Source organism: Miniopterus schreibersii (assembly GCF_964146895.1).
Source record: "Miniopterus schreibersii genome assembly, chromosome: 2".
Taxonomy (NCBI): domain Eukaryota; kingdom Metazoa; phylum Chordata; class Mammalia; order Chiroptera; family Miniopteridae; genus Miniopterus; species Miniopterus schreibersii.
In genome coordinates, this window is record NC_138102.1 from 111278338 (window position 1) to 111422516 (window position 144179).

A 144179-nucleotide genomic window follows, 5' to 3' on the forward strand; every position below is an offset into this window, starting at 1 on the left:
AGGATATATTTCTAAAAGTGGGATTACTGGGTCAAATGGCATTTCCATTTTTAATTTTTTGAGGAACCTCCATACTATTTTCCACAGTGACTACACCAATCTGCATTCCCACCAGCAGTGTACTAGGGTCCCCTTTCTCCACACCCTCGCCAGCACGTGTAGTTTGTTGATTTGTTGATGGAGCCATTCTGACAGGCGTGAAGTGATACTTCATTGTGGTTTTAATTTGCATCTCTCTGATGATTAGTGACTTTGAGCAGTTTTTCATATGTCTCTTGGCCATCTGTATATCCTCTTCGGAGAAGTGTCTATTTAGGTCCTTTGCCCATTTTTAAATTGGATTGTTTGTATTCCTTTTGTTAAGTTGTATGAGTTCTTTATATATTTTGGATATGAACCCTTTATCAGATATGGCATTGGCAAATATGTTCTCCCATGCAGCGGGCTCTCTTTTTGTTTTGTTGATGGTTTCTTTAGCTGTGCCGAAGCTTTTTATTTTGATGTAGAGCAATTTGTTTATTTTCTCCTTTGCTTCTCTTGCCCTAGGAGATGTATCAGCAAACATATTGCTACAAGAGACACGTGAGATTTTGCTGCCTACGTTTTTTTCCTAGGATTTTTGTGGTTTCACATTTTTACATTTAAATATTTTATCCATTTTGAGTTTATTTTTGTGTATGGTGTAAGTTGGTGGTCTAGTTTTATTATTTTGCATACACCTGTTCAATTTTCCCAACACCATTTATTGAAGAGACTCTCTTTACTCCAATGTATGTTCTTGCCTCCTTTGTCAACTATCAATTGAGAGTAATGACTTGGGTCGATTTCTGGGTTCTCTGTTCTGTTCCACTGATCTATATGTCTGATCTTGTTCCAGTATCAGGCTGTATTGATTACAGTGGCTTTGCAGTAAAATTTGATACCTGGTATTGTGATACCTCCAACTTTGTTCTTTCTCAAGATTGCTGTGGCTATTTGGGGTCTTTTTTGGTTCCATATAAATTTTTGAAGTATTTGTTCTAGATCTGTGAAATATGCTATTGGCATTTTCATAGGGATTGCATTGAATGTATACATTTCTTTGAGTAGTATGGGCATTTTAATGATGCTAATTCTTCCAATCCATGAACATAATCCAATACATGCTTCCACTTGTTTATATCTTCCTCTATCTCTTTTTGCAATGTCCTATAGTTTTCCAAGTACAGGTCTTTTACCTTCTTGGTTAAGTTTATTTGTAAGAATCTTAATTTTTTTGTTGCTGAGGTAAATGGGTTTGTATTTTGTTTCTCTTTCTGAGAGTACATTATTGGTGTATAAAAATACCAGGGATTTCTGGGTGTTAATTTTATATCCTGCTGCCTTGCAGAATTCATTTATTAAATGTAGTAGTTTTTGGTGGAGTCTTTAGGATTTTCTATGTACAATATCATGTCAGCTGCAAATAATGATAGTTTTACTTTCTCCTTTTCAATTTGGATGCCTTCTATGTTTTCTTCTTGTCTGATCACTGTGGCTAGGACTTCCAGTACTATGTTAAATAAGAGTGGTGAAAGTGGACACCCCTGTCTTATTTCCTGTTCTTAGGAGAAACACTTTTAGTTGCCCATTGAGTATGATGTTGGCTGTATGTTTGTCATATATGGCCTTCATTATGTTGAGGTATGACCCCTCTGTTCTCACTTTGCTGAAAGTTTCTATAAAAAATGGGTGTTGGATGTTGTCTAATGCTTTTTCTGTGTCTATTGATATGATCATGTAATTTTTACCTTTCAGTTTGTTTATGTGATTATCATGTTTATTGATTTGTGAATTTTGTACCAGTCATTTTTTTTATCCATTTTGCTACCCATGTCTTTTTATTGAATCATTTAATCCATTTACCCTTAAGGTTATTATTGATAGGGACTTATCTATTGCCATTTCAATTCTTTATGCCTATATATTTTTCTCTCTCTATTTCTACTTCTAATTGCAACAGTCCTTTTAACATTTCCTGCAACGGGGGTTTAGTGGTGATAAAATTCTTTAGCTGTGTTTTGTTTTTTTGGTTTTTGTTTTTGTCTGGGAAGCTCTTTATTTCACCATCCTTTGAATGATAGCCTTGCTAGACAGAGTAGCCTTGATTTCAGATCCTTGTTTTGCATTATTTTGAATACTTCATGCCATTCCCTTCTGGCCTGTAGAGTTTCTGATGAGAAACCAGATGACAGTCTTATGGGAACTCCTTTGTAGGTAACAGATTGCTTTTCTCTAGCTGGCTTAAGATTTTCTCTTTGTCTTGAATTTTTGGCATTTGAATTATGATGTGTCTGGGTGTGGGCCTCTTTGGATTCTTCTTGTTTGGGACTCTCTGTGCCTCCTGAACTTATGTGACTTTTTCCTTGACAAGATTAGGAAAGTTTTCTGCCATTATTTCTTCAAACGATTTCTCTAACCCTTGCTTAATCTCTTCCCCTTCTGGTATTTCTATGATGTGAATATTGTTACATTTCATGTTGTCCCACAGCTCCCTTAGACTGTCCTATTTTTAAATTGTTTTTCTTTTTGAATCTCTGATTGAGTGATTTTTCTACCTTTTCTTCTAATTCACTGATCGTATCCTCAGCTTCCTCTAATCTGCTGTTTATTCCTTCCAATGTATTCTTATTTCTGCTATGTCATCCTTCATGCTTTCCATATCTTTTTTTCATGCTGTTGAGCACCCTTACAATCAGTATTCTGAACTTTATATCTAATAGATTGCTTATCTCCATTTCATTTACCTCTTTTTCTGGAGACCACTTGTTCTTTCATTTGTGGCTTGTTTTTTGTCTCCCCATTTTGGTTTCCTTTTTGAATTTATTTGTATGTATTAGGTAGATCTGCTAGGACTGTCAGTCTTTTTAAAAGATCTCTGATGCAGGCCAATGTCAGATGCTGTTTGTGACTAGCCTTGAGTGCCCTGTTTGGAGCTATCAACAACCCGTAGCTTGAGGTTCCCTCTGCTGGGGCTGAGTGCATTTGGATAGGACCAAGATGCACACCAAAGTCTGCTTTTTCAAGGTGCAGTTTCACAAGCAAATCAGGCACAGACTCAAAGCACTCCGAGGTCTGCCCCTGCGTGCAGACTGATTAATCTGACTCTCCTAATGAGCTCAGGCCGTAGAAAGTCCATAGAGTGGGGCAGTTGATTGTTATCAGTTTCTTAATGAGGCTCAGGCTGTAGAAACTCCAGGGGGTAGAGTGAGAGGCTTTCCAACAGGGTGGGGCAATTGCTTGCCCCCCAGGCAAAAGCTGCTTGGAAGGTTAATGTCTCCTTGAGAAAGAAGTCCTATGCAGTATCGGGGAATGACTCAGCATAGGAGTTCAGATGGGTGCCCTCTGAGCATTGTCTCCATGGCCCTCAACCCTAGGTTCTCCTCACACAGCTCTAGTCCCATCTCCCCTCCCTCTGCTGGAGCCCAAGTTGAGTGCCTGCACACAAAACTTTATGTGTTGGCCCTTTAAGAAGGTGCTTGGTTTTTTATCAGTCTCTCCCTGGCAGACAGAAACCAGGCTGCTTTTCACAGCCAGATATTAGTTAGGTGGGCACCTTTCTCAGTTCTGGTGTTCTTGGCTAGGAAGCCCAGCTTGAGGTTTAGGTCCCAGAGTTCTCAGTGGGAACCCACCACAGCTGAAATATCCCTTCAGACCTTCAGCTACTGCCTGTGGGAGCCCACCCAGCCCTCTCATGTCTTTGCACTTCCTACCAGTCTCTATGTGGTCTCCAGGTTTGGTCCTTGGTTATGCGGGTGTTCTCCAGCTCGTCTGCAACTGAAGTTGGTTATTCGGTATTGTTTTTCTATATTTTCATTGTAATTCCAGTTTGGTCTTGGGAGAGTGTCAGTGTAGGTTCCACTCGATCTGCCACCATCTTAATCCTCCCTTAAAATGTTTTAACTGCTTCATAACCACGTGGATTCAGTAGGTCTTATCCTACATTTATGCAATCAAAAGTTTCCCAGTGTGTGAATCAGCCTTTCTTCTTTTTTCATCACCCCTATTACTTTGACTCAGTGCTTACAAGCTTAGTGTGATGTCAATGTCAATTGGACTTTGCTGTCATGGTGAGATTTTAAGTATGAGTTCTGGTCATTATTAAAGGATCTCATTTATAAGAAATGTTGGAAAAATGAGAAGTCACAACTGGAGATATAATAAATTTAGGTGTTGCCTTGACATTATATATGTGAATCTGAGTTGTTTATTGTATTACTTCACATCACAAGCTTATATGTAACATGTAATGTATTTAATCAACAACTAGTGAACAGGCTTTAATTAGGTTCTGGATATACAAGGTTAAGAAGCACTCAGTCTACCAGTAAGCTTTTCCTGGCAGACAATAAGCAAGTAAGGGAAAAATGAAAAAACAAAGTAAAACAAAATGAAACAACACCCCCCCCCCCCAGCAAATTACTGCTTGTGAGGGATACAAAACAGATGGGATGAGAGATGGGACTTTCTTAGGGTAAGTTAACAGGAATAGCATTTCAGAGCAATTGACAAACTAAAACTTAAAGGATTAAAAGACAGAATGAGTCAACTGTTTAAATATTCAAGGAGGTAAGAGAATGATCTAATACTGGAGAAGGGAACAGTGAGTAAATTTCCTGAGACAGGTGTGTTAGGGAAGATTAAGACATTTATGGTGAAGAGGAGAGACAATAAGTGAAGAGAAAAAAATGGAACCAGGTGAGGTTGAAAGGCAAGCAAAAGCTTTAAATCTTGGTCAGTTTATTAGTGTTTCATCTTGGAAGTAGAGCAGACAGCAGCAAATGCTTGCTGTACATGTGTAGGGCTCGCCTCTTCAGACCCACTTCTTTTTACCCTTTAGTATTCGGTACCAATTGATATGTTATACAATAGCATATTCTCTATGAGCTTTATGATTAACTTTATTTTTCCGATTATCCATTTATGTATCACTTCTGCAGAATTACCATATTATTTTAAAAAACCTAAAATCTTCAATCATAATAAGTAGCTAATGTAGATTTTATAGTCAAGTAGGGTTCATGTATTGGTAAGTAGTTAGCTGTGTGACCTTTGCAGTTAACCTCTCTAAGCCTCAGTTTCCTCAGAAATAAAATAGAAATAATAATATTTACTTAATCAAGTTGTAAGAATTAATTGAGATGATGTATGTAATGTGCTTGTCATGGCGCCGACTCAATAAATAGATGATGATGATTATGGCCATTGTTATCTTTATTTTGTGCTATGTGTATTTTATTACCTAAATTTTGTGCTATGTGTGTTTTATTCAACTGCTGTTAAATAAAATCACTTTCTTCCTTGCTTGAGAATGTATCTTTTTTATCATAAGCTTTAATTTTTATCTTTAAAAATGGTAATATTTGAACAAATATTATTTTATATGCTCTCTGGGGACCAAGAGAATATAAATAGACCCCCTTCTCCAATGGGAAGTCCAAAGTGTGTACAGATTTATGAAGGGCACTGTGAGATTCCTCCTAGATTAGAAAAGGCAATTCAAAGATTTACAAAAATCCAGCTTACCACACATTTATGTATATGATTTTTTCTGTCTTGATTTTTTTCTATATATTAGAGTAGATAAAGCATCGGAGAAGAAGCAGAGAAATTACAAGAGAATATGAAGCATTTCTCATGATTATGTTTCAAAAATAGATTGTGAAATTGTCAATCTAGAGAAAGGGCAAAGATACAAAGAAGCTGTCTCCAAAGGTGTGTCCTTAGGCTGTAATGAAGCTTTGGATATGGAGCTGAAGAGCTGAAGATATGGAGGGTATCTTTTGAAACTAAAGACAAATATTTGAGATGTGGATGGAAGACTGGCTATTTAATGTTATTTTGAAGAAGTTCTGTTTTGGCTAGTGATATTTTAAGAGAGAGGACAATTCTTAAGTTAATAGATATTCAGTGGTAAAGGATTATTTCTAACATCTTATTCAGGAAAAAGCAAGTTAGTGAGTTGAGTAAGTAGAAATTTCTTAGGTATTACCTGGACAGGGCTTGGTCACAGACAGGGCAGATAAATAATTTTGTGTGTGACTAATACAAACACTTTACAAGAGAAGTGATACTGAGAAAGTTTCAGACAGAGCAGGGTCAGTTTGAGAGGCAAATCTGAATGACAAAGGTCTCCAAAAATGTAAAGGAGAACAGAGACTACAAAATTTGCTATTTTAAAACAGTTCTAAATTCTTTCAATATTTAATGAAATTTATTATGTACTCAATATTTGTTAAGCCAGAAGTTTATACAGATCGAAAAAGTTGTACTTGTCCAGAACACATTGGACATAAATAAATAATTGCAATACAATAAGAAGTATGGAGTGCACCTTTTGTGTCTTCAGAACACATTCTAAAAACTGTTAATGATCTAGCTCTAAAACGTGGCTTATACCTTGATCTCATTCTTTGTTGCTTTAAAGTACATCTGCACACACAAGTGGGCAAAGTAAACATACACAAGTGTGTGTTCACTGAAATACAGTATATTATGGTGTCATTATGCTTAGTGGTAAATCAAGAAAGACCCTTTGGAAATAGAACAATTGTGACTCTATAACCTGGTTCTAAAACTAATTAGCTCTGTGATATTATAACAACTTACTTAACCTCCCTGAGCTTTCATTTCTTCACATATGGAACCAGGGATATTAGTATCTGTCCTAGAGCCTTGTAAAGATTACAGAAGACCATGCATCGGCCCCATCCCTGACACAAGGGGGTGTGCAAGAAATATTAGCTATTACTTTTATTGTTATTATTGTTTTCGTTCTTTATAATAGTAGTAGCAGTTTTATAAAATCAAGGTAACTGAAAGGTAACTTGATGGCTATTATTTTTCTACCAAAGGACACATATTGAGAAGCTCTTTCTCAAACTTACATTGCATCAAGAATAGAAACATTTCTGTGTCACTTAATAAGTGCCCAGCAGTGATCTTGCTATTATACAAGTATTAATTCATTTAATCAGCATAACAATGCGATAGCAACTATCATTATTATACAATGCCAGGTAGTACTAACAGGGATACTTCTATACTATCCATCGAATGTGAAGAAAAGCAATTTAGTATCTATCCTAGAAAATCAGTAGACCGGATAATCTCATAAATAATTTATTCTCTCTCTCATTGATAAATGGATTCAGATTATACTGTAACTTTCCAACTTTCCTTCTAGTAATATATTATGGACATCTTTCTATGTTATTACCTATAAATCCATCTCATTCTTTTTAAAGTTTATAGATTTTCAATTTTGCAAGATGAAGACATGGATGGAAGTAATGGTTGCACAATAATATGAATCCACTTAATACCAATGAACTGTACACTTACAATGGTTAATGGGTAAGTAGTAAATTTTGTGCTATGTGTGTTTTACTACAACTAAGAATTGGGGAAAATAAAGTTTATAGAATTTCAAGGCTGTACTAGATTTTGTTTAAACTACCTTCTATTGAAAAATATTGAGATTATTTCAAAATTTTAAGTTTAATAAGCAATACTGCAATGAATATCACAATAATTTTCTTTGAACACTCATTTTCTGTAGAGTATAATAATAAAATAATAGCTACCACTTTTTTAGCACTTACTATGTGCCAGACACCGTGCTAAGCATTGTAATATCAGTTGAACCTCACACTAACCTTATAGCTGATATTCCCTGTCTACTCTCTTCAGATTAAGCAGACTGTTTCTTGAACTGGGGCACCTGTCAAAGTGGCAACTTGGGGCTAACATCGGTTTGAACTTTTTTCACCAAACTTTGGCCTAAGTTGTTTTATCAGAAAAAAGAGGAGATTTATTCTAAAATGCCTAAAGGCAATTCTGGTTTATCAAATGCCTAAAGGCAATTGTGTTCCTAGGCTGCTTTCATCCAGAGGGAACAATTTGTTCTAATATGTACCAAGGCATTTTATGGGCCAGCAGTGGCCCTGAAGGTCCCCCTGACTTGTAAATTATAGAGCTAGGGTTGAATTCAGGAAGTTTCACATGACTGAATTACTAGAACCAATGCCTCCTGTAGAAGTACATTCCCAGGAATGCAATAGCTAAGCTAAAGTGTAGATGCATTGAAGACGTTGAGTTTCTTCCCAAAAGGCTATTTATTACCTAGTTACTTCTCACCAACAGTTTCCTAGAGTGGCTCTTTGACTCTTTCCTCGCACCGTAGGCAATCTTGAATATCTCAATTCCTTTTTATACTTCCTAGCTTTTTATTATAGTGCAAAAAGTTGCTAGACACTACCACATTTTTTTCCTGGAAAAAGTAATGGTTGTTATTTTACTCAACCCATGGTAACTGATACTTTTCTGCTATTTGACTTTTTATCCTAAAAGGAGAAGTAGATGTTTTTTAAATCCTGGAAAATTGATGCTGGGATGGCATTATTTTTTTCTGTCTGAGCTGTTTGATTTGACCTCTGACAATATCATAGCTCTACTGACACACGGTTATACAAAGATGGACTTCTTTTGGATAATTTTTTGAAGTTTGAAAGCATACTAAAATGGTTTACTGTATTTTTAAAGGCCTTTTGATCCATCACAAGGCCATTTCCCTTGGTATGAACAAAATCAATTTTATTAGAGTGGTTGCCAACCATAAGCTGTATCTATAGTGTATGTGCTTTATGTTAAGCTACTTCAAAGTCTGTGCTAATAGGATCATCAAGGCCTTCCAGTCCAAGTATACTTGTAAATTGTTCATGTCTTTTTTTATCTTTCAAGATATTCTGATGTGAAGCATGGATAAAAGTTTGGAACCATTTTTAAAGACATTTACAATTTCATCTATGAAGATGCAGATTTTATTTCTATTTCTTTTATGCAAATTCATTTTTTAATTAGATTAGTCCAAATTTTATCTCTCATTTTATTGTTTCCCATGCATTCACATTTTAATTCTGTTTACCATCTTTTGATGCCAAGTAAACGTGTGGCTTCAAATAAAGAATTAGATCTCACTCTCAGTTTAACGGAATGACTCAGAAAATGTAGAAAAGTGTTCCTACTCTCTCCTAGAAATCTCTCTGGGGGCCCCAAAGGAAGAAGAAAGCTCCTCTTGCCTCCACCCCCAAACTGCTCCTTTTTAATTTGTCATTTAACTCTTTAATTAAAATGGAAAGAGCAAGATGTCTGACACTTTCAAAAAACATTGTTTGCTTTGCTAACACAATCATAGTTTAAATAATAGCTAACACTTATTATGGGGTACTATTTGCCAGGTACAACATTAAATAGTTTTCATGTATTGATTTCCTTTATCTTGTGCATCCTGCTTTTCAGATGAGAAAACTGAGGCATAGACAAAATTTTTTTTAAAGCCTAAAATTAAATACAATTGAAATTTGGTCCATCTCTCTTACTTATGTTATACTGCAAAGAGAAGGAAGCTTGTTTTAAGTAATAGAAGATCCACTTTTGACTATGTTTTCTGGAGACAAGTGTAATTAAGTGGCATGAGTTTGTATTTGCTGTGCCTCTTTTCCACCACACCACTCTTATGCAGCTCTTAAGACTCAGTTCTTCCTGTGCTGGTTTTAGTAAAATGAAGGAGATGTAATGCATCGATAGACTGTACAACTGGGCCCAATTATTGTTTAATAGCAAAAATCATCTCACAGGAATTGGCTATCATCAACTAATTTTAGATGAAAATATATATTTTTTTAGATTGATAAAGAGTGAGAAGAGAAAGTTTTCTTTAGAGAGTTTCCTTAAGACTTTTGTATTTCTCTTGAGCCTCATGCACAAGGGCAGTGCTTGTTTTCACTTAGATACTGAGTTAAGGTGAATATTAGGGTTAGGCGTGTCTAGTAGTCATAGATAGTTTTTGATAACAAGTAAAAGTTTTCATCATCTCTTAGGTTGTTAACATTTTTTACAAAAGATAAAGCAAATAAAATAGTAGGACAAATAAAGAGTGCCAGTTCACTTTTTATCAGGGGTAATGCCACTCATGGCCACACACAACAGCACGACTAAGGCTGCATCTTGCTTCAGGCACAGAGATAGAAATTGCACCAGCTAGACCCCAGTGATTGCAGGTGACAAAATCTGATTCTAGCTAATGGGTGCAGAGAAAAAAGGGTATCAGTTAGCTGGATGATAAGAGCAGTGAGAAGGGTAATTGGAAGGGTGATGAGAAGACTAGAGCTTTAAGTGCCTAGAAAGATTAGACTCGAGGAATTTCTGTCTAATAACAGTAACTACTCAGAATGAACATACTCCAACTGGTAATTTTTTCTTCCCTTATAGCATACTTCTCAAGATTTAAAATCTTGAAAGAGAGAATCTGATAGAACTTGTTGGGTTCTGAGGTAGCGTGTGGGCGTGTCGAATAAGAATCTCACCATGACTGTGCATCAGGGAAGCAAGATAATTCCTTAAAGTGCCAAAAGAAGAAGTGGGAGTGAGTGCTAAGCAAGCACAAATCAGAAAAAAAAATTTCATCATGGAAGATGGAGTCCTTCTTGGCAATGATTCAATTATTTAGAACCATATTTATATAAAAAGTTTTATGCAGATTTTATATCAATTTTTCAAAAGTAAAGTATCACTTAGACTTAATGTAGAATGCTGTATAATACAACTTACTGAATAAGCAATGGTTTTTAGCCATTTTTAGCCATGATAGGAATAAAAATTTATTTCATAATTCTAGCTCTGCCACAGACCAGCTGTGTGACTTTGGGTCAATAACATTATTTTCCTGAATATCCAATTTCTTACCTACTTAAAATGAAAAACTTGGACTAAGGCCTCTCTCAGTTATCAATTATAGCATAAGAATTATCCCTCGACTGCACTTACTTTTCAACCCTAACTCAAACTGATAAGGTGGGTAGTTTATGGTCATGCTTTCAAGCTTTGGTCATAGTGAGCTGGATTAGCTTTTCTTGATTAACTCATCTTGTTCCAATAAAAAAAGAAATTCCATAATTATTCTTGGCAAGCATCCAAAAATATGCCTCACTACCCAGTTCCAATTAATAATGTGTGACTTGTTAAAAACAGATTTTGTTCATTTGAAGGTTTTAATAGCACCCAGTTTCAACTTAGTTCTCTTGGGAAAATATTTAGCATGCATTTAACTAGCTTGACACATACAACTAATTAATTGTCTAAAGCAAATTATTATATGAATCATAAACAAAAAGTGAAGATTGAAAGAGTGCCAAAATTCAAGCTTGAGGTGTTTTATGCTTAATTAGCCTGGAGTTGTTTTTTGTTTGTTTGCTTGTTTTGGTTGCTATTTCTATTAAATAAGGTACATAGATTAATGTGTGTCATTTTTTTTTTTTTTTAATATATCTTTATTGATTTCAGAGAGAGGAAGGAGAGGGAGAGAGATAGAAACATCAATGATGAGAGAGTCATTGATAGAACCCGGAACCCAGGCATGTGCCCTGATCGGGAATTGAACCCTGATCACCTGGATCCCAGGTCGATGCTCAACCGCTGAGCCACGCTCGGCCGGACATAATGTGTGTCATTTTAAGATAGGAAACTCACACATATAAAAGTGGGTGTTATTTATGTATTTTCAGAATTTGAAAGATCTTTCAAGATATGATTTTTAAAATATGTCTAAATGACACAGATCAAATAATGATGAACAGGTGACAAGTGAACATGAGCTGCTACGCCTCACTCTCTAGACCAAACTTAGAAATGCATAGAAGCAGGAGGAAGGTTGAGGAATCTAAGCAGAATATTTGCATAACGGACTTATTAAATATTCAATACTTTTCATTCTTGGTTGGAGTATTAATTTATTATAAAAAAAAATCTTGGGAAACAGAAGCTGGTTATATTCCAATGTAAAGTTGGAAACAGTCCCCCAAAGTGGAAGAGGACCTGATGCAATGACAGGCAGAGAGGTGCAGAGACAGGCTTTATTTGTAATATTACCCCACTCCCTGCCTGCCATCAGCATTGCCTTGGGAAGATTACTGCCCAGCCAGTAATTAATGCAAGACAGAAAAAAGGAATGAGATTTGGGCCTGCAGGTAGAATGGTTAGGTAACAGCATCTAGCTGAGCTGAAGTGCAGATAACACGAAGTGCAGGTAGACTGGTTGGCCACTGCCATTTATTACTTCTCTCCACCTCTTTTTTTAAACCTGAAAGTGAGATAATATTGGTGGAGGTGCCAGGAGATTCCTGGTGTGGGAAAGTTTGTAACGGCTCCCTACCTTGAGGCACTTTTGTTCCCAAGTCCTAAACTTATGGGAGGTTGCTAAGTAGGGTCTCAGCTGCTTTAGCTACTTCTTCCCATGCTCATCATCAGTCAAGTGGCTGATGTGTCCAAGGGAAACCTGACCAAGGGGAAGCACAAGCACCTCATCTGAGGAAAGACAGTCACTCTAGAAGGAAGACAACACGTTCAACAGCTTGCGTGGGAACAAGCAGCATTCCCTGACCAGATGGTAAAAAGAAGAACATTATCTTCAAAGAGATAAAGAAAGATACTGGTATAGCAGGAGTAAGCAGTTATAAGAAAGAACTAATTCAAAATACCGGGTATAAGATATATATATGTGTGTGTATATACACACATAATAATTTGAACAAACAATTCAATGAATAGATTAAACAGCAGAAAGAAAACAACCAAAGAATAAATTAATGAATTGAAAGATGAGATTTAGAAACTCTTAATAACTCTTAAAAAGGGATAAGTAATGGGTAGAGAGATGAAAAATAAAAATCGAGAGTTAAGATATATGGAGGCTAGAAGTCTCTGTAGATGTATGATGATTTTTCCATAAGAGGGAGAAAAAATAAACAATGACTAAATGGGAGGAAATAGTTGAACAAATAATTTACCCCATTTTTTCAGATTAAAGGAAGGGAATAAATTATTTTGAGAGAAATAGAATGTCAAACAAAAAATAATCAGAACAATGTAAAACTAACAAAAAACCTTTAAAAACATTGAAGTGAATTTTAAGAATATCAATTCTTTGAAGGGAGAAGGTGAGGCTCTAAAAATGTATAGAGAAAAAAATAGATTGCTTTCATAGGTACAAGATTTAGATTGATATCAGACTTCTTAAAAAATATTTAAAAATAAGGATACAATCAAATAATATTTTCAAAGTAAAGAAACAGTAGCATAGAATTTTTTATTTGTCTGGCTTCATACAAATGTGAGAATAACATGCAGAAAGGCAAATTTGAAAAGGAATCTCAGAGAAAGCATTTAATTAAAAACAAGAGTAAGGTCTAGCCAGAGTGGCTCAGTGGTTGAGCACCTACCTGTGATCCAGGAGATTTCGGTTTCATTCCTGGTCAGGGCACATTCTGGGGTTGCGGGCTCGATTCCCAGTAGGGGAGATGCAGGAGGCAGCCGATCAATGACTCTCATCACTAATGTTTCTATCTCTCTCTCCCCCTTTCCCTTCCTTTCTCTGAAATCAAATATATATATACAAGAGTAAGTATTCTAGGAGGCTGTGATAATATATATGGAAAGTACAGATGAGTAAATAATTTAGTAAAATTTAATATTTAAAAAAAATATTCCCTAAAATGTGCATGTATGATGATCCAGAACTAAAATTTTATGGTATAAACAGGAGGTATAAGTAGGGCACATTACTAGGTACTTACTTTTTCCATGAGGAAGATATAAATAATAATATATTTAGAAAATTTGTATGAAATAGTAAACATAAATATGTCTTCAGTAAAGTTGAATTTTTAAATTTTATTTATATTTTTCATTTTTTAAAAAAAATTTATCTTTATTGTTGAGAGTATTACAGGTGCCCCATTTTTTCTCCCAAATTGACCCCTTCCACTTCACTCCCACCCCCTCCCTAGGCCTTCACCCCGCTATTAACTGTGTCCATGGGTTATGCATATATGCATATAACTTCTTTGGTTAATCTCTTCCCACCCTCTACCCCCCTTCGCTCTTTCCTCTGAAATATGATCGTCTGTTGCATGCGTCAATGTCTCTGGATAGATTTAGTTCGTAAGATTCTTTTGTTCATTAGCTTCTTTTCAAAGACCATTCAACTTTTCCTGTAGTGCTGGTCTGGTGGTGATGAACTCCTATAGCTTTTTCTTATCTGTGAAACTCTTTATCTGACCTTCAGTTCTAAATGATAGCTTTGCTGGATAGAGCAATCTTGGTTGTAGTTCCATGTTTTTCATCACTTTGAATATTTCTTGCCACTCCCTTCTGGCCTGCAAAATTTCTTTGAGAAATCAGCTGACAGTTGTATGGGTGCTCCCTTGTAGGTAATTAACTGCCTTTCTCTTGTTGCTTTTAAGATTCTCTATTTGTTTTTAACCTTTGGCAGTTTAATTATGATGTGTCTTGCTGTGGGCCTCTTTGTGTTCCTCTTGTTTGGGACCTTCTGTGCTTCCTGGACTTGTAAGTCTATTTCTTTCCCCAGGTAGGGGAAGTTTTCTGTAATTATTTTTTCAAATAGGTTTTCAATTTCTTGCTCTCTCTCCTCTCCTTCTGGTACCCCAATAATACGAATGTTGGGCCTCTTGAAGTTGTCCCAGAGGCTCCTTATACTATTTTCATATTTCTGGATTCTTTTTTCTTTTTGCTCTTCTGGTTGGGTGTTTTCTGTTTCCTCATGTTCCAAATTGTTGATTTGATTCTCAGCGTCCTCTACTCTACTGTTGATTCCATGTAAATTATTCTTCATTTCAGTTCCTGTAGCTTTCATTTCAAATTGGTATTTTATTATGTTATTGATTTTCTCAGTTATTTCCCTAATAGTCTGCTTAAACATCCTTATAAACAAAATTCTGAACTCTGTATCTGTTAGATTGCTTGGATCTATTTCATTTAGTTCCTCTTCTAGAGATTTCTTCTGTTCTTTCCTTTGTGACATGTTTCTTTGCCTTCACATTTTGGCAGCTGCCAGGTATTTGTTTCTATGTATTAGGTAGAGCTGCTATGTCTCCTGGGATTTGTAGAGTGGCTTTGCGTAGTAAGTGCCCTGTAGGGCCCAGTGGCTCAGCCTCCCCAGTCACCTGAGCTGGGCCTTCTAAGTGCTCCCCTGTGTGGGCTGTGTGCAGTGTCCTGTTGTAGTTGAGCCTTGGTTGTTATTGGTGTCCCTGGGAGGAATTGACCCCTAGGCCAATCAGCTGTGAGGACCAGCTGCAACTACAGCCAAAGAGCTGCTGTGCTGGAGACACCCCTATGGAGTAGGCTTTACTTCAGTGGAGCTTTGGTATTCACCAAGTGCGGCCCTTGAGTGTGTCACTCGTAGATGTGGTAGGGTTGTAATCCAGAGTGATCAAGTCTGACCACAAGGTGCACTGTCTCTGGGGCCTCCGGGGAGGTGCAAAGTCAGCCTCTGCCAGTGCCTTGCCCAGAGCCATCCAGCATGAGCTACACAACAAACTATAGTTGGCTACTACTTGTTATGGGCTTGGCGTTGTCCAGGAGAGGCCAAGCTATGAGCCAATGCAGGCTGCCACTAGTGCCAGGCCTGGGGCCACTTATCAAGCCATATGGGGCCCACTGCTGCTTGTTGGAGAGATTTTAGGAAAGTCCTAAGCATGAGGCTCGAGAGGCCACTTGCATAGAAAAGCCACTGGAAATGGCCTGGATGAGCTGCAGGTGGGGAGGGGCGGGGCCTCCGGGAATCACAGGGCGGGGCCAAGGGTGAGAGTCAGGTGCTGGGGATTCAAATATGGCACCTGCCTGCGGGCAGTATGTGGGGAGGACTCGCCTAAAGAGCAATGACCTCTGCCAGCTCCTCTGCCTGGGAGGAAGCTGCCCTCCAGTTCTCACCTGGATTTCAGGCAGGTTAGTTCCTCCCCGAGTGTCCCAGGTTCCTTTCAGGCTGCTGCCTGGCGCTGGGCTCAGAGGGAGCGTCCGAGTGAGTCCGTGCCGGGCCCTTTAGGAGGAGCTGCTGGGGCTCCCGCAGCCTCGCGACCCTCAGGGACAGTCCCCGCTGGTTTCACAGCCCAGAGTTGTGGGGACATCTCTTCCCGGCCCTGGAGCCCTGGCCTGGGGGCCTGCTGTGGGGCTGGGACCTCTCGCTCCTCCTGGAAACCTCTGCTGCTGAGATTCCCTCCTGGGTTTCAAATGTGGCACCGGGTGTGGGCCTGCGGCCGCGTCTCCATGATTCAGCCCTGATCTGCCCTCATCTGCGCTCCTCCTCCCGGTCTCAATGCTTCTTCAGTTCCCTGGTTGTGGGGCTTCTGTTCAGCCAGATCTCAGGAGGCTCTGAGTGATGGTGGTTCTGTATTTTAGTTGTAATTTTAACATGGTTGCAGGAGGCAGCGGGTGCAGCTCTTACCTATGCCGCCATCTTGTTTCTCTTAAAGTCGAATTTTAAAATAAAAAAAATATGTGTAACTTTTAAATAAACAATAGGTTAAAAAAAAGGTGAAAAAAATAAAGAGAAGAGTGCTGAATATGTAACAAAATTTGATGGCTAAAGACAGGCCTAATACAGCTCTAATTGCAATAAATGTGAATAAGTTGAATTTACTGATCAAAAGAGTTTCTCAGATTGGATGAAAATTATCTATCAATCTCATAATTTCAGTTTCCCAAGAAACAGAGTTTTACGCAGTGATTGTGCAGGCGGTCTATTGGGGTGGGCTCTCAAGAACAATAGTTGTAGGGAATGAGGCAAGGAGGATTGAGCAAAGGAAGACTTTGAACTGTGGTACAGTCTAAACAATACCCTCTGCTGATTCCATAGGGATCTCTGAAGCTTGGATGGCCTTTCAGATATGCCCAAAAGTGAGGCAATAGGGTTGGGAATTTGTACAAACACATTGATTAAATAGATATTGGGCATGGATATAACACCAAGAGGCTGCATAACCTTGAGTGAAGCAGTTCTCTTTGGCCAAGTGTAGTTCCTGGAAAGGGACTAGACTGAGTCACAGACAGGTGACACAGCCAGTGACTGAGTGAGTTTCTCAGTCCTGAAGAGTGGAGCGGGGCATGCAGCACAGTTTACAGTACAGTCCACACCTTGAGTCACTCAATTTCACTTGCTTCATAAAACATGTTCACCAATCTAGGAACAGCTTCTACAGAACTCAAGTTAGTCTCTTTTCCTGAGAAAGTGTCAATAGAAAGATTTGTGGGACAAACTATAGTTCCTACTGTTCCTATACTACTACCCATTTTTGGCACCCTCAAGTTTATCTAGCTTCTGTGCTGGTCTTGGTGACACTAACATCTACATGGGGTCTAAGCCCATAGTTCGGGATATGGGTGCTACACTTTTTTATTTACTGTTGATATTAATGAGGGCAGTACCAAGAGATGCCATCATAGGTCTGTGGGTGTCAAAGATATATACTCTACCTCCAGGTTTAACAGCAGCCCTACCTCCTCTTGATGAGAGCCCTACCTCCTCTTGATGGTGAAATATCCCTACCAGGATTGTGTCTACTCTCCTGGTCTGCTACGTTTTTGACATGAGAAGTCAGAAGTGAGTAGAAGGCTGTCATGGCTTAAAATTTCATGGAAGTATTGTGGCATCCCATGGAAACAATCCTCTAGATCCACAGAGCTTGTATTGCAGGAATGAAATTAGTATATTCCCCAAACATGAGGGTAATCTCCTATTTCCACCCCTTGGTTCTTGGATTCATATATTGTATTCTATCTATTGGGATCACAGCACCATACAATTGTTTTGACTTAGAGTATGTATTGTGACCTGGAAGATGAGACTCTATCTTTTATGGGTATCACCCTGAAGCTGGTGCCTATGAGTGGAGCAGTATGTGGTAAAACCAGTGGATCCCATAATAGTGTATCACTGCTGTACATTCTTTGCTATAAAAAGCATCCCTTGGACTAAAGTGATACTATGTGGGATTCCTTGTTGACAGAACAAATTTTGAAAGAATTCAGATAGTGATGTGAGCTGAAGTCCTGTGGACAGCAGAGTCAAACCCTCTATAGTACATGTGTCTTATGAGGACCTTAATGTAATGCCATTTCTTGTTCATCCAATCTGATTAAGACAATGTCATTGATAGAATGCAATATTATGAAATTTTGCAAAATGTTCACATGGTCCAAGTTCCTTCAGCCTCTCTTACGACAAAAAGTGGGATAGTTAGAAAAATGTTGCCCAATCCATAGGAAAGCAATCTGTTCTGATTCTGATTTTGTTCCTGGTACCCAATAAGAATAAAAAAGATGCATTTGACAAATAGATGGCTACTAACCATATACTAAGAGAGTTTTAATCTATTTTGGTAACCTTCACCACATCTTTAACAGCATCTACTACTTGGTAGAGTTTGAAGTCATCTACTCTAATCCACCAACATTGGTTATATTTTTGTAGGGACTATACTATTTTTGGAGATAACATTAGAACGATCACCTCTGCATAATTTAGTCCTTTAAGGGTGGCACCAATCTCTGCCAATTCCCAGGATATAATATCATTTTGCATTTAGTATTTTGACCAGGTTGAGGAGGAGAGTTTACAGACCAAGAAGCCAATGCATCAGTTCTGCCAAATTGCAAGTATGTCCATTCTAATTATTCATTCTATAGCTCAGGAAATGAACCACTTGGTGGATCAATGTTTTCAACAGACCTACTGGTGAGCTGAACTTAGACCAGAATTCTGTTAGTTGGTCCTCACATATTCCCATTCTAACAGAAGCATAATTATGTTTTCAAATTCCCAAATATCAGTATCAACTCAGATCCTGTGTCCGACATTTTCAAATGCCTGAGTAGCTGGAGTAGTTCTTTTCCCTATGTAGTTATCTGTGTCAGTAACCATGGTTTTCTTTGGAGAAATACCAATTAAATAATTAATTTAGTTAATTAATGTGCAGAAAATGTACATTTGTAATGGTGTTACAGAGTTCTCCTCCTGAGCACCTGACCTCTCCCTTAGTCATTGTTTCTGGGTTGGTTAAAATCTAGTAGCAAGGGGTCATACATTTTATTGGAGTGCATGTCCTCAGCTTCCTGATCATTTATCTTTGAATTACTTTGATTGTATAGGTTGAGCAAGAACCTTGCAGTTTGTCCATCCATCTTGCTTCTAGGGAACTGCGTTCTATAGAACCATCCCCATATCTCTCTAGGTCAGCACAACCCTAATTTTCTGGCTGCCATTCAGACTTTGTTGCTTATTTCTGTAATTGTAGTCACCTGCCTTCTCACAGTTCAACACCACCAGCTGGTCTCTATTATTTTGAGATCTTATTTCCATTGATTTCAGCTCTGTAACAGCTTCTTCCACCACCAGATGGCAAGCTTCTCAGTGATGCTGGTGTGCCTCTCCACAGTGCCTTCCTTAGAGCTTCGGAAAACCAAGTGTCCCTGTGTTTTCCCATGGAACATTGTTAGACAGTAGGTTTCCTACCTGTTCTATCATTGGGAAAAGCTGGAAGCTGAAGGGAACTTTTCATGGATATAGGTTGAGAAATAATAGCCAGGGATTTCCAGTGAATGCAAAGAGCAAAGGTGAAAAATGATGTAAACAAAATCAGTTAGAAAATAATAGGCATGATTCTGCTCAATAAATTGGTTCTACATCTTTATTTTCCATATTTAATATATGCACTACTGACTTTAGCTAAATGATGCTAACAGAAAATTGAAAAAATTAGAAAGTATTTATTTACCAGCCTAAGAGCAGGATCCTCATTAATGCTAAACCCCAAAATTTCCAATGATTTACTTTTGTGAGTTACTAAAATCTGTTAATTTATTCTATCAGGAAAGAACTTATTGACCCTATTTTAAACTCCCCACTGATAAGTAAGAACCATAGTTGTGGGGATGTTTTCCTTCTTGATCACTTACCTCAAGATCACAAAAACTTTTTCTATCCGCATGCCACTATTATACTGTCCTACAGCTTCTTACTCCTTGTGCACTTTTATTTCCTTTCCTTACCTGTTGCTCTGGATAAAACCTCCCACGCAGTGTTGAACAGATGTGGTAAGAATGGGTGTCCTTGCCTTGTTACTGATATTGGGAAGTCAGTTCAGTCTTTCACAATGAAGAATGATGTCAGATCTAAGTTTTTTATTGATTTCCTTTATTAATTTTAAAAGTTTCTATTTCAAGTTTGCTGATAGTTTTTTTTTTTTAAATAAAGAATAGATGTTGGATTTCATCAAATGACTTTTCTATAGTTAGTGAGATAATCATATATATATTTTATTTTTTAGTCTGTTGCTATAGTGAAATCATTTATTTGTTTTCAAGCATTAAACTAACCTTGCCCTTTTGAGATAAACCTGTTTTTCATGACATAGTATCCTTCTAATATATTGTTCAATTCAATTTGGTAACATTTTCTTATGAATTTCTGTATCTTTGATAACTAGAGATATTGGTCTGTAGTTTTCTTTTCTTATAATATCTTTGTCTGATTTTGATATTAGAATAACACTTGCCTCATGAACGATTTGGAAAGTTTTCCTCTTCTGAAATTTTCTGGAAGAATTGCATAGAATTTGTATTTTTTCTTTCTTGCATGTTTGGTAGACTTAATCATTGAAGTTATCTGGGCCGGGAGTATTCTTTTTGGTAAGACTTTTAACTTGAATTCAGTTTGTTCAATAAATATAGTACTACTCAGATTATCTGAGAAGACTTAAATTACTCTATAATACTACCCACCAGATAGTCTTGCTTCTGAAGAAAACAGGGGGGAAAAAGGAGAATTCTCCAACATTAGAGATTTTAAAGGATAGAGGAAAGAGAAGGTAAGAGGAATAAAATAGCTAATTGCAACAAGAAGTTTTTAAAATTTACCTATGAATTATGGCAGTGGGAGAAAAGTATTTCAAGGTGTTTCTTAACCTGAATACATTTGAGTTTATAAGGCTGATTCTTATCCGATTTCATTAATTTATATATGCCATGTAAAGTTTATAGAGATGGATAGTTCATGGTTAGTAATACATAATATTTTATATTGGCAGTGATATAATCAAGATAATATAAATGTCAAAAAATACAATTCATTTATTCATGCATTCATTCACAAACTCATTTACATGTTTATTGATTGCGTTTCTTAATGCATTCATGAACTTATTCATTCACAAATACCATTTACTTAAGCTGTTTTATGTGATAGGCACCACTGGAAGCCCTGGAAATTTAGCTGTGAAAAATAAAGATCAGCGTAAGAAAACAAGTAAGAAAATTTTAGCTGACCATGATGAATATTATGATAGAAATAAAGCCAGATGATGTGAAATAAAATGACCTAGAGGCTGCTTTAGATTGAAAGGTCAGAAAAGTATTAATAAGGAGATGGAGTTTAAGCTGACTCCTCAATGACAAAAAGTAACTTGTCAAGAACACATTTAGAGGGCAAATAATTTATGAAAAGGAAACAACTCATGAATAAAACAACACAATGGGATGAGCTAGGTGGATCAGAGGATCTCTGAGGTCAGTGGAGCTAGAACACACTGAGGGACTGCAGTTAGTGGAAGATGAAATAAGAGAAGTAGGAAGGATCTGCATAAAGGTACTTTAGGTCAAGGTACTTTAGTGTAGATGTGGGAATCTCATGGAGGGTGTCATGCTGAAAAGTGACATATGATTTATATTTTTTAAAAAATCACTCCATAGGCTATATGGAGAGCAGACTTGGACAAGAGTGGAAATGAGGAGATCTGGAAAAAAATGATGGTAGCTTGGACTAAGGTGATGGTAATAGAAATGGAGATGTGTGAATAGGTATGTGTTACACTTTGGATGTAGACAGGACACCCTTTTGGCTTAGACTGAGGAATTCGGAATATTTCTTATAGTTGACTTGCACATCTTTTGGCCTGAGTAACTGTGTGTGTTGCTGTCTTTTCCTGTGATAGGAAGTCCTGAAAAGAAGATTTGAGGGAATGGAAATTAAGATGTCTTTTGGATATCTTAAATTTAAAGTACCTAATTAGTATTTCAGTGGAAATGTCAAATAGTCATTTGTATATGTAAATTCAGAGTTTAGAGGGATGGCATTCATTAACTCATTCATTCATGCCACTAAAACTTATTAAGAGATTATTATATTTTAGATAACTATGCTGATGATAGTGATGTTAATATAAAGAAGTAGGATCATCCCTGGCTTCAAAAAGTTCACCTTCTAGAGCGGGAGACAGACACATAAACACATCATTGCTATAGAGTATGCTAAGTACTATAATAAAGCATGAGCGGAGCACTTTAAATATCTGATGAGGGGACAATCATTTCTACTTGAGAGAATTGGTAAAGGAGTTGCTAAAAATTTAATAGTATTTTCTTTTTAGTAGAAATATGATGCCAAACTACTAGAGTAAAATTTCCAAAAATAATCTTGTAAACATACATGAGATCTTTGAAAGCTAAGCTTAATATCTTCAGGAAAACACCTGAATAAATTACTCCCAAATACAAATGAAGACAAATAGAATAATCAATGTACCACATGCACTGAAAGTAGACTATTTCGCACTTGCTGCATTTTGTCCTATTCATTTTATCACCTTTTTTGGATAATATATTATCCAATGAATAATTCAATGAACATCAATTTCCTTTCCATCTCATTTAATATTGTGTGGGTGACTGAAAAATTTTCAAGGTATTTTTTTAAAAATAGCAGTAAGTGCCCACGTCTTCCAGGCAGTGTCATGGCGACACACGTATACCCAATCTTATTTTCAAATGCTTGCTGAAGTTACCACATACTCTCCTTAATGAAGGACTTTGTTGTCTTCTTTCCTACCTCTGTTTGCTTATGCTTCACATATAGCCTTGAAAGCAGCAGGAAAACTCCTAGAAATCAAAATTTTAATTGCTTCTTAAAGCCTCCTGCAAATTGTGAGTGCAGAGGGAAAGACTGGCAATTAGGTAGATAATTTTTCTCAGTAGGGCAGGATATATTCCCAGCACATTAAGAAATAAGTAAGCTCTAAATGGAGGAAGCAGGAGTGGTACATTTGCCAGTATGCTGGTCCCTCTTTAGGTATATGTTCTAAGACCTAAAATTAAGGCCCAATGTTGTTTGCTATCTTGGTATCTGCCAAAATGAGAAGAACCTCAAAATAGCCTAATCACAAGTTTCTCCCCAATCTGCTTCCATTGTTAATATCTCGTAGGCCAACAATCCTCCTCATCAGGGGGGCAAGTGAAGCTCCTGCTTAAGCCTGAGTAGTGGGTTTCAGTTCCCAGCCAGTCCATTGTACAATTCAAACAGCCAATCACATCTTCCTGCCAAACAGAGAGTCATCCCACCCTCTTGATACTACAAACCTCCCACAGGCCCTGGTTGCTCACTTTGATCCTGAGTGCATCCCATGTATTCCTACATTGTACATGGTGTTCTCCCCTGGACTATGATAATGTGACGGATAAACTGCAACCAGTTTCTCCTGTCTACTGGCAGGTGTTGTGTGTTTGGCCATAACCCTATGGCAGGGATTTCTCCTTCATGAATGGGGTGAGGGGGAGTGACTGGAACAAGCTGGTTCTAGTATACACACAGCTCTTTGCTCTGGACAGGAACAGAGCGCTTTACAAACAGGAAGGGTATGCCCTTCCTCCAAGAAGTGTGGGTTGATGGCAGCTCATTTTCAATGTAACCACAAGAAATAATTTGCCTTCTTTGCCATCCTGATCTTCCCTAAGTGTTTTTGGAGCTCGATGTTACAAATCCACAGTGCAAGCTTTCTTCCTCTCTCCTTGCTTTTATCACTCTTCACTGCACATTTTGCTGTGGTCCCCCACCTGGATCAGTGCCTGAATTCTCAGTTCTGATGAATTAGTCCCTTTTCCAATTACACTTTCCTTCCCGAGGGTCTTTCCGACCTGCACTTCAGGCCTTCTTGCCCTGCGCTGTGATGGCTGTTCTGAAGTAGGGCTTCTGCAAAAGCAGATCCTTCCCATCCTCCCTTGGCCTTTGGCTTCTGCAATTATGATCCTTCAGGTTTTGCTTGAAGTCTATTCTTTGGTTGTCAACTCCTGCCAAGTTCAGTAGTTAAGAGGCTTGCATGTGGTCTCATTATATTGTTTGGAGCATTAGCCATTTTTAGATAACCAGGCAACTTTCCCTCTAAAAATATAAAAAAAACATCACCATAAATTCAAGCAGAAGTGATGGGTATTAGATTTTTTTCTGCGCCTTGGATTAGCACAGTGAATTAAAAGTTGAATAACGCCCATTATCCACATGGGAATGTCTGTGAGCATTTACACAATAGGCTGTGACCCATTTGCAGTTGCCAATCAGTCTCTAGTACATGGAGTTTTTCAGGAGTAAATGTTGATGACATCAGCTTTGTAGCTATTTTCATAATGTGGGTAGCCACTCTGTAGTCACACACGTGCACATATATATGCACTCGTGCGTACCCCATTTTCACAATACAATAGGTTACTTGTTTGTTTCACCTTCTTTTTCCCCCACTGCAAAAGTACTCCATTTCCATTTGCCTCTAATGGAAAATGCTCTCCTGAGTGAAAGAGAGCTCTTGGTTACCCAGTGAACTAAAGTTGCAGTGATAACACATTCAGAGTTGTCAGGGAGGAGATTGATTTCTGCAAATGGAATCAAATGGCAACTGAAAGTGATAGCTTCAAAACTATCTCCCCCTTCTGTTTGACATCGATCTTTCCTCCATGTGCCAGCTCATTATCTGGTGGGCAGAGGGGAATTGCAACTTGACATAATCCGCGGCAGTTTTACAAGGCAGAGTGGAAGGGCAGACTGTCTGGTACAATGCTCTGATTGATGGAGGTCTGTAGCCCACAAATGATGGCATGATATACTCATATGGGAACTAAAGTTGCATTAAATAGCTAGAGATCATGTTATAAATGGTAAGAAAACCCACAATACGCAATTCTAGTCCAGGCTGGTATTTAAAAAAATAGATTGCATTAATGTGGCATTTCCCTCCTCATACTTTGGCCTGCTCTGCAGCTTGAAGACAATTTAATTTCAGTTTGAGTCTTTGTAGTGCTTTGGTGCATTTCCAAGGGCAGATTAAAGACAATTCATGGGCTGTGGACTGCATCACAGTTACCCAAGTTAGGACTTGGTAATTGGTACAAAAGAACGAATGCGTTCTAAGAGGGATCTGAGATCAAACAAGTCTAATAAAATTGTTTTAAATGGATACTTTGCCTCATTTAAAAAATAGTGTCTGTGTCCCCATCAATTTGCTTTGGAAGGTTCTTTGACCTTCTGGAGAGATCAGTTTATACATCTATTTTTTATAATATTGGGCGGATGCTGCCCTCTATTTCATGTATGTCTGTCAAAAGGTGCTTTCAGTGTCTGGGGATTGTGCAGCTCAGAGTTTCTGCATTAATATTGGAGATACTTCAGCTTTAATGGAACAGGAATTTTGTGGCACATGGAACAAAGAAATCCTGCTTCTAGTTAGAGTGTACTAAAATATGCTGCGGCATAGGCACTCTGAGTCCACAGGTCCTGTTTTGAAGAAATAAGTCATTCTCTTGTCATCATGATGCAAACCTTACTTACCTGTTAAAACATAGTTCACACCTTCCCTTCAATTTTCAACCATTCTCTGACTTCTATGCCCCACCTCTGTGATCCTTACTCTCATGAGATAACCTTGTCTCTATAATATGAAAAAGATAAAGGCCATAATAAGCCCAAATCCTCACAAACTCTCTCCTCTCTCACTCTCTTAACATAAACTCTTTTAAATATGTGTTTTATTGATTTCAGAGAGAGGAAGGGAGAGGAAGTGAGAGAAACATCGATGGTGAAAGTCATTGATTGATTGCCTTCTGCATACCCCCTACTAGGAATCAAACCCAAAACCCGGGCATGTGCCCTGACTGAGAATGGAACAGTGACCTCCTGGTTCATATGTAAAGGCTCAACCACTGAGCATGCCAGCTGGGCTTAACATAAACTTACTTGTCCTCTGCTTGTTGTTTTCTACCCAGCTTCTATCAACATTGTTCTACTAAAAAAGTCAATGATGAATTTCTAACTGGTAAATTAAATCACCATTCCCCTGCTTCGCTCCACTAGATTTCCATGGCATTTGACAATACAATTCACTATTCCTTTTCTTTTTTTATTTCTTTCTTCTAATCCAAAATACTGTTTTCTCTTGTTTTAACACTTTTCCCTCTCATCTCTCAGGTTGTTTCATTTCTGTTTGCTCCAGGGACTCCTTTGCTTATGCTTCTTCCTTAGGGTAGAGCAGAGGGGAGGCTTATACTTGGCTACTAGTATTCTTGGAGTCACACAGCACATGGAGCTGGAGGGTCCACCCTCACCCCTTTACTGCTGGCTCCTCTGCCATGTCTTCTGTCATGCCTGGTGTATCCCCTCTGTTCCCATTTTACTTCCAATTTTCTACACAAGCTTGGAGATAAAGATACTAATTGCCTGGTATATAGTAACTGCTTAATTGAGATCTGCTAATTATGGGTGGATTTTAATTATCTAATATAAATATTTTAGCATTTTCTATAATTTGCATTTATCATTAATTCTCAATAATGCTTCCTCATCTTTAAAACAATTCAATTTATATCCAAATGTGAACTACCCATGAGTTATCCTAGTTCGCTTTTCCCCGCTTCTATATTAAATAATTTCTCTCTATTAATTCATGACTTGGGTCAATAGTTCTTTATATATTTCATCAGAGTTCCAGTAAAGCTCTTTGATACTTTTCTGTATAAAAAATAAATATAATCATACAAAACAGGAGTTACAGAAAAAAATGTATGATATAGCTAGAGGTATTTCTAAAATGAAATGAAATTGGAAGTCACATATGAGGTTTGGTTGGGCATTTGGTGGGCAAAAGATTGTAATCAACAGCAGAAATCACCGTGAGAAGCATTTGTGGCTTTCATTGTCATCAGAGATCAATCTCCTACCAAAACCTTTGAAAGATTTCCAGTGAGACCAAACAATGGCATAAAGAGACTATGGATATGAAAATGGAAAACAAACAAACCCATAGAGAAATGAGGCAGTGAGGTTTAGTAGAAAAATATAGAAGACCTAGATTCAAGTTATACCTCTAGGACTCAACTGTCTGATAACTTAATTCCTCTACATTGGCCCCTAAAAGTTGGGAAGAGTTTCTCCTAACTATTTCTTGGTGCTGGAAAAGTTCTCTCTGGACAGTACCATTACACATATGGAAAGGATTATTTAGACTACCTTGCATCTAATAAACAGATTATCCATTGGATATATTGAGCTGTCTTTTTCCAAAAGACAGAACCCTCATGGACCAGGCAGATCAATCTCATGCTGCCTGAGGTAAATTTTTCTTGTAATGTTAATTGCTACTTTACTTGTTCATCTGTGTTATGAACATTAATAGTACCTTCCTCATGGGAGGGTTATAGGAAGACTTGAGGTAGTGCATGTACCTGGTTGGCACAGAGTAAACACTCAACATCTCTGCCTACCTTTCTGGTCTCATTTCCAGTAACTCTTTCTGATGCACCCTGAGAACCTTTCGTATGCTGCTCGTGTTCACATTCTGGAGTGCCATCCTCTCATGCCTCCATGCTTTTGCACACACTGTTTCTTTTCCCAGGAACTCTGTTCCTTTCATACTCCCTCCTGTCCACAGTCTTCTTGGAAAAAAGTCTACCTCTCTAAGGGCAATTCATTTCTCTTTCAGGTACTTGTCACTTTTGATGACCAGCCAAGTAAGTAAGAACTATATTTCTCTGAATCTATCTCTAGAATAATTGTTTTCATTCCAAAGCAGCACCTGAATGTGTGAGCAATATTTTCACTATGGTTTTAAAAATGGTAGGCAAGGTAAGAGATCACACACCAGCTGACTCTGTTCACTTTTTCTGACTTTTAGAGAATATCAGTTATCTCCTTGCGCAAAAGTCATGTCTCCCTTCACTTTTTTGCCAAGATATTCTGTATATTATTTGAGTGCATGACATTATCATTGTTTGCCTATGTATTAGCCTCTGAAGCAGACCCCACAGACCCAATTACTACTCACCTCTTTGTTCCTACTAAAAGAACTATGATTATGTTTTGAATAACCTGTATACAGCTAAAACCTGTATCCCCAGACTCTCTGGCAGCTAAGGCTACTCACATGACTCAGTTCTGATCAATGAGAATGATGTGAAACATTGGTGATTCTGAACAAGTGTGGGTTTCCTAATATGGGCTTATTAAGAATATAAATGAGAGGCAAGACATGGAGCAGCTATTTTGGAGTTGTGTAGCAATGATGAAAATAAAAGCTGTATATGAAGGGTGATGAGAAAAAGATAAAGGGAAGCTATAGTGACATGAAACTTCTGTACCATGCTGGTTGTGTATATGGGTTGTTTTTGTTTTTTTTTAATATGACAAAATATCCAACTGTTCGGTAAGGTCACTGTTTTCTGATTTTTACATCACACAATATATAAAAATGATAATATTTAATACTTTCAAGGAAAAGGCAACTTTCAGACAAAGTTGAATATTCAAAATGTTCTCTATGCTCTCAAGGAGAGGAATGAGGCAGGGTAAGGGAGGGCATTGTCTTGTCACAGCTGAAACCCACTGCCAGAATAGGAATGTGTATGTAGCACAACTGTTTGGAACCTCTACGCCATAATAACCATATTGCTTTTTGTGAAAGCTGAACATAATTTCTCACCAATAAAGTTTCTCTAGCTGGACAATGAAGTTTTTGTTTTTTTTAATTCTCACCCAAGAATATTTTTTCCATTGCTTTTCAGAGAGAGTGGAAGGGAGAGAGGGAGAGACATCGATGGGAGAGAGAAACACTGACACATCGATTGGTTGCCTCACGCACACACCCTGACCGGGGCTGGGGATTGAGTCTGCAACCGAGGTACATGCCCTTGGCCAGAATCAAACCAGTGACCTTTCAGTCCTCAGGCCAGCACTCTAACCACTGAGCCAAACCAGCTAGGGCTGGACAATGAAGTTTTTCAGAGTAAAACTATGCATTATTTACCTCTTACCTAGTAGGCTTCTAGAAACATGGTAGTCACTCAATAAATATTTACTAAATAAATGAAAAACACCCATTGTTCCAGACTGACTGATTCCCTCACAGTTCTAGATCATGCTCATTTCTGACTCAAAGACTTTACTTAGGTTCTCCTGGCCTGGAAATATTTTTGTCCCCTCTCCACATAGCCAAATCCTACCCAGTCTTCAAAGTTTTTCTCAGTTCTCTTCTCTTCCATGAAAGTCCTCTTACCATTTTGGCTCAGGTAACACCATCTTATCCCCTTCTCTGTGCTCCTGTAATTCTTGTTGAAGAAAGGTTCACTGTGGCCTCAGTCATATGGATATCCTCCAACTAATGACCCTGTTTTTCCACATGGTCACATGCTAACTGTATTTTCTACTGACAGAATGTTGTGCTTTAGATTTTGTTCCCTAAAAATATATTCCTTACCATGCAAAGACAAACAATTGATGACAAAAATGCACAAGAAAATTAATCAAACTAAAAATATAAGTATTACATTTTTAATGTTCTCTTTGGGGAAACATTCTGCCTGAGATAGATACAGCGGCAGTTTCTTAAAATCTGAATCTAGTAAAGTTGGGCTAAACATACCAAATTGGTCAGAATCTCCCTAGAGTAAGCACTCCCAAAGTCTTCAAGCTACATTTAAATATACTATCATCTGTCCCAAAATGTTTACTGAAAATCTTTCATAAAGTCAGGCTTAAGTTCTTTGTATGATAAATTAGAGTTGGGACATTTTACACGGAGCTTTTGTTTTCTGGAACAATTCTCTGCTGCCCAATTCATCAACTTTAAATATTGTGGAGAGAAGTTCACATTTCTGGAACCATTTAGATGCCTTTGAATCAGTGCTAGAGTTTTCCCATGAGCTGTAAGAATCCACTAGTATTCCTCTTGATACAATCAAGTTATTTTTTGCTCACTCTGAAATTTCTTCCTTTGATTTTTCATTTTTTCTGTTCCTCGATATTTTGAAGACAGAATATTTGCTCTTTTTTTTTTCCCCTCAGGTATGTTTGATTGTACTTTCACATCATCAAAAGTTATTGCATTTGTGTATATGTATTTAGTGAATTGAGCATTGATTAAAAGTCTAGTATATCACCTCTCCACGGTTCGCTTTACGCTGGCTTTGCAGAATTACTCTTGCTACAGTTTCATTCTATCACAAGAAATATCACCAGATAGAATAGTGCTTTTTTTATGTAAAAGAGCCCACTGTTTTAGAGTTTGGTGTATGGAATGCTTCTAGAATCTGTCACTTATTAAGGCTTTTATTCTTTGATGCAATATCATATGTATTAATCCCTTTAAAATCTCTGCCAAAATATATATAGCAGGACTGGTGGAGATAGTGAAAAAGAGGCAAAGATTGAGATTTAGAACCAAAAGTCTCTGTCTCTTTTTTAAATTGAGTTTATTGGAATGACAGTGGTTAATAAAGCTATATAGGTTTCACACATCATTTGAACTTTGAATTGTGAATCATCACCTCAAGTCAAGTCTCCTTCCATCACCATTTATTCCCCCTTTACCCTCTCCTACCACTTCCCACCCTCCGCCCTCCATCCCCCACCCCCGCCCCTGGTGCCTCTGGTAATCACCATATTGTTGTCTGTCTAGGAGGTTTTTGGTTGTTGTTTTTTTTTTTTTTTGCTTAATCCCTTTACCTTTTTGTGTGATTTTGGGCAGTAACTAAGTCACTCTAAACCTTTGCTTTCTTATCTGTAGAATAAAGATAATTCTAAACTTACTTACTCTTAATGAGTATTATTATTTCCATTGTAATATGCTTGTTTGCATGAATCCAATAGAATCCATTCTCTCTATAATAAGACATAGAACCAATTTCCAATTGTGGTTTTATTAACCAAGACTTTGACTGGAATGTCATGTCTGAGAGAGACATGCCTAGACTCCAGATGTTACCAGAAAGCTTTAAGGAATTAAGAGTGACTTTGAAAGCCAATGAAAGCCCCTTGGAGAAACTTCCTGGTATTTTATTTGCATGGTTCATGGCATTCTTACTAGGTAAGGAGCAAAGGTTGCTTTCCTGGGAGACAGCAAGGAAAGATCCTTCAGACATTTGGGGGGATCTTGAGAACTTGAGGAATTTACCCAAATCTATAGGTATTGTAGGCAAAGCCTGACAGCAACTGTGTGGCTTGGCTTCTTTGCCCCAAGAGGCTAATTAAAGTTCGATCTGGAGATTCCTTATGAGATTCCAGCAAAGCAGATTTAAGACAGCCTATATGATCAATTGCTATTCTTGTTCTGTTCCTTCAAATAATCAGGCCTATTGAAACTGGACTTAATACAGTAAATAAATCGGTCTTAATTTTTCTCTTTAATAAAAATGAGGGTGATTTTTGTGGGAGAAATTGTGTTTTAATAAAATGTAAAAAATAAAATAAAAAATTTATGTACTACACAGTTGTAAAAAAAAAATCATAATATAGTCAATATACTTTGTAAACTGAAAACATTATTTTTAAAATCCAGCTACATTTATTAGATATATAGTATCCACACATTGACCTTCATTTCCCTAGGAAAGGGAATCATATTTCTCCTATTATAGAAGTAATTTACTATTTTGATTGTTTTACTATTCTTATTTATTTGGTTCATTTATTCTTTAGATATTTCTCTGTTGATTTGCTCTCAGTTTTCTACCAAATTGAAATATGTCTATCTTATTCTCTCAACTCAATGGAGGAAAAAAATGCCTACTTGCCCTGCTTAAAGTGATTTAATGCTGAAATAATGCCTTTGTTATAAGAAAAAATTCACCTTTACCTTCAAAATTTGTATGCTATGATAAACTGAATGGGCTCGATAGATGTTCTAAGTTTCTTGAGCATTCCAACACTCATGGTTTATAAATGGAATTAATTTGGGGCTGTACTGTTTGCTAATCCTTTGGGTGCTCATATCAGATAGCTTTCAACCTTGAAGAACAAGCAGTTATATTAAAATACTTTCGATATTGAAGTCACTTGTCAATGGCTAGAGATAGTCTATTGCTTCAATAATTTGCCTCTGGCTGATTTAGGGTACTTTATTTATTTATTTTTTAAATATATTTTTATTGATTTCACAGAGAGGAAGGGAGAGAGAGAGGTAGAAACATTAGTGATGAGAGAGTCATTGATTGGCTGCCTCCTACATGGCTCCCACTGGGGATCGAGCCCAGAACCTGGGCATGTGCCCTGACAGGGAATTGCACCAGGATCTCCTGGATCATAGGTGAGTGTTCAACTGCTGAGCAATGCCGGCTGGGTTCGGGTACTTTATTTTGAAAGATTGGTTCACAGAACTATAGAAGTCCATTAAAGGGAAGCTCATAAGACTTATCTACCAGGTAATACTACCATAGGCATTCAACCTGCAGCTGTTTTTGAATTCAGAGCCATAAGAAGCTCTGGAGTTACGGCTTTTCAGTTGTAAAGTGCTTAAACAGATGGGACATTGTTATGAGCATGGATAATATATTTTCATTATATTAGGGGTTAAAGTAATTTTCCAGATAATGGCTTAGACAAATGTTTGTGGAATCTGTCCAGGTAATCCACCAAAAATGCAGCTTGGCTTTCAGGAGCAATTCCACTTTTATTGAATGTTTTCAATTAAATATTTAACTCCTCTGAATTTCTTCCCACATGTTGAAGCACCTATGTTTATTTATTTATTTTTAGAGTCATTGTTATTGCATTATATAACTTAAAAGTGGCTTCTGGCTAATTCAGAAACCTGTTTTAAACCAAATAGCTACATGTTTTATTATATGTTAGGTAATTCATTTTAAAAAGTTATCTCAACAAAGGTCTTTATATATTTTCATAGGTATCATGGAGTGCAGGTCAAAGGCTTGTTTATTACATATTAGATGACATAATGTAGCAGGGACCCAAAACCAAATAAAGTATTCATTCCTCAGCCCAAAAATTAGCCACAAAAGAGCAATGTCATCTATTTATTCCACCATAAATTAAGTATCTTTTATGCAGCAGTCACTGTGCTAGGTGCTAGGGACATAAAAAAAAGAGCAAAGAGATCATTCATAAAGACAAGGAAATGACTGGTGTTTAAAAAGTACAATTCAACTTCTTGTAATCAGGGAATATAACATTATGAGCTGTGTGGCCTAGATAAGTAATTTATTCTGTCTCAACTCCAGTTTCCCTATAAAGATGGGGAATATTAACTGTATATACATCCAGAGCTGTTGGAAGAGTAAAACAGGATATGGCTGCCTGGTTAAAAAAAAAGTTTCAAAAAACTTGAAATACATAATACTTAGGTGTAATTTGTAACCTTCCCCAAATTTCTCAGCTAACAAATGTCTTAGAAACTATTAAAGTCTTATTATTTCTCAGGTTCTCTGAGTCTCTAAAATTGCCAAGACCCTCTTTATTGTTATCAGCTTACATGAGAAATAAGGAAGCCATGACGGCCGTTCTTAGTTTGGTAGACTGTTCCTACTGTTACATTTTCTTTGTCTTTGGTTTCTTGACTCAGTTATGAAATCTATACCATCAATACCAAAACCCTTTTACCAACAATAAAAAATAACCCATAAAAATAGCTGTATTAGTTTCCTGTTGCTGCTATAAATAGTTACTGCAAACTTAGTGGCTTAAAGCACACGATTTCATTTACAGTTCTGGAGGTCGGAAGTCTAAAATGGGTCGGTCAGCAGAGATGCGTCCTTTTGGAAGGCTTTAGGGGAGTCCATTTCCTTGTCTTTTCTAGCACTTAGAAGTGTCCCACATTCCTTGGTTCCTGGCTCCACATCACTTCAACCAATCCTTCTGTTGTTACACTGCCTTTCCTGATTCTGATTCTCCTGCCTCCCTATTATAAGGCCCCTTGTGATTACAATGAACTCACTTGGATAACCCAAGATATTCTCACATCTCAAGATCCTTAATGGAATCTCCAAAGCTCTTTTTGCAATGTAAAGCAACATATTCATGGGTTCCAGGAATTAGAGCTTGGACATTTTGGGAGGCTATTATTTTATCTACCACAAAAGTATAGGAAGACAAAAAGAAATCTGAAATAGTTTCATTTTTCAGGAATTAGCTGAGAGCAGGATACAGATCAAGCTCAGGCAATAAAGAAATGTGTCACTATCATTCAAAAAAATAATTAATTCCATTAGGACTCACTGAGGGAAACACAAACAGTAGTGTGATTTATAGAATTTTGTTTGTAAAGGCAGTATATTGGCATTGAGTACCAAAGAATAACTAGAACTGAGTTAACTGAAAATGATCCTAATAGACATTTTTGATAAATTTGCTTCAGGTAACAGATAGGAATAGTTTGAAATTAGCATATGGATTCATCATGAAATAATAATAGTTCATTGTTTTTAATGGTAATATAGAGATCACAGAGAAGTTTCTTGGGTATTAATTTCTTTTTAATACTCTAACCATGCATGTAAAGTAGGAATGCATTTGGAACCCTATATAACTGATAAAGCACTGAGGCTCAGAGATACTTAATAGCTAGCTCAGGTTTACAGGCTGGAATGACAGTTGAAGGTCTGACTGGCAAAGGTCAAATCTGTGAACTCTAATGCCCTAAGGTACCTGATATCCATTCGATCCCCAAAGTAGCTGAGTAATTCCCTGTCAAACCATGTTTATACTATGATTGCCCCTTGACATTCTGAACTATCGCATCCTAAAACTAAAGAAAAGTCTCTAAATTAACAAATAACTCCCCTTCTTATTTCGTTTTTTAAAATCCTCACCTGAGGATATGTTGAGAGAGAGAGAGAGAGGAGAAACATTGATGTAAGAGAGAAACATTGGTTGATTACCTCCCATACGCACCCCAACCAGGGATGGAACCTGCAATCTAGATATGTGCCTTGACAAGGAATCAAACATGCAACCTTTTTGTGTACTGAATCACCCAGTCAGGGCCATTCTTAATATTTTTAATATCATTGTTAATACAATTCATCACATCATAGAGGTAAATATTGCACTTTTTATCTCACCTGTGTCATGACCACTGGCAAAACTGTTGTTTTTCATTTTCTGGACCACTTCTAATAAAGAACCAAGTATTTTTGCCATTCTTGAAAATGATCTGCCTGCAATTGTTCTCAGGAATTATTAATTCTTTTTAAATAACAAAGCACTTCTCATGTGAGAAGCAGCAACCCTGCAAATTACACATGCAGATAAGAGCTTCTGCCCTTGTGACTCTCAATGTGGGGCTCACAGTAGATATGCCGTGGGTCCCCTGCAGGGCTTATAACTCCAACACCCCTGAAGGGTGGATGCCTGTGTTCTAGCTCCATCAAATGCATTTTGTGTTTACTAGAAAACCAACATTTTAAGTCAGACCAACACAAGTATACTCTCAAAATCGGTGCAAAATCTATCTTCAGTTTTGACTGGTCTGGAAGATAGCAACTTATCCATTTGAACTACCCTCAAAGAATCTTAAAGTAAAATTTCATCATTCCAAATTTATTCTGTAAACACAGGCAATGACCATGCAGCTGTTTTCCTGGGATGAAAGAAAATCTGAATTTTATGTAAAGGTAAGAGGTGTTGTTTATTTAAAGATGTGTAGTGAACAAAAAAAAATGTACCAATGACTCCCTGGGCTCTCCAGTTTTATGGAGCGCATGATTCAAATTTGTGCGTCAGCAAAATAATTCACAGTGTGTAATAGGTCATCAGTTTCATTCTCACATATTCCACCTGTGCATTTCCCAGCATCTTCTAAATTGATTTACTTAGCTAACGTCATATGTATTCATCAGCCGGAACACAAATAACTTAACAGGTGAACTGAAGAATGTAGAGAAAACTTTAGTCTGACCTCTATGTGAATTACCATAGGATCTTCCTACTGCAACTAATGGCCAACCAGGGAGGCTCCTATACATCCAACTTCAGCATAGAACTCACCCTCCATTCCTTCCACGGGCTCTGTGCTTTCATCTTCTCAAATACAACACAGGCAACTGTTACATCTTTGAAATATTACTTTTTCCTTAATAAATTCTTTGCTGTATGTTATTGTCCAATGGGGCTTACAGACTAGGGGGGGAAGCCAACAGAAGGAAACAACAGGTGCTCTATCATTTTGAAAGGTTTCAATTGCATAAACTTTTATTACAAAGACTTTTGCCATATTTTGTATCAAGAGGTTGTCATGTGGGTCCCAGGTCATAGTGTGGGTCATTATTTTCCACGTTGAATTTACTTATCTACTCTTCCCTTTATGGGTAACATTACCTAGGAAACCAAGCTCACATTACTTTAAAGAGTGTTCATCTGAATTCTGTTTTGAGCACTCTACATTAGAATTAATAATATAATCTATGTGTGGTAAAACAACTTATTTTACAGGTTCTTTTTTCTCTACGATAATTCAGACTTAGGCGAAATACTCTTTTTTTTAAAATATATCTTCATTGATTTCAGAGAGAGGAAGGAGAGGGAGAGAGAGAGAGAGAAACATCAATGATGAGAGAGTCATTGATCGGCTGCAGCCCGCAACCCGGGCATGTGCCCTGACCGGGAATCGAACCCTGATCGCCTGGATCCTAGGTCGACGCTCAACCGCTGAGCCACGCCCAGCTGGGCAGGGGAAATACTTTGACTTTTGATTATTTTCTTTAATTTTATTCAGCAAACTCATTTTACTGCCTTCTGTCCAAAAGCTTTTTTTTTTTTTTCTTTTAAAGAAGCACCACTATTTGGTTTCTTGATTATTTAAAAACCTATGGTCTGAGATCTTTCCCACCCAGCCCTCCACATGAAAAGCCAGTGACTTTGTTTCAAGCTGAATGTTGCTCTTTGCTTTAATGCTCACATCCCCACCATCGTGTATACTCCTATTACCATCGTCTGCTCTTATTGGTGTTGACAGAGCAGTCGCCAGAATAAAGCCAACCAAAGCCATTGCTCTAGGCCTAAAGCACTAGGTACTTTTACACATTTGTCACCAGGCTGGCAGGGAGTTGGGGTGGGGGTGGGCAGGCAAGGTAAGGAGATGGTCAGGGAAAGTTTTATAGAGAATTTTACAAGAACCAGAGCTCACACTGTTGGACAGTTTGTCATCCTCCCTTTCTGCTCCACAGCCCTCCCCTTCTCCCTGCCCCGCCCCCCAAAAAACCCCAATAGACAATAGTATTCCATTCATGCATTCATACATCCGGCTATCTTCAGCTAAAGTAAAATTATCAAGCTATTATGGGGCCTGCCAATATTAATGAGAATCAAATGTAGAAAAATGACAAGACCCAGGAATACCTTAGGGCTGGGCAGTAGGAACCACATCAAAAGTGATGCTGTAGAATCTGTATACACATGTTGATACAACTGAGATGCATATGAGGGCATCTTTAGATGTGAAACCCCGGGGAGGGTGGAGGGTCTGAATGACCACAACTATTGTTAGTTCAAATTGAGTCTTTGTATGAATTTAAACCTTGGTATATCATCTGGGGAGAGGAAGCCTTATAAGTCCCAGGCTTTGCAAGCAGACCCAAGCTGATTTTCAGACTTTCTAGATCTGTTGCCTGTATGAGTAGTGCACAACCTGCAGAGTCCTTCCCATGATTTTGCAACTGGGCTGTGCCTGACTGAAAGTGGTAATGGAGGGGAGGGCGACCTGATTCATTGTATAATCTTAGTGGAGGTGGGTACTACACACTGTGAGGAATTCCTCAAAAGGGAAAATAGAGGAGATAATTGAAAAAAGGTTTCAATATTGGAAAAATATGTAGAAAAATACATTGTATGCCCAGAGATCTAAATATGTTCTTTGTTACATTTTTGTATTTTTATTTTTCCCTTGAAAGAAAATACTTTACAGACTCTGGGTAGAACCAAGGATGAGAAATATCTCCCCAGTTTATTATTGGTATGAACTCCAACATTCCTAAGTTCAGCTTCCATATACTGTCATAAGACCTCATATAAGTGATATTATAGAAAAAAAGATCATTTTGCCTTTATTTATTATAACATTTTTAGGGACAGAGGATGAAATGAATTATAAAGTTTAGAAATTGAGTTGTTTGATAACACAAATGTTTAGGCCAAATTTTGATTTTATTTAAATTACTTCATACATGTCTAGATTAGTAATCATATATTCTTGGTAGATCTGGAATAAAGTAGTATAACACCTCCCAAATTTTATTTTATATGTTTGTAATGATCCGGTAGCTTTCTGGTTAAACATAGATTAAACATGTGATTTTAACTTCTGCTCTCCCCCAAAACCTCATTGAAGTGAAATAATAAAAATGGTAAAAACACAATAGAAAAAGAATAAAAGAGAAGACAATAATAGACTTTAATGGTAATGACTTGCAGTAAATTGAAAGTGAATGGAAGAGCTGAGAAAGCTGTGTGAAAGTGCCAGCTGGAGAGAAAGGCAGTTAGAACTGTGCCTAGTTCTCTCTCCAGAACCCTGGACTAAATATCACTTAAAGCAGGGGGAGTTGTGGAGCTGCAACCAGGAGGGTGGTGGGAAGCTTCTCTAGAGGCAGCTAGGTGAGATCTTCTCCCCTGGTATGTATATTCAACAGACTCACCCACCTCAGTCTGGCAGGAGACTGCAGGTTTATTCTGAAGTAGAATAAGCAGCCCTGGGCTCGGGGACAGTAGGTAGAGCAGAATGAAGAAAAGAAGAGCCAAACTAAAAACAGAGTATTAAGTAAAAGTCTACACATGGAATTGTGCAGCCACAGCTCCTTCTATTGCTCAGCATATGTTACCAGCAGGAGATTGGAAGTTTCTTTCTTGAGGAATATGGAAAGTCTTCGGGTGAGGTTCTCATTATGAAACAAAAGGATTCCCAATAAATCACTCTTAAATGAAGCACTTCAGCTAGAAGGCTCCATGTCCTCACATAGTGCTTCCGTTTGGGCTTCTAATGCCTTATTTATAATAAATGTACACTCAATAAACTATTCGGGTTAGTTCCACCCCAAAATAAAGACACCAAAGTGAAAAATAGGAACCCAGAAAACAGAGAATACAAAAACTGTGATTAAAACTATAATTTATGTTCTCAGATAAAGGAGAAGTCATTGCATCCAAAAGAATACTATAAAAATGGAACTGTCAGTTACCTAGAGAGGACTCTTGAAAACTAGAAATATGAAAATAGAAATAAAAGTTTCATCTAAGGGCTAGATGATAAAACCAAGATATCCTCATAGAAAGTAGAACAAAATAAAATGGAAACTAAAATAGACATAAAAAGATGATATTAGTACATAAGTCCAGAAGGTCCAAAGACTGACCAAAAAGATTTATATATATATAAAAAAAAAGATAACAGAAGGGAGGCAATTAGTAAGCAAAGAAGACAGAAAAACTTCTAGAACTAAAGCATCTACATTTTCAAATAAAAGGAGCATAAAAAAAAATGTCTAGCACAATTGATTTTTTAAAAATGACCATACTAAGTACCATCACTGTGAGACTTCAAAATACTAGCAATATGAGTCATTGCAAAAATTTTGAAGAAATAAAATTAAAAAGAAAATTGAAAGAAAAGAATTTAGAATCAAATTGAACTTCTTGTGAGAAATACTCAAAGCAAGAGAGAAATCATCAAGGAAGAATGGGGACAAAAGTCTAGATTCTCCAAACCCCAAAAAATATATCAGAGATAAGAACACTAGAGGTAATAAGGACAAATATGTCTCATGAACATAGATGCAAAAATCCTAAACAAAGTATTAGCAAATCAAATCCAACAATATATACAGGAAATTATATAACACAACCAACTGTGATTTTTCCAGATATGCAAGGCTGCTTCAACATTTGGAAATCAGTTAATGTAAACCATCACATCAATAAGCTAAAGAATAAAAATTATATGACTGCATCAATAAATACAATGATTGAATTTGACAAGATCTAACACCCATTTATGATTAGGAAAAAGCACTCTCAGCAATCTAGAAATAGAAGGGAACTTCTTCAACTTGATGTAGAACATTTACAAAACATCTACAGCTAACATTATACTTAATGGTGGGAAACTAGATGTGTTCCCTTTAATAATGATGACAAAGCAATGATGTCCCTCTCACCACCCTTAAACATCATAGTAGCAATTCTAGCTTGTGCAATAAGATAAGAAAAGGAAACAAAAACTAAAATGATTGGGAAGAAAAAAAAAACTACCTTTGCTCACATATGACATGGTTATCTGTGTAAAACATCCCAAAGCCTTAACAACAACAATACTGACAACACCAAATGCTGATGAAGACATGGAGCATTAGGAACTCTTATTTATCAGTGGGAATGACTAATGGGACAGCCTCATTGGAAGACAGTTTGGCAGTCTCTTACAAAATTAAATTTGGTTTTACCACATGATTCAGCAATTATGCTTCTAGGTATTTACCCAAATGTGTTGAAAACTGTTGTCCTTACAAAAACCTGCATATTAATATTTATAGGAATCACATTCATAATTGACAAAATACTGGAAGCAACCAAGATGTCCTTCAAAAAATAAATGGGTAAATAAAGTGGTACATCCATACAACAGAATATTATTCATCAATAAAGACAGAGCTGTCAGCCGGCCCTAGCCAGTTTGACTCAGTGGTTAAAGTGTCTGCCCACCAACTGAAGGCTTGAGGCTCAATTCCAGTCAAGGGCATGTACCTCGGTTGTAGCTTGATCCTTGGCCTGCGTCACAGGGGGGTGGCAACCAATCAATGTCTTTTTCTCACATTGATGTTTCTGTGTTTCTTTCTCTCTCTCTCTCTCTCTCTCTCTCTCTCTCTCTCTCTCTCTCTCTTTCTGTCTCTCTGAAAAGCAATGAAAAAGATATCCTTAGGTGAGGAAAACAGAACTATCAAGCTATAAAAAGACATGGAAGAAACTTAAATGCATATTGTTTAGTGAAAGAAGTCAGTATAAAAAGGCTACACACCGTATGATTCTAACTATATCACATTTTGGAAAAGACAAAACTATAGAGACAACTAAACAATCAGTGGGTGCTAGGAATTTGAGGGAGTAGAGGAAAGATGAATTGTTAAAAATTATGCACTCTATTGATTGACAGTTCTCCCACATACAGGATGAATTTACCCTTTCCCAAGACCCCCAAAAGTCTTATCTCATTATGAGGTCAGGTTCAGGCTCAAGTCCAGAATATTTTATCATCTAAATTAGTTTGAAGTAGAATGGGGTAGAAGGAGACTTCTCAGGGGAAGTTCTTCAGCCACAGCTTCTTAAGTGTGATTTCTCTTGATTTGAAGGCTTGTGAACTAAGAGACGAGTTATTAGACCCACCTCCAACTTCACTGCTTCTACACGCATATCCTGTGATTGGATAAATGTAATTTTAAAACTGTGCAAAAAGGAGGCCTATAGTAGTTACTGGTCAATAGCAACTATAAAATCCAACTGGGCACCTGTTACCAGACTTTGATTAGGGCTCAGTTATCCTTTCTGCATGTGGCTCTCCATATCTCTTGGTGAGCATTCTTCTTATTCTTTACAAATGGCCTGTGTTTGCAGCTGAGTAATTTTCTCAGTGTGTGTCTTGTTCGTGGGCGTTTGAGGACCCAGAGACCTCTTTCCAATGTAAATTATTTCTATCCTATTCAGTCAACACTGGAGGTGCTTCCACAGTTTAACTCTCTTAAAATCCTTTTGGCTTTCTTATAAATCTTATTCCAGTTGATGCCATTAGACAAAGCCACACTCACAAATCTCTTTGAGACAGGCTTCACTCTATTTAGAGTCAAGTATACACATCTTTGGACAAGGCCTTTTAGGTTCTTAAAACCTTTTGTCTAGCTGAGATATAATCTTAAATCTCTCTGAGGTCACACACTCTTATACTGTATTTTAATCTGTCCACCTACTCAAAAATGTTCTTTTCCCTTTCTCACCAGATAATTAATCATAGAACTTAATATTTCTTGATATTTTCTAGTTTATTTTAAAATTTTTAAATTTGATTTTGATCTGCTTCTACTCATTAAGATGTAAGATCCATGGGGTTGAGAATGTTTTTTTTTCTATTGGAAGCCTAACCACTACTTATGGGATTACGTATATGACAGAAAATATTTCCATTTCTAAGTCACATCATTACTCTGGAATTATTTTTCATTCTGGGACTGCTTATAAGTACATATATGCTTCTTTGTTTCTTTGTCCTACAAGCATTCAAACAATAGTGTTATTATTTAATATATGATGGTTGATTTACACCAATGTGCAAACAGATGTTAATCAGTGTCCCTTGTGGTCTATATACAGGACCAATAGTTGCAGCACCCTTATACCCCACCCCTACTCCCAATTGGAAGTAGACAGAGGTTAGCTCCCCAGCCAGATGGGAGACCACAGATTTCTCCTGAGTGACGCAGGGTAATCATAATATTTGCATAGAGCTCTGCTCTGTGTCAGGCAGTATCACTATAACTATATAGTTGACTGAGCATCTGGGACAGTGCAGGATACAAAATGATTTTCCCAACCCTAAAGAAAAACAAGTGATGTGTTTGTACAAATGCTTATGTTTATGCTTCCTTTCCCCTAGGTCATCACCCCCAAATATTTTCTCTCTTGAGGAGAATTAGGTCTAGTCTGTTTGTTGAAAGCCTACTCATTATTCTGAACTCTAAAACTCAAACCTTTTGTATTTTAATTCAAAGGGGAGCGTTTTTCCAAACCATCCATTATTTTCAACATGGGTGAAATAATACAGGCTGTCAAGGGCCCCCAAACACAGGAAATTTATTGCTCAGAAATGCTGGATTGAATGTGTTCCCCAGAAAAGCATTCTTCAAAACCAAATATCAGGCACCACTGTGTAGGAATCCGACTGTAAATGATTAAAACACGATGGATCACTGGTCAGTTGTTTGGTCTGTCTAGAATCATTATGCTTAAAAGGGAGTTAAGAAGCTGGGAAATGAAACCCTTTGAGGTCTGTTCTCTATAAAGAAAGAAGATTAAAAAGAAAGCCACTCCTCCTCCCCCAACATCATAGACAATGTACGTGTGCACACATAGAGACAGACAAACACATTGCTCAAATAGCCCAGGGCTAAATGTTAAGAATTACAAGGGAAATATTTGAAAATGCTAGTTTGGGCAATGATTTAAAACAGAGAAAAAAGAAGTAAAAATGAATGAGCATTTTTAAACCTATACATTTGCTAGCCTATGGTATACATAAAGATGTAGGTAAGAGGCATTTGTTTGCTCACTGTTATGGCTACAAGCCTAGTAAAATAAATGTATGCAGGCAGGCCAGTCTGTCTGCAAAGACTTCCTTTTCACCTTTTATGGAAATCCTGGACAAAGAAAAGTATCTTTGCATCTGTCAGGGAAGCAGTTTCAATCAGACTAATGAATAAAAAGCACAGTTGCCAAAAATGATCCATGGCAGGGTAAAGTTTAGATGCCCAACTGTCCATTATTCTATTAAAAAAGGTGTCATTAGTGTTGATCTGGGCTAATAGAACAGAACTATGCAACACTAAATTGCTTCTCAATTTTTAGGGATTAGCCAAAGAACATACAATATATGCAAAACCCATAGACACAGACAATGGTGTGGTGATGGCCAGAGGGAAGGGGCACGGGGACTGGCTAGAGGTGGGCAAGGGGGGGATGGGGACATCTGTAATAGTGTCAACAATAAAAATAAAGTTAAAAAAATAATAAAATAAATAAATAAATAAATAAATAAATAAATAAATAAATAAATAAAATACCAATGTCAGGAAGAATTATATTAGATAAAATGTAGAACCTCAGTGTCACAAAACAGGCTGTTCAGGGACACAAAGATTTGGTTTTGCAGCACCAAAGATAGGTTTATTCATTTATATATATGGTAAGTTTGTGGTTATGTCTGTTTCCTGAGAACTATGATTGAAAAATGATTATTTTAGGATATGCACTGCTTTTATCTGAATTAAGCAAGGCTAAATTATTCCACCCAAAAGAAGCAGCATATATGTATGACACTTTTAATTTCTTAAAATAGTCTTGAGACCTTAAGACGCTTTGGGAAACTTAAACAGCATCTGCTTTCCCCCCTCATTTCACAAATGAAAACACTTAGGATAAAAGAATTGGAAACTCTCCCAAACCACATGTCTAGAAATGGCAAAGCAGTAGCCAGAGCCTTAAATCCCAAACCTATACCTTTTTCGCTCAAATTCTCAGTGTAGAAACATCATGTTTGTGGTTTCTGAATAATATGTCCAAAAATGGACACCCGATATTTTGATGATTACAAACAATAAACAAACAAAACAATAGCAACAAAAAGATCTGCTGCAGAAAAAAGCATACCCTTCGATTATTAATATTTTCTTTTACACGCACGTCCTATCAAAGTTGTTCTTGGTGTGCCCGACTGGCACCGACTCTAACCTCCTCCTTCCAGTTTGTTATGCTTTCTTCTGTTACATGGCAATTTCTATGATAGAAAAGTAGCAAAAACCTACTTTCTAGATAAACACAAATCTGGATCACTATAAGACAGAAAACTGAAAGAAAGAAGAATGCACTACATACATTTCTCATGAAACTATGGCCAAAACGTTACTTGTTTTTGTTTATTTTCAAACTATTGGCTTTTTGCCATCCTTTACTAGATAAATGTTTATTGATAATTTTTTAAAGATTGCTGTATTAGTTATCTGTTGTCACACAACAGTTAGCCCATAGCTGAATGACTTAAGACAATAAGCATTTACTGTTTCTTTGCGTCAAGACTGCAGATGTGGCCTCACTGGATGTTTCTGGCTCAGGGTCTCTCATGAGGCTGCTGACAAGGTGTCTGCCTGGGATGCATCATCTGAAGACTTGGCTGGGACGAGAGGCTGTGTTTCCAAGAAGGCTCACTCACGTGGTGCTCAAAGTTGGCAAGAGGTTTCAGTTTCTCCCCACATGGGCCTCTCTGTGGGCTGTATATCCTCAAAATGTGGTGACTGACTTCCTCCGGGATGACCACTTCAGGAGATCAAGGCAAAAGCCACACTGTCTTTAATGACCTGGACTTGAAAAATCACACGCTATCACTTCTTTCCTATTCTGTTGGTTATACAAATTGGCCCTATTCAGTGTGGGATGGGACTCCAAAAGGGTGTAAAAACCAAGAGGTGAAGATCATAAAGGCGCCGATCATAGAGGCGCATCTTGGAAACTGGCTTCACAGTGGTCTTCACTGAAACTTAATCTGTGTCTATATTGGGGTATTTTGTTGATTTTGCTGAACAGGCTGATCAGTTCCAACCACCCACTTGTGAAGCATACTATCAATTTCTAAAGCACCATTTTTTTGTTATCATTATGCATGTTAATAACAGTTTCTAATATAATGATAGCCATATACAACTTACAGGTATTTTGATAGGCATTATTTCATTTAATCACAGATTTCATTGAAAACATTTATTTTAAGTGGCTTTAGCTTCAGAGTTGTAATGATAGTAAAAAGAATTGCCTTAATATCTTTACTTAGCTTTCCCCAATGTTGACATCTTACATATTTATAGTGTAGTTGTCAAAACTAAGACATTCACATTTGGTACAATGCAGTTAACTAAACTTCAGCCTTTATTCAGATTTCCCTACTGTTTCCACTAATGTCCTTTTTCTGTTCTAAAATACAGTTCAGGATACACATTGCATTTAATTCCTATCTCCTTAGTTTCCTCTGATCTTATACTGTTGCTCAGTATTTCATGGTTTCTCATGACCTTTACACTTGTAAAGACTACTGGTTAGGTATTTTCTAAAATGTCCCTCAATTTGGGTTTGTCTGATGTTTTCTCATAAACCAAGGTTATGGTTTGTGGAAACAATACCACAGAGGTGATGCTCCCTTCTCACGATATCAGTATGTCTTATTATGACCGGTGATGTTGACCAGGATTTCTTGGTTAAGGTTCTCCCTGGATGTTTTCTCCACTGTAAAGTTACTATTTATCCCTTTCAAAATTCTATTTTTAAAAGTGTTACCCCGTTCAGTCTTATTCTAATGAGAGGAGAATTAAGCACCACTACTTGGAGAGACGAATTTCAAATATTTTGTGGACATACATTAAAACCACCACAGTAATTAAGAAAAAATTAGGGTGAGATACTTTGAGGCTACTCAGATATCCTGTTTCTCCTTAAAGGTTTCTCCATTAACATCCATCAGTGGAGCTTGCTGCAGTGTTATAATGGTGAATTGCTAGCCCCCCCCCCCATTTCTTCTACATTTATTAAATGGGATTTTTCCCTTCACCATTTAGTTTCCTATTTAATCTTATAGTTATATCAACATGGGTTTGTGGGTATTTATTTTATGTTTTGGGTCATAATCTAATACTATTATTATTTATTTTAATGTTCAAATTGTTCCAGGTTTAACTATTAAAACTTTTAGGTTGCTCGTGTTCGTTTGGCATGATCCTCACCACCCTTCTTTCATGCTTTCTTATTTTTTAGCCTCATAAAATATTCTAGACTTATCTTTTTTCCTACTTCAGCCTTAAAATCACCTTTTTTGTTTCTCCAAGGAGCCCTGCGTCTTTTTATTGGAGAATGGTTAGAAACCAAGTTCTAAATGATGGTCGTGCTCATTGGTCCTGGGATGTCACTGCTTCTAGACCTTCTTTGCAGACAGAGCTAGAAAATATAAGTAAATATATTGAACCAGGCACAGTTTTTATGTTTGAGCATCTTCTGTGTGTCAGGCACCATACAAGACATTTTATATGCCTCATTTCATCTTGCCCTTACAGCAACTCTATCAAGTAGGTTAAAATCTGAGACTCTTCTAAACTGAGTTGTAACCTAAGACTAAGCATAGCACACAGTATCAGAGTCATGATCCAGACTCAGGGAGATGAAAGTTATGGCATGGCAGAGCTGCACTGCCTGGGAAAGTAGAAATCACAAGATAAGGGGATGCTTGAAAATCCACACTGGATTCTCCAACTCTAAATTAAATTTATATATATATATATATATATATATATTTTTTAATATATATTTTTAAATATATCTTTATTGATTTCAGAGAGAGGAAAGGGGAGGGAGAGAGAGAGATAGAAACATAAATGGTGAGAGAGTCATTGATCGAGCCCACAATCCGGGCATGTGCCCTGACTGGGAATCGAACTCAATCACCTGGATGGATCCCAGGTCAACTCTCAACTGCTGAGCCATGCCCAGCTGGGCAAATTAATATTTTTAAAATGTGATTTTTATCTGCTCCATTACTGCAATTTAAAATACTTTTTAGCCCTGGCCAGTTGGTTCAGTTGGTTGGAGTATTCAACAAAAGTTTGTCGGTTCAATTCCCTGTGGAGCACATACCTATGTTGAGGGTTTGATCCCTGGTCAGGCATGTAGGGGAGGCAACCAATCAATGTTTCTCTCTCTTCTCTCTTCTCTCTTTCTCTCCCTTCTTCACTCTCTAAAAATTGATGAAAGCATATCCTCAGATGAAGAAAAAGTTTTCAGACTATAGAGTTCTAAGTTTTATAGTCTTTTTTCCCCCCATGATCAGCCTTCAGTGAAAAGAGTTTCCAAAAAAAAAAATTCTTTTTTCAGAAGGTCAGATAAATAGCTATTTAAAGGAGCAATTACAAAACAAGATAGAACCTCATGTACACACACTGACAATACCTGGGGAAAGGAGAAAGCCTCAATGGTGAGAAGAAATGAGTTTGTCAGAGACTGCTTCTTTCTTCATAAAGAAAGTTCCAGGAACAGAATAGGGTCAGTTTATAAGATTGATTTGCCTGAGCATGTGAGAAAAGTTTATATAAGTGTTTTTTGGAGGCAATTTATAGGCTTTCTATTTCATTTTCTTTTCTTTCTGTTTTCAAAAAGCACAATATTTTGAAGAGGCTCATCCTACTTAACTCTCATGTAGTTTAAAAATCTAACCAAGACATATGTTGTTAATACTTTTATATGCCAGGAGCCTAGAGGGTAGGAACAATTTTAAACTTAACTTTTTAATTTTGGTCTCCTGACAATGGCTTTTTCCTCAGCCTGAAGAATTTTGCAATGCCAAAAGTCATGAATCTTTCCAGATTCAAACCAATGACTTGGTGACATAGAGCAAATGATTGGTTATAAACAAGATGATGGGGAACAGAAAGGTATCCCTATTTATTGACACAATTTTTTATCTTTGTCATGATATTGAAAAGACTGATTACATGTAAGATGATTAAAATAAAAATAAATAACATGGAAATAATACAAAAATAAAAGTGCAATTAATCTATTATAGTGAAGATGTCTTTCCTCCAAAAAAACAGAACTTAAGCTTTTGAGGGCAGTCAGCATGCCATCCCCAACTGAAAGGTAGATTCATCATTATAGTAGCCCAGTAAACACATTTAAATTGGATCATTATGATTCAATTTTTCTTAATGTTAATTCTGCAGTATGAAAAAAGATCAACCTTATTTCTCTCATTTGGGGAGTATTTTTAGATGACTGCTAAAAGGCATTTTTTTCTGTCTTTCTTTTTCATTCAACTGCTGGAGAGAAACTAGAAACAAATCTGTTGCTTGGAATAAATGTTCAGCCCATATGTTATCTTTCATGGTAACTGGTGGAAGTGTGAAATCCTCCTTAGTAAATTCTGCTTGCAGTCTGTCTTGCTCTCCCTTCCCCAACCACCATATGTAACACATTTGGGGAGTGGGAGAATGGTTTCTTCATTTTTTGACTTTGTTGCTTGTATTTTTCCTCGAGTAACATAGACATTTTAAAGAGAATAATGTATCCCAGGGATACTAGTACGAAGAGTGAACAGACTGACCAAGCTGTTCTAAAAAGCACTTGGGAGGAATAATGGGCAATGGAAAGAAAAAGGAAAATACAGATGAACAGTAAGTATACTCTTCACATCTCAGTGCAGTGAGTCACAGAAGAATCCACATAGACTTTGGAAACATAGAGACCTGGGTTTGTTCCCAGCACCACCATCTACCTAGTAGATCTGGACGTTTCTTATCTTAATTCTCCCATCTGGAGATTGGTGGTGCCTAATACCTACCTCGTGGTATTGCTGAAAGAATTTGAAGGGATAATCCATGAAAAGTGACTGGAACACTGTAAGAATTTAAAAAATATTAATTTATTTCCTCCCATCCCTCTGTCTCATTGCCATTCTTGTAATCAATTATGAAACATTTTTATCGCATTTCAATGATTTATGAACATTCAACCAAGATCATGGGTGTGATCAAGTAAATGTTTTTTGAAAAAAGATTAACCAGAATCTTTCTTCCATTCGAAGTTTGACTTCTCTTGGCAAACTTCTGGTGTAACTAGAAGACTTAGGAGTTTGAATAGAGACTAATACTTTAGGAGAATTTAACCCCAGGCCAAATGCTTTATGCTGGAAAAATAGTGTTTGATGTTTGAATGGGTCTGAGTGTTGCTGTTAGCCAAATGTGTGGGGTAGGACCCCTTGTGAATTGAAACATCAAAAAAGATTTGCATTAATTCCCTGCAAACCAAACATATACAGTTTCCTGCAGCTCTAATTGAAATGTAATAACTGTTTACAGATTTGTGATATCACCACAGAGTAATTGCCTTTCCACACCAAGCAAGTGGGAGATGAAGCAAATGTGCCTAGAAGGGTTTGGAAGTTCAATAAAATATTTCTAAAAATACTGTTATGAATGGTGTCTTTCCTGTTGCAAAGCTCAGTCAGAGCTCCACCTCACAGAGCCAAGTTACTGCTGGCCTTGGAGGTCAGAAGAAACCTTTTTACTCCAGCTCGGGTTCCTCAAAACAGGAAACTGCATTATCTCAAAAAGCTGCATTTAAAAGGTATTTATTGTTGGTTTTTCATATGATCTGTATAGTACTGGGCTCAAAAAACTCAAAGGCATCTTGGAGTTCTTATGCATGATAAGGATGTTGGCATCTCTGCAGAGGGCAGAAAGAAAGAATGCAAAGAAAAGTGACTAAAATTCCTCATGAATCTCACTCCAATTTGTTCGTTGTGAAAATGCTCAAGAATCATTTATAATGGAATAATAAACAACCTTGCTCAAAGCAACTGAAAATATAGTTGTAGAAAAACAAAACAAAACAGTATTTGGGAAAAGCTTTACTCAACACAATGAGAGAAAACGTGGCTTTCTTATATCCCCAATACTAAAGGCTTTAGAATATCTTTATAAGTGGCAAAATAATCAGGGGAAAGGGGAGATTTCTGCTTTTTGAGAATGTTAGGAAAACAATACTCCACTACAGAAGGAATGTAGCTTTTTTGAGAGCTTATATAACAAATCTCATGAGGCCAGTGTTCTTTCCCCCATCTTAAAGATAAGGAATCTAAGTCTCTGGGAAGTTAATTATTTTCCACATGGGGACTAAGTTGCTAAATACAAATTCAAATCCAATTCAAGCTTTCTCCCAAACCAGTGCTCTTTCCAGAAAAAGAAGTGGCCAATTTCAATTCAGAAAAGGGAAAAGTTAGCTTTGTTAAGAATATGATAAAAACTGATCATAATCTTAAGTATTAAAACACAAGTGATATTCAATGACCAACTCAACATTGACATTCCCAAGGATCAGGACCCCATATTAGTGGCTTTAGTCAAAAGTAAACATATTCACTAGCTAATGGATAAAGGATATTGATTTGTGTGTGCAAAACTCAACTTCTTTAAAGTTGTTGATATCACTGATGTTCAAATTTTGTGATTGTATGATATTTTATAATGTTTGAATTCAGTTGTGTATCTGTCTACTATAGCTTCCCATAAAAAAATTCCACAGACTTAGTGGCTTCAACAATAAAAATTGGTTTGTCATTGTTCTGAAGTCCAGAAGTCCAAGATCAGTGTTATCAGGGTTGGTTTCTGATGATAATTATTTTCCCGGCTTCTCATGTGGCCTTCCTCTGAGGGAGAGGTGTGTGATGTCTCTTCCTATAATGACACAAATCTTATTAGATTAGGGCCCTATCCTTATGACCTCATTTAACCTTAATTACCTCCTTAGAAGATCTCTCTCCAAGTACAATCATACTGAAGTAAGAACTTGAACATGAATTTGGGAGGGAGGCAATTTTATCTGTTACAGCTTGCTCAGGGGATGAAAATACAAAGATGGATGAAAGCAAGGAGCAAGAAAATAAAACTATATTCTATTGCATTGCAATTTCTCTCTCTCTCTCTCTGTCTTTGTGACTAATTAGAGCTAAGAATTTTATTTGAAAGTGTGTTTTATATTTTGCATATTGTAGCTATTCTGAAGGAAATTTCTTAGATTTACCTTTCTGTGCATGCTGTTATTATTTCCTATTAGTCTGAGAGGTATGCAGAAGAAACTGCTAACATTTAAAAATATGCACAAATACATGCCATATCAACACTTTTTTATTGTAAAACAAGAAGAATATGTTTTAAATTTTTTCAGTGTTTTTAAAGTCTTAACATTTTTTGTGATCATAATAATTTAATTTTTAACAAAGCAGCATTCACTACATAGTATTGATATTTATGTCCTTTGCAAACAAAAAATGTTAAATAAATTTCTATGATCTTTTATCACAAAAAAAAAAGATCTTCAGACTTTGAATGTGACTTCGGATAATCTTAAGAAATATTTTAAGTATGGAAAAGTTTAGTGTCCAGTTTCCTCTGGTCTACTGATTTGTTAAAAACATCAGGTCATTTTTAAAATTTATTTCTATCTAGATTACCAAAATTTCCTCCTCTGTCTTCCTTTCTCCATCTGGCCTTCCCACTCTTATTGTGTTAAAGGTCTGTACTATCTGGATTTGAAAATACCCTAGAGAAATATTTCTTTACTATAAATTATGGAAGAAAATAGCTATAATGTATTATTCATGACACATTACCTGAAATCTTTCTTTCAAGCCTGTGGGTTATCTCTCCAGCCTAATCCTTCATGACCTTTCCTGGGCAATGGCAAGAATCTCTGTAATGGGCAAGGTCTCTCGGACAATGATTCATTCCACTATTGCCTCCCTACTCTCTACTCCCCCCAACTTCACTCACTGTAGTTCACTTTCTAATGAGACATTTTCTCAAAGAGTAATTCAGATAAATACCTCCCTCCCCCATGCTTACAACTCTTCAAAGGGTTTAGAATAAGACCCAAACCCCGGTCTTTATGTGATACCTCTTTTTCATCATTATGGCCTTGATACAGTTCTCATCTCTTCTGATAGTTGTTCCCTGACCACTCTGGTTAAAGTACCACCCTAATTCCCATCAAGCCAACCTCTAGCTCCTGCCCAATTTTACTTTCTTTGTAGAACTTGCCACTCTTGAATATATATATATACATATATATATATATATACACACACATATATATGAATGTACGTATTTTTACAGTTGTGAGTACACAAAACACAGACTTTAATTTTTTATTATTAATTATTGTATTATTTTTCATACAAACAACTGTAAACCTACTTCCTCCCCCCGTATATGTATATATACACACATTCCTACTATTTTACATCATATTATCATTTTTTACCCCTTTAGTATGTTAAGAGCATTATGGCAGAGATTTTTGTCTGTCATGCTCATTGTTGCACCCCTATGCTGAAACCAAGCTATCACCTGGATTAGATTATTGTCTGGAGTTTGGGGTTCTTTTTTCAAGTTTGCAAGGCTGTTGCAAGGATTCAGTTTATGTAGTTATAACACTGAGGCCCCTTTTCTTCTGCTGACTGTAGACCATGAGCTCCTAAAGGCCTCCTGTAGCTACTTGCCACATTGCCCCTTCCATAGACCCTCTCATGCATTGAACCTCTCTGATTTCTTCTGTCTTTGGTCACCTGATTAAGTCAGGCCCACCCATATTCCAGGGGCAAGGTTTATGTAGAGCATTCACATCAGGGGCTTTGTATCTTAGGAGCCATTTAGAATTATGCAACCATATGCTCAATAAATTCTGAATTTATAAAGTGGTGCCACTACATTTCTGCAACAAATTTCTAAAATTGCAAAAAAGAAGACAATAAAATAGTATGTAATTGTTTCATACTACAAAGCATATTTTTGGTTTTCCTTTGTTCTAATCTAATGCTGTGCGTACCTTTTCATAGCTAAATTGTGAGCGGCTGATATTGTGATTCTCACAAATGTGACTAACCAAAATTTAGTCACCAATTTATAGGTATGCTTGTTCATACCTAACTAATCTTCAATTCAAAAATGTAATTTGGTTTCTCATGTTAAATTACTCTCTCAATGCAATGTTTATTTTATCTTTTTCTTCCAATGATTTATGATTTTCTGATGAAAATTTAGAAGACATCACTAAAAGGATTGTCATTCTCTTGACATTTTATTTTATTATCTAATGTTTTTTCTCTTCAAAATAGAAAAAAAAAGACCTCTATTCCTAGTATTGATTATGAATGTGTTTTTAACTTGACAGTTCATAAATAGGGAATTTTGACTCCACTCTTTATATGTTGTATGATCTTGTGGAACATATCTTCCTTCTACCTTGGTTAGCCTGTCAGGAAATGTGGATAATAATATTTAACTCAAAAGACTTGTATAAAGAGTAAAGAAATAAATCATTTGTAAAAGGGGCACACAGTAGGCATTCACTAGAAGCGATATTTCTTTTGGGTGGAAAATATAAAGAGTGGTTCCCAAAATACTTGTTAAAAAGGCAGATTCCCATGCTTTTCCTAGACACACTAGGACAGATACTTTAGAACAGGGAGCCTGGAATCTATAGTTTAAATAAATACCTCAAATCATCATTAGCACACATGTTTGAAAACTGAAGGTAGGGAATTACCCAAAAGATTCATAAATAGAGAGAAATATAGTACATTTTTAATGTACTTAAATTATTGAAAAATATTTTTACATCTTTAAAGGTATAATCATTATTTAAAATGTCAAGCTTACTTCCTGTTTGGTTAAGTCCTGTGTGCTACATGCGTCAGCCCACACTGTGTTAAAATAAGTATTGCATAATTTATTAATCATATTTTTGCTTCTCCAAGTGTATTACAACTGAGATTACTTCATTCCTGCCACCCTCCAAAGTCTGAGTCTTGTCTCTGTTTTCAAAGAACAATATTCAAAAGGGCAAATAATATTCACATTTTGTTTTTTATGTTCACATTATTAAAAAAAAAGTTTGTTTATATACATTTGTTTGACTTTTCAGTTAGACACAGACTGGTGATGTCCCCAAACCAAGTATAGAAATGTGTTTACTTATTATGTGACCGTAGTTTTGGAACAACAACAACAAAAGATAAACATATGATTAAATAGATGGAGACAATTGAGACAATATTTGACTATTTGAAACCTGGGTATCCTGAAAAATCAGCCTCAGTCCTGAAGTTTACTAAGTGTCCATACTCCTAATTACACTTCTGGATAAAGGATAAGATAAGGTTCTTCGATTTTTCATTTAAGGTTTCACATTTCAACTGTTATAAGTTAAATTCAGAAAACTGCCTCTCTTCTGTAAACCCACCCCCACACAGACGGTGAACTATCTGTAGCTCTTATGTTTTATTAGAACCATATGCAGGGATGGTCTTTACTGGGATGGAAGCCGACCATTGCAGAGCAGAGCTGAAGCTTACAAAAAGCTTTCTGCCATATCCTTTAAAACTCGTAGAGAATGTGGCCCATTTTCCACTGTGTCACATCAGCCCAGCAAATTGTATCTTTTCCCTTCATGAGGAGCCGTATCACCCCCAGATATGTTTCTAAAGCACAATTTGAAGATAATGAGACAAAGACTGGATACAACATGCTTCTGACAGAGACCATGAACCTAAGCTTCTGGAAGAGAATTAACGTGGCCAGAGGCTACAGCTGTGGTTTAGCTTCCCACACTTCTGCAACCTGGATCTCCAGCCTCTCAGATTTAGGACATGCCAATGCACAGATCAAAAATTTTATTTCAAAAGGAAAATAGCCATTTTAGAACTTCTAGTGGCATGTGGCTTTGTTCATGGATGGCAGAAGAACTGAGGGAGGCTAGCTACTTATGTAGGCTAAATTGTTGACATGAGTGTGGAGGGTTTAGATTTAAATTCTTCCCTTTATTGCTGCCCCTTAAAAAACTATTGCTTCTTTTTAGTTCTAAACAACTAAAGAACTTTCAACTTTTTTTACATGCTATAATTTTACACTTAACATTTTGTTATGATATCAAAATTTTTTGTCTGGTAACAAATATGACAAAAGTATTAAAGTGCTCATATAAATAATTAAAAATATTCAAATTAATGAATAAGGGATATAAAGCATGCAAAACTAACTTAATATTTATTACATGCCAAGATCTCTACTAAGAGCTCAGGCTTTGGAGACAGAATGTCTGGGTTCAAATTCCAACTCTGGTAAATTACTAGTTATAGAACTTTACTGAAGTTACTTAAAGTCTCTGGGCAGTTTCCTCACCTACACAATGTGCACAGAACTAACTGTTTAGAATTCTTATGAAGAGTTAATACACATACAGTGCTTAGAATATTGTCTAGCACATCCCAAGAATTTAAAAATAACTATTATCATCAGTGTTGACTATAACTATTAATGACTATCATCATTAGTAATAATAATTATTAATAGTAACAACATTAATAGTAAGTATTTTAACTATTATTAGTGATAACTTTTAGCATTAATGAAACATAATTTGTTATAACTATGATAACTGGTGTAATACATAATTTTCATTACTTTTAGAGCATTATCTCTTCTAAGTTCACAAAAATCTCCTGTGTTCTGATTCTAGTTTCCCCCTTATACAGATTCTTGATCATACAAAGCTCAAATATAAAATAAATTGCCCAAGATAATATGATCAGTAATTGGCAGCACTGGATAGAAGTTGTCATTAGAGTGTATTGAACTTCTTCCATGTGCTAAAGAAGTCTCTGTCCTGTATTTGGACTGTTTTTCCCACTAAGTTTCCTAGCTAGTTTCCTCAGTATCACTGAATACATGTGTATGGGGCATAGGTTCCTTCCAAACCTCCACCACCCCTCCAACCGCATTCCTTACCAGTATTTATGAGCACCCCAGGACACTCAAAATGGTAAGCCAGATAGGAACCAAACAACACTCAAAGACAAAGAATCATTCATTCATCCATTTATTTAACCAGTATCAAATTGAGTGTTTACTAAGTACCAGATATTTTTTCAGACAGGAAAGGTCAGTACAGAAAAAGTTTCTCTGATCTCATGGAACTTACAACTGAGTGGAGAAGACAGACAACAATGAAGCAACCAAATAAATTGTACATATTTATTAGTGTGAAAAGTTGGACTTTGTACGATGGAGAATAACTGAGTGGCTACTCTAAATCTAGTTATTAGGAAAGGACCCTCTGAACATTTAAGGTCTGAATGGCAAAAACAAAAACAAAAAATGTAGCTATAGAAAAATGAAAGAAAAGGGTATTCTGGGAAGAGATAGAGAAAATTGACCTAACGTGGGAAGAGCTTGGCATTTTCAAGAAACTGAAAACATTTTAGCATGGCATGAATGTAGTACATAAGGAGGACAGAGGTAGGAAATGTTTAGAGAAGTAGTTGGAGTCCAGATTAAAGAAAGCTTGATAAGCCAAGGTAACACAGATATTGTGAGTGATTGGAGAGAGTGAAGTGATATTTAATTATAGACTTTTTTCAGTCATCTTGGCTGCTATGTAAAACATGAATTTTAGCAGAAAAAGAGGAAAAACATACCCCTGGGAAATTAGTTAGAAAGGTATTACAGGATTCCAGATGAGATATGAGTGTGTATTGGAGCAAAGTAATTATACTATAAGATGGAAGAAGCAAACATAAGTGGGGATGAGGTGGGGAAGGAGAGGTACTATTTTTCCTAAAGGGAAAAACAGAATCAAGGGTGGCCATGACTACTAATGGTCAATGGTCAAAGTCTACAGTTGAATCTAGCTGTCAATGGGAAGGACACCCAAAGTGGGTCCTGAGCTCATTAGGACTTTTGGTGCCCATTAGGAGTTTGGTTTCATTTCCTCCTTGGGGCTGCTAGGGTTTGTAAGACAGATGGTGCTCTTTCTATTTCTGGATGCTGATTTCACTGCTGTTCATGTGGTCCCACCAGCTCCTGCTCCCTCATCTTGAGCTCCACTGACCTCTATCCTCAGGCCAATTTTCTTCTGTGTCTCAGCCTTCCTGTGCAACCAAAGACAACTTTTCAGTTTTAAAAGAGGTGACCTCTTCTCTTACTCATCACACATTCTCTCAAATCTCTTACCTATGCACCCATGTCTCCCATTTCCTAGGCTTAAACTTTAGGTTTCTAAAACAGAGAAACTGTAAACTTATTTCTTTTCTGACTGTGTTGAATGTGATTCTTCCCTTGTGAATGTGTTGCTGACTAAATAGAGAGAAAAAAATCAGTGGGTGGAAGAAAACTCCAAGAAAGTACATCCCCACACACACCCCAATTGATATTTCAAAATCACTATCGCTCCATGCTTACTTTGCTTATTTAGTCTCAAAATATCATTGTTCCTACTACTCACTAACTCACTTTGAGCTTATCCTTTGGCTTCTTTTGGTTTAGTTTTCTTACACATTAAATTAGAATAATCATCAAATTCATTTTAGGTCCAAAGTAACTATAATTCCATTATTAATTCTGGACAGAAACCAATATTAATTTTCTGCCTACCATCTCCCAGGAGTTTTGGGAAAATTCAGTGAGAGAGAGTCCATCTGTATTGTATTCTCACATAGATTTAAGAATATTTAACAAGAAGATTGATAAGGCTGCTAAGATTTTATTTAGAATGGTATACTAGGTATCTTCTAGAGTAAAAATTATCCCCAAAACCCAGGCACAAAACCTTACTTGTGTGTGTTGGGATCTGGAGACTATTCTGAGAATAGTAGGGACCTGGTGGAAGACAGAAATGCCTAGTGGGAGTAGTTCATTTATCAGTACTAAAGGCAATAGCTGACTCAAAGAGAGAGAGAAGAAGAGAAGAGAAGAGAAGAAGAGAAGAGAAGAGAAGAGAAGAGAAGAGAAGAGAAGAGAAGAGAAGAGAAGAGAAGAGAAGAGAAGAGAAGGGGAGGGGAGGGGAGGGGAGGGGAGGGGAGGGGAGGGGAGGGGAGGGGAGGGGAGGGGAGGGGAGGGGAGGGGAGGGGAGGGGAGGGGAGGGGAGGGGAGGGGAGGGGAGGGGAGGGGAGGGGAGAAGGGAAGGACAGAGGAGGGCAAAGGGGAGGGAGAAAGGAGGACATGAATGGGAAAGAAAATGGAAAATACACATAGTAGACTTATTCATATTACACATATGATATATCACAAGAAACCCACAGCCAGGCCGGGCGTCACTCAGTGGTTGAGCATTGACCTAAGATCCAGGAGATCACTGTTTGATTCCCAGTCAGAGCACATGTCCCCAGTCTGGGGCTTGCAGGAGGCAGTTGATCAATGATGACTCTCTCATCATTGATGTTTTTCTCTCCCTCTCCCTTCCTCTCTTTGAAATCAATAACGATATTTAAAAGAAAAGAAAAGAAAAGAAAGAAACCCACAAATATGTGTGAAAGGACAGGGTGTAAGAGAGTAATATGACTAGATATCATATGGAAGTAGCTGGGAAACACAATTTGTACTTTTAGTCTATTTTTATAGAAATGGAAGTTTTAAAATGTTAATTAACTCTATAAGATGTTATATAATTAGGGAAAGTTGAAATACTATTAATTTACCCATTCAAAATTATTTATTGAACATTTCATATGTGTTAGGCACCGTTTTAGACATTGAAGCCACAGTAGTGACAGATAATATTGCTGACCTCAAGAAATGTACATGGAACAGCAATGGACAAATAAACAAGTAAATGTATGCTATAACAGATGATGATTATAGGTACTACAGAGAAAAATAGGACAAGGTTAGAGGAATAGAGAATGAAGGAGGGCAAGGTGGGACAAAACATGTTATTTTATATTGAGAAAGTTCTCACTGTTAAAGGGACTAATAAGGTTATTGAAGCAAGGTCTAAACAAATGTAGCTGGTGGACACTTGATCTTCCAATGCCTGAGCATATCATCTATTTGTTACATAGCTATGATTCCAAAGACAACACAATCTTTTGACTACAACATTGTCTTAGTCATGATATATTCAACACAGCATGTAAAATAAAAGTTGTGGATAAGATCAGAAATAAAATTTTCTTCTAAATATTAAAATTTCTAAATCATGCAATCCTTCTACCTGCTTCAATTCAATTGTACTGTTAAACATAATATTGTAAATAGGGTCCATTCAATAAGAAAAAAATAAGGACCCATAATAATAGAGGTAATTTAGATGTTTGGGGACAGATGATTGAAAATCTGATGAGAAACAGCTTATATCTACTCTTTAATCGGAGACATTCTGGTGCCCAAACACTGTTACTGACATTTAATTTTCCTTAACACTAAAGGAGTCTTTTCAAATGTTTTCTTTAAAATAGTTAAATCTGGCTCTAGCTCTTATTGAACTGATTAAAGAGAACCTTGTTTAAATTTGCTTTAACCTTACAAGTCAAAATACCAATTGAATTTTCTTCCCTAAAAAAGGAAATGAAAGAAAGCATATTGCTAGATACAAAAAACTGCTCATGTAATTGCCTCTGAAAATTTCTTAAGTTAGAACACCAAGAAATTTGATATTTTCATAAATAAATGATGACCTGATTCTAGAATATTAGCAAGGAAACTGGCAGTTGCCAACCTCAAAAGTTTTGATGAGATATTTTCTATACCTTTGCCAACTCCACCTGCAATTCACCCACTATCACCCTCCATCCTGGTTACCAAAGTACACAATATGTAGGTATCACATTCAACTATGGTAAAATTGAGATGTTAATTTCCTATAATAAAGCATGTAGTTCCCACTATACTACTCTGCAGTTATGAAATCTTGAATTTATCTTCTCTAGATCATTGTTTCTTCATTTTTAAAAATGATACTAATCACATATTTTTAAAATCTCTTTAAGCTCTGGTTGTCTTAAGTCTTTCTAAAAACTGTAAGAGATTTTTCAGGTTGAGAGTTATTTAAATACTTTCTGAGTCAGAAAACCATGCATTTGGATCCTAATTCATTAACTTATTATATGGGTTATCTTGGACTGGTAATGAGACTCTCTTTGTCTCATTTTTTTTTCTTTAAAATGATATTAAAAATACACCATTCTTCAAAGGGTAAATGAGGCAATGCACGGGAAGTACTTAGCTCAATATCTAGCAGTTAAAAAACCTCAATCAATGTTTCCTAACATAGCCATGTAATGTGCTTCATATTTTCCCTAGATTCCTCATAGAATTTAGCCATCATTGTATTCATCACATTGACAAACAGGGTATGGTTTCTGTGGTTTTATCAGAGAAAAGGACAGCAATTAGAGGTGGTGTTAGAAGAACAACCTGTGTCTATGTGGTTCTGTCACAGTAGATAGTCAGTGGGAGCATCAGGGACTCTTCCCCATTGGCCAAGATGGTAGTGGGGGGAGGTTCTTTCCCTGAGTGTGCCAAAAGCTAGAAAGAAGAATGGATAGGGCCCTGAGCACACCCAAACCTAGCAAGATAATTGGATAAAAAAAAATCCCTCCTCTCCCTATTCCTATAAGAAGGATGGGTTTGAGCAAAAAAGAGGAATGGTTTTTGAGACGGGAGTCCACCATTCTTCCAAGTTGCACGGCACTGAATAAAACCTCTTTCCTTTGCACCAGCACCTGCCTCACAAGTTTGGCTTTCCTTGGGGCAGGCAACTGAGCCTCTGGGGTTTCTTTTGGTTATAGTCAGTCAGTGTTTTCAAGTTTAAAATAAATTTCTCTTTGTATGGGATTGCAGGTTGTACCATTATTGGCTGGGTGTTTGAAAATTTTCTACAATACTGTATTTGTTAGTTTTAAGTGAGGAACAAACTACTTTTAAAATGTGGTGGCATAAAATAACATTACTTAATTTGGCTCACAGTTCTGTGAGTTGACTGAGCAGTTTTTCTGTTCTGAGTAGGTTGGGCTTATCTCTGTTAAATTCTCATCTGTATCTTTATCCAGCTAGAGACAGATTATGATAGGACATCTGGCACATGGCAAACTGCTGATCAAGGTGATGGAAGTACCTGGAATGACAAGTCCTTGATCTCTCATCATCCAGCAGGCTTTCCTGAGCTTCTAGACATAGTGGTAACTGCAGTCTCACCAAAGCAGCAAGAGAAAGCAATCTCCAATGCCCACACAAAAAATTCAATTAAAAATATATTGATAATTTTTTTATCAAAGCTTTTATTTAGCAAACACCATGAAAATAAATATTAAGCAACTCAAAAAACAGAGGACAGGTGTTCCTAAAATAAGAACAACTTCTACAAACTAATAAAAACAGGACAGTAATCCAATAGAAAAGCAAGTAAAAATAAGACCTGGCATTTAACAGAAAAAAAAAAAAAAGAGCAATCAATAAACATGAAAATGTGTTCAAACTTGATTAGTAATCAAGGAAATACAAATTAAAACCACAAATTTACACTCCTTAGATTATTAAAAATGTAAGCCTTGACAGTCATTATTTGCAGAAGACAGCTTTGTTTATTCCCTCAGAAGAAACATGAGGAACAACTAGAACTAGGGAGTATAAATCCTTTGGTACAATCACATTAGAAAAAATGAGTTGACATTAAGTGGAAATTGAAGTTGCATATATGTTTCATACCATCCTACTTCCTAGGGGTATTTTCAGAGCATTGTATCCCAAGCTTCCTCCTGATAATATTGGTATGACACCCATGCTCTCTGGTAATGTTGGCATGGTATCATCTGTTTACTATGTAATAAACAGATGAAGCTGTTTGAAGTCAGAGATGGCCCAATCTTGTTGAGCCACTCTGGGAGATGAGGAGAGCAATAGTTTGGACATACCTGTAATTCACATGTGAAACTTGCACGTGTGCACCAGGAGATTTGTATGAGAATGTTGTGGCAGGCTCCATTGAAACTTTAGACAGTCCCAAAGTCCATCCACTGAATAAATTTTAACATTCTTTATAAAATCAAATACTATACAGCAGTGAAAATTCATGAACAACTACCCCTGCATTTATCCACATGGATAAATTCCACAAACAATGTTCAATGAAGACTATATCCTGTAGAGGCTCTTTAACAAAAATAATGCTTTTTATTGAAAGAAGTAATTCAAAATAAAATATAGGAGGAAGAATTTCCTGTAAGATCTGATGAATTTATGCTATTTGTGGAATTTTTTTCATGACTGAGTACTTGGTTACTAAGATCCATATGTGATCAAAAGTGCCTCTGTTGCTCTCCAGAAATGTAGTACTTAACTTTAAAGACAAAAATATTTTAAAGGCCTCTGATGTACTGTTGAGACATATGTAAATATTTAAAATGTATATCAAAAAATTAAATTCTTAACTTATGTCACATTTGCTAATAAACCATTGACCAAAGCTAGACACATAGCTAAGCCTATAGTCAGTGGGGGAAGGTTCTATCCACTCGGGGCCTTGGATAAAGAAAAGGGAATAACTGCACCTATTTTGAAAAAAAAAAAAAATCTAACTCCAATTGTGTGCTGTGCTTATTAGAGTTAGTGAATATCTTAAAATTCCTTTACACAGTCAAGTAAGATATTTGCTTGAAAGTAAATAATTATGGCGATCTTAATGTATATAATTTTTTAATCCTACAGCACTGCCTCTCTTGCTTGTTCTACTCCATAATGCACAGATCAAATTGAATCAGGGCATTCTGGGTGAGAAAAGGAAAATAGAATAGCATCCAAATATACTTTTTAATATTTTCTTGAAAGATCCTGAAGAATTTAGGACTACACTTATTTTTCCTGATTTATACCTTAAAAATGTAAGAAATATAAAACCTTCAAACTAATATGAGAAAGTTTAAAATGGCTGTTTTGCTTTTATATTACAGGCTTTTATACTTACGCGGTAACATACAATAAAAAATATTATGTTACTAATTTGACAGTAAATATTGGTATTTCTAATTTAGTGTCAATGGTTAAAATGAGAATGCAGATAAAAAACATTTTTGTGAGTCTTCACTATTTCAATAATTTGAATAAAAACTATTTTAATGATAGACTCTAAGTTTGGTGATGATAATTTGCTGGGTTCTCACTTCCTTTACACTCTCCCTCCTCCTCCCCACCCTCCAAATGCCATAAATCAAGCAGGAAAACAAAGAAGGGGGGAATTCACATGCATTCCATGTGCACTGCATTTCAGGTATTCTGCTAATTGTATAATAATAGTATTCCACTTATTTTTCTCCGAAAATATATCATTTGAGATGCTAAAAGCTGCTACACAAACTGCAGCAGGAAGTGGTTCATACTCAGTGGCATACACCTTTTGGCTTCTTGAACTATGAGAAGTAAAATGTGTGGCTTAGCGGCTTTGGTGCTAACAGAGAACAATTATGTAAACAAACGGAATAGGGTTATTCTTGTACCCAATGGTATTTCTCAAAAGTCAACAAAACTATAAAATAATGGTAGGCTTAAGGATATTTCTTAATAACTTAATAACTCATTCATCAAAAATTTATTTCGCATATATGATATCATAGACATTGTCAAGATGCTGGGAGTAAGAGTAACCAGTGGGGTACTGAGGGCGGGGTGCTGGAAACTGTCTGCCTCAGGTGCAGGCAATTAGGGAGGACATTGTCCATAAAGGCAACTAAAGGTCAGTCTTCTTTTTATCACCATATGCCAACAATTGTAAACAAAGTCAATGATCAAATACTCCACCATCACCAAATTATTGTGTTGGTGTAAATACTTTGAAGAGTTGTTGCAACTACTGCTGAATTTTTACAATATACATAGAAGTTAATTTTTTTTAAAAAGTCCAAGTTATACAGTTAGCCACCCATCTGCGTCTCTGGCCCTGGTGCTACTCTCTATTCCTTTTTAAAATAGTTGTTTCCGAATAACAAAGATAACATGCTATGAAGATAAAGAAACAGAACTTCAATTACCGCAGGCTTAAAATCTTATTATTTTATGTATCCACTTTGTGCTTAAACTTTAAATCAATGAAGTAGGGTGCAAACTTTCAGGCATTAATATTTTTGGTTGGCACGTGCCTATTTTGGTTCATAGATAAAATATAGTGTGTCCCAAAAAATTTACACACACACTTTGAATAATGATAAATGCAGTGTTTATTAAAATACATTTCATTTTCAAAATTGAGCTATCAGTTATTAAAGTGTGTATACATATTTGGGGGACAACCTGTATATTTGTTGTATTTTATGATTATCACTAAAAATAATTTTGTTTAAACAATTATCTACTCCAGGTATCAAATATGCTAAATATACCACTGAGTAAAAGCACAAATAAAATGTATTTCTGGGCTTACTATACTTACAGTATAGTAAGTCTAGTAAGTCAAATAGACTATGTAAAAGCAATACTGCATCAGATTAGTATAGTAGCGGTATGAACATAGTATCCTGTTGGACAAGGCAAAAGAGATAACAACATAACTACTGTTCCTTTTAAATTGTTCCAGACCTATTGATTGTGACTCCAAAATTCTCAACAAATCCTTTGGAAGAAGGCTGTGAAATAATAAAAAATACTTATATATATTGGTCTCTGCCTCTGGACCCTGGTACAGAGCTCCTAAAACCCTTGTAACATTCTAAGTGATAAGAACAGTAGCAGCATCCTTCATTCTAAAATTCTGTCTTTGACCCCAGGTCCTGACACAAAGCTCCTAAATCTCTTGGGATTTCCTGGGCAGCAAGAGTGTCCTTTGTTCTAATGAGGTGTCTCTTGGTGGGCTCCCAAATAGCTCCTGGGTGGGGTTGGCCAATGGGAAAACCAAGCCATGATTAAAAGATTGGAAGGTTCAGCCCTGCTAGGCGTGGCTCAGCCCTTGAGCATCGGCCTAGGATCCAGATCTCCATTCCATTCTGGTCAGGGCACATGCCCAGGTTATGGGCTCGATCCCCAGTCTGGGGCTTGCAGGAGGCAGCTGATCAATGACTCTCTCATCATTGATCTTTCTCTCTTTCTCTCCCTCTCCCTTCCTCTCTCTGAAATCAATTAAGATATATTAAAAAAAAAAAAAGCTTGGAAGGTTCAGCCCTAGCTGATTTGGCTCAGTGGTTAGAGTGTCAGCTTGAGGACTGATAGGTTCGATTCTGGCCAAGAGCATATATCTCAGTTGCAGGCTCAATCCCAGCCCCAGGTGTGTGCAGGAGGCAACCAATCGATGTGTGTCTCTTTCACATTGATGTTTCTCTCTCTCTTTTTCCCTTCCATTCTCTCTGAAGAGCAATGGAAAAAATATCCTCCGGTGAAGATAAATAAATAAATAAATAAATAAATAAATAAATAAATAAATAAATAAATAAAAATAAATAAAAATAAATAAATAAATAAATAAATAAAATAATAAGGAAGGTTCAGCCCCACCCTCCATTCTCCAGAGAGGAGAGAGGGGCTGGAAATGAAATTAATAATATATCATGATCACATAATGAAGCTACTATAAAAATCTCAATAGTATGAAGTTTGGAGAGCTTTACAGTTGCTGGACACTTGGAGGTGGCAGGAGGGTGGTTTGCTAGGAGGGTGTCATGACTGGTGAAGGCACGGAAGCTCCAAGCCCCTTTCCCATACCTTGCCCTATCTCTTTATTACAATATTCATTTGTATTATTTTTTCATATCCTTTACCATATAACAAATTTATGAACATAGTATTTACCTGAGTTCTGTGAGCCATTCTAGCAAATAAATTCAAAGAGAAGATTGCGGGAACTCTGTTTTAGAGCCAGTTGGTCAGAAACACAGGACTTGTGATTGGGCCTCTGAAGTGGGAGGAAGAAGAAGCAGTTTTGTGGGACTGAGTCCTTAACCTGTGGGATCTGATGCTGTCTTCAGGTAGACAATGTAAGAATTAAGTTTAATTGTAGGGCGTCCAGCTGGTATCAGAGAATTGCTTGGTGTGGAGGGAAAAAAGCCACTTCTGGTGTTACAAGTTTTGTGAGTGTGGTATTAGTGTGATAGTAAAGGGGAATCACAGGAGAAGTGTTTTTGTTTTTTTTTCTCATACAAAGACCTTCTTGGAAATAGTTTGAACTTCTAGCTATTATTTTCCAACAGACTGTGACCAAGAGGGAAGTTTTCCAGACTAAAATTATGTTTAACTGTGTGACTGCATTTCCATTTCCGTGTTATCTTTAGTACTCTCTCCATCTCTATGTAGTAAAATATATAACGGCATGTAAAAAAGACGGAATAATCACGGATATGGAAACATTTACCTCATACAAGTCTGTGTGTGCCATAGTATGTATACATGTCCCCATAGTGTTATACAAGTGCCCATGTTCTTCAGTTTGAAATAAACATTTTTGTTGTTGTTCAAAATATTACAGATGCCCCTTTTTCTCCCCATTGACTCATTCCACCCCATCCCACTCCTCCCCAGTCCCTCTCCACACCATTGTCCATGTCCTTGGGCTGTGCATATATGCATATAAGTTCCCTGGTTAATCTCTCTCCCTCCACCCACCCGCCCTCCTCCATCCCTCTGACATTCATCAGTCTCATCTATGCTTCCATGTCATTGAATCATTTCTGTTGGTCATTTTCTTAAGTTCTTTAGATTCCACATATAAGTGAGATCATGTGATCTTTGTCTTTCTCTGCCTGTCTTATTTCACTTAGCATAATATTCTACAGGTCCATCCATACTGTCCCAAAGGGTATGAGATCCTTCTTCCTTACAGCTGCGGAGTATTCCATGGTGTAAATGTCCCACAGCTTTTTATCCACTCATCTACTGATGGGCACTTGGGCTGTTTCCAGATCTTAGCTATTGTAAATTGTGCTGCTATGAACATAGGGGTGCATATATTCTTTCTGATTAGTGTTTCAGGATTCTTAGGATATATTCCTAGAAGTGGGATCACTGGGTCAAAAGGCAGCTAAGTCTACATACCAATCATTAATATGCCCACAATGTTAGAAAATATACTCTATTAGGAAAAAGGTAAACACTTTTATTTAAAGAAATGGTTTATAATATAATCTATGAACTCCAAATTAAAGTTTGCAAGTTCCCTTAAATAATTACATTCCTAACATTTTTTGTAATGATATGAATAAAATAAATGTTAGACTTTTATTATTTTTTTCTAAATGGTGTTTAGCCAATATTATAGATTTAAAAAAACACTATGCTATATCATAGCTATTAAGCAGAAAAATAAAGAAGTCTTTGTAATATTACAAAAACTTGTAAAACTGAAAGAATTGGATTCTTAAATATGTGACACTCAAACATTAGAACATAATGTGATACAGAAACAAGCATTATCTGGGACTTATTTCTTAATTTTTCTTCTACTTCATAAAGATATTATTTCAGTATAATAATCAGAAAAAAGTGAAATATATAAAACCAAAGCCGAGTGATATCTATCATCTATCTATCTATCTATCTATCTATCTATCTATCTATCTATCTATCTATCTATCTATCATCTATCTATCTATCATCTATCATCTATCTATCTATCTATCTATCTATCTATCTATCTATCTATCTATCTATATCTATCTATCTATCATCTATCTATCTATCATCTATCTATCATCTATCTATCTATCTATCTATCTATCTATCTATCTATCTATCTATATCTATCTATCTATCATCTATCTATCTATATCTATCATCTATCTATCTATCATCTATCATCTATCTATCTATCACCTATCTATCTATCTATCTATCTATCTATCTATCTATCTATCTATCTATCTATATCTATCTATCTATCATCTATCTATCTATCATCTATCTATCATCTATCTATCTATCTATCTATCTATCTATCTATCTATCTATCTATCTATCATCTATCTATCTATATCTATCATCTATCTATCTATCATCTATCTATCTATATCTATCATCTATCTATCTATCATCTATCTATCTATCTATCATCTATCTATCTATCTATCTATCTATCTATCTATCTATCATCTATCTATCTATCTATCATCTATCTATCTATATCTATCATCTATCTATCTATCATCTATCTATCTATCTATCTATCTATCTATCTATCTATCTATCTATCATCTATCTATCTATCTATCTATCTATCTATCTATCTATCTATCATCTATCTATCTATCTATCATCTATCTATCTATCATCTATCTATCTATCTATCTATCTATCTATCTATCTATCTATCTATCTATCTATCATCTATCTATATCTATCTATCTATCTATCTATCTATCTATCTATCTATCTATCTATCATCTATCTATCTATCTATCATCTATCTATCTATCATCTATCTGTCATCTATCTATCTATCATCTATCTATCTATCTATCTATCTATCTATCTATCTATCATCTATCATCTATCTATATCATCTATCTATCATCTATCTATCATCTATCTATCTATCATCTATCTATCTATCATCTATCTATCATCTATCTATCTATCATCTATCTATCTATCTATCTATCATCTATCTATCTATCTATCTATCTATCTATCTATCTATCTATATCTATCATCTATCATCTCTCTATCTATCATCTATCTATCTATCTATCATCTATCTATATCTATCTATCTATATCATCTATCTATCTATATCTATCTATCTATCATCTATCTATATCATCTATCATCTATCTATCTATCTATCTATCTATCATCTATCTATCTATCATCTATCATCTATCTATCTATCTATCTATCTATCATCTATCTATCTATCTATCTATCTATCTATCTATCTATCATCATCTATCTATCTATCTAATCTATCTATCATCTATCTATCTATCTATCTATCATCTATCATCTATCTATCTATCATCTATCTATCTATCTATCTATCTGTCTGTCTATCTATCTATCTATCTATCTATCATCTATCTATCTATATCTATCATCTATCATCTATCTATCTATCATCTATCTATCTATCTATCTATCATCTATCTATCTATCTAATCTATCTATCATCTATCTATCTATCTATCTATCATCTATCATCTATCTATCTATCTATCTATCTATCTATCTATCATCTATCTATCTATATCTATCATCTATCATCTATCTATCTATCACCTATCTATATCATCTATTTATCTATATCTATCTATCTATATCATCTATCTATCTATCTATCTATCTATCTATCTATCTATCTATCTATCATCTATCTATCATCTATCTATCTATCATCTATCTATATCATCTATCTATCTATCTATCTATCATCATCTATCTATCTATCTCTATCTATATATTATCTATATCTATATCTATCTATCATCTATCTATCATCATCTATCTATCCATCTATCGATATCTATCTATCTATCATCTATCTAACTATCTATCTATCATCTGTCTATTAGTTTGATCAGTTTAAGGATCAAATCCCATAGGATAAAATCTGCCCCTAAGGCCTATAGCATAAAGGAGATAAAAGTGATAATAATTAAACAGTATCATAATATTTTAATACATCCCCCCTTCAGGCAAGTTGTATTTCTTTGTAACTCAAGGATTTCAATGAGCAAACTTAGAATTCACACGTAAAAAATATTGGGCCATTCAAAATTCTAGACAATAAGGAAGAATCTGTATTTTTAAATAAGCTCATAAAAATCTAAATGTGCTGATCATGAGATTAGTCTGTTTTCTCAAATAAATAACAACTAGATTTATAATAATATCAGAATTATATATAAAATTAAATTCAATTTCAGTATAAAATACAGAGAAAGCAAGTAACTTATATCACCTTGCTCAATATTTTTAATATCTAAATTTTAAATTTATTTACTTTGCCAACCAACTTTTTTCTTTGCATATACACTTAAAAAATACACTAGGAATATCTGCACTTTGTTTTAAAAATAAACAGAGTGAGGGCATGAGTTCTTTTAATTTCCAGGGGCAAAGTTAATTTTGTTTCAGGCACCTAAACTTAAAATGGCAGTTATGAAGGATCTTTTGAGAAGAAAACATGTCTTTTATGAGATGGAAATGTATTGATACTGATCTCTTATTTCTTCTTCTAAATATGATGTGTCTAAATACTTCTAGAGCAAATTTATTTCAATAATTATATGTTATAAATGTTCTCTTCATTAATATTCAATGATAAATGAACACTCAAGGTAGACCATTGTTCATGAGGAAGGATAGTAATATAAACCTTAGTAAAAGCAGAATTTGCCAACAGCATTTTCTTCCCTGCCACATACTCTTTAAAGACATCTTTATGAGATTGTTCAGAGTTCATACAAAGAATTGATCATTTGTTGAAGGAGTGTATTCTACTATATGGTATTCATTTTAACTTATTATTAACATATGTTCCCATCTATTTGCCACTGTTTTGTATGTTTTTGTTGTTGTTACATAATACATTAGTTATAAGGAATAATGAAGTCAGCGAGAACCCAAAATTTAGTATTGTTCAGACTAAATTTCTTTTTACATTACACACAAATTATGAAGATAGGTTATTCTTTAACATCAGCTCTTTCCTAAGGTCAAAGCCATCTGTGCCCACCCTGGTGAAGCTCCATGGACTGGACATATTTTTTATGATTTTTCAGTAAGGTCATAGAGGCAATGTCCTCTCAGGCAGGTTATTGTTACTCTCTCTCTGAAGTGATATTAGGCATTAAATAAAAAATGCCCCATAATGTGAGTTTGGGACAAAGAGAAATTGGAAATTCTGCTTTACTGGCTTTTGGCTTATTCTAAAAACCCTTTAGTTTCTTTATTTGTGAAATGTACATTATGTGAAGGACTACCACCATTTTACCTTAATTAAATGGATGGGTGTGGAGCAAGTACAGCCCGTCCTACCTCTTCTGCCCAGAATCTAAAAGTATCTAAAGGATAAAGACAAGTGAGTCTTTGTTTAACGATAGAAATTGGGTCTTCTCTCAGGGCAGCTCTAGTTCCAACTTGCTACTCTATCAAGTTGCTAAGATGGGTTTCCCATGATAATAAAAGCTACTATGATTTGAGTTACTATTTTGTGCTAGGTTCTGTGCTAAGTGCCTTATTTTATGTTTTATTGAATTCTCACAGCAAATTATTTACATTTTTGGACAAGGACACTGAGGTTTAAGTATCAGTTACAGTTAAAGGGCAATGTTTAAAAACTAATGTATCTAATTCCAAAGGTAATCACAACTAAATTAAAATGCTTCTGTGCTCTTTTCTGTTCCAGTATGATCCATTTGGGTGGTTAGAATTTACCTCTATCATTAAACTTAGGTTTTTTTCTTCATATTCTATTTTTGTATTTAGAATATATGCTGATTAATAATTGTATTAGGGTGGATTATGTTATGCTGCAGTAACAAGCAACCCACAACCTCAATGGCTTAGAGAAATATAAATTTAATTCTTGTTCATGCTACATGTTATTTTCTGGTCAACTGGGGATTTTGCTCCATAGAATCCATACTCTATACTAAGGTCACTTTTCTGGTTAATCATTACAGCAATATAAGTTATGTTTCACAGTATAGTATAGTATTTAAGTTATATGTTAGTAGATATGCCATAGATTTTTTTAACAAATCCCCAATTATTGCACCTAAAATGGTTTCGTCATTTTAGTTAGCGGGTATTCTCATTCTAATTAGAAGCAATATTTTCTAGTGGTGAAGGGCACAGTCCCCAGGATCCAGACACTGTGGGTTCGTAGCCCTGTGTGCCAATAGCTTTGTGAACCTAGGTAAGCTACATGAACATCCTGTGTCTCAGTTTTCTCCTCTATGAAATGTAATTGTACCTATCTCACAGGGTTGCTATGTTCATTAATTGAGGTTTTAGATGTATATAAAGTATGTAGACCAAGGATAACTCATAGTAAATACCATATATGTATTAGTTAATAACTTATGAATAAAAAATAAGAATTCCTAGAAGTGAAATTTTTCAAGTGAACAGTTATATAAATATTAAGGCTTTAAATACTCAAAACAAAACTGGAACATATTTTTAAAGTTTTGAACCTTAAAATTATATTAAAAGATTTTCCAACAAGAACTAATGCTATGCTATAGAGTAGATTATGCAGTTTGTTAATAAAGTATAGAGAATTGATAAAGCCTGAAGCTTTAGTCTTTTCAATAATATTTTCTTCCTAAATAGCAATAAGTCTGCCATCTCCTTTTACCAACTTCCCCTTTATAATCTGGCTTATGTCCCACATTGAACCAGGGGTATATTTGTTTTTTGGCAAATAACCTAAGGCTAACCCTAGTACAAGGCAGGCCCACCCCTAAGCCCCACCCTTCAGACCTTTCTTTATTTTACCTTATAAGGTTGAGCAAGAACAATTTAATTTAGTAATCATGCTTGATACATACAGGTACCTGTTCCCTGGTTCCTATACAGTAACTTTGTCTCCTCTCCCCTCTGTGTTTCAAGACTTTTAGAAGCATGTTCTTCTTAGACATTTGGTATCTCCCATTAACATTTGCATCTTTCAAACTGTAAGAATATACCAAGAGGCAATGAAGTTTCCAAAAATGAAAAGTATCATTGCAGTGAACTCTATATGCTGCTAAGATTATTATTGTATTTACTATTTGACATATTTTTTTCTGAATATTTAAAAACTGTGCTCTATTTCCTGCAGCTTCATGTTCTTTACTACATATTGCTTTTTTATTGAAAGAATATGCACATTACAGAGGAATAAAGAGAAAAATTTGCATCTAAATTTCCTAAACAAGTGCATGAGTTGACTATTATAGTTATACTAACAAAATATGTGACCACATGTCACTGTAATCTCAGAGACCAGCAATCCCCATATTGATGGATGGAAAGACTCAGATATCATTGACTTAAAAGCTCAAAGTCTATTGAAAACACAGAGCCTAGATTTAGCTCTTTGTTCTCTGACACATCTGACTAGCATTTGGTTAATGTCAGTGTCCTGCTAATAGGTTTAGTGCAATCTCTTCCCCAGCATGATTAATTATAATAGGGCTGCTGCTGAAAAGGTGTGCTTAATGTATTGTAAAGGGTCACAGATGGGGAGTATTAAGTCCAAGATGCCCAGCTAGCTAGACTATGAAAGCCATAATCCATATTTAATATATTTTCCCATTAACAATAACAGTCATATGTAAGTGATTTCAGTTAAGAACTAATCTAAGGCAGTAACAAAGTTAGATGGCATCCCTAATTACACAGGGTAGGGCCCCATTAGGCCCACCCACCATTGACTGTTCACCAATGTTGGTGGAAATTAATGTGGGCTTGATGACAATAGGCAACTAAAGCAGATATTTGGTATATGGTTATTCAAAGAAAAAAAAAAGAGGATCAATTTTATTCCACACCATTAGCTCATTTCTTTTGAAAAACATAATTAAAAAATTGACTTAATATGCATGTATGTGATCTTTCATTCTTCTTCTATTTCTAAAATCAGTGGACATTTGTAAGACAAGTTATTTATTCAGCAGAAATGAAACCTCTTCCAAAATATGGGTTTGTCTGGATCATCTGATTTTGTTTAGTGAGATTATTAAAGTGACTTTATTTTCACCAAACAGACTTTCTTCTTTTGGATAGTACATTATAAAAATGGCATAATGCACTTACTAATTTGCAACCAACCAGGCTAATTAACATGAATTCATAGTCAGCAGCTCTGAAAGATCTGATTACATATTAAAGGAAACATAGCATGGATAAGTTATATTGGAATCATTAAGGCACCCACAATAGATGGATACCCATGTTTGACTATTTTATTACTTCAGCTTTAGTAGGAATTTCTGATATGTGTTTGAGACTTTGTGCTCACAGCCTCTGAGTTCTCCATCCCTCCTCCATATGGGATTATTACCCCAGTACACATTTATAACATATTCATTCATTCAATCAGTATTTATTAATCACTGTATTGGTCAATGCACTAAGAGTTGTAAACAAAATAGATATAAACTCCAATCTTATAACTCTAACCTTAATAGTCTAGTAGGGAGATAGGTTGTTTAATAAATAGAAATACAAAGATGTATATAAATTGTCATGCATTTATATAAGAATAATTCATATAAATGTCTAACTAGGACTCTATATTATAAAGTCAGCAGTGCGCTGATTTAAATTGGGTACAATGGGGAAAATCTTGTAAAAGGAGTACATTGAATGTGGGGCAAAAAAAAAAAAAGAATGAGTTAACTAGAGAGAGTGGGGGAAATGTCTAGACACAGGGGAGAGCATGTGCAAGCTCTTGGGTGGTGACAAGCTTGGCACCATGAGGAAACTGAAAAATAGTCTGAGTGAGTTTTTTAAAAAAATTGCTTTTTGCATGATTTATCTTGGGGCACAAATTATAAACAGGTGGTACAAGATAAATAAACATATACATATATACATGACTTAGCTTGTTCTGCTTTAACATAGAAGTCTTATTTTATAGTTTTAGCTGAATTCGTGCTCAAGACAGGTTCTTTCCCTCCTCAGTCTTAGACCTTGGGAATGAACAATGTCTAATCTACTCACCACAGCCCAGATCCAAATGGACTAACAGTTTCAACTAGCAACTGCCTCACGGTGAGTTCTTTGCTGTTTTGTCATGAATTTTTTGCCCAGCAGCTCCCCAGGCACACTTTCTCTACCTCAAATTTGTCCTATTCTGGATTTCTAGCCTTATCCCAAGAGAATGTATACAGCCCCAAATCCTTTTCTCCATCACCTTCTGCAGATATTCTCTGCTTGCTCCACCCATCTCTTCAACTCTGGAGATAAACACCTGCTAAGTTTCCAACTCATTATTTCTAATATCTTGTCAGCAGAATATCTTATATACCTAAAACCAATTTGCAAAGATCACAGTTAACATAGGTAAGTTTTTATTTTAAAATAGTATCTCTAACAACCATGTATCATATAAGACATTATGATATTAGAGAGAATAAAACAGAACAAAAGTTACACTCAAGTAGTCAAGTGTATTAAATACACACACATATATACATACATATATACACATACATATAAGCATATACATATATACATGTACATATGTATGTACACATATATACACACACAAATACATACACACATAAACATATACATATATACATGTACACATGCATATATACACATACACATACATGCATACACATACACACATACATGTATACACATAGACATGTACACATGCATGTACATATACACACATGCACATATATACATATATACACACATATAAGCGCATACATATACACATGCACATAGTGTGTATACACATATACGCACACATATACGCACACATATATATGTGTGCATATGTGTTATGCATATACATGCACATGTGTGTGCATATATACACATGCATATATACACATACATAAGACTGTATATGTATGTACACATACACACATAAGACTGTATATGTATGTACACATACACACATATATACACATACACATATATTTTTATGCAAATATAAATGTAATTATAAATAGTAATAAATAAACATATAATGATTTAAATTTAACATAAATCTTAAAGATGAGTAGCTGTTAACCTGTAAAAGAGTGGGAAATACAATTCTTATAGCAAAAACAAAAACGTGCCAACCTTGAAATAAGAAAGTACGATATAGACAAGGCAGAAATATGTACAAAGAGACAATGATAATGAACATTAAAAAATATTGGGATAAAGATGCTAACAGATACGGATTTATTTTTCAAGCTTCCAGAAAAGAAATCTTTGCTTCTCAGCCCCAGTATTAATGGATTATGTTTAAGAAATATTATATTAATGGATTATTTTAGGAAATACTGAGACAAAATGAGAAATTAATAGGCAGCAATTTAAAGTATACATCAGGAAAGGCTGCATGGCATGGGCTCTGTCGTGGGGCATCATGTGGCTATTAAACTTACTAATTTGCCATATCGAGGAATTTTATTTTCATTGTGTGACTCCTAATGCACAATTTTCATACTCCTACTCTCTGTGTAGGTTGGTGTTTTTCTCTTTCTTTTTGCTATTAGATATTACCTGACATTGGGCAAATTGCAAAGTCTGAACACACAGTTGTAACTTCATTTCTTTAATATGACTTTCTTTTTTTTTTCCCTTTTGGTTCAAACTGGCCTCATCTAGCACCCTCACTCACCTGTCTCCTTCTCCCTTGCAGGACCACTCCCTTCATCATTAAGACCTCAGGACAATGAGGTTCTTTTTTTTTAATTGAAATTTTTTTATTGGAGCAAAATATACATAACATAAGAGTTACCATTTCAACCATTTTACAACATTGCAAGTACACTTATTGCCACTAAACGATACAATGAAGTTTTGATCAGTATCAAATAACCTTAGAACAAAAGCTTCAGGTCTGTTGACCAGAGAGATAGAGTTTGGTCAAACTAGAGATAATATCTAAGCCTCAGCTGTGTTTCAAATCCAGGCACAGAAAAGCAACAAAACCAGAGAAGTGACACCATGGCTGACATCAGGACCAGATGCAATGACCAATAACCCCCTACCTTAGCACCGACTAGTTAGTAGAGAACGCAGCGCTGACCAGGACCCTAACTCCCTTAGTCGCCGTGATTAGTAATTTTTGCCCTATGTAACCCATCCCCTGGAAGCCATCGGATCCAGGTCTTTGAGCATTAGCTAACCTGTCTCTGGGCATGGGCCACTTCCTAAAAATAAACTCTTACTTTCTTTGCTGCAAACTCCTGTTCCTTTCTTATTGGGCTTTGATGCACTCAGGCAAAGGGCCCTCTTTAATACGGTAACAAAGTTTTCCAAGACTTCCCTCACTTCTGATAGCAAATGTAAGTTAGACAAGACTCCTAAAACTCCCTCAATTTGGATAATTCATTAGAACTCAACAAAATTCACTGAAAGCTATTATATTCCTGGTTACAGTTTATTACAGGGAAAGATATAAATTAGAACCAGCCAGAGGAAGATATGCATAAAGCAGAGTCTAGGAGGGTTCCAAACAGTAAGTTTCCATTGTTTATAGGACTCCATTCTCCTAGCATTAATATGTGACTATATGCAAAAAGCATTGCCAAACTAGTAAGCTCACCTAAGCTTTGGTATTCAGAGTTTTTATTAAAGCTTTGTTATGAAGGCATAAGTGATTGACTGCCAATGCAATTAGACTTAGTCTCTAGCCCTCCATTTATTAGAGGTCAGGCTGATATCAAGCAGCCAAGTGGCTTCATCGTAAGTCACCTCATTAACATAAACTATCAGATGTGGTCTAAAGGGCCTTTCCTGAAAAGCAAAGACACCCCTATTACTCAGGAAATCCCGAGGGTTTAGTGATTACTTCCAAAGGACCTCCCCCCCCCCCCAAGGGAGGTGATGTTTTAACTCAAGACCAGAAACATGGATAGAAATTAACTATGTAAAGAAGGAAGGAGATGGCAAGAGCAGCTGGTGGAAACCCTAAGGTTTTACGAGGTCTCTAAGTCTGGAACTCAGAAAGCAAGAGGCATCAAGTCATGAAATGAGACTACCAAGGTTGGGATGGCCAGAAAATGCAGATCCTGATAATGATTTGGGAGTTTTTTGTCATCAATATATAGAAAGACACTGAAGAGTAAACTGAGATGATCAGCACTTTTTAAAGATCACTCTGTCTGTAAGATAGATAATAGATAAGGCAGGATCAAAATGGAGTATAGGAAGGCCAATTAGTAGTCTACATCAGCACATCATAAAGCAATCACTGTCGTGTGGACTGGAGTTGCAGAGTGGATGCAGAGGGAGGTAGACAGACATTGACACAATTTAATGATTAACAACATAAATGATGAGAAGGAGTGTCAAAAATGGCTTCTATGATTCTTGTCTTCCTTTTCGGAATTTACAATTTTGAGGAAAAACAAGAATTGACTGTTATTTCTTGAAGATTCTCAAATCTCTGACTTGGAAATTTGTGTCATCATTTTGATATTTCTGAAGATTCTCTCTAGTAGATTTAGACATACTTTTGGTAGATGGGATTCTTTTCTTCCTAAATGCTACATCAGATTTTTTTCTTTAAAATGAGTCAGAAGGATGATGGTTCTTTAGAGGAAAAAAATTGGAAAAGCCATGGTTAGGTGGCAGTGAGAACATGCATTTTCAGAGCTTATACACTTGTCAGCTGGCAGTGACCTATATTGTGGAACCATGCTACCATTTTCTGACAGTTTCATTAGGCAAGTCAAGTTCAGGAAAGCTAAGCTCCCTTCCTCTCAATCTTGAAACCTGGTCTGAAAGTCAATCTTGGTACACACACAGAAAAGACCCTGAGACTTCTATCCTTAGAAAAGCCTGCTTACAAGGTTGTCCCTTGGCTGGTGTCTAGCTACTAGACTGGCAGATAGCTCCCTACACTGATATAAAACTTTCCCTAAATGCTAAGAGTGGCTCACTGTACCTGAACTGTTTGTATAAATAATGAGGCTTATATTGAACATCTGCTTTTCTTTTGGGAGCCTGAAATTTTGGTACATGTTACACAGAGGGTGCCCCTGTGACCAGCTCCTCAATAAAATCCCAGGCACTGAGGGTCTAACAAGATTTCCTGGTAGATAACATTTTACACATGTTACTGCAACTGTGTGGCTCCACTGGGAGATAACTCTTGGTGGCTTGTGTCTGGTTTCCTCTGAACTTCACCCCATGTGCCCTTTCCCTTTGCTAATTTTGCTTTCTGTCCTTTCACTGTAATAAATATTTGCCATGAATCCATGAGTATGACTATAGAATGAGTCCTAGGAATCCTTATAGGGAATCATCAAACCTGGGGTAGACCTGGGAGTCCTCAATGCATTAGAGTATTGAGGAGCACTTTTTTGTTATTACTTAGATTATTTCTATGAAGAGGCATTGGACATAAATTATCAATATAGTGATTCATGAGAGTAATGATCTTGTCATGTAATTTTGGTGGAAATTACTTAGGGCAAATTCAAGTATAAAAATTCCTTTGCCTGGCCAGGCGTGGCTCAGTGGTTGAGCATAGACCTAGGATCCAGGTGATCGGGGTTCAATTCCCGGTCAGGGCACATGACCGGGTTGTGGGCTCGATCAACGACTCTCTCGTCATTGATATTTCTATCTCTCTCTCCCTCTCCTTTCCTCTCTCTGAAATCAATAAGGATATATTTTTTAAAAAATTAAAAAAAAAAAAAAGAATTCCCTTAATATGTCCTGAATTTGCTGGAGAAGATGGAAGTATGATTAGACATCATTTTATATGAGAACATCTTCAGCAATATGAAAATAAAAGGATCACTATCATAAGCCCTTTGGAACTTGTTTTCATCAAAGTTTCTTTGTTACTCTCATTCATATTTTGGTGCTGTATTCAGACCACAAAGCTTTTCCGTGAGAAGGCTCTGGCATTTAAAATGTTTTATACACAAGGCTAAAATACCTCATTGAAATGATGGTGAAATGAATGGGAGTCTGCTGGAAGCTGCTTCATGTTAAAAGCTTCTCGTGCTACAGAAGATGGAATGGCGTCAATAACATTATCAACCATAAGTGATCCCTACATTTGAATTGTGATTATGAAAATGGCAATGTCCTTTCATTTAGGTAATTACTAAGCCTCTTAGAGCACCTCACGTGTGCAGGGTCCAAGATTCTTATTATCTTCTGTAGCCTTTATTACTCCACACAGATTTAACTCATTCTCTAATGCTCTGCCTTATCAAATCCTCATAAAATATCAGTAACACCCCCTGAAGAGTTTTCTACTTTTTCCTTTTTTTCTCTGGAGCCCTCACAAAGGTGTTTAATCTCTGGTCATTGTTTTTAGGTTAAAACACATCTGGCTACTCCTTAAGTGTGATCCGCACCCACCCCAGCACACCCTGTGACTGGGCTGGCCATGCATGTGTCTGTGTTTTCCTATTGAGTGTCCTCGGGTAAGAATAAAGACGAATTGTGAGTATTACTCCAGACTTTGTCTCATAATTTTTTAGAACTCATTCTTAAGCTCTCCTAAGATCTGCCAACAAAAGCTAAATACTTACTAAGGGCTTATTACTTGCCTGGTACGATTCTAAATCTATTAAACATACTAACTCCATAGTAGCTTATGAGGCAGGAGTGCTATTAGTATCCTCATTAGATCCATGGAGAAACAAGAAACAGAAGTGTTAAGCCACTCGTCCAAAGTCACACCTCAGAACAGAGCGGATGGGGTGAGGGTGGCGGGGAAGGGGAGTTGGCGACCACAGTCTGCAGCCGGGTTCCAGAGCCTGAGCTCTGCAGCTTTGCCATTTAAGGCCTCTGAGCATCCCCTTGTTTTTCATATCCACTGGGTCCTTCTAACCGTGCTTTCTCCGTTCGTTTCTGCAGCTGTTCGTTGGTCTACATTTTTGCCCTTGAGGTGGCTCGTCCTATGCATTCTCATCCTGCAATGCTCTTCATTCTGGGTCTTTCTTCCAGAAAAGCTTTTCACAGTCTGATAGGCAGCCTGGGAAGCCCTGTGAGGGCAGCACAGGAGCAGCCTTTGCCCGTGGGGCTCAAGGCTGGAACAAAGGGTGCGAGAGTATTTCTGATTCCATTACTCCCAGTAATGTAGACTCTCTTGCCCTAGCGTGAAGAAGGGGAACTACACCAAAAGTCTAAATTTCTAACATTGAAAACTACAATTCTGGAAGACAAAGTTTCTGACAAAACAGGACCCGGAATCACTTGCCTAGTGCAGAGTTTATGTTCAGTCTTTAGAATGTGTCAGACAGTTTTAAATGCAAGCCATCAATTTCGAGTGGAAGGATTTAGAACATTTTCCCTTCCAGTGAAATCATATAATCCTCATTACACTGTTATCTTATGGTTCAAATGATTTGCAATTACAATATTCTCTGAATCCAAGAAGTCTGAAATTCTGTAGATGAATGAAATTCCACCACCTACTACATGTTTTCTTAACAAAAATCTTTCCAGCTTATCAGTATGGAACACTATTATTCCTGTTGTAGTTGTAGGCTTCTGGTTGCTGCTCAGTCATTTCACACTTGTTTGTTCCCTGCCTCGTTCTCTGTCTCAGAAATAAAAGTCATTTCCAGGCAAATTGCAAAGTGTTTATTATACAGTGCCATCAATTTTCTCATTCTCGATAGATGATAGGATGTGAACCTGATGAGAAATCTTTAGGTTTTTCAAGCATAGTCTTTTCCCTTTGTAAATGACAACTATTTTGAATTTTTTCTCTCTCCTCTTTCTTAAGCAAATTTCCAAGTTTATTTTCCAAAATGTTAATTCTAAAAATACATTAATGAAAGACTAACAGAAAAAAATAAATAAATTTAAGCTAATGATAATACCTACCAACCATATACATTCATCAGATTATTATTTTTTTTTAAAATGAAGTCCAGATTATGAGTATTTCTCAGTTGTTGATATACAGGGTTTTTTTTTAAATATTAAGAAAAATTAAGATTAGCTGGACTTGAGTGGAAAAAAGCTTATGTAATAGATGATAATGTCCTTCAGTGAATTAAATATTAATGAATATGATATATTGCCAGGAGTTGAATTGCTGGGTCAAATAGCAGTTCCATTTTTTAAGTTTTTGAGGAATAAGAACCCTGAAACACTAATCAGAAAGAATATATGCACCACTATGCTCAGAGCAGCACAATTTACAATAGCTAAGATCTGGAAACAGCCCAAGTGCCCATCAGTAGATGAGTGGATAAAAAAGCTGTGGAACATTGACACCATGGAATACTATGCACTATAAAAATGAAGGTTCTCTTACCCTTTGAGACAGCATGGAGGGAACTAAAGAGTATTATGCTAATCTAAATAAGACAGAGAAAGACAAATATCACATGATCTCACTTATACTTGGAACTTAATGGACAAAATAAACTGACAGACAAAATAGGTCCAGAGGTATGGATGCATGGAACAAAAAGAGATCTCAGTGGGGTTTGGTGAGGGGGGACAGGAAGAGATTAACCAAAGAACATATATGATATATGCATAACCGCTGACACAGATAATAGTATGGGAAAGGCCTGGGATGGGGCCGGGGTTGGGTGGAAAGGGGCAAAAAGGGAGAAAATGAGAGACATCTGTAATACTGTCAGCAATAAAAATAATTAATGAATATGAAATCGTATTTTACATTGTTGGCTCCAGATTTCATAAAAAAGAAGGATTACATGTAAAAACCTAGTGGAATCTGTATACCATAAAATTTTGTGATTCAAATCTCACTCACAGTTACTGAATATCTGTAATAACAAATAATTATATAGATAGGTAGTAAGAAGGTAATAATTAGAAAATATTATTGATGAATAGTTGGATGGCTGGATGGCTGGATTTGCACTTGCCTTATATATGTAGGCATGACTTTTATTATATCTCCAACTGTCATTTCTTAGTTTGAGCTCCAGATTCATATAGGTATTTCCATACGGATAGTCAGAAACTTTCTCAAACTTAATATGACGCCAAAGCTTAATTTTTACTTTGTCTATTTTCTTCCACTCCCACCACCTTTCCAACCTACTACTTCCCCAGGATTTCACTTAATAGTTTTTTTGATCACTATTTATTCAATTAGTTTCCAAGTCCAAAAACTGATACCTCATTCAAAATTTCTATCTTCAGCACAATTTCACAATATTTAGTATATTAGAAAACACTGTCCACTCCATCTCCAAAATATATACCAAATTCCACCACTCTCACTATTTTCATGGTTATTTATTCAAATCCTTGGGCATTTATACCTTGGCAAAATTGTTTCAGTTTCTACTCTTTCTTTCTATAACCAATTCTAAAACAGCAGAAAATATCTTAATATTAAATATTATTATTTCCTTGATTGAAAGCTCTCAATGGTTTTCTATTGCAATTAAAATAAAATCCAAATTTCTTGTTATTCTCCAATGTGTGGCCCTTGCTTACCTCTCCCAGTCAATCTCTTACTGCTCATTGACCTGTTCCAGGCAGATGATCTTCCAACATGCCAAGCTCTTTTTCCTAAAACTTTAACTAGCTGCTCTTTCTGCCCAGAAAGTGTTCCCCCAGCCTTTTGCCTTGTCAGCTTCTATTCATCATCCATGTTTCTATTCAAATGTTACTACTCAGAGAGGCCTTCTTTAATCAACCTAATTAAATTAGCTATCATCACCTTTTTTCCATTACTTTGTTTTATTTTCTTTAAGTCACCTATCATTATCTTAGATTATCTTATATATCTATGCATTTATGTACTTAATATCTTTCCTTTCCCAATAAAATGTAAACTTCATGAGTCAAAGTCTGTCTGCTTTATTTACTTCTGGGTTCCCGGTGCCTAAATGGGGATTGCTACACAGTAGGAGCTCAAACATTTGTTAAATGAAGGAATGGATGAGTAAATAGATCATATCCACCTTGTGAGATGAGTGGCATCATCACTAAAACTTCAGTGCTGTAAAATTATCTTACAAAAACACATCAGATTAAACCCAGGAATCTTGACACAATTTCTAGGTTCATTGCAATCAATGATGGTTCCTCTCAAGTTTCTCTGCAGTGAGTGAACAGATGGATTGATGTTCAAATTAAACTATATCATTTGATGCAGCCCAACCCATCTCAAAAAGAAGTCAATTTTCCACATGCCTTAAATATCAAACTATATGAAGACAAAGACTTGAAGATTTATTACTGCCCATGCAGAATAAGAACAACCCAAGAACTGTAAATTAACTGGACATAATCTCAGCTGTGCTGTTCTCCAGAGCCTTTCTCTGAATGAGACTATAAATGAGGAGAAAATGTGAGTGAAAGGAAACAGCCTCCATCTGGGACACACAGGACATGTAATAAAAAATGTAGGCATGTATGAATCACTTTGGGAGAATTTTTGAGCCTGGAGACCATGGGCATCCAAGAAAGGAGTCATTACTATAAGAACAGAGAACTACATTAGGTAGAGGAAGGATGCCGCTGCAGCTTTTTGATTTACACATGTTTGCAGGTTAAAATCACAGACTGGCACTCATTTAATTCAATATTTTAATGAATATCTGTGGTCAAATTTTGGGCTTTAACTGATCTATCCCTATGGTTGTAAGAAAACAAGGGTTTTTGATACTCTTCACGATAACTTTTTGTTGGAAATATTACTCTGGTAAAGAAATTAGGAACTTCACAAAAGAGAGGGTGATATGGGATATCACAGACACAAAGATCTCAATTTTGCTGAAAAACTGCACCTAGAGGTTAATGCTTAAGAAATATTGATCATTATTAATATCAATAACTGTTCATTCAGCACCAATTTTGTGTAATCATTGAGGGTGCAAATAAGTTTGTAACACAATCCATCAGGAATATTGTTGTAATCTCTAACCATAAACAAAATATATAAGACTAACCTATCAGGCATTCTTGCTTTGTAACAGCACCCTGATTTCCACTGGGCAAATTTCCTTGGTGAGATGACATATCCAGTGCCTTCTGTCCCAACCAGCAGCCTGTCTCTTGTTATTTCTCAGGTCTGTTGCTCAGTTTTCTCTTTCATTGTGTTAGATCTCTGTTGTTCTTTTTAGCTTAAGGTACCTAGAGTTAGTTTCTGCTGCTTACAACCAAAGAATCCTAATTGATTTTTATACTCTTTTGTTTTACATTTATCTTTATTGTTGAAAATATCACAGATGTCCTCTTTTTTCCCCATTGACCCCTTTTATCTTGCACCCACCCCCCACCCTAAGCCTTCACCACCTGCTGTCTGTGTCCATGGGTTATGCATCTATGCATGTAAGTTTTTTGGTTAATTTATTCCTGCCCACTCCCCCACCCCTGACCTTCCCTCTGAGATTTGTCAGTCTGTTCCATCCTTCTATGTCTCTAAATCTATTTTGTTCATCAGTTTATTTTGTTCTTTAGATTTCACATATGAGTGAAATCATGTAATAGTTGTTTTTCTCTGACTGGTTTATTTCATTTAGCATAATATTCTCCAGGTCCCTCCATTCTGTCTCAAAGGGTATGAGATCCTTCGTTTTTACAAGCTGCATAGTATTCCATGGGTATAATAAGTCTTCCTGAAAAATGTCGATTTAGTACTTAGGCTTCACAATTCAAATGTGCCTATCTTATCCATGAGACCAATTTTACTTTAAGAAATACACAAAGGTACAGAAAAATGAAAAAGTCTCTTAGGAATTTTTATTCAGAAAGAAAGATGCACTAACAAAGAATGTTACTATTACTAAAGATCTGTATTAGCACCTACTGTGTAACTTCTAGTCCTCAGTTTAGATTCTTGAAGTTGTCAAATAAATTCAAGAGCTTCTAGAAACCCCCCAAATCCTGTAAAAGAATCTGATTCTTTACATATTCATAAAAATAATTGATAAACAGCAGTGGAAGCTTGAAGTGTAGCATTTCTTTATTCACACTTTCAACATACAAAGCTCTGCCTTTCTCTAAGGCCCTGTGGCCTCAGTGGGAAGATTTCCACTCAGAGGGAGGAGACAGATCTCTCTGCTGTATTTGACCTACTACAAATACAAAAGTTTTGGGGACATGTGGTAAGATCCCATTTTCCATGAGGTCCAGACAGAGAAAAGCCTCATCAGGGAGGGCTGGTCACATGACATTGTAATGAGGGAAAGAAATACTGGCAGTAACTTCGTTTGCATTAGCTAAGTCAGGATCAGAAGTTAATGTATTTGGTATGCTTGACCATGCGGAAAGCATGCAGTGATTCCTGCCCCATGCCTGGCTGTTAGAGCGCTTCACTCCTGCATGTAAGCAATAATGTGGAGCAACCACTCTGAGAGACCTCAAGGAAACACCAGACATCTATCCGTTTATGATAGTTCAAAGAGAGTTATTTATTGTTTTGCCTTAAGGCAACTAGAATTCTTTTCACACTGAAAAGCCCATAATTCTACGACTCCAATAGTGAGGACTGTGAGTAACTGAAGGCTCCCTTAGTTTCATTTAAGACTTGGCAGTCAGTCATGTTCATCTGCACTGGGGATCGCTCTCCTGGACCTCCTTTACTGCAGGCGATATTCTCTGTGTGAATAATAACTGGTGAGCTGAACTTGACCTTCTCTACTGGCAGCATGGCTCAGACCCACCATGTTCCTGATGAAGCTTCTCCTCTTTGCTTCACTGAAGATTCTAACAAGCAGCCCTTTACTCAACAACTCCGGTTCATGTCATAGCACTTTAATTAATAAATAATGATTTGAGAATAAACACAGCCCTGATATGTTTTCTTTTCTCTTGGTTACATTAAGCGAACCAAGTAGAAACTGATTAGTCTGTTGCACTATACATTCAATTCCATTTTAGATATAAAATATTTGAGAAATTATTTTAAAATCTTGTATGTTCTTATTTGAAAAATAACAAGATATAATCATATTTTTCTCTCTTACCCATATCTAATTTTCCTAAATTATTCACTTTGCCTCAGTCAAATATCCGGAGCTTAAGTCATCAAAGGGGAAAGCAATATTCAGTCAAAATTGAATTTAAGAAAAAGTGACGATGCCAGCTGCCTTGATATGGGAGTACCTACTATTGTGAATCACAGAGCCCTTTATAATCATAATCATAATTACAGTCTACAATCATACACTGATTCAGAGTTTACCAAGAGCTCTTACACTCTTTAATCTAATACTCCATTCACCAGAGCAGTCATGCAGTCCTGTTTTTGTTTTTTCTCTGTTATAATCAATATGAAATGGTTAAAAATAGGGACCCAGAGTAAAAATATATCAACATATGGAAAATGGGTAGGTTTGTTTGTTTTGTTTCTTTAAATTACAGTTTACAAGCGTTTCAGATTCACCACACATACTCACATTTGTTAGCTGCTATTACAGTAGCTATTATGCTAATGGATAAACAGATGGGAACATAACACGGGGCTTTCTAAAACCTGCTTTCTTTGGTTGCTCCTTCTGTGGTTCTAGCTGTGCTGAGTTTAAGCAATACGAATATTAGAAAGCTATTTATTTCACAGATATTGGAAAGAGGTAACGAATAGTTTTTGAGTGCCTATTTTGTAGCAAATATTGCCCTGAAAACTTTTCATTTGCTCTCTGATTAAATCTTCATAACAATGTTGAGAGGTCGGCATTGTCTCAATATTATATGCAAGAGTACTGAGTCGCAGAGACTTCCTAGCGTGTTGAAAGTTACCCAGCTATTCTTAGTGGCGTCAGGTCCCAAATCTAAATATATTTGGCTCATGTTCTTTCTACTGTTTAATAAACATTTTTTAAAAAATAAAGTGCCCAGAAAGTCAGAGGAAAATGAATATACACCCCTAGGGAGTCTGGGGGTGTAGTTCAAAGGGAATCACAGCAAGTGTGAAATTTCTTTGAAGTTTCATCTTTTATCTTTAACATGCATACAGTCTGCTCCGTAATATATCTATATTTGTTTTAATATAGAATATGTTTGTTTTCCCAAACCTTCAAGTGAAAATCAAGCCCCAGAAATATGCATTGTGTTTATCTTGTGGCTTCTAGATCCCCTGTGGGTGTTCTAGTTTAAGGAACACAGCCGTTCACAGTACAGCTTCTAAAAAATGAGGCATACAATTCTAGCCCTATGGATGTTAATGTGAAATCCCAATTTCCCATAGTCGTTCTTCAGAGGAAGCCACTTTTTAAAGCACCCTTTCTCTGCTTCCACAGTATGCGGCACTTGCCTTCTAAAGCATTCATCAGGTTTATAATTACTTGGCCATTGTCTGTCTGCCTCATAAGACTGTAAATTTCATAAAGTGGGGATTCTTTGTATTGGTTACTCCTGTATTTCTAGCACCTACCTCAGTACTTAGGAAATAGTAACACCAAATACATTTTTGTTCATTATAATTGGTTCTTTTTATTTGCAAACTCTTTTCATACAGTCAGAGTAAGAGATAAGGTAGTTGAGGTGTCCTTGCTACGTCGTTACAGGGCTCATGTAGGTACCTGCTGCAGGACCAAGAGCTGTCACTCTGACTGCTCACAGAACTGATTTACTCAGCGGTCCTAGGTAGAGAAACACTAAACATGAAATAGTGACAGAACATGTGATAAACTTCTGATGGGTTTCACCTCCTCATGTGGAAAGTGTATATGAACAAATGTGAGGGTTTTCAAAAGCACACAGGTACTCACCCCTCGGTACGCAAGCGAGCCCACCTCTGGGCCAGCAGGTGCTGTATACCACAAACCAGAGACCAGAACCAAACAGGCCAAGCAGCTTGTAGGTTCAGGCAGTAATAGAGCGGACTATTTTGATTTTGGTTTTCTGCAATGGCAGGTAGAGTCCTTGTGTAGAGACTTTGGAATAGTTGAGAGTGGACTTTGTTAACAAGAAGTTTGCTGAGAGTCCACAACACCGAGACCTTGATAGTGTGCCGTTACCATCAGGCGGCTTTTCTCTGGGAAACCTCTGTACTCTTCCCTGGTGAAGCTGGAGTTCCCTTCTCTATGCTGCATTAGAAATTTGTACAAACTCCATGAATCTATTTAATTGTAATTATTTACGATTTTATTTATAAAACTTATAATTTTTTTAGAGAAGATCTTCTTGAAGACAAGTACTTAATCATAGTCAATTTTGTTTCCATAGCCTAGGGACTAGTACACGGAAATGGTTTGATGAATCTTTTTGACTAACAATGAATGAGCTGTGTCATCATTTTCTAGAGCTTCCTGGTTCTCGTATAGATTATTGGGAGTGGATATGAATGTTCATTTTTGTTAAATAATTACACAAATGAATTAATGGGTTAAACAATAACCTCCCAGGTAGTTATCACTATCAAAAAAAATTTGATACCTAAAATATTCAATTTCATGAGCTTTGTGGGATTGGTAGTACTTTTCAGTTTTATTGGATCTAGAAGATTTTCTCTTCTAGAGAAAAAGTCATCTCTCTGCTGAAGCTCAGAGATGATGTAGGCACAGTGCTAAGACAACATAGAGAAGAATGCAATGAAAATGGTGAGCTAGCATGAGCTGCTGGCTCTCCCTAAAAGCCAGCTCTGAAAGTTGTTTGAGCTGCTGCTTTTTGAAGGTGTAGAGGGGGAGGGACTGTGGTGGGAATAGAGGAGGAGGAGACTGCTGCAGGCTGCAGACTGGACCCTGGGCTGGAGGATCTGCTCTTGCTTCTTGGTGTCTGGCACAAGTCACTGATTACTCATAACTTTAGACCCCCATGGACCATTCTGCATGGTGTCCATGGGGTAGTACACAGGTAATGTAAATCCTTTCTAGGGCAAAGTGTTGATAAAAAACAATTGCAGAATAAATGACGTTCCTGAACATTCCCTCCTCTACTCCCTCCCTTCTGTATCTCCCAGGTTGATGGAGTATAACCTAGGGGGACTTTATCTCCCTTTACTGCTTTTCCTAAAGTGTTTAAAAATTAAGCTGGGACCAGAGGGTTTCCCTGAGGCAGTGGCCTGTGGTGCTAGGAGCTTTTTGTTTTGGACTTAATCTTCCTCATCTCTCTAAATTTACCGCTATTGTCACAGAGGAAAGCCTACCTTAGGCCCCTTTCTGACACAAGATTAAAAAACTAAAGCTAAATATGTAGTCATGAGACAAAAGAACTTGAGTCCTGAGGAATAATATTACTGTTAAAAAAAGGCAAAAACTGAACATTTTTTAATGCTATCTAAAGTAGAACTAGCATGCTTTTTGAAACAGAGTTATTGATGAACCAAGAATTAAAACAGCCATAACAAATATAGTAAAGAATATAAGGCATGATATTAGAAACATTAAACACATAAAAATTATTGTAAAAAGCATGTGCAGATATTAAGTACGAACACTGTAACAGTTGAAAGAGAGAAACCGGTAGATGAGACTTGAAAAAGAAGGTGGACCTACCCTGAGAAGGAAATGGTGAGTTGGAAAGATCAGAGGGCAGCAGGAAAAGATAAATGAAGGCTTAGAGATATAAAGCATAAGAGCCGAAGTCCCAACATTAAAATAATAGCAATTTAAGGAGAGAAAAATAAAAATAAAGGGAAGAAAATATTTGGAGAAATACTCAAGATAAATTCAAAATTAATAATATTAATGACATTAGATTGAAAGAATTGCTGGAGTGGTTAAGCGATAAGGGTAAAGAACAAAACTTATATTTATATGCGTGACTGTGGCATTTAAGAATATCAAAGTCCAAAAGACAATCTAACAGCTTTCAGAGAGAAAATGCAGATTACCCACAGAAGAATGAGAATTAGAGTTGATCACACTTCATAGAAGCAATAAAACCTAGACAGACGGTCATGGAATAACAATGTTTAAATTTTGACACAAAAGAAGCCATGAACCACATTTATAACCAATAAAACTGTCATTTCAAAGTAAAAGCATAATAAAAATATTCTAAGTCACAAAAAACTTCATAGGCTTTGCCAAAGACACAAATCAAAATACGTTCAAAGGAAATTCTTTTCACGAAAACAGTCCAGGAGATGCTATAGAATCATGAGAAACTGAGGTGATACAATTATTGCTAATTAAATGCTAGAGAATATAATAGCAGGGGAGGGACCAATGGATAAGACAGCATGCTAAAATACTTGTCTTGTTAGGAAAAAGCATAGATATTAATAGGTTTAAGAAAAAAATATGGTTAAATAATTATAAGTACGGATACTAAGAGCAACCACTAAAAGAACAAAAGTAGAATGTGTAATTTTTAAGCAAGCAGAAGGGTACTTAAACTTTCCAGTCAAAAACCAGAAATACGGAAACAAAAGAAACAAAAACAAAGTACCATAAATGAATAATATAAAATATGATAATAGAAACACTTTAATATAAATATAAATTTAAATTTGTTAAAACTACTCCTTAAAGACAGAGGCTCAGATTGGGTCTAGAAAACAGTCAAGGCTGTGCATAATGACACATACTGTTAATGAAACGCACATAAAGCTTTGCGTATTAGTTTTCTTCTGCTTTATAACAAATTACCTTAAATTTAGTGGCTTAAAACAACACACCCCTATTATCTCACAGTTTCTGCGGGTCAGGAGGCTGAGCATGGTTTAACTGGGTCTACTGATCAGGGTCTCACAAACCTGCCTGGAAGCATGCCAGGGGAGAATACACTTGTAAGTTTGTTTAGGTTGTTGGAAGAATTTATTTCCTTGTGGCTGTACGACTAAGGGTGCTGGTTCTTACTGGTTGTGGCTGAAGGCCACCCTCAGGTACTAAAGGTCACCATACTTGCTTCTCATGTGGACCTCTCCACAGGCAGGTAACAACATGGCCCTGGGCATACTCCAAGCTATCAGGAGAATCTCTCTCCAATCTGTCTTATATAACATAACATAATCATAGGAGTGACATCCCATCACCTTTGCCATATTCTATTGGATAGAAGCAAGTCACAGGTTCCATCTTCACCCAAGGGGAGAGAGTCACACAAGATTGCACATCACTGGGGTCACCGTGGGATGTATCTGCCACACTTAGACATAAAAAATAAAAATTCATAAAGCCACAAGAATTACATGCAGAGCAAAGGAAACCATACCCAAGGAAACTAATGGTTTATAAGAGAGCATATGAATGGAAAACAAGAATCTTAGCTATACACTTGATGAAGGTATAGTATTTAGTCAGACGTTTGCATAATACTCAACGTAATAAGAATTATTGAGTCAGTTGAAACACAAAAAGAAAAAACAGAAAAAATGAGGTAACTATTATTTTTTAAATGACCATTCTAACTCATAATGTAAGGGAACTAAATAATAAAAACAGATAAAAAGTAGACTGAAGCCTGAAAATATAAAAATGCAGATTTTAATAGAGCCAAAAGAGAGCTACTTCCCTTAATTAATATGGCTAAGGAGTTTACTGATTTTTATCTAGAGGAGGAATTCAAAGTCAAAATCAAAACCAAAACTGTGTAATTTTCTATTCACTAAATATATAATCAAGCTTTAGAAGGTTGTTTAGTAAACTGTATATAGTTCATATTTTAAAATATGGGCTTGTTAGGATGTTTTCAGTTAACCTTTTTGTTTTTATTATAGTCAAACACATTCCAGGTGGTGTGAGACATAACTATAAACTCACCATTGCGGAACAGAGAGTGTATTTTAGAGCAGCTAGATGCTTTGGGGAGCGTGAAGGGGCTTTATTACTACCTGGAGCTCCTGCCATGTTATATACCTTTCACTGTTTCTTTTATCGCAAAATTCCCTGAAGGCTTGTTATACCTGGTCTCTCCCATGCTTATCCCCCTCTTTCTTGACCCCACCTCTCCTGGATTCCCTCCCTCTCCACAAACCAGGGCTTAATCACTGTACCTTTGTTTATCTACAGTGCACTCACTACCTTGGTGATCACATGCTGATGATTTCTGAATTTAGATCTCCAGGCCCCAACAGAGGCCTCGCTTTCTGTTTTACGTTTTGTATGCCATCCATAGTCATCATTCAATTTCTTGTTCCCATGTGTGCTTGACTGTGAACTCCACCTGGAAGGTCCTAACCAATTTCCTGACTAAAGTAAAGGACTGCTCCCAGGTTGCTGCTTCCCCGTGATGTCTACCAGCCTCTCTCTGCCTTAGATGCCCAGCTATGGACTGAAATGTGTGTCCACAAAATTCACTTTTTGAAACCCTAAGCCCAAATGTTACCATATTTAGAGATAGGGCTTATAAGGAACTAATAAAGTTCAAAAAGGTCATAAGAGTGGGGCTCTAATATGGAAGGGCTGGTGCCTTTATAAGAAGGGAAGAGAGACCAGGGCTTGCTCTCCTCTCTGCCGTGTGAAGACACCGCCGAAGGCAGTCCTCTGTGCATTAGGAAGGGAACCCTCACTAGAAACAGGACGCTGTCAGGACCTTGATCTTGGACTTCCCAGCCTCGGAGCTATGAGAGTATAGATTTCTGCTGCTTAAGCCACACGGTCTATGGTATTTTCATGGTAGCTCGAGCTGACTGAGGCACGCCTGCCCGGGGCTTTGCTGGCAGCCCTGTTTTATTCGGCCACAGCCCTAGCACGCTGCATTATAATTGCTTCTCCCCAACTAAACTGCAAAATATTTGAGCTCGGGCCTCATTTTATTCCTTTTTCTTTCCCAACAAAGAGAGCACCCGATGCATAGCAGGCGTAAAGAAATAATTTGCAATTGAACTGAATTAAATACTAGACCTAGGAGAGGAGTTTTGTGAAAGCTTAGTTCTGACTTAATTCCTTCCCAGATATGTACTGAGTGAATTTCTGCAAAGTGGACCTTAGCAAAGCCGACGAGCAAGATGTTTTCCTCAAAAAACATTTTTTGTTTTTTTTTTGGATTTGCTGATCGTTTTAATAAACTATCAGTCAAGATCCTAGAGTTTGGGGCTGAAAAGAATGGAAAGAATTTTATCTAGAAAAGGTAAAAGGCAACTATTCCCAGTTAATTAGTATCTATGAAATACCTGATTTCGAGTATATAGATATCCTGATGGGCCTTTCCAGAAGGAGGGGTTTTACATTCTGCCCCACATAGCAGAATTTAGGCATTACTTTATTTTGCTATTTATTAGTTTAATAGAGAGGTACCATGACAATTTTGAGAATACAATATTGAATAAAATAGACACAGCACCTACTCTCATGGAACTCATGATATTTGATCTAAGTACCTACTTATCTTTTATTTTGTTCATGTAAATGTTGGAGAATACTCAAAAATGTGATTTTTATTTTTAGTCTAATTGCTATAAAAATGCCATTCTGACAATAGTTACCAACAGTTTTAGCTGTTCTTTGAAATCAGTTTAAGATAATAAACCATTTCACATACCAGGGTGAAGGCACATTTGCTGCACTCCTTGAGGAGACATGTCTTTTGATCTTTGACTCACCACTGCACATTGCCGTGGCTGGCGCAGAGGGAAAGTTGATTGTATGCTTGTTGAAATGACCTGTCATCCTATTTGCTATAGAGGATACACATTCAATTTATGTAACAGTAATGGCAATTTATTTATATATAGATAGGAAAGAGGCAGGTTTCAGACACAATATTTTAGATCTAGGAAAAAGTACCAATCAAACATATATTTTAGATTTAAGTTAATTTTTTTAAAAGAGGTCAGCTACTTAATGTGACTCTCTCATACCTATTTTAACTGGAGTTAATGACAGCTGCCATTGTGTGCTTCAAATCTATGAGTCAATAACTATAGCTATCTGTGGACTGACCAGTTAGTAATTTCCTTTAGATGATTTTTCAGTGTCATAGTTATCTAATTAAATCAACAGACATCATGCTAACTTCTGATGTTTTATGACTGAAAGTGTCTTGAATATTTCTAGCATCTGTTCACTTCTCTCTGACACCATCTCTCCCCTGCTCTAAGCCAAGGTCTCCCTGCCATAGACTAATGAGATAATTTCCTCTACCTTCCTTCCTGTCCATCTTCAACAACGTAGCCAAAGTGAGCTCCTCAACAAGCAAATATAACATGATATCATTACAGAAAATACCTATGAAAGTTCATTGCATGAAAGACCAAAGCCCAAATCCCCAATGCTAAGAGGTAATTGGGATTTGGCCTGTTTCCCTCAGAGCCTCATCTCTAACCCACTGCTCCCCACTCATTACCCTACACCAAGTTGTTTCTTTTTCTCTTAAATTTTCAATCTCAGTACTTCTCAGGGACCTTGCAATTTTGTTTCATTTCTGTAGAACATTGTACCTTCCAGTTTCTACCCTGCTAACCTGTATTCAGCTTTTAATTTCAGTTCAAATATCATTTCTACCAGGATGCCTTTCCTTACTATTCCCCACCTTCAAATCTAAATTGGGTCTTGTTATGATGCATTTTCACTGCACGTCAATATTTTATTCATAGGACTTATCCTATTGCAACTACATAATTTTTAAATGGGTTTCATATTTACCTGCCCTTCGAGATCACTTGGGATCATATATCTAGTTCTAACACAAAAGTATTCTATAGAGAAATTCACATATTTGGTGTATGAATGAATCAACCAGAATTATTGGCACAGAAAATAAAAGTTGCGTCTACAATATAACAATTGCAAAGGGAAAGGAGGATGCTAACTTGGCACTGCTAACTCTAAAATAAAGCAAATATGAATTGCTGATAGGAAGAAACATCCTCTCTAGCCAGGAGAATGTTAACTGTTCTACTTTAAATTTGTATATGATAAAACTTTTAAAACAGTGAGGCTTCCTGAATACAAAAGAAATGTATAATCATAGATATGTTTCTTGAAAGCTTACTGTACCAACTACTTTGCATTCATGATTGCAGGCATTCATTTCAGTGACCCTGTGAGGTAGGTAATATATGACAGATGAAGATAATAAAGAGCTGTAAGTGGCAGAGCTGGGGTTTGAAAACAGGCAGCCTAATTACAATTTAGGTAGAGCCACCGCACTACTATGTTAATTTGAACATATTAAAAAAAAAAACCCACAATTTAAACCTCTCATACTTTATTCATTGCACAAATATATTTTCAGGATCTGTTATGTACCAGACACTTCTCTAGACCTTGAAGATTCAGCAGTGATCAGAAGAGACACATTTACTTGTATTCTAGTAGGGCAGGCAGACAAATTCATAAACGACTATAAAAGATAATTTCAGAGTGAGCTTTATAAATAAAATGTATCAGAGTCTTTCCAGTGTCTGACTGGGGGGTTGAGTTTAGATTGGATGATCAATGTAGGGATTTCTGAAGAGAAGGCCTTGAGCTGAGACTTGAATGATAAGGACCATTCAGGTGGAGGTATAGGGAGACAGGGGCTTGCGGGGAAAGATCTGGCAAAGGAAGGCACGGTCAGAGTCATGAAAATACGGCTAGAACTGTACGTACACACAGGGGATGTTGAGAGCACTTGGTCATAGAGCTAGGCAAGGACACATCTACAGAGGGTTTTAAAGATTTTGGTAACAATTGTGGATCATACTCTAAATTTGAGAGGAACTCAATCCAGTTTAAAGCACAGGGTCTGGTTTCAATTTAAACTTGACTATCCAGTGATACAGTGCCCATTGGTAAAAATTGTGTTGTGTTATAACTTTAAAAATATTTGAATATAGTTTTATCAGCCTTCTCAAAGAGAAGCGAAGTGGACTATGAATTGATAATTTCCTGAGTTATTGATCATTCAAGCCCGGAGGGACTTTTCTTAGGAGAGACAAGTCCTCAGAAACCCGAAAAGATCCTGAGAATTATGCCTAAAAATGTTAATAAACAATGTTACAAATAGTGTAAAAATGAGTCAGTACTAAAACCTAAGTAAATAGTAACTCCACTTTGAACAAAATTATTTCTTTTTCATGTGTGATTCTGCACTCCTCCCCTGACTGTCCTAGGCTCTAGGCTACATAGTCTGAACATTTTATTCTAAGCTATATTCGCTCTCCAGTCACAGAAACTGCCATTGTTAGAGACATTTTGATAGACTTTATAATAAAAGATGAATGTTCTACCATGGAAGAAAAAGTACCCTTTAATTTAGAAATGGTAGAAAAAAGTATTCTCTCAATTTCTTATTTTACATTTTCTTTCAGTTAATGAAAAAAATGACAAATTCCCCTTGAAGTTATGAAACAGCTAAAAGTAGAAAGCAACATTAGCTAATGCAATAAAATATAATCTATGATTAATTATTGAGCACACATTCCTGAATTAGGCACTACGAGAGGTTAGGGACATGAGCAACTTCACTGAGGGAGAAAATTGAATTTACCAGGCATAAGCTCCCTCCGGTGTCATGACTCAAACTTGACTATAATAATAATATAATAGCCACCATTTATTAAGTGGATACTATGTGTCCAGTACAGTGAAGTGATTTACATATATTATCACATTTGTTCTTGGTAAGAGCCCTTTGAAGGAGATATCATTACCTTCATTTCTCAGATGAGGAAACTGGGGCTCACCCAGGTCAGGTCACTTTCCCATTTCCTCACCCCCGGTAAGAATCAGAGTGGAATGGAGGCCCAGTCTGTGTGATCTGAAAGCATAAGCACCCAATCACTGCACCTACTCTTTCCTTTCTATGATTGAGTTTCTGCCTATTTCTAATGCATATTTGTTCTGGTCCCTAGCTATTAATAATTCTTCATATTCCTGAATTTTAATATTTTTACCTGATTTGAGAAGAAACTCAAGCAAGCTTGCCCTTTACAGAACAATTAAATTATCAGTATGTCATTTATTTCAAAACTAAGCTTCTAGGTTCTAAATGCCAGTTTCAATGACCATTTGTTCTATGACCTTAGGCAAACTAGTTAACCCTTCCAGGCCTCAATTTCCTCAACTTCAAAAATGGAAAGAATGTACTATTTATATCATAGGGTTGCTGTGAAATGAAAGAATGTATTTTATTGAAACCCCTATAATAATTCCTGGTACACAATATGCTTCTATAAATGTTAATGACTTATATAATTTATTGATGTAAAATTACTAATGATCTGAAATCTCAATGCTAATAAAGTGTTCCAAATATTTAATATGAAACCCTGGAGCTTCAATAAATATACCATTAATGAAAAAATACCTTAATTCATACTGGCATATATTTTAGCTCTTTTACATTTCTTTTTCCTATTTTAACTGTTCTTTGCTTTCTCCACTTTATTTCTCTTAATTTGGCCTTTTTCTTCTCGACAAGCTAACTCTAAAAGAAATTAAATAATAGAATAGGTATAACATTAAAGCCTTGCCCTTAAGGTAAGGCATTCTCTCTCTCACTCTCAGACAGACAGATAGACAGACACACACACACACACACACTCATGGTGGTAGGAATCTTTTTATTTTAATTTTTTTAATATATCTTTATTGATTTCAGAGAGCGGAAGGGAGAGGAAGAGAGGTAAAAACATCAATGATGAGAGAGTCATTGGTCCACTGCCTTCTTCACGTCCCCCATGGGAGACCTAGTCCACAACCCGGGCATGTGCCCTGACCCAGAATCAAACTTCAATCTCCTGGATCCTAGGTTGATGCTCAACCTCTGAGCCACACCGGTGGGGGCAGTGGTGGGAATCCTATGAGTTGCAAATGTGAAAAATAATTAAAAGCTGTGTATGCCCCCTGTTCAATACAAATTACCCGACTGATCTTCTTGATGAGATTATCTATTTTTGTCTTTGTTAACAGGATAATATTCAGCAACTGGATGTGGTAATTCCTGTCTACTTTCTGCTGGTCGGTCTTCCCTTGTAAAATATTCTATCAAAAATATTGACAAATTGGAATGCCCCAGAGGAGACTTACCTGTTTATGCAGATGAGAGACTTAAATTCTTGTTTTATGAGAAGCAGAGAATCTTGGAGGGTTTAACATTGTAAGGGAAATGCTTTGAATGTTTGAAGGGGTATCATAAGGAACAGGGGTCAATCAGAACTGTCATGGTGGCTCCGCAGGGCAAGCAGGACAGCGCACGCAGGGTGCAAGGGGAGCGCACTTAAGACCAACGTAGCACAAGCTTCCTAGGGCTGAAACTCGCCTTGGGACACGATGTGGACTGCTTTCTGAGAAGGTCACTTTATGGAAACGTTCACTCTCACTAAAGTTTTTCAAGGAGAAGCATTGTGTTTCTCTGTGGGAGGTGTTATATGGGAGATTTCAGTATCTGGCTGCAGACTGGACCCATCGTATTTCTTAGACTCTGATTTAAGACTAATGCCACTGTGCATACAACATGGGAAATAGAAGGCAATGCATTCAATTTACATAAAGAAAAATACATTTTTAAAAATGATATTCTAAAATTATCTTGTTCTTTCTTTTCTAGTTCTATGGTGTTATTGTCATGTGGTGTTTAAAATCATGATATAAAGTTGCCCTGGGTCAAACCCTGACCCACGTCATAGTGTGGTGTGCAGTCTTGGGTCATGATGTGTCCTTCTGAGCCTCAGTATTTTCAGTTGTACAATAAGGAGAATAGTACTAACTATACAGGCTGTTCTAAGGGTGGAAAGAGATGATGCCCAGAAGGTGCTCGGTAGTCTATTGGGTACATATTAAGTGCTCATTTAAGTGCCTGCTTTTCCAGTAAAAATATTTACTTTTAAATGATAGTCAGTAGAAACAACTTTACACAATTTATTCATTTAACTATTGAATAGTTTATACACTCATGTGGTCCAAGATTCAAAGCCTTCCAAAAGGTCCCATCCCTGACATCAGTAACTATCAATTTCTCTTCTCTGAAGACTCTTATTGTTATTATGTTTTTCTCATATACTTTCAGGAATATTTTACACAAATGCAAGCAAATACCTATAGATATAAATTCTGCTTCTCATCTCTGTAGAACTGGTTGCATACAATATCCACTGTTCTATAACTTCTTTTTGAAATAATATATCTTTCTTATCATTTCTTGATAATATATGAAGAGGTTCATCATTGTTTTATGTATTATCTTATATTGTATGTATTGCATTCTATTGATATAAAATCATATTAACTTGTTCACTAGTCCCCTGGGCTTTTAAGTTGCTTTCAATATTTTGCTACAAAAATTAATGTGCAACAATCAACCTTGTACAGAGGTCATTTCACACATGGGTGATATCTGTAGGAAGTTTTCTAGAAGTAGAGTTTCTGGATAAACAAGTATCAGTATTTATAATTTTGATAGATTTTGCCATGTTACCCTCTATAGGTATCATACGAATTAACATCTACTAGCAATATATACAACTTCCTGTTGCCTCTCTCTTTTATCAGTGTTATTATATTCTTTGATCTTTGCCTATATGGTAGTGAAAATTCTAAGTGTATGTTTAATTTGCATTTCCCTTATGAATAAAATCAAATCAGATTTTTTAATGTATGTACGAGGTAGGTAGAATTCTAAAGATATCCCCCTAAAATTATCATGAAGATAATCTAATCAAACATGAATGGAGGTGCTGTTGTGATAGGACATTGCAGATGCAATTAAAGTCACTAATCATCTGACCTCAAAAAAGAGAGATGATCTGGGTAGGGTTTTAGTCACACAAATCCTTGAAAAAAAAAGAGGAAGGCAGAAGAGGCAGTCAAAGAGATGCAGCAAATGATGAAGGCAGGGCAAGTGAGGCAGAAGGGGAGATAAGGGAGAGTCAGAGCATAGGAGAGATTCAGCCCACCATTTCTAGCTGGGAAGGTGGGGGACGAGGGCATGAGCTGAGGAACATGGACAGCCTTTGGAAGCTGAAAACAACCCCAAGCTCACAGCCAGCAAGGAAATGGGGACCTCAGTCCTATAACCACATGAAGCTAAATTCGGACAACAACCAGAATACATTTGGAAGCTTCAGAGACATGCACTTTTAAAAAGGGTGAATATGATGAATTTTAATGTATGTAATTTTTACCTCAATAAAAACAAAATGGGAAACAATGAAATATATTTTTGAGTTAAAAAGTTATACAATTTTTTATCACACTCAAAGAAAAAAATATAACACACAGATTTTTATGTCCTTCAAAGGTAAGGCCATTGACAGCCAATCAAATAAACTTATGAACAAGCTAGGCACCCAGGAATATCATTCCCATGAGCAGTTCCTCAGGAACCTACAGGAGCATGAGCTTCTGCCAACATTAAATGGGTAGAGGTGCTTCACCACAAGGTCTATGGGGGTATGAATTGAATATATTCAACTATAGAAAAAGGAAAAAAAGATAAAGGTACATCTTGACAGAATAGCATGTAAACGTAATTTGCTCTGAGAAAAGAGATATTCCACAACTAATAAAAATATGAGCCCGGACAGCGTGGTTCAGAGGTTGATCCAGGAGATCTTGGCTCAATTCCCAGTCAGGGCACATGCCGGGGTTGTGGGCTCCATCCCCAGTGGGGGCGTGCAGGAGGCAGCCCATCAATGACTCTCTCATCATTGATGTTTCTCTCTCTCTCCCTTCCTCTCCTTGAAATCAATAGGGGCATATTAAAAAATTGAAAAAGAAGAGTTAATGGAAAGCAGAATTAAGTCCCTGGTATTTTTAAAGATATTAATAGAAAATATACTAGTATAACTTGAAATTTATAAATCAAGTGTAAATATACTTAGGAATTAAAACTAAAATTATACCAGTGATTAAAATTAGAGAATGGAACAAGGAAAGAGAAGTGAAGAAAGAAGCAGATACTGGCTAATTTTGATATTACTCAAAATAAAAACTAGATTTCTAAAGAAAAAGGTGACTAAAAGTATTATATAGAATTATTAATGTAAACCTAACAGCTAGAGCAAAAATATATACCATTTAAATATCAAAAACAAATACCAAAACCATAGAGAAATAAAACTGCAAGCTAGGAAACATTAAAAGATAACATGACACAATATTATAGAATTAAGACTAAATTTATCAGTCATATTGATTATGTGAATTTACTATACGTATTTTTTTTTTTTTAATTTTCAGTTTGGTAACAAAATTAGATCTTACTCAAGTATATTTAAATAGATACATTTAAAGAAATTTAAATGATTAAAATGAAAGGTTTGGCAAAGAAATAACAGGCAAATGGAAGTATAAAAAAAATGAGTCATGATGTTAATAACAGATAAAATAGAATTCAGGCCCCCCAAAATAGTTTTCTTTGGAACACTATGCCAATTCTATATGTAGGGTAGAGTCTTCTCTTATTTCAGAATTTTTAACTATTTGGGAGGAATTCAAATCTATACAAAGAAAGCGTAATGACTAAATGAATCCCCTGCAGCCATCTCTCAGCGTCAATAACCATCAAAATACTGTCATTTCGATTTCATCTGCACTTCCACTCACTCCTCAGCTCCCCGCTGATTATTCCTTGTTACTAGTTGTCTTCTTTCTCATTAAATGTACACATGTTTAAATTCACAAATCTTGACAGTATAATTTTGACAAATGGATACACTTCTTTAACCCACATCTCATCAAGATATAAAATATTTCTATCACTCCAGAAAGTTGTTTTATGTCTTTTACAATCAGTCTTCCCCACTCCAACCCCCAGAGACAGCCATGCTTTTATTTTTTTAATATAGTTAGGTTTGTCTGTTTTAGAACATCGCATAAATCGAATCATACAGTATAAGGTTTTTCACTCAGCATATGGTCTGTGATATTTCATTTATGATATTTGACATGTTAGTTATTTGTTCCTTTTGATGGCTTAGTATCATTCCACAGAATAAATGTTCATTATATACCCTTTATTCTGTGAATGTTTATTTGGATTGTTTCCAGTTTCTGGTTATTATGAATAAAGCTGATATAAACATTCTCCCATGAAAAACATTCTTTTAACCGACATTTGTTTCACTTCTATTGGATAATTATCTGGGAGTTGAATTTCTGTGTCTAAGGCACATATATGGTTATCTTTATGAAAAACTACCAAAACTTTTCCCAAAGTGGTTGGATCATTTATATTCTCACTAGCTATGTATGAGAGTCAGGATGCTCCACATTCTCTCAATAATTGGCCTTGTCAGTCTTCATTTTAGCCATGTGCATGTAGTGATATCTGATTGAGATTTTAACTAATAATTCTGAGCACATTTTTATGTGCCAGATTGAAAATGATTTTTACATATTTGTTCTGCGTACAACTATATTTTTTCTTCAGTGCACCAATCATTGAATCATCCAAATTCATCTTTATTTCTGTAACTATATTTTTTTTCAGTACTCTAATCATTGGATTGTACACACTTTTCTGTTTCTATTTTTTTATTCCACTTCTTTGTGAAGTTCTACTAGCTCCTATTCTATACACTCCTCTCTTATGTGTATATTCTCCTTAAGTTATTACATCTCCTCTTCGTGTTGATATTTCACAAAGAGAAATATTTTGGCATCTCTTTTAACTTTGGCAAAATGCCTGGTCTCATTTTTAATATACTCTATGAAAACAACATTTTGGTGAGAATTGAACCTCTAGTTTTTTTGTTACTTTCTTTTAATTTTTGTAGCATATTTTATTCAGTCATTTCTGAGTTATATTTTGAGTACTTAATTTTGAAGTTACTGTGTATTTTCTGAAGCATTTACTTGTTATAGGTGTTCATGAGGAGAAATCAGAATTTCCCTAAATTTTCTTTAGACAGAATTTTGGATGAAATTTATTTATATATATTATATGTTGTGGGGTTTTTTTTGCTTCTAGAGAGACAGACGACTTCTTTCTACTAGAGTTTATTATTCAGGCTCCCTCTATTCTCCCAAACAAAACAAGAATTATAGGAGTTTGTGTTGATGTGTACACCTACTTCTGATGATGGAAACAAGTGAGTAGATTTTTACTTCAGAAAGTGGCTCCAGAAAAGTACTCTGATATTCTGAGCCCTGAAGCTTCACATTCTCTGTCACACTCCTGTTCCATTGCCACTGTTCTCAGAAAATCCCCACCTACTCCAAAATTTGAGTTCCAGCTGTCTCCTGTTGTGTTGAAACTGTATTTTGTACTGTTGCTTCCTGGCCTCCTTTCTGCTTTTGATGATTGCTAAGAAATCAAAGGGATGTGCTAAATCTAAGCAGCCATCTTTAAACTGGCTGTGGTACTTTTTTTAAGATATTTTAATCTAGTAGATAAAATCCTGTTCGTATCTGCCCCCCTTCACACTAGTTATTTTATTTTTAAAAATTTTAATTATATTTCCAAATGTTGCTAGTTCATGAAATTCAGAAGTATGAAAAACACTGGCTGGGCTAATCTATAGAATTCTTTCCAGTTTTTATTTTTATTTATTTTTTCTCAGTGGTGGGGACTGTTTTCTTTCCCACCAGTTGTGGGGATAGATGAATACAAGCTGCCATTTGTCATAACAAAGATGCTTTCTGGGGCAGAGCCACAGCTTAGTGAAGAATTGCTTCTGCTTGGCTCCTAAAGGCTCAAAGGCCTGGCAGAATCTACAGTTAAGAGACAGTATTGCTATTGTTTGTCTGATACAATCCCTGGCAGGAGTTTAGTTGTATTTATTTGAAGTAGCAGAACAGAGCTTCTTCAGCAGTGGCCACACAAACTGTAGGAGCTCTCAATTCATTCATCAGTTAATTATGTATGGATATTCTTGGAGAGTGAATGAGTGTGTGTGTGTGTGTGTGTGTGTGTGTGTGTGCACTGTTAGTCACTAGGGAACCACTCTCCCTTAGACATTAGCCTTTTTGAGATTCACATGAAGCATGAGTTATGTATTTTAGCAAAACCAATATTTTAAAAATCAATATTTACAAGCATCATTTGACAAAGAAATTTATTTGTGGGTGGCTTCAAATGATGAAATTCCCCAGTACACTTTAAATGAGTTGACTTATCTTCCCCCAAAAATTCACTCCCAAAAATTTCACTACACATCAGCTGAGTACTGTGTGGTACACACATACATGCACATTTAGGTACTTCTGGTATACCTAGAAATCCCTCCAGTATTGCTCACAACTAAACAACAACTAACAGTTTGATAGAAGCCAAGGTACTTCTGACTTAAGCTAAGAACGCTCAGAACGTGTACTAAAGAGCTGCTTTCCTTAGCTTTCAAATAACCTCATCAATGATCACAATGAAGAAATGTTCCAGGACGAGTAGGCTTGCTTCTTGATAAATGGACAGTGTTGTATTAAAAGCTACTTAAAGATGGATGGTGCTTCCCTACTTGTTTTATGGCCAACACCTTTCTGCAACTGTGAAAGATAAGGGATGATCCTCAGATGTTTTGCAGGACTGTTGCACGGTAAGCAAATTCTGAAAGAATTCCTTTATAAATGTGTCCCCAAATTTGCTAATATACAATAGACAATGTACTTTTGTAGAGGCCAGAGTACTAATATCTGCTCTCCAGTGCTTCTCTTTCACAGGGTTGGGAAACTCCAGGAAAAGAAAATTTTACTTGCTAAGGACCTACTGTGTTCCCAGGACTTTTGCATGTGTTACCCCATTGAATCCTCAAGCAATCTGTACAGTGCAGAGCAGAATTCAGTTAGCATGTGATGAGAGGCCCATATTGTCTCTCTTCTATTAGCTCAAGAGAAATAGAACTAGTCATGTGAAGGTGTGAGGTGAACATAGGAATAGAGCAAAGGAATCTAAAGGATCTTGGATGATTCGACCACAATGTCTGTAAAATCCCAGTGGCTTGCTCTGTCTTTAGCTGTTGTAATGAACATAATCATAACTAATCTGGAGCTTTTAATTTATTAAATCCCACATTAATACATAGCCCCTGACATATCCTATGTGGGTTTTTTTTGTTTTTACTTCTGCTATAATGAGGAATTAAGAAGCTAAGGTTGCTTCCTTTTCCTTTTTAAACACTTTTCTTTCCTTTATAGGCTTTCCCATTCAACAATGTCTATGGATTAAGTTGTGATCAACCCAGTATCTCCCCACTTATTTGGTCCCTGAAGGCCGGCACATGGACATTTTGATTTTCAGTTTCACTGGGGAATGGGTGGGTTGTTTCTTTCTTATCAACTTTGCAACACCACCAGCTACCTACCACCTCACTCAGGTTCCCCAGATCCGATTGTTTTGACCAAATGTACACTTTTTTTTTTTTTTTCCAAAATTGAATCTTCTCTCTTACAATCCAGGCCAGTTTTGTCCTATTTACAATTTCTCACTTATGTGACTACCCCTGGTGCCCAAAGGCAAGCCCAGTGTGACTGTCACCTCCTTCTATAGCTGCAAGGCTCATCAAGTTTTTCTCTCAAAAATTTGGAATCTTGAAGAGAAAGCAACAACTAATTCACCTTAATGCCAGCTCTCTAGAGAAAAGTTTTATAAACTGCCATTGCTGAGACCTTCTGCATTATATAGGGTATCCCCCCCAAAAAATGTATACACACTTTGAATAATTATTAATTCCAATGAGTTAAATCTGAAAAGAAAGAAACATCAACTGAGCTATCAGCTGTTAAATGTGTATACATTTTGGGGGGCACCCTGTATATTCATTGATACTCTTTAAGAGATTTGGTTCAGTATTTGTTTCAATTCCATGAGCTATCCCAGCTGGTCTCCAATATACCCCTTTTTGTGGTGTAAATTAGTCATCGTCTATTTTAATTCCCTGCAATTAAATACATCTAAAATAATATATCCACTAATTTTTGTTATGGTTCCCTATCCTGCTAAGTGGGGCCAAACAACAGAAGGAAACATCATTTCTTTTTTACTTTGCTCCCTTCAAACCTCTATTCTAAAGTTAGTCTTAAGCCTGGACTCCAGGATGCATTTATCCTGCCTTCTATTGAGTCTCAAGGACCAATGTCCCTCCCAAGAAGACCCCAAGTCCCAAATGGCAACTTTGATGGTGCTTCTTCTTTAATATCACCCACAATTGTAAATGACTGAGGGCAAAAGAGGCTTTTCTAACCCCTCCCTGCCTCCTCATAGGAGGTTCAGCTTCCTCAGGCTCTGTTACAGTTTAGTCAGGAAGAAAGACCTGAAAGATTGTTATCCTTTTTGAATGTTTCCACTTCTTTGACAACTCATCCATATGTACATATGTGTATATAGAGACACATATAAGCATAAAGATACACATGTATACAGATGCACATATATGTGTATCCATACTCTTTATGCATGACTCTGTGTATGTGTAGCTAAAGAAATCAAAGTACAGGACAATCACTGGGGGACAATGTTTGGTTTCCTTTCCATATGGGAAGCATTTGCAAACCACTGCCTGGTGAAATCACCTTCTCAGCTCCAACGCTGAACATTTTGTTTACCTGGAGCTACACAGATTGTTAAGAATCTACCAGACATATATACCTATGTGCTCTAGTTAATTTGCTTCACGATCATTTATTTACTAACATGTCAAGCAATCCTGAGATATTTTTGGAATCACCACTTCTGACAAACCAAACTTCGTTTTAGCATTTGTGTCACTTATTCCCAGGAATTAAAAAAAGCACATTTCCCCCAGAGACAAAGAAAGATGGTTTCATTTCTTCCTTCCTGTGCTGGGAAGAATTACACTTACCTCTCCTTCCCTCTCATAAAGCTATAGAACTATTGAGCTGCACTCCCCCACCTTCAAAGCCGATTCCCAAATCTCAGTTTTTATAGGAAGATTTCTTTGAAGAGAGTCCATAATCTCAGACATTACTCCCTGTGCAAAGGCTGTGTTTTATAGCTCTTCATGAGCTCATTTGGCTGCCTGGAAGCCAATAGATTAGGAATTTCTTCCCCTTAGTAAGGTCAATAATTACTTCTCGATCATGAAATTGTGGCTCAGTCATAATCATCAAAAAGAAGTTTGAGTCAGAAGACAAAACGGTCTGGTTTTGTAATCTTACTCCAAGTCTTTTTTAGCTACCAAATTACACCGAATCCTTATGCACTTTGATATTCTCAAAAGTTTGTTTTCTGCTAAAGAGTAGGATAGCGGCCCAATTCCTAACATTGAGCCCCGTGCAGCGCTCTGATTGTAAAGGATGTCGACTGTGTAGATCTCCCCAGCCCCGGAGCATAGAAACACATCTTACTCTTTTTGCTTCTCTCAGCCCTATGAGCCAAACAAGAAGTAAGAGGCAAACTTTTGTTGAGTCCCATGAGGGCACGCCCAGTGGTTTCAACCTTTACCTTTTCTAGGAGATGATTTTTACTTAGTCTGACTATGACTTTCAGTTGCAAGCTTTCACCCAGGTTTTCTTGTGGTTTTGTGGACCCTCCTGCTAGCCAGGGAAGTCCCACACAGTCAAGTCCTGAAGGTGAAGTGGGCACACATTCGCTTGAGCACTTGCACACACACAATGTGCCTGCCTTGACCCTAGGGGAGTCAGTTTGAACACTTCCCTCATTCAGGCTTTGCTAAGTCCTTGCAACTGATAAAGAACAGCTGGTAAGGAAGCAGTAGGGATTTTTAGCCATCACCTTTAACTCTAATCTTTCAAAATTCAGAAAAGGAAGGAAAAACTACAATAATCATGATCATTTCAGATTAATGAATAGAATAAGTCTAAATAAACAGAAAGATGCCTCAAATTGAATATTGGGCTCACTCCATCTAAAACTATTTTGGATATGTTTTTCCTCAATTCTGATTAGTTTAGAAATTTTGAGATAAAGACAAGGTAGGGGAGAATTGATAGACTTATCTGGATAAATTATGGATACATTTTCTTATCATCACAGAGACAAAAAATATCATGTTTTATTAAAAATCCATTCCTTTAACATAAGATTTGTTTCTCAATAATTTACCATTAAACTATTGAGATTGACGTTCTTAATTTTAGTTGGAAAAAAGGTTAAATATATATGTAATATATACTAATATGTTTATACATAATATATGTATTTATTATATTCTCTGTAGAACTACTTTAATGTTCAAATTTAACAAATATTAATGACATTAAGGACCTGCTTTCCTCGTGGCAGTTGAAAGTAAAATGCACAATCCTACATGCTTTTATCATTTGAAAACAATAAGAAGCAGATGATATCATATTAGGAAAAACAACATTTATACTTCTATAATCCCATTATTTGGATTGGGTTTTACAACATTCACAGACACATTCACTTAAGCTTATGAAATATTCACTGAAAGAAATAGGATTGGTGCTATTTTTAACTCCATTTTATAGTTGTGGAAACTAGAGTAATTTGCATATGGCCATATGGTTAAGAAGTGGAGAAGCCACGAGGCAAAAGCATATTTTCTGAATAAAATTTCTATATTGTGTTTTTTTCCCCCATGATACCACACAAATGGTCAAATAACAATGTAAAGTCAGGTCTTCAAGTGCTTAAAAGAACACTGATAAGTGCTATAGCTGTTTAGAAGTGAGAAAAATCAATGTGGTCTAACTGGTAAAAGAGGTATGTAAGATTTAAGGAGGTCCTCACTTACAGGTGCTGGCCCTGGGCTTCCATGACCCTGACATGAGTGCCACTGGGCCAGCATGAGAGGTAGATTTGGAAAGAGTAAGAAGAAAAGAAACACCGCAGCAGGAAAGCATACACAATGCATGGAAATTCACAAAAAGCAGGTAAATCAGCTTAAGTGGAATGGAGGATTCAAGTAGAGAAGATACATGTTCAAATAATGGAAAATAAGATTGAAAACATAAATTCAGGCCAGATTATACCAGATCTTGAATACAGGCAGCAGGCAAATAAAAACTTTTCTTCTGTCCTCTTAGGTCCAATAGCTGGCTTATGAAATAAACTGGTAATAGGCAGATTAACAGGAGAAAAGGAATACCAATTTATTAATTTAATGTGTGGGCATGGGGACTTCACAAGGAAAAAAGTGAATACCTCCCTTCCCCCCAAATGATGAAATTTGAGAGCTTATGTACCATTTTAATAGGAGAAGGGAAGTGGACATACAAGCAACTTAGTGGATATTTTGGAAAAGATAAATGGTTCCCTAGAAGAATGGATGGGAGATATGATAGTTTATGACAATATTTCTCTGAATGTAGTGTCAACTTCTTGTCTCCTCTCCTTTGATAAGATTCAATCTTCTCTGTTCAACAAAACTCCAGGAGAAGGGATTTATAACTGTTGAGTTCCTTTTGCAGGAATTGTCTTTAGGCAGATAAGGGGAGTTCAGAGATAGCCTCTCCCTGCATTTATTGTTTTTCAAGTGATCTTAGCTCAAAATAATCAATATGCCAAAATAGCATATTTGTGCTGGCATGTCCTGAACTAGTTCAAAGTGAAGGGGGTCAATCTAACTCTGTCCAAAAGAATTTTCAACCATGATGGAAATATTCTGCACTGTATAATATGATAGCCACTAACTATATGTGACTGTTGAGCACTTGAAATGTAGGTAGTGCTACTAAAGAACTGAGTTTAAAAATTTATTATATTTTAATTAATTTAAATAACCATATGTGACTAATGGTTTCCATATTGGATAGTACAACTTGTAGATCATGCTGAGAGGGAAGTCACAATGCTTTTCAGTTGAGAGTGGTCAAAGGACAATTGTATTCTAGGATATTAAAGTGACTGAAAGAATTTTGTCCCAGGAGGCATGGAGAACATTTAGGTTAAGATTATTTATATCAATCTAGATTTTAATGAACAAAGGCTTGAAACAAAGGGTGGTGGTAAAGTGGAAATAGGAGAAATTATGAAGAAACAGTTTCTAGGACTTGAGTACTTATTAGATGTGAGAAACGAGTTTCCTCCTTCAATTCCTGAGATAAGATGAAATCACTGAAAAAGAAAATAGGTTAATAAGCACAGGGAACTGTTTTTGGAGTGGAGACAATTGGGTCTTTTTAAAGCATTCTCATAGGATATAGGGGATAATTCACTAAATGTTGATGAAAACAGTGTATAAACTCTAAAGTGCTTTACAAAGTCTGGTTGGAACTATCCAGGAGGCAGTTCTTGGTAAGGAACAGAGCTAACATTCCAATACAGACATTCCTTACTTCAAGGAGAGTGCTTGTTTAGTGGCACCATTGCTGTCTATACTCTAAAAGAACACGAGAAAAAAGAGAAAGAAAGAAAGAAGAAAGAAAGAGAAAGAAAGAAAGAAAGAAAGAAAGAAAGAAGGAAGGAAGGAAGGAAGGAAGGAAGGAAGGAAGGAAGGAAGGAAGGAAGGAAGGAAAGAAAGAAAAAGAAAGAAAGAAAGAAAGAGAGAGAGAGAGAGAGAGAGAGAGAGAGAGAGAGAGAGAGAGAGAAAGAAAGAAAGAAAGAAAGAAAGAAAGAAAGAAAGAAAGAAAGAAAGAAAGAAAGAAAGAAAGAAAGAAAGAAAGGAAGGAAGGAAGGAAGGAAGGAAGAAAGGAAGAAAGGAAGAAAGGAAGAAAGGAAGAAAGGAAGAAAGGAAGAAAGGAAGAAAGGAAGAAAGGAAGAAAGGAAGAAAGGAAGAAAGGAAGAAAGGAAGGAAGGGAAGGGAAGGGAAGGGAAGGGAAGGGAAGGGAAGGGAAGGGAAGGGAAGGGAAGGGAAGGGAAGGGAAGGGAAGGGAAGGGAAGGGAAGGGAAGGGAAGGGAAGGGAAAAAGAGATGACTTACAAGAGAGGGGGGCTCAGCTCACAATCATTGGACTGATATAAATCAAACTTGAGGCTGTGGCTTTTATAAAATGGTCTTTATTAATGAGTTTTTAGATCTGTGTCAGAGAGAAATTTAGCTTATTTCCTGTGGTATTAAATTTCATTAGCATTGGTTGAACAATGGTGTTGTACCAGGCATTGTAGCAGAAACTGATATCCTTACAGAAGCTAATTCTCTGCCCTGAACAAATCTATAGTTTTTTTGAGGCTCAAGACAGGAACACAAATAATTGTACTATAATAAAGAATATGCTGAGGTGTGGCATTCTGTTTTAGTTTAAACAAGAAAAGGAGAGATGATGATTCCTGAAGGATGTAAAAAATGGGCTTATGGAAAAAATTATCATTTCCCACCATTTTGCCACCATTTTAAAAGGTGACAAAAGAGGATAGTTAGGGCACTTTTAGACCTAAAAAAGGCATCAAAGAGATTCCAACCACTAGGTTAATTGTGAATCATGTTATTGCTGTGGGACTATGATGTGGATTTGAGGAAACATTTTTTTTTAAATTTAATTTATTGAGGTGACATTGTTTTATAAAACCATATAAGTTTCACTCAGACAGCATGGTTCAGTGGTTGAGTGTTGACCCACGAACCAGGATCTCACAGTTGAATTCCTGGTCAGGGCACATGCCCAGGTTGCAGGTTTGATCCCCAAGAGGGGGTGTCCAGGAGCCAACCTGTCAATGATTCTTTCATCATTGATGTTTCTATCTCTCCCTCTCCCTTCCTCACTCTGAAATCAATTTTTTAAAAAACATAGTTTAAAAAAACTCTCTCTCTTTAAAAGAAGGAAAAAAACCACATACAGGTTTTAAGTGTAGAACTCAATTAAACGTCATCTGCACACTGCATCGTGTGTCCATCTCCCCAAACAAAGTCTCTTTCTGTCCCAATTTCCACCCCACTTTGCCCACTTCCACCTACTCCCCACCCCCCTTCCCCTCTGGCTATCACCACACTGTTGTCTGTGTCTGTGTGTTATGTATATATGTTTTTTGATTAATTCCTTCACCTTCTTGAAAGTCTAAGCTGCTGATGTATCTTGGAGGTCATACTGTAGAGCATCTGGAATGTTAAATATATTCTTGGAAGATTAAATATATTCAATGAATATTTATTGATTATCTACTAAGTAGTGGGGATTCTCTTGAGTAATGAAGAAAATAGTGATGTATAAGACAGACAAGTTTTCTGCTATCATAAAGCTTCTATTTTAATGAGAAAGAGACAGCAAACAAAAAATTATACAAATAATTAGTTTTAATTATGGTAAGTTCCTTCAGTGAAATAAAAATGAGGTCCATGTGTATAACACAGAAATGAGGTACTTTCTAAGGAGTCAAAGAAAGCTTTTCTGAGCTTTTTCAGCTAATATTTGAAAGATAAGTGGGCATTAATTTATGTGTGGGCAAAATGTTTTTTTTGTGTGTGTGTGTGTTTTTTTAATATATCTTTATTGATTTCAGAGAGAGGAAAGGAGAGGGAGAGAGAGAGAGAAACATCAATGATGAGAGAGTCATTGATCGAGCCCACAACCCAGGCATGTGCCCTGACCAGGAATCGAACCCCGATCGCCTGGATCCTAAGTCAACGCTCAACCACTGAGCCACGCTCGGTCGGGCTGGGCAAAATGTTTCAACTCTAATGACTTTCGAAAACGTATATTGGACCATACTTGAACTGCTACAGCTGAACAAAAGCTTAAAACCTTGGGTCCAAGTGTTTGGACTTTGGTGAGTGACCCCAGACTATGGTAGTTTTATCCACAAGCAAATGAGATGTTTCTATGTAGGCAAGACCATGAGGAAACAGGCTTTAAATTAAGGCATTCAGACCACAGGAAAGTCACTTGAGCCCAGGCAGAAGTGCTCAGGTGCTGAAGACGCATACAGGAGGCCCAGTAAAGGTTTGAGGACTTTTTAGATCATGTCACAAAACTCCAGCCAAGCAGATCCTGGCAAACTGTTGGCTGAGTCACAGACACTTACTGTACAGGCCAAGCATGCCCTGGCATTCCAGACTAGACTGAGGCATGCAGAGATGCTACCCAGTCTCTGCCCATTTTTTCTCTTACTGGGTATGACTAAATTACACCCCGCAGACTCCTTTGCAGTTAGCTATGTCCATGTGTTTGCATTTTAGACAGTAGCATATGAGTGGAAATGCTGTACTGTTTTCAGGCCTGGCTCATCTAAACATCCCCCATGTCATCCTTTCTGCTTTATTCCCATCTACCAGCATAGCGAGAGGAGCAAGGTGACCTTGAAAACCACCTAGTAAAGATGATGGATCTGAAAAGGAAAATTAAAATGAAGAGGTAACACATATGTGACTCTTGCCTTTCCAGATGTAGTAAATGCTTAGGATATAATTTAAACTCTTGCTGGTAAATTTCTTCCAGTTGAGGTTATGTCTGTGGCTTATGGAGTACAGGTACGTTTGACTGGCATTCTAATGAAGTTAAAAACAAGCAGAATTTCTCCATCCACTTTTTCCTTCACTCAAATACCAAAGAGTTTGTCCTATTTTTTGTTTGATTTTAATACTGCTGAGTACTAAATTTATAATTATGCCTAGGAACAACACTGTTCTAGAAGTTGGGGACTGTATTGTCTGAAAAAAAAAAAAATTGGTGTAAAGCCAGCACTATAATAATCTTGGATGTCTGGACTCCATTACAGTGAGGGGAAAAAAATTAAACCCATGGTAAGTTACCACTAAGCACCTAAAATGGATAAAATAAAAAAGACCATTAAATGTTGGCAGGGATGTAGAGCAACCAGAACTCTCAAAAATTGCCATAGGAGTATAAAATACCCACTTTGGAAAAAATCTTGGTAGATTCTTATTAAATTAAATATTCTTCAATCCTAAGGTCTAAGAATTTTACTCGTAGGTTTTTATCTGAGAAAACGATCATATATCCACAAAACTCTGTAAAATAATGTTCATAGTGGCTTTATTCATAACATACAAAAAGCTGGAAATAACTATCCATCAGCAGGAGAACTGATTTTTTTAAAAACTGTGGCACATTCCTACACTAGGACCCCACTCAGTAATAAAAAGCAACACACTAATGGTATATAAGACAACATGGGTGAATGTCAAAAACATCCCCAGTAAAAGAAATAAAACACTAAGGAGTCCATGCTTTATGATTCTCGTACATGCATTTCTAGGTCAGGCAAAACCCACGTGTGCTAAATCCGATCAACTGTTTGCTGAGTGACAAGAATTCACTGGGCAGTGATGCAGGGTAAGGTAACCCTGGAGTAACAAGAAATAGTCTACTTCTCAATATAGTGTGGTGTATATATTTATCCAAATTAGTTAAACTGTACACTTAAGATCTGTACATTTCACTATTTGTAAGTTATTCCTCAATAAAAACATAAATAATGTGTTGACAACCTCTTCTTAAAGAATATGAGCTGTAAAATTCTGAATTTTGAAAGAACTATAACCATTCTAGCAACAATAGCCTAGGCTTAGATTGCTAAAGGAACCTCAACTCTGCCCAGGCCTGGAGAACTTCTCTAGCCAAGAGTGAGAAGCTTAGCAAATGCTGAGAATGAATTCTTCACTCTTCTCTCTGTGAACTTGTATTGCATGAATAATTTTATTTTGAATTTAATGTCATTGATTGTTAGAATTCAACCTGAAAATTCATTTACTATTTAATGGCTGTCTTGGAATTTGATAATATTGGGAACTTTGTGGTCACATTTGAAACATCTATAGATTGTCATGATTTGTTTTTGTTTGTTTTTTACTAGAGAACCTTTATGCTTTTTATTATATGAGTATCCTAATGCTGTCTTTTAATTTTATTGAAGAACCTCTGAAATGCTATGCCAGACAATATAGCTGGACATAATTTGGGATGAAAAAAAAAAAGGAATAACATTTCAGCCTTAGGTACAGAGCTTTCTGATCAAACTTTATAAGGCCTACAGAAGTCTCAGGAAGATTCTTAAAATGAGAGACTTTCCATGGTCAATAACTGTGGTAAGTGGCATAAAGATTATTTTGACCTAAAGACACTTGAAAACCAGCAGGTGCAAAAGGGTGCTCTGACCTTCCCTTTTCTTCCTGAAAGTGGGAGCTAAGCCTCCGTGTGAAAGATGCTCTCCCTGTGCCAGGAAGGAAGAAACAGCCTTATCATCAGAGAAGGCTGCAAACCCAAGAGAATTTTGTACAAACAGAACTTGTTGAAATGACTCTCACTTTCCTTTAGTCTCCTCATACATACATTTTACTTACTTTTCTATAATTGCCTCTCATTGTTTAATTTAGTATATGAGCATTTAGTTTTCGCCGCTTCTTTGGGTCTTCACTTCCCTATGGGGCTCCCATGTTGTATGTGTAGAATCTGTATGTCTTTTTCCTATTCGTTTTTCTTATGTCAATTTAGTTTTCAGGCCCAGCCAGAGATACTGAGTGTAGAAGTAAAGTTTTGCCTCCCTAAATTGGCAAGGAATTATATTATTCCATTAGCCAGCTTGTTGGGTCCCCATGTAAAGCTGCATCCACCTTTTTTAGTCTTGGCTATAAAAAATCATTTTTTCTTCATCTGCAGCCTCTTACATCTTAGCTCAGAGTCTGGGTAAGGTAGAGGGTTAGGTTTTGTTTTTTTTTTTAGAGGTGATATTTAAAATTAGTAATATTTAAATTGTTCATGGAAAGAATGAACATAGTAAAAAAGGGGACTGAGAAAGAACTCTTAAAACATATGATTTATAAAGGATCTGAAGGAAGAAAAACAGTCTGTGAATTAAATGCAGAATGACTAATTGAGAGATGGGAGACACTACCGACCGGTAGAAAGTTAGAGATAGCAAAAGGGAAGCTTTAGGAAGATCAAGTCAGCCAGGTTTGATGATGCAAAAGTCTAAAAGGGTGACAAATAAGAAAGGCAATTCTGGTTTTCAGCATCTATTCGATTACAAAATACGTGGCTATCTCCAAAAAGCCTGGAAACACACGGTCATTGTTCATTGCTAGAATGCAGTCATTCTTAGAATGCAAGTTTCTCAAGGGCTTAAGATTGTGAGCTGCTTATGTTGATTGCCTATCCCCCAGTTGGCATTGGACAATATGTTTGTGGGATAAATGGTTTTATTTTCCCTCACCACAACCCTGAGTAGGTATTTTTCCTGTTCTTATTTTATAGCTAAAGGAGCAAAATACTTGTTCAGGATCACCACATTAAGTTAATGGCAAAGCCAGACTTCTGATAATTGGTACTATGCTGAGTTCAATGGCAGTAAAACACTCAAATCTCACCTCCTCCACCTCTTCCAAGTCTTTGTTTAAAGGACAGTTTCTCAATAAGGCCAACCCTACCCCCTCCACAAAAAACTACTCTTCCTTCTTTGACTATTCACCCTGCTTTATTGCTCTCCACAGCACTTACTACCTTCTAATATGTTACAGAATTAACTTTGTTGTGTTTTTAGTTTATTGTTGATTCAGAATAGAAGTTAGAATAAAGATTTTTTTTTTTCTGCTTTGTTCACAGATCTATTCCAGATGCTTTCAAGAGCAACTGGCACTACTTGTTGAATGAATTAGAAGTTACAGCTCTTTGGAAGCATAAGAAAACAAAACACACTTTTGTAGTCACAAATTTTAATCGCATTTTAGAAAATAAGTAACTGTATCTTTTTTCACTTTTTGACATGGTAAAATTCCTGACCCAATCAATGAGTAAAAAATTAATAGAACTATCACTTTATTGTAAGTTATGGAGCACACTGAGCTATTTGGCAGAAAATTACTCTAGAGCATAATATATGTGAACATATGTAAAGTGGATAGTGACTGATTTTCAAAACATTATTCATACATGTGTGACTTTAATTAGGACACTATAATAGATACATTATGAATTTTCATGGAGAAAAAAGCCAGCATCTGGACTTAAGATTCTAGACAAAGAGAAAGCTGGTTTTCTTCCTTATTTTCCAGAGCCAATGAGACCTAAATTTCCTTCAGTTAGAATTTCCTCAGAAATTGTAAAATAAAACCCTTAACTGTAAAGTCAATAAGGCTTCACCACAAATTTTTATATTGATGATTCAAAGCTTATAAAGAAAGACCACAATTCCATAGTTTTTAATTTTCTCCCGTAATTATGACATGAAAATATTTCAATAAATCTCTAAGTTCTTGTTTTGTACATTTTTTTAAGGATATGCATTCAATACAAGTATATTTATCTGAGATGTTTACCCTTTTTTAAAAAAATATGTCTTTATTGATTTCAGAGAGAGGAAGGGAGAGGGAGAGAAAGAAATAGAAACATCAACGATGAGAGAGTCATTGGTCGGCGGCCTCCTGCACTCTCCCTGCTGGGGATCGAGCCACAGCCTGGGCATGTGCCCTGACCGGGAATCGAACCGAGATCTTCTGGGTCCTAGGTTGATGCTCAACTACTGAACCACACTAGCTGGGCCATCTTTTTGTTATTTATTTTAAAGTAGTATCTTTAAACCGTCCCAGATCTGAGTTCTTTAAGATGAAAATAACCCAGTACTTCAAGAAATATTTTTCTCCAAAAATTTATGGAAATAGTTGAAGCAACCATAATTTTATGTGAAAGCTCTTATAAATAATTTCTTCCACGTATAAAAAGATCTTACCATCTTGGAAATGCATATGAAAACAATAGCTGGGTTTTTTTTATTTTTTATTGAATTTATTTGGGTGACAATGGCTAACAATTATATAGAACTATCACTGTGCACAATTCCACAACACATCATTTGTACACTGTGCTGTGTGTTCACCATCCCAAGTTAAATCTCCAATCATCATCATTTATCTTCCTAATACTCCCCTCCACCTCCAATAATAACTGTTTTGAATTCATTAAAATAACCACTTGGCTCCTAGAGCACTTATATCTTACATAATATTATAATTAGTTAATATCTTGTAATTTATTTAAAATTTATTATCTCCCTAAAAATGTTGAAATCCCCAGAAGACAATAAAATACCAAAATAATTTATTCTTCGTTCCTTCCTTCCATTATTAAACATAAAATAGGCATTAAAATATGTTTGAATGAGTCAACAATTGGAAATTAACTTGAATACTACTGATTCAATGCAAATAGCTATACAACTTTGTACAAAATATGAGTCATTAACATTCCTGAAGCCAAATAAATAAATAATTAATCTAAGGATTCAAAAACTTAATTTTTTCCTTTGTTGGTAAATATTAAATAATTCAATCTTGCTTCTTTGTGAAACTACTAAATGAATATCTGTGACTTTGGTAATTTAACATTTTATATATATATATATATATATATACACACACACACATACATATACATATGCATATGTATGTAGGTATTTAAATATCAAATATGTATGTATATCCCATTATTTGCTGTGCAGTGTTAGATACTTTAGAACATGTTTTCTTTTTTTTATTCCTTACAATACCTCTTAAAAGCATCACTGTATTTACATTATAGATGAGAAAGCTGCAGTTTAGTAAAGTATAATAAATCGTCTAAGATCTTACTGGGAGTAAAAACTAAAGTTGATATTTAAATGCAGATCTTTAGAATACAAATGTAATTGTCTTTCCAAAGTTACATAGCTGACCCATTACACACATACTCTTCATTGAAACCAATAGGTGTTACTGGTGCATACTGTGTGTATGAAACATGCTAGTTCATATTATATAAATGAGAGTAGACTCTAAACATAGGTAACACCTCTGAACGAACATGCAGTGATGCACACATAGGTATGGCATTGGCTTTTTTGACTTTATATTATGTATATGCACCTAGTAAAAGAGAGAGAGTTGTATTTTGGCCCTTTCCAAAGTGGCTTTTATTTGAGACAGAAAACTGGTGATTATTTTCATGACAACCAGGATCAGATAATCTTAATTCATTATTTACTCCTTAACATTTGCTTTTAATGCTTTTCCTCTCTTGAACTACAAAAGAGTAAAGTACTTATTGCTTAAAAATACCAAAAAAATGTATCTCATAGTCTAAATTCAAACTCTATACTATTTAGCTTATTCAGCATTTGTTGTTTGTTAGGCATATAATAGATATTCAAATATCTACTGAGTAAAGACTGTGTGATTATTCCTATGAAACCAAGACCACTGGGGCTCCACCCAAACCACCATGAGTTATATTGCTGACTTGAAAGGAGTTTTTATTCAGGCTGTTCAAGTACATGTTTCCTTTGGCTGTTTGGTATCCCTGAGTTTATTGTATCTTCAGGAATTAGAATAATCAAGCTGAATGTTCAGTTTAATATATTCACTCCATAAGTAGCTTCTACAATAAATTCCAAGGTTTAAAGATTCATAAACCCTTTCATACAAAACAGGATTTATGACAGAAAACTCCAGAATTTTTGCTATTACAAATTACAATGGAAAATTCCACTTGCTCGGTTTGCTCTTTTCGTGACTATAAAGGCCACTAAAGTGGGGATACATCTTGTTGGCTCAGCTCCTAATCTTTGATTCATCATCTTCAGCTTTGGGAAAGCAAACCCCGAGGGGCTCCTGGCTTCTATCACAGAGAGGAGACAATGGCTTTAATCTTTAATTTTCTATTTTGTTACAACTGTTTGAAAACTGATTGCAATGTTTTAAAGGTTTTTATTGAATTTATTGGGGTCACATTGGCTAATAAAATTATATAGGTTTTAGCCGTACAATCTATAATACATCATCTGTATATAAACCAATTTCAATTTCAGTTTTAACTCCCCTCCCTTCTCTCTTAGTACAAAGCTCTTTTGATTTCAAGAAGGGTGGAGGTAATGGTGGTGATTGTGGTGAAGGTGTGTGTGTGTGTAAGGGAGGTAGGGTGGCTGAGGGGATCGGGAGCCAGCATAGATGGACTGTATTTGCTGATGTTTGTAAGCCTAGCAGATATTTTAGCTGAAATTTCTCCGATGTTAATTGTACATGCAGAATTCATGCTGGGAAAATCTCCTGTGGGGGGAGGGGGAGTGGAGATGAAGTGCACAGCCGGCCTGTTATGTAAGATGTTTATTTTCATCCAATCCAACACACCATAGGCAGAACAGAAAATAGGCCAGTGCTCTGACCAGTTCCATCACCTTAGCATCAGGAGAAAGCAGGAAGGGCTGATCACCAAATTGTTAAGTAAGAGGATAATTTTCTTCCACTGTTGTTTCTCTTGCAGAAACCTTTATTTCAGGAATAGCTATCTTGTCTCTCTTTTATGTTTATTTCTTCAGATTTTGTAAAAACATTGAAGCTACTCGGATCTCAGTTCTTGTAAATGCACAGAAACACTTGTTTCAGTACTTCTCTGGGTCTCCAAATTTTGAAAGATTGGATCATTTTAGCAGAACATTATCCATCCTAAGGATATTGTGGGGGAAGGAAAGATAGTCACCTTGATATTTAATATTTTACATAGCATAATTTTCTTTGCAGAATGCCTCCGAACTGCAGAAAGCAGTTCCTTAGACTGCTTTGCTTGTATATTTAAATAAGTGAGCATCAAATTTATTTCATGAATACTACAAATTAAATGCACAATTTTTAAAGAGTGTTTTAAGCAGAAGATTATCTCTTTTATAATATAGATATCATTACAATTTATAAAGAGTGAAGTGGGTGAAATTGGGTGTGTGAATACAGAATTTTTTATTAATTTTGAATTAAAAAGAAACTGAAAGCATAATTCTTTTTATTTTAGGGTTGATTCAGCTATACTTAGAAAATATATCAAAATAAAACTAACCACTCTGAGTTTGCTTATGACAACTAGGCAAAATATTTTCCCTCTGTTAAGGGGCAATCTTCAGGATAATTCTGCTTTATGCACTTTTTAATAGTCTATTTGCCTATTCTTGTTTGGTTCTCCCTCTAGAGGAAATTAGTGGGTATTACAATTCAAACTGCAATCATGAAAATAATTTCTTGACTGTTTTACTCAGTTCTAGAAAACATTATATTAAATAGCTTTATGTTTTCAGCATCTTTTCTTTAAGTTATAGTGTCAGTATCCTAAGGAGTCTTTAAAAAAAATAGCAAAACTAAAATCTTAACCCTGGAAAGGTGGATGTGCTGAAAAGGTGAGAATTTCAGTGTCTGATGCAATGACGGTGGGCTTTTGTGATTCCAACAGTCTAATGTTCTGGGATTCACATTACACCTGTTATGTGGTTGTTGGGGGACACTAGATGCCATTTAATGTTGTATAAATTGGACATAGCAATAAAAAGTGGCCCAATACCCTGCATATATGGCAATCAAATGTTAGAATTTGGACAAAAATATTCATAAATATCCATCTTTCAACTAAAGATGAGTATAGAAAAAGGACCCCTTTCTCTGTTTTCTAGACATATGAATGGTTTGATTTGGAGAAGCCTATTTTTTTATTTGTAAAATGGGAATATTTATATTTACCTCAAGTAGAGTGAGGATAAAAAAATATATATATTCAACCTACTTGAGGTGGTTCAGTGGTTGAGTGTCAACCTATGAACCAGGAAGTCACTGTTCAATTCCGAGTCAGGGCACATGCCCTGGTTGTGGGCTCGATCCCCAGTAGGGGGCGTGCAAGAGGCAGCCGATCAATGGCTCTCATCATTGATGTTTCTATCTCCCTCTCCCTCTCTCTTCCTCTCCGAAATCAATAAAAACATATTAAAAATAAATAAATATTAAATAAATAAATGTTCAGCCCTGGCCAGGTGGCTCTGTTGGAGCTTCGTTCCCTGCACCTAAAGAAGGCTGCAGGTTTGCTTCCCAGCCAGGTCACATACCTACGTTTCAGGCTCAATCCCTTGCTGGGGCTCATAAGAGAGGCAACTAATTTCTCTCTCTCTCTCTCTCAAAATCAATAAAAACATATCAGCAAGTGGGAGAGTATATATATTCAGTGCCCAGTATGCGACTGTCTCAGAGTAAATTTGTTTTCCATTTTTTGTCATAAAAGTTTTCTGGCTCAGGCTGAGAAGTAAAAACAAAAAATGTTTGCAGAATTTTTCAGGGAATTCTCCTCATTTCTTGATATACCCTCTTTTTAACTTTCAAAGTCATGGCATGATTTTCTCTTTAAAATGTTGCTGCTGCACTCTTGCAGAAATGCCAGTCATAGGAGGGCGGTCTGAAAAGACAGAGATCTGTGCTGTCTGTGTCTCAGCAGGGGCACTGTTTGTAGTGGGATGTGGAAGGCAATGTTTTGACCTTGAAAGAAGTTCAGCACATAAAGTTTTAAAAATCGAGATACAATAGGGTATGATCATGTATATCATATTTGGATTTACAAGCCTAGAAACTTATTTATGAAACTATTTGCAGGAAGGTGAGAGTACACAGAACTTTGGGAAACTTTTCTCTGTATTGTAACATGGAAAAATATTTCAATAGATAATGCACATGCTAAAAATTTTATAAGGAGATAAGTAAGTCTTTCTCCACTTCTGAACTCCAGTATCTTAGTTTCCCTCCCCAAAACTGTATGCAGTTTATTACATCATCTTTTTAAGCTTTTTCTATTTACTACCTAAATAAACATATATATGCATACATGTGTATATAGTTGATTCTTGTTATTTAAGTGGTTGTGATCCATAGAGTCTCCATGACCACTGGACTGGTGACTACTGTATCATTGTTCCTAAGGGAACTTCGGAGTTGGGCTCCTGAGAGCCTCTGGTGACAACATTGTCATCAACTGATCAATACATAACTTTGTCTTATGTATGTTTCTGTTTAAAGCCATCTTATTTATGATTGATTAATATTAAACTCACAGCCAACAGCCCTGTAAGTCATGCCTGGACAGAGCTTACCCAACACACATATTTTCCCTGTAAGGCACATCACAGCCGTGTTGTGCTCAGGAACACTAGACAGAACTGCAGCACTTTGCTTGGGGCCATTTTAAACAGCAAAATCCCCCACAAAGGGCAAAAAATGAGCAAAACAAGGCACTAAGTACACCACAAAAAGTCTATTTGTTTATAGTGTGGAAGCAGAAGCAAGAAGGGGGGCGTTGCCATGGCGGATCCTTTATCATGCACCAGCAATGCATTGTATACATTACTCTGGTCATTAGTGCACTCACAGTATTGCTCAGTGTTTAATATGCAGACTCTATCCTTAGACTGTTTAGAATCAAATCCTGACATTACCCTTGACTAGCTGTGTGACCTTGAGCAGGTTACCTAACCTTTCTGAGCCCTTGTCAGTTCATCCACAATATGGGAATTATAAGGGTTCTGCTTGAGGGGGTTGTTGTGAGGATCAAATAATATACAAAAAGCACTTAGGACATGTGTATTTGCTATATCATCTTTTTAGAGTATTATTTTGGGTATTATTTTCTATTGCATGTCTTCATTCTTTCTAAAAACAAAATAGTATTATGATGTGTGGTTACATAATGAATTTTTAACCTTCAGTCCACAGAATACACTTAGATAACTTCCTATATTTTGCTTCAAGAAGAATCATGGAACACATTTCCTAGTGCACATGTGGAAATGTATCTCTAGGCAAAAAGGTTGTGCACTTTCCATTTTGGTGTATATTACCACATTTCTCTCCAGGATTTGTTATAATAATTATGTATAACGGGGGGTGAGGGGGAGCTATGGACCTATTCCCTTTCAGTAAAGAGAGAGAAAAGAATGATTCTTAGTTCTTACCTTTTGCTCAAATGCAAAGATCATGTTTTTCCTACATCACCTTGAATAAATAACTCCTTCATTGTTCACTGTGTCAGTGTGAGTAATTAGAATGACATTTTATGCCACCCAATGTTTTAGATTTATGAAGCACCAAAAGGTTTGCAAATATTTTGCAGACATTATATGAATTATCTCTAAGGTCACCACTACAGAACATTGTATCAGCCCAATGGGATTTTACCCTCTCAGATAAATAGGGGAAGAACTATCATTTCCTCTACTTGATGCTCCTTTTTACATTAGTCAGCCTCCAATAAAGTCACTTGATTATTACATTATTTAGGAAATAAAATAGGAAGAGCAGAATAATTGATATATAATGTGCTTTATAGGTACTAGTACTGGCGGTAGAAATTTTAAGAAATATTGTTTAAAACAATTTTTTAAGGCAAAGAGCACTAAGAGTTTTGACAGAAATAATTCTAACATAAAGTAGTCTCCTGGCTTCTTCGATGTTTCCACATTTCTGCTGCCTGCTTGCCTGTCTCCCACATTATTGTAGGACAGACATAATTGAGTTTTTGCTTCCTTTCATGACTTCTTCAGAGCAGATTATGTTTCACTTCTTTTATTGATTTTTTTCTCTTTAAGAACATTCATTAATCTTTTTACAAGCAATCACAAAGATATCTGGAGTTCTGATTATGAGCTGTGGAGACAATAACAAATAACTGAGCTGAGGTACATTTTCAGCAAGGGGAGGATGTCATTGGAAGCACTCTCTGCGACTGGAAAAAGGCTCTAGAAAATAGTCTGAGTCACTTTTATTAGGAGAGTCAGGAAGGAGAGAATTTGTGCGAAATTAGTACTAGTACCTTCCTACCCTCCATTTTAAACTTCTCAAAAGATTTCTTTCTGGTCAATTCTTCCTGAGAAGGGCAACCTAATCAGACATAATGTTTGCTTTTCGAGGTTACCATGGTGACTGGCCAGAACAGTCTATCTTTTCTCAGCATCATAAACACATTTTGTATGGTGCTAAATAAGCCTGTATGCCATCAGAGGTTCGCTTTGAATGATAAAACAAATAGAGAACATTGAAATTGTTCACAGCAATCAGAAAGGATAGTTTTCCATATTGATTTTTTCTTTCTTTTTGCCCTTTCTTATCTGCGTCATAACTCCTTGAAGTACACATCAAAGCACAATACTTATTACAGGAAGCAGAAATACAGGGAATCTTTTCATTTCTTTTTTCTTTTTTTCAAAATAAGGGCCAGGATAGTGAAAGGTTTACTTTCCACCTATGTTCTGTTAAGTGAAAGATAGTTTCACTTGCCAAGGCTGACAAACAACAGAGACTAGGACACGTAATTAGAAGACACTGCTGTAGCTAAATGAATATAAAAGCAGTTCCTGTTGGTGGGAGAGAGGGATGAGATAGAGGACACAGTGCATACTATTTTTATTTTTTTAATATATCTTTATTGATTTCAGAGAGAGGAAAGGAGAGGGAGAAAGAGAGATAGAAACATCAATGATGAGAGAGTCACTGATTGAACCCAGAACCCAGGCATGTGCCCTGACCGGGAATCGAACCCAGATCTCCTGGATCCTAGGTTGACGCTCGACCGCTGAGCCACGCCCGGCTGGGCCATACTATTTTTTTTAAGATTTTTTTTTTTTTTTAATAAACTCTTTTTTTAGGACAGTTTTAGGTTCACAGCAAAATTGAGCAGAAAGTACAAAGTTCTCATTTCCTCCCCTGTTCCTACATATGCACAGCCTCCACCACTATCAGCACCCCTCACCAGGATGGTCTATTTGTTACAAGTGATAAATCTACATCATTACCACCTAATGCCCATAGTTTACATTAGTGTTCACTCTTAGTTTGTTCACTGAATGGGTTTTGACAAATGTATAATAACATGTGTCTGTCATTATGGTATACAGAGTATTTTCACTGCCCTAAAAACCCTCTGTGTTCTGACAATTCATCCCTCCCAGTCCCCAAATAAAGAAAACAAAGACCTTTTTAGTATCGCCATAGTTTTGCCTTTTCCCAAATATCATATTGTTGAAATCACAAGTATGTAGTCTTTCTAAATCAGCTTCTTTTACCTAGTATATGCTTTTAAGGTTTTAACATTTATTTTTTCAAAGTTAACCCCATTTCCTTCTTCTGCCATATTGACTATTTCATTTTCACAAAGCTTCTGAATCTTCAAGACTATGAACAAAGTTGAGCAAATCAGAAAATGCCAAGCACAAAGCAGATGGAATTTGAGAGTCATCTCTCAGGTGGAAAAAAGAGAGCTCCAGAAAAGGCACACCAAAAAGACAGAGAAACATACATCAGCACCGCCACCGTCAACACCAGCACCAGCAAAGACACGTAGGCGAGAAAATGACTGACCGGGGAACGCATAAGCTTTAGAAAAGTAGATACTGGCATAGGGAAGCTCTAACAGTAAGCCAGGATATGGGTAAAGAATCCCTTAGCAAAAACTGCCTTTACATTCTGGGCCTCCAAGGCACACAAATGCCCTTGTACAAGGGTTGAAGAAGTAGGGAATGATCGCCTCAGCCCAAAATGTCCAGAGAGCTGAGAAAGAGCCCAGAGAATTAACATTCTGTTCATCGGTAAGCTATGATTCAGTGCTAGGTCTGAAGTTTTCTCCAATCCCCTGATTGAAATTAATCGCCTTCTTGATGCTCCCAAAGCTCTTTGTTTATGACTCCTGTGGGCAGATTAATCATTTTAGGTTTTGCATTACTGTTATTTATATTCTAGTCTTCCTTCTTCGCTAGACTGCAAATCCCTCCAGGACAGGAATCTTGTTTCTTGTTTTTCTTCAACTTTGTGTTATGCAAAGTGCCTTACAAACAGTAAATGTTCAGTGAACATTGGTTAAATATAACTGAGTTGGCATCTATAGGTGTGTGATATGGTTTTATTTTTCTCCCCTAACAAAAAGATATTTATGGATGACATTGTCCCACAAAGAGGATGGCTGTGATATACAAAAATATGGTGGGTAAACATTTTGAGATATTATTGTTTTCTCTTCCTATAACTCCCACAAGTCTTTCTGGGTTTTGGTTTACAAACATCTAAACACTTGGAAAAAGGAATTTAAAGGGATAGATGGATTATCTTGAAATAGACGAGTATACCAGAATAATTTCCCACCAAATATCCTTATAAAGTGACCTCTGGTTTTGGGTGGGGGGAAATGGCAACCTAAATAGAAAGGTCTATGTGTTCCAAAAGCAGAGAAAAACTGTATGCTACAGTGTTGCTGGGAAGGCCACAAGACCCAGGAAAGTAATAGCTGTGGGGCACATAAAGCAGATGGCCCCATATGCAGTGTGGTTAAAAAAAAAAAAAAATCATGCCAGAATCATGGCTCAGAACAGCAGTGAACAGTGAATGCCTGGATCTGAAGGGAACCAGACAGATGGGGAAAATGGATGTTTCAGTGAAAATCGGTGTGAACCAATTATTGAAAAGTAGACAGCTTCCCCTTCCCACACCCATACCCTCCACCCTTCCAACCATCCTGCCTGCATAATAATCTGGAACTAAAGCTGTAGTATGAGCACAAGGGGGGAAATCCACAAAAGTTTAGGAGGTTAAGGTTCTCATCTGTGGTGTAATGGGGTTCTGTGTAAGAAATTAAGTTGAGTTGTAGAATATAAGCCAAACTTCGTTACTTAGACAGTTGTCATTATGGACTGAGATTCATACTTGTTTCTAAAATTTGGAGGCAGGAATAAGCTCCCACTGTTGACTCTCAAGACCTCTAAACAAATAGAAGGAATGAGGAGGCAGTTGAGTCAACAGTTTACATTACAATGAAAAGAGAGAAATAGTTCAATGGCATTTACTAATTTTATTTCTTAACCTGAAACTAAAGACAATAAAATTTAACCTTAAATTACTTTCTTAGCCTATCAGTTTCAAATTATGTCCCCATTTGGAATTAGGTGAAATTTTATAAAATAAATAAAAATGAATTCTGGGTACTACTATATGTTCATTCATGTATACTCATGAGAGTTAGTGTTTTGTAGGAAACAGTTTCCAGTTCAGTGAAAGGGTTGAGGTCGTTTATCATAAAAGAGAGACACCCATGATAGCCTGAAATGCTTTGTCAGGCACTTGCTGTGTCACTATCTTCATGACCAGACAACAGGACAATAACATAGACAACCCCACATGGGTTTGATTTTTTTGGTTCCACTTCTTGAAGACAGAAGAGAATCGTACAATAAATGCAGTAATAGCAAATCCTCTCCATTCTCTTCAAGCATCTTAGCTCATGCTCTCCTCACAGTTGCTTATTGGTAGGGGATCCTTCTTCTATCTCCAGTTTTATTATTTCACAGAGAAAGAGGGTGACCAACAATCATGGTCCCATATATACATATATATGATTATATCTGTGATATATATGTGTGTATATACATATAAAATCAGAGAAAGCAATACTCTTTTGCCTCCAAGAACCACCCCCCCCCCCCGTGCTCTCTCTGATTTCCTTAACCACAATCTAAACGCTTTATCATGGCAAATGAGGCTATTCCTTACCCCTTTCCTGCCTTATTTCCAAACAAAACCATCTCTTTTTACTATGTGCAGCACTGGTGTTGAATTGCTTTAGTCATACCATGTGATTCTCACCTTTTCATACGCATCTTGTTTTGTCTGCAGTTCCCTACATCTATTCCATAGCAGTCATGATGAACACCCACAGCTCAGGGAGGCTCACTAAAATATCTCCTGCATGTATCCCTTACCCTCTCCTCTTGCATTCCCCCAGGTAGAGTGGTCCAACTTTTTCTGTGTATCCTACGGTACAACACATCATTCATTCGTTAGTTTATCAAACATTTATTAATAATATCTACTATGTGCCAGACACTGTGCTAGGTATTGTCATACCGAGGGAGGAGATCATGCATACTAATTATAAGTATAGTTTAGACATGAACTTAATTCTTTGCTGTCCCTTCTCACTCTTATATTAAGAATCACAGAGACTAATGCCATGTCTTATTTAGTCATCGCTGTGTCCCAGCACCATACATGGGGTTGGACTTAACAGGAATTACAAAGATGTACTGATTTCAAATTTTCTTTTTGCCCTAAATAATAAAGTGGAGCTCCTTAAGGATTTCTTTTAATTTACATTTTTAAATTTAAAAAGTAATGTATACTTGTAAAATTTAGGCAATACAGAGATGAAAATCTTGATTTTTCTCACCGCGCTTAATCTCCCTCATATTAACCAAGTGAACAATGTGATTCTACTCTTTTTTCTATCCCTCACGCAAAGCTATACATATATATAGGGATTTATTTGCATATTTTATAAAAATGCAGCATTGCTCCATGAGGGATATGTAGCTGTAGTTTTCTTACAATATCTTTGGGAGAATTTTAACTACATATTCATTTTTTTTAATAAATGGAGGGCTATGCAAGTTATCTATTTTTTTCTTGCGTGAGTTTTGGTAGTTTGTGTCTTTTAAAAATTTTACTATTTCACTTGTGTTGGATTTATTAGCATAAAATTTTTCTTCATAGTTTCAGATAGCTCTATATTCTACCTAAACTTTTACTGTGTTACTCAAAGTATTAAAAAGAGAATTGCCATATGATCTAGCAATTTCACTTCTGGTATAAACCCAAAAGAATTGCAAGTAGGGTCTTGAAAAGATATTTGTTTCCCTATGTTCAGAGCAGCATTATTCATAAGAGCTAAATCATAGAAGCAACTTAAGTGTCCATCAACAAATAAATTGACAAGCAAAATATGGTATACATGATATAATTCAAAATATGCTAAACAAAATACAATTTAGACTTAAAAAGAAAGGAAATCCTGCAAATGGATAAACCCTGAGGACATTATGCTAAATGGAATAAGCCAGTCACAAAAAGATAAATATTGTGTGATTCTTCTTATATAAGGGATTTAAAGTAGTCAAATAATAAAGACAGAAAGTATAATAGTAGTTACTAGGGGCTGGGGAGAGGGGAGTATGGGGGGTTATTGTTCAATGGGTATGAAGTTTCAATTTTACGAGATGAAAAGTTATGGGGATGGATGGTGGTGATGCTGGCACACAATGTGAATGAATGTATTTAATACCACTGACTGGCCAAAATAATAACTTTGTGTTATGTGTATTTTACCATCATAATTTTTTTTTTTTTAATTTGATTGTCAGGCCTGGGAGCCAGGAACTTTTTTTATTTTTAAGCTTTGTATCTACAGGCCTAGAAAAATGTCTAAAAATCACATAGTATCTTATTATATTCAGTATCTAGTGAAGGTAGAGGAATTGAGTGTAGGCTTTCTAATATTTCAGATATCATTCTATCCTTCATGACAACAGTGTCTTTTGTCATAAGTCATCCAGAGCATCTTTGGCAGCATAAATAAGATTGTTGAACCACGTTAGAAAGAGTGTTTAAATTGATGCCAGGAGAGTATTGAACTGATGATCTGATTGGTTCAAGTGCCCTGCCACAATTTCAGCTCATTAAACACCAAAAAAACAGTTTTAGAAATTCAATCTTGGGACCATGATCAGGAAATTCTACTTTGGGAACTCTAAGAGTAGCCCTTTCTGTAAACTCCCTTGATTTGAACCATCTGGAGAGAATTTAGTTTCCAAAACAATTCAGACTGACACCAATGCATAAGTCATCTAGAACTTATGTCCATTATGACCAATAGTGCAGGGAGAAATACTGCTTTTTAATGTTATGCCTCTAGTCAAGAGAGTTACTTATAAGCCTCAGATGCATAGAGAAAGGAAAGGAAGGAAGGAAGGAAGGAAGGAAGGAAGGAAGGAAGGAAGGAAGGAAGGAAGGAAGGAAGGAAGGAAGGAAGGAAGGAAGGAAGGGAGGAAAATGTTAGTTAATTAATGTTCTCTACCCTGGTGAGACCACTGGGAAATGGGGATTTTAAAACATTTCTCTATGCCCTTCCTCTAGGGGGTAAAACATACATAGAAGGGAGATTTTAAATAGAAGTAGCCGACTATTCTCTTTAGTCCATCCCTGTAGGAACTCTTTTTTTCCATAATAATCCTTCTATTTTTCAGTTCAGCATTTTTGTTCACTTGTATTTGATAATTTGAAATGTTAAGCTTGTTTTTTTGTAAACCATTTTATACAAAAAATAACCCACTCCGGGGTCTGTGTTGGTCAGCCAACATATGCACACCTCAGTCCACTGAGGCTCTGTGGACCTCATTCCTCAGTGTGCCTCAAGCCTGCTTTGTGTTGGCTGCTGAACATACCAAGTTGCATGTTATTAACTCAGCAGCTTATTTTGAAACTTGCCCCTGAGACCATCTCCTGATGTGCCCTTCAGTCTAAAGCACAAAGCTTTTAGTCTCTAATATTTCTCTATCTAAATGGTTTAGATTATCATTATTTTTCCACTTTCCTTCCAGACCAATATCATCTACTTGACTTTTATTAGACTTGCGTGGCCAAAGGATTCTGGGCCAAAGTAATTAAATGAAACAAATAAAACATTTATTGACGGCGATGTTATTGAGCGAAGAGGAGCATTTTAGAAGTAAAGATTTTTTCCCCATAAGTGATGTATTGCCAGCTGTTCCCATTTCACACAGATCAGTACTAAAGGAGTAACATGAAGGAGAAATCTGGGTCAATATTTACATTTCAAGTCAGCTTAGATTTTGCTTTGTCAGTTTCTTTGGCCTGGAAATCTAAAGGTTAAAAAAGATTATTTCAGGCATGGAATAACCAAGCCATGAAATGGATCCTTCTGGGTAGCCCCATGAAACTGTGAGGCCCAAATAGGGACAAGAAAAATTACAGGGAAAAAGTAATGTTTCATGTAATTTTAATCTGCCTTAAATATGTGAGACTAAAAGGATAAGAAAACTCACTTTAACTTTTCACTGTTAAATCCCTGTGTTCAGTCCTGATTTCCTAACTGTACTTGGTCCAAATGGGTCCCTCAAGGTGACATAGTGGCCTGTGAGATTATCCCTCTGATTGGTGGCCTAGAAATATCTAGTATTTAAAAAGACAAATCTCAAGCATATGTACACTATCTGGACATTTTCTTATTATTGCAATGACTACAATTTTGCAAAATAGTAAAAAGATTAAATTGTGGAGTTCGTGGTTAAGGGAGACCTACAGAGTTAGGAAACTTTATTTATCCTACAAGAATATCTTGGAAGATTCTGAGCCAGGATAAGCTCTTGCTGACTCAGCTGTGTCTGTGTCTGTGTCTGTGCCTGTGCGTGTGTGTGTGAGTGTGAGTGTGTGTTTGTGTGCATGCAACACATTCCTGTGTAGTGTGTTTTGGGAGTGGCACCAAGAATCTCTCTCTTTCTTATTTCTCATTCATAGTTGGGCCTAATGGATGCCTAAATATCATCAAAAATCTTCTTTTATTCTGTAAATTTTATTTTTACATATTTAAAATGATCGGGTGTTGATAACCTACTTTTTGTTTTGTTTTGTTTTTAGAACCTTCTTCTTCATGGCCCAAACCTGTTTACATGTTTAGTTTAACACTTATTTCATGATATTAGAGAAGGATTTTAGTAAATAAACAGTATATAATTCATTTATATTATTCACATCCCTGCCAAAATTCTTCAATGTCTTCTCTTCTACTTTGGATTAAATTCAAATTCTTTATCTTGATGTAAAAGACTTTCCTCATTTTAGGATTTTCTTCCTAATTCACTACCTGTAAGCATGTATGCTTCAGTTGTTAAGGGTTGTGTTTTAAAAAATGTCAATTAAGTCAATTTCTTATATATTTTTTACTGATACTTTGGTCCAGTTTTTTAAAAACTTACTTAAGAGGCTTGTTAAAATCTCCAACTATGACTATGTATTTTCTACTGTTATTTCTGTCAATTTTTGCTCCATGTATTTTGAAGATCTTTTATTAGGTGCATACACATTTAGAATTTTGGGCATCTTAACTAATTTACCCTTTTATCATTACGAAATATCCATTTTTATCTCTGGTAATACCTCATGTCATATTTTTGTCTCATATTAACTTAGTTACACTAGCTTTCTTTTTCTTATTGTTACATCATTTTAATTTCAACCTATCTGTAAGTGATGCTTAAAATGTATTTCTAGTAATTAGCATATATTTGGGTTTTGTTCTTTTATCCAATTTGAATAAAACTGGAGCATTTAATTTGATTACATTTTTATGCCTAACTTTTTTACTTTTTATTTTGAAATATTTTTAGATCTATAACAAAAGTTACAACAATACTACAGAGAATTCACATACAGCTTATATATAGCCTATTCCTCTGATGATAACTTGCATAACAGTGTCCAATTACTAAAAACCAGGAAATTACCATGGGCAGAATACTATTCATTAAACTATAAACCTTACTTGAATTTCACCACTTATTTTCCCTAATTTTCCTTGTACCCTTTCACGATCCAATTAAGGATTTCATGCAGCATTCATTTATTGTATTTCATTTATGTCTTCCAATCTGTGATTGGCCCTAAGTCTATCTTTCATGAAGCTGACACTTTTATTTTGTAATCCTCATCTGAGGATATATTTTTCATTTATTCTAGACTAAGAGGAAGCAAGAGGGAGAGAGAGAGGAAGAGAGAGAGAGAAACATCAATCTGTTGCTTCCCGCACACACCCCAACTGGAGATCCAACCCGAAACCTGAATATGTGCCCCGGCCGGGAATCAAACTTGCCATCTTCACTCCAACCACTGAGCCACACCAGCTAGGGCTACTTTCAGGCCTTTGTGCCAGCAAATCAGGAAGCGAAGAAAGGAGTTGCCCTGCTGCAAGGGTAATTAACCATGATCATCATAGGAAATGAAAGTGCTGGCTTCATGAGGAGGGCAAAGATAAGTGTATACAGCACTTAAGTGATTCGCTGGTGGGCTCATGATATTTTCTGGCCCAGTTATAATTCTGAATGTACAAGCAAAACTGTGCTATGTTGGAGCAGGGTAATAGGAGCTCAGGGCTGTCAGGGATGAGTATCTAAGTAAACCTATAAGGCAATATAGCCATTCCAACAGGGGTGTTAGATGAAGGGGAGAAAGACAGTCTGGAAAGGGTGATGGAGGAGGGACAGGAGTAATATCAGTTATGGTCTAAAGCCCAACCGTAACAGTGCAGCTTGGAGCTTGTCCCAGTAAGCCTCCGCTTGAAAGTTTCCCCAGAAATTATAACCAATAAAAAGCTCAAAGAAGCTGTGCCTGGATGAAGTGAACTTAATGTGAAAAGCAGGTGAATCCGAGTGGTGGAAGTGGTGAACTATAATTGATGCTCCACTCTGATCCCCCCCTTACCAATCATGCCCCTATTCCCTCCTGTTGTGTTGACTGTTGATGGCTCACAGCTCTACCCTTTTGCTAGAGATTTGCCTTCAGCCAAATGGGAGTTACTTTGTGCAGGAGGCAAAGCTGCCCACCCCTACCTCCCTGCAGGCAGAGCTTGGTCAATGAGCATGGGGTACAAAAGATTGGCCCCCTTTTCCCAAAAGTGGAACAGTTCTGCAATGTAATCTTTCCCCAAAAGTTGTCCATGTGCTCAGTCTGAAACTAGTGCCCATCTGAAACTACAACCTTGCTTTCTTTTCCCCTTTTCTACCCTGATTCTCCCACCTTCTTTCTTTTGAAAGAGGTCACAATAAATTACTTGAATAAAAATCCATATATTAGCTCTGTTTCTAGGGAACCTGAACAAAGACGTTTACAATCAAATTATCTATTTAAAATATACATATATTTATATTTAACATACATGTATGTTACATAAGATATGTTTATATATCCTATATTCCCCATTTACCAATTTTTGTAGAAAAGGTATATTTTTCCTTATCTCTATAGTCATATTATAGCCCTTGCACAATACTACGAACAGAGTGGTGTTTCAATAAACACTTCTGGATATAAGGGCAGGAGCAAGCTAATCATGTGATAATCTTTCCTCAGAAAAACACCCACTTTATAACAGTTCTGAGCTCTAGTCTCCATAAATAAATTTTTAATGTATTTTATAGTGAAAAGTTGGCTAATAAAAGACAAACTCAGAGATATAACATTAAACCCTCATGGTCTCAATTCCTTATTGAACAGAATCATTTTTATTGTTGTTTCCAAAATGAGATCATCTTTCTTTTCTGCTTTCACATTAACTAGATTTGTTCAAAGATCTGACATTAATGTCATCAGTCTGGGCTATTGCGCCAGTTCCACTAACTGAGTTTTAAAATATAGACATTAGCATGCCACGGAAGAAGATTTGATCTCATCATACCATAAATCACTTGTTTCTCTGAGAAGATTGGAAATATGACAGGCGGCTGTGCTTTATCAATGTTTTCATATGTGTGTGTGTGTGTATATATATATATGTATATAAATATATATCTTTCCCACCTCAAAGTTTGTAGAAGTAAAATAATATGATTAGGTAGCCAAGCATATTCAAGGTTCTGAAAACTAGGTGATTGTTGAGATTAACTGATGGATTAAAAGGATTTGGAAAGGTGGTAAATTTTTGATTTGCATATCTCTCTGAAGAGTCTTGACTCTTGTCTAGCCCCCCTCCCACCTTTTACAGAGCAGTAAGCCAAATCACTACATCTAGCAATTTAGTAGTTGCAAATTACTCTTGCCTGTGTTTTTTTTTTTTTTTTTTGACCTTGAGCAAATTATCAGTATTTCCACACTAGATTTATTTTCCATAATCCATCAACTGAATTGCTTTGGGGGCACTGAAAATGAGACAGGAGAGTGATAATGTGGCAGATGAGGACAAAAATAATTAAATAGTGCTCAGCATAAGGCTACTATATATCTCTTTGACTAAGCATCCTTTGAAAATGCCTTAAATGCCAATTAAATAAAAACTGCTTATTGTTCAATGCCACTCTTCCTTTTGGCATTTTTGGCCTCATCAATGGCACTCTCAAAAAGATTAATTAATAGCTTTCTACTAGATAGGTAAATGTAATTTATTCTATTTGATTCTTCAGTTCGGCAGCTAGAAATTTATTATAAAAATTATATATATGAGAAATTATGCTTTTTAAGAATTCAAACTATGCAAAATGTTGAAATAAACATTCTTCTACTCATTCACTCATTCATTCATTTATTCCATAAACCAGCAGATGTTTAATGAAGAGAAAGGCACATAAATAAATGGTTACAATAAACTGAGTATATGTAGTACAGATGTATATTCATGATGTTCATATGGAAATGCAGAGTATGGACACCAAACCCAAGAGGATGATATCAGGAAAGTCTTCCTGGTAGAGATGATGGCAGCAGCTGTGTGTTGGTGAATGAATTAGTCAGCTTGGCAAAGGGTAAGATAGAGAATAACCTAGTAGGGTGAGATAGGGTGAGATGATCAAGCAGATGAATTTCAAGAATAGAGAAAAATGTGAAATCAGTGGGGTAAGTTTAGATGAAAACTTTCAGAAGAAAATTCAAAATAAAATCCTATTTTTTTTAGATGACACAAGATATATATGCATGCTGAAATTAAATAGATTCTTTTAGATTTTCTGATGGCAAATTATGGATATATTTATTCAAACCAATCTTTTATCATTTGGCTGATGCAGAGTGGGATAGGTGTAAGTGATTTTTTTCTGGTACCCAGTTACCTCAGGTAATAAACCAACAATGCACCAGAGTAGAAGGCAGCTAGCATGGCGTTGATGTGAAGTGAGCTAGAGTTTGATAAGCCCACGTCATGAATCCACTCTGATTGATATGCCAAGGATTTTGACATTTATGGATGGCAATGGGAAGTCAATAACATTTTAAGAATTATAAGCAAAAAAGAGAGATAAAACACTGATGTTATAAAGTCTTGATGTACTGCTTATTAAATTTTTATTGAGTTCTAATCATTGTTATGAAAGATATAGTTAGGTGAAACACAGTAAACATTCTAAGTCATTATTTTCCCAATCTTATATCTGAACACAAGCAGAAGTTTCTATTTTTATTATTACAAATGATTTCAAAAAAGCAGTTTCCTAGATGGTCAATAAAAATGAATAAATGAAGAAATATTTATTCAGAATCTCCAATGTGCCTAGTATTATACTTTCTCCTAGGCAAATGCCAATGAATATATAATAAAACACCTGTTATAAAGGACTTAATGCACATTTATTTTATAAGCTAAAACTGAATCTTGAACCCATGCAGTTTGATTATATCATTAAATAATTGCTTGATTTTACATTAAAAGACAACTGCAGAACACTTAAAAAAAAGTTCTACTCAAATAATTATAACTTCAATAATATTCAAACTATTATTGGTACTTATATTTTTATTTTTATTTTTGGGGAAGGTTCTCAAGAATTTTTAATATAAGCAAAACAAGAGTCTTGAAGGAAACTCTGTTTGTAGCAGGCCATTCTGTTCAGTGACCCCCTCCCAGACCCCCAGGAGCAGCTTCACTATTCTCTGCACTTTGGTGGCACTTTAAGAGAAAAGTGAAAAACCTTGAACCGATTCAATCATTTTATTTACAAATAAGAAAAAGCCTTGGTGTTTAGGTAGCTTGTTTAGGCAGTGACTTGGACTTTGGGGGAAAGCGTGGGGTTTGGGATCTAGAAGATTTGCTCTTTTTTTTTTTTTTTTAAGGCTTTCTCATCTTTATTATTTTTTAAACTTTTATTGAATGTATTGGGGTGCCATTGGTTAATAAAATTTATATTTCTCAGATGTGTAATTCTATAATGCATCATCTGTATATAGTATTGTGTGTTCACCATCCAAAGTCAGGTCTCTTTCCTTCACCATTTATCTGCCTTACACCCTCTTCTACTCCCCCCGCCAGCCTTTCCCTCTGGCAGTCTCCAAACCACTGTCTGTATCTTGTTTTCCTTAATCCCTTCCCCTTTTTCACCCAGCCCTTCAACACCCCCTCTCCTCTGACAACTGTCAGTCTGTTTTCTGTATCTATGAGTCTGCTTCTATTTGGTTTGTCACTTTATTTAGTTCATTAGATTCCACATATTAGTGAAATCATATAGTATTTGTCTTTCTCCAACTGGCTTTTTCACCCATGTGCATTGTTGGTGGGAACGCGGACTGGTGCAGCCTCCGTGGAAAACAGTATGGAGTTTCCTCAAAAATTTAAAATAGATCCAGTGATTCTACTTCTGGGAATATATCTGAAGAAACCCGAAACACCAATTCGAAAGAATATGTGCTTCCATATGTTCACTGCAGTGTTATTTACAATAGTCAAGATCTGGAAACAGCTCATTAGTAGAGGAGTGGATAAAAAAGTTGTGGTGCATTTACAAAATAGAATACTATTTGGCCATAAAAAAGGAAATCTTACGTTTTGCGACAGCATGGATGGTGCTCTTAATTTAATTTTTGAAACACCTAAAATAACCTGAAAACAAACAAACCGTATTGCTTATTTGAATCTCTCAACTGGTTTTTGAGGAATATCAGTCAGTACAACACCCACTTCAACTGCAAAAAGAAAAATCACATAAGTGACCAGTCAAACTAGTTTTTCACATAAACTCTGACTGGAGGAAGAGAGTAAAACATCTTAGAGACATTACTAATGTTGAAATGTCAGTATTTCATTATAAAGCCAGATGAAATCAATAACATGGTCCTGTTAAATCTATAAAGTTGTGTGTGTTATACATAAGCAAGCTAATTTAGCAAAAACTACATTTAAAGTATAAAACTTCAAAGACATATATGAAAATAGAAAATGTTTTTAAAAAGATATAGGTATTCTTAGTGAAAGGAGACTTTTTTTTATGACAGAAAAGATGGCTTATACAAATAATGGTATCCTAACACTCTTAATGGTTATAGTATTAAGCTATTCAGTTCGGCAAAGCAGTAACTCACTATAAGAATGAGGAACACATACCTTTATTCACATGCTTATTTGATACCCGTTTGACAAACTTACTGACTCCTTTTAATGTATTAAAAGTTATTTTAAACAATTTGCTCTAGGATCAAACTATTCAAAATTTCCAAATCTCAAGTTTCCTTTCCACTGCCTTCCTGTGTTTATAGCTCTCCTTTGCAGCATTTCCACCATGATGTTATTTTAATAAACATTTTATCTAATAAAAGGCATATTCATTATCTGCATCCTTGTCAATCTCTCCTTGCCCCAAAGAGACTCCAAATGCAATCTGGTTTTCTTACAGGACTCTTTACAATTTACACAGATTGTTCCTACCTCTTCTCAAATTTGCCTTCATGTCCACCATTCTCTTTGCATAATACGCGGACACCATACAAACTAACTGGTGTGCCCCTTACTTGTTGAGTGCTCTAATCCTATTTTAAGGAGCAAGTCTCATATGTTAATTAGAATGAATTAGCTTTCTGTTCTAATATCTAAAATATACTGTACTTAGTGACTCAGTGACAATAAAATAAACTAAATATTTTTGAAGAAGACAACAATGTGGTACAAATGCACAATGAGTGGTGACTGAGAAGCTTAAAATGTTTTCACTAAAGCACAATAACTGCCATGTTAAGATTGATGAATCAATCTTTATTTTTTCTTCTGCTTTATGCCTTTATGTTTTCTATCTAATTGGTTAGCCAGCAGGATTTAAAGAGTCCTGAATTAAGATAAGTTTCACTCTGCCACTTACTATTTCAGACAAATTGCCCAATGTTTCTGATGTCAGTTTTTCACCTGTTTCATCAGAATTGCAAAATATTTTTATAGTTCTGGGGAGGAGAGCTTTGAGCAGTCTCTTGGACATAATAATAGTCAGGAGTAGCTATTATTATAGCTCCTGGACTAAAAACTAAGTACCAGCATCCCCAGGCTATTGAACAGTTTCCTAGGAGTTCAAGGATGAAAGAACCCAATTTCTGATGCAAAAGTGGAAATGTTTTTAAATTCAGAAGAATACCTACAAACATATTTTGCTACTTTGTAAGTGCCTAAGGATTTGTAAGATAAAAATTCTTGCATTAGCAACTCTTCACAGACACATCCTAAGAAATGTAAAAGGATACATAGTGAAGATTATTTTTTTTAGTTTCATTTCTGCAGTGATGACGGCTGTGTCTATGTCATTTTAGCCAAGTGAGGAATTTCAGTTTGGTATCAGATTCTCATGACACAGTAATTCAAATGAATTTGTAAATAGGAGGGCTAATTCAAAATATTCACATAGCCTGGCCTGGCATCAACCTAGGATCCAGGCTATCAGGGTTTGATTCCCCGTCAAGGCACATGCCCGGGTTGCGGGCTTGATCAATGGCTCTCTCATCATTGATGTTTCTATCTCTCTCTCTCCCTCTCCTTTCCTCTCTCTGAAATCAATAAAGATATATTTAAAAAAAAACAACATTCAAAATATTCACATAAAAATATGATTTGAAAGGGCTGAAATACCTTCTCACTAAATTGTCCAAGTGAAAAAATAAATGATGTCAGTGGCAGGATAATTTTTTTTAAAGATTATTTTACTGATTTTTAGAGAGAGAATAGGAGGACAGAGAAAGAGAGAAACATTAATGTGAAAGAGAAACGGATGGGCTGCCTTCTGCATCCCCCTACCAGGCATGGAGCCCTCAACCCAGGCGTGTGCACTGACCGGGAATCGAACAGGCAACCCTTCAGTGCACGGGATGATACCCAACCAACTGAGCCACACTGGCCAGGGTTGAGGATAATTTTTAATAAATAAAATTAGAAATTTATAGAGAGACATTTCTAATTTTCCTGTATATTATTTTTTCTTACATTTTTTAATTGTTGACACTATCACAGATGCACCCTATTTCCCCCCCTTTGGCCCTCTCCATCCAGCCCTACTCCACCTTCACCACATTGCTGTCTGTGCCCATGCGTTATGCATATATGCACATATGTTCTTTTTCTTTTTAGTTGTTTGTTTTATTTATTTTTTAAATTTATCTTTATTGTTGAAATTATTACAGATGTCTTCTTTTTTTCCCCATTGACCCCTTTTACCCCACACTGCCCCTCCCCACCCCAGGTCTTCATGATAATATATGTTCTTGAATCTTATGATGCTAGAGCAATGCATTTTTGCATCTTTATTAACCATGATTGCACTTATCACATATTTCTTTTTCAACTTTATTATTTTGAACTGCTGGCTATTGACTCTTTTCTAGCATATTTAGAATTGAGCCAAGATGATATCATTTCACATGCAAATTCCAACACCATTTTAGGCCCTCTGACCTTTCTTCAAATAGCTAATTCCCTGGTGTACCAAGGTGGTGGCAGAGATGACAGCAAATGACAAGGTGTTGAAAATTCTATTGTGCTCATTAGCTACTTAGCTGTCAAGGTCTTTATTTCTATGTAAGACTGGTGAAACTAGTATGATTTAAATCATTTGAAATATTTTATTTAAAAAATTAAAAAGAAGTTGATCTTTGAGGGCCATTGTGGCAATATATCTATGAATATTTTTATAACTAAACTAAAATTTTACTTTGGTATTCTATAGTCATGTATATTTTTATGTCATTCAATAATGCTTTATATTAAATAATCACTTTGGCATTGTCTAAAAAAAGTAAAAACAGGTAATTTTCAGTAGGCTTTGTCAAATTCATGATAGGCAGAATTCTAAAAGGATCCCAGTGACCTTGATCTTGTATAATCTCTCCTTGTGTGTGGGTGAAAGCTGTGATTATTGGCATATATCATTCTCATAGTTATGTTACATTAACTGTCAAAAAAGATTTTGCAGATGTAATTAAGGTCCCAAATCAGTTGATATTAAGATAGAAAGATTATTCAGGTGGACCTTATGTGATCACATTAGCCTTTTAAATCTGGGTCTCAAGGACAAAGATGGAGAAAGTTGGAAATTCAAAGCACAAGAAGGAAGCAACATGCAGTTAGTTGTTGATTTGAGGACAGAGGGAAGCAATAGCAAAGGATGAATGTGGAGGCCTCTATGAGCTGAATGCATCTCTTGGATGAAAATCAACAAGGAAACATGGACCTTAGTCTTACAAATTAAATAACCTTAATTCTGCCAACAAGAATTTGGAGGTGAATTTCACCACCCCCGCAGAGCCTCTCATAAGATATCAGCACATAATATTGTGAAATTAGCTTTGTGATACCCTGAAAAGAGAACTAGCTCTATTATGTAAAACTTCTGACCTACACACAGATTGTGAAGGGCCATTTTATGCTATTAAATGTGCAGTAGTTTTTAAAATAGGAAACTAAAATGTCCCTTTTCCTCTTAAAAAAAAAAAGTTTGAGCTTATTTGCACTAAATATTCCAAATTAACTGCTTATTTAGGATGTTAAAAATAGTCTTTTCCTTTTTATCAAGTATCAGTTTTCAGAAGTAATTTTATTTTAATACCAACTTTAAATGGTTAAACTTTTAGCTAATGTGGGACAATTTTCTGAATGTTCGTACACTCTGCTGCTTTATATACTCAGCCAGGTTCAAAATGTTCATTGATGAGGGTAAAGGCAGGAAAAAATAAGGGTTGTTAAAGTCTCTTTCTGTTAAAAAATTCAGATTGGAAAAGTGATAAAATTGTGTGCCTTGCTGAGGCACATCAAATTAATGCTAAATTTGATTCATAAGATGAGACAAAAAGCAAAAAGGAATGTAATTAAAAGCAATTTAGCCAAAGAGAAATCACAGGGAAGATTGTCCTGATTGAAAAAGGAATTTCATGGAGAGTGGTGCTTTTGAAGATACTATCTATCACCCTCTAAAAGGGAGTTTCCAGAGAGAGGCTTCAGGGGAAATACTGCTTAATTTACAATAGAAGTTCTCATATTTATTTGATGTAAAGAAGGAATGGTAGTCTAGGAAATCAGGGTGTTATTTTTTTGGTGTCGGATGAATAACATTAAAGATGAATTCCCCCTTACTAATAAACAGCTAGGACAAGCCCAGGCAACTTGCCAAGTGATGGTATAAGACACTGACCCAAGATGGTTTGTTGGTTAGTCTTTTCCCAGTTCAAAAGTGTAGGTTTCTGTTTTGTGAAAAAGGGGCCAGTGAAAGCATTATTCTTTATCATTTAGTTTTAATTTAGTAAAAGTGCCATGAGGAAAAATAGAAAATTAACAACTTCTTTCATCTAAGAAGTTCCAATTTAAACTATACAGCAATTGACTAAATGAGGTCAAGGTTTACTTTCCACGGATCTTAGCTTTGGGGGAAATTGCAATATCTTCCAGGGCAGCAGAAAGAGCTAAAAGAATCCTTTTAACATATAACACAAAGAAGTTGTTCATTGTACATTACTTATCATAGTGGAGTGTATATCAGAAAATGTGTTTAAGGAGACTCTCAACAGAAAGGTTCTTACTTAATAATAAGTCATTGTAATTTTTAGATCTATTGCTCTGAATGCCAATAGTGCATTTATTTAGAAATTTATAATGCTATGTTTTTATTAAGAAAAATATTACTTAATCTACATCTCATATAATGATTGAGAAATCTTTAGGAAAAAGAAAAGTCATATTATATATATTCTGGGTGTCATACAATTTAACACAGATAATTCAGCATATAAGTTCTATAAAATGCTAACACATTGCAATGTCTCTCTCCTAAGCCATTCATACCTATTGGAGGAGCCAGTTCTCCTCTTTTTCTCCCACCTTCCATTATTTCCAGATCTACAACTCAAAATATTCATTTATTTTTTTATTCACTAAATATTCATTAAATGCTATCTTCCTGCAGCAATAATAGGACAAAGACCCTATTTTCAGATGGATTATATTTTGTTTGGAGAGAAATAGCATGATCTGAAAGACAAATTACAAATTTAAGCTCAGAAGGAGAAAGCATAAACACAAGAGACTTTCAGAGTTTGCTAAATTTTATTAATAAAAAATTTAGTAATGAATGTGGAAATAAATTTCTAGGATTATCAAAGATCTGGATAAATTTGTTGATACCTAATAAATTTGTCAGAGATTCTGAATTCAGTGCTGTGGTTCTGATTGATAGAAACTATGATTCATTGGTAACCAACCTAAATAAAGTTTAAATTACATTCATTTCTCTGCCATAATGTACCAGATGAGATACAAGGACTTTAAGAGATAGGAAGGCTGGAATATGTTTACCATGCTTGAATCATCATGTGCCTGCCAATTATGTTCTGTTAGAGGGTTCATATCACTCTCTTCACCATGATCATAAGATCTATATTGGTAAGGGAAG